The sequence below is a fragment of the Arvicanthis niloticus genome, chromosome 7 (assembly GCF_011762505.2).
Source record: "Arvicanthis niloticus isolate mArvNil1 chromosome 7, mArvNil1.pat.X, whole genome shotgun sequence".
In the NCBI taxonomy this organism is placed as follows: domain Eukaryota; kingdom Metazoa; phylum Chordata; class Mammalia; order Rodentia; family Muridae; genus Arvicanthis; species Arvicanthis niloticus.
This window is the reverse complement of record NC_047664.1, coordinates 37428246-37572045: the sequence shown is the minus strand read 5'-3', so window position 1 is coordinate 37572045 and position 143800 is coordinate 37428246. Positions and strand designations below refer to the sequence as shown.

At 42.9% G+C, this 143800-nt stretch overlaps 3 protein-coding genes and 1 long non-coding RNA gene across 9 annotated transcripts in view; 1 reads left to right on the top strand and 3 right to left on the bottom strand.

The window, feature by feature from the left end:
* The window catches only part of Sfi1 (SFI1 centrin binding protein), a 70383-nt gene extending 30253 nt beyond the window's left edge, over window positions 1-40130 (bottom strand). For both annotated transcript variants that reach the window (XM_034508374.2, XM_076938261.1), the window contains exons 1-8: window positions 40018-40130; window positions 30116-30236; window positions 28000-28170; window positions 27007-27078; window positions 18119-18229; window positions 16307-16401; window positions 9746-9863; window positions 3319-3421 (exon numbers count right to left, since the gene is read on the bottom strand). In XM_034508374.2, coding sequence (XP_034364265.1) covers window positions 3319-3421; window positions 9746-9863; window positions 16307-16401; window positions 18119-18229; window positions 27007-27078; window positions 28000-28170; window positions 30116-30138 — 693 coding nt within the window. In that variant the 5' untranslated portion in view covers window positions 30139-30236; window positions 40018-40130. The remainder of the gene's footprint in view (window positions 1-3318; window positions 3422-9745; window positions 9864-16306; window positions 16402-18118; window positions 18230-27006; window positions 27079-27999; window positions 28171-30115; window positions 30237-40017) is intronic.
* Window positions 40131-47526: 7396 nt separating this feature from the next.
* Window positions 47527-88175, top strand: Eif4enif1 (eukaryotic translation initiation factor 4E nuclear import factor 1). 5 transcript variants are annotated; one of them, XM_076938248.1, is made up of 19 exons: window positions 47527-47789; window positions 48812-48935; window positions 57366-57439; window positions 59703-59830; window positions 62635-62921; window positions 63481-63682; window positions 66946-67121; window positions 70362-70497; window positions 70701-70880; window positions 72155-72387; window positions 77608-77679; window positions 78059-78242; window positions 79477-79556; window positions 80107-80246; window positions 83181-83265; window positions 84592-84724; window positions 85934-86278; window positions 86790-86957; window positions 87459-88175. In XM_076938248.1, exons 2-19 carry the CDS (start codon window positions 48840-48842, stop codon window positions 87695-87697), a joined length of 2958 nt encoding a protein of 985 aa, XP_076794363.1. In that variant the 5' UTR covers window positions 47527-47789; window positions 48812-48839; the 3' UTR covers window positions 87698-88175. The 5 variants fall into 5 exon arrangements, with proteins under 5 accessions (XP_076794363.1, XP_034364616.1, XP_034364617.1 ...); XM_034508725.2 differs by lacking the exon at window positions 47527-47789 and adding an exon at window positions 47870-47995; XM_034508726.2 differs by lacking the exon at window positions 47527-47789 and adding an exon at window positions 48055-48190.
* LOC143443072 (uncharacterized) lies at window positions 60560-62748 on the bottom strand. The gene is made up of 4 exons (XR_013111786.1): window positions 62610-62748; window positions 61429-61515; window positions 60979-61078; window positions 60560-60688 (listed from the first exon to the last, which is right to left on the bottom strand). It is a non-coding gene; the product is annotated as an uncharacterized LOC143443072 (long non-coding RNA).
* Window positions 88176-92829: 4654 nt separating the features above from the next.
* Window positions 92830-111738, bottom strand: Drg1 (developmentally regulated GTP binding protein 1). Its single transcript, XM_034508938.2, has 9 exons — window positions 111579-111738; window positions 110194-110317; window positions 109228-109403; window positions 103495-103564; window positions 100781-100950; window positions 96826-96956; window positions 94931-95098; window positions 94596-94718; window positions 92830-93281 (listed from the first exon to the last, which is right to left on the bottom strand). The coding sequence occupies exons 1-9, from the start codon at window positions 111618-111620 to the stop codon at window positions 93182-93184; spliced, it is 1104 nt and encodes a 367-aa protein (XP_034364829.1). The 5' UTR covers window positions 111621-111738; the 3' UTR covers window positions 92830-93181.
* Window positions 111739-143800: the final 32062 nt, after the last annotated feature.

The window sequence follows — 143800 nt, the reverse complement described above, 5'->3', positions numbered from 1 at the left end:
GAAGATCAGGAGTTTGAAGCTAGGATGGCCTACATGAGACCCTGTCAAAAATAAAAAAGTCCAAACAGAAAAAGAACTATATTTACTTGTAAATTGGTATGAGAGCTCCTGCTTGTAGCCTCAGGATTTGGGAAGCTGAGGCAGGAGGATCATAAATTTGAGGCCACCATGGTCTTCAGCATAAGATCCTGAATTTTATTGTTTTCAATTATATATGTATGCTTGTGTGTGTAGGTACCTGTGCAAGCCAGACAAGTCAGATACCCTGGAGTTGGAGTTACAGGGAGTTGTGAGCTACTAACATTAGGGCTGAGAACTGAATTCTGGTCCCCTGGAAAAGCAGTACATAGCTTTAACCACTGAGCCATCTCTCCTGGGTCCCTCCCCACTTTTCCTGAATATTTAAAAAGGAATAAAAAATATACTTGAATGTTGCCAAAACATGAAGAATGAGGTAGGTGTTGGTGGTATACACCTTTAATCCTAGCACTGAGTTGGGGAGCGGGTCAGAGGCAGGTGGATCTCTGTGAGCCTGGCCTACAAACTGACCAGGATAAAAAAAAGAAGAATGGCTGGGCATGGTGGTGCACGCCTTTAATCCCAGATCTTGGGGGGCAGAGGCAAGGGGATCTCTGTGAGCTCAAGGCCAGCCTGGTCTATATAGTGAATTTCAGGATAGCAAGGGCTATATAATGAAACCCTGCCTCAAAAAACAAAAGCCCATGAAGAATGGGTTAAACAGGCTGAGGAGTATGTATCATCCCCCTTTTCTGTAATTCAGGATCTGCAGACACAATGCCCAAAGCAAAGGTTCACCCTTTAATACTCTGTGCCATGCGGCAGGCACTTGTTCTTTCCTTACCACCTCCTCAGACAGCCATTTTGAAACTTCTCCCTACTTTCCTGAAAGCACTCCCATGAGCTCACCGAAACTGTGCTTATCAAGTCTATCACCCATTTCCACGTGGCTCAGCCCAAAGGTCAAGTCTGTCCTCACACTGCCTGACCCGGCAGACAGCACCTTCTCTGGTGGATACTTGTTCCTGCTGATGACTTCACAGGGCCTGTCCCACAACCTCTCCAGCCACACCACTTGCTTACTTTACTTGTTTCCTTAGTTACCTGGCTTTAAATGCCATCCTCCTACAAGGACTCACGATGGTATGTTCCTGCCTGGACTCTTCCTCAGCAGTCCAAATGTTCCTTTAGCATCTATCTGTACCTCTCTGTGGCAACTCAAGGGAAGTATCAGGCTGAGTAGTGTTCAGAGTGAAGAGCACAGCTCCTCCCAACCTTTCCCCACAAGGTTGCTTCTCCTTCAGTGGTCCCATGTCAGTTAATGGCAACTCCACCATTGCATTTGCTCAGCCAAAGCCAGGAGTCACATTTAATCTCTCCATGAGCAGATTCTGTCTGTCAGTCACATTCAAAACAAACAGAATCTGAGCCTGGAAAGATGGCTCTTATCCACTGATAAGAGTCCTGACTCAGATTTGATTCCCAGCAGCCACATGGCACCTCACAACTGTCTGCAACCCCAGTAGGGAATTCAATACTCTTTTGCCCTCCATGGACACTATGCATATACATGATGTACACACAAACATACATGAAGGAGGGCTGGAGAGATGGCTCAGCAGTTAAGAGCACTGACTGCTCTTCCAAAGGTCCTGAGTTCAATTGCCAGCAACCTCATAGTGGCTCACTGTAATGGGATCTGATGCCCTCTTTGGGTGTGTCTGAAGACACCTATAGTATACCCATGTAAATAAAGTAAATAAATTAATCTTAAAAAAATACATGAAGGAAAAAACTAACATGTCAAAATTTTACTTGTTTTCTTCTTTTTATTATTCTATTTGTATTTTTATTTATTTTGATTTAACTTAACTACTTTTTTATGACCTACCTATCTATTTATTTATTTATTTATTTATTTATTTATTTATTTATTTTGGTTTTTCGAGACAGGGTTTCTCTGTGTAGCCCTGGCTGTCCTGGAACTTACTCTGTAGACCAGGCTGGCCTCGAACTCAGAAATCCACCTGCCTCTGCCTCCCAAGTGCTGGGATTAAAGGCGTGCGCCGCCACCGCCCGGCATGACCTATTTATTTTATGTTTATGAGTGCTCTATCTGTATGTATACCTTTGTGCCATAAGAGGGCATTGGATTCCATTACAGATGGATGTGAGCCACCATGTGGCTGCTAATTGAACTCAGGTCCTCTGGGAAGAGTAGCCAGTGCTCTTAGCTGCAGAGCCATCTCTCCAGCAGGGTGTGTGTGTGTGTGTGTGTGTGTGTGTGTGTGTGTGTGGCTCGAACGCGCACACATGCGCGTATGCACATGAGTCCAGGTACCTGAGAAGGCCAGATGGTATCAGATCCCCTGGAGCTGGAGTTATAGGTGGTTGTGAGCTGCTCAATATTGGTTCTAGGAACCAAACTCAGGTCTTCTGCAAGAGATTATGCGCTCTTACCTACTAAATCATCTGTTCAGCCTTCAAGATAGGCAATTCCATGTGTTTATATGTCTGTATGCTCATGTGCAGGTGTGTGTGTATGCCAAGTGTATACAGAGACCAGGCCTCTTTTATTAACTTATATTCACAGCATGGAGTGGTGGCTTTCAGTCAGTGAGCATGGTCCTAGCACTTGGGAGGAGGCAAGAGGATCAGAAAATCAAGGTCATGTTCCACTACATAGCAAGTTCAAGGACAGTCCAGACTATGTGAGACCCTGTCTCAAAAACCAAAGTCCAGGGCTGAAGAGATGGCTTAGTGGTTATAAGCATTGGCTGCTCTTCCAGAGGTCCTGAGTTCAATTCCCAGCTCCCACATGGTGGCTCACAACCCTCTGTAATGAGATCCGATTTATTCTTTTAGCCTGCATTAAGACAAAGCACTAAAATATGTAAAATTCATAAATAAATCTTTAAAAAAAAAAAAGAAAAGAAAAAAACAAAACAAAAATCAAAACCCAAATACCCTGTGAGGGCAAAGCAGCAAGGTTCTCTCTCCAGTCTTGGTTTTGACCTGCATTATTTTCTAGTTTGCTACAGAGAAAGAATAATGAAATAAGAACATACGTCTGACAGTTTATAGTGAATTTAGTGAAATCAGCTCTGCATGCAAACTGCATGGAGAACAAGTGCATATCCCTTACGGCAGTGCCCATCCGCTACAGCCTCACCTTCCACACTGCCCTCCCACCCCACGCCCCAGACTGCCGGGCTGCACTCCCAAAAGCAGCAGCAGAGAGAAGACTTCCTGCTAACTACATAGTCCTAGAACACCACAGCATGAGTATGTTAGACAAACCTGCAGTTGGAGGCTCAGGGCCCTGTGCTTCACAGCCACTGCGTGGAGAGCACGCTCTGCATGGGCTTGTTCTAGTCGCCACCTCCACTTGCTCCACCAGAAACTGAAAGAGCAAATCAAAGATGGAATCAGTCCAGGGTTGGGGGAGTTCAGAAGAGAGACGAACCATTACATTAAAGCAGTGCTTCTGAACTTTAGCCCAAGTGTCTTCCCCTCACAATGCCATCTTTAAACTAACACCTGCTGACCTACTGCTGCAAAGAAAAACGAAAGTCAAAATATGCAATTCTCAGGACAAAAAGACAGCTCAGTGGGTACACATGCTCACATCACCAAGTCTGACAATCTGAGTTCAATCTCTGGGACGCACATGGTAGAAGGAGAAAACTGACTTCCACAGGTTGTCTCTGACCTCCACATGCATCACCTCTTTCTCACACACTAAACACATTGTAATTTTTAAAAATTAAGGGCTATTAGCCAGGCAGTGGTGGTGCATGACTTTAACCTGGAACTCAGGAGGCAGAGGCAGGCAAGCTTCTGTGAGTTTGAGGCTAGTCTGGTCTACAAAGTGAATTTCAGGACAGCCAGGACTGTTACAAAAAGGAAGTCTTGGGGGAAAAAAAAAAGAATAAATAAACAGGTGGATTTATTTATTTATTTATTTATTTATGGGCCAGAAACTATAATGTCAGATGGAGACTTAAGCACTATAAATTATCATCCATCTTGTTTGTTTGCAGTACTAGAGATGAACCCAGGGCCATGTGCATGTCAGGCAGGCTCTCTACTGAGTAACAGTCCCAGCCCCGCAACACTATAGACATGCCCTGCTTCTCTGGCTAATTCAGTCTCAAAAACAGGAGCTGCCAACATTTAAAACTCGGATGTCATGGGAACATCTGAAGACAAAGAACAATGGCTTTCAGGTTTCCAAGCCTGCAGGATCTCTCCTTCCTTACCCCCTAATGCAGCTGCCTCCTCTTAGCTACTCTCTTATTTGCTGCTGGAAAACAGCAGTCTCTGCTGTAAGAAACAACCTGCATGGGCTTCAGAGAAGGCTCAGAGGTTCATATCCATGGCTACTCCACCAGAGGACCCAGGTTTGAATCCCAGCATCCCCTTGTTGGCTCACAAGCATATGGAACACCAGTCCCAGGGGATCCAGTGCCCTCTTCTGACCTCTACAGGCACCAGACACACACAGTGTTATGCAAACATACATGTAGGTAAATACACAGAAAAAAAATAGACCTTTTAAAAAAAGCTATGGGAGAGAAAGTCATTCATCTCTACCCACTAAAAGAAACAAAACCACACTGAAACAACTTGCTTGGCTTTGTCACTACACACAAAGACCTTTCCTTCCTAGACCACTGCTCACTTCCACATCTACAGCTGTTTGCATTCTTCTTCTCTTTAAGCACTTACGAAATTATGAACATAGTGATCAGTACCCAAACAGTACCAGAACATTAATTCCTCAACAAAAATACAGAGTTAATGAACTCGTAAAACAAAAACAGACTTAGGTAGAGCTGCACACTAATTAAACATTTTAAAACAATAGCTAAATACATTTTAAGTAACTTATTTTTACTTAAATAATTTCTTACAGCTGTGGAGATGGCTTGGATGGTAAAGTGTTAGCTATGCAATCATGAGGCCCTGAGCATGGATCTCTAGCACACACATAAACCCTCAGGCTCAGCGACAAGCATCTGCAGCCTCCATGCTGAGGGGTACAGTCAAGAGGGTTCCCTAGAAGCTCAGCAGATGGCCAGCCAACGTAACTGAATTGGTGACTTCCAGATTCAGTGAGAGATCCTTTCTTAAAAAATAAGGTAGAGCCTAGCATAGTGTGAACTTGGGAGGCAGAGGCAGGAGGATTTCTATGAGTTTGAGGCCATCAAGGCCAACCTAATAAGATCCTGTATCAAAAAAAAAAATTAGTAGAAAGTGAAGAAGTAATCAATCTTCATAATTCATACACATGTACAATCACACTTTAACACATGCACATACATCATACACATACTAAATAAATAAAAATTCTTTCTGGCCACAGATATCCTGGACACTGCTAACTAATTCACAGATACTATCTGATCTATTCCCGGTAAGAACCTTGAAGAATAACTTAATTGTAAACCCATTTCACAGAAGAGAAAGCAGAAATACGGAGAGGTGAAATAACCCAATGACACATGTTGGGTCAGGGACTCAGATCTGGGTATGTATAGCAGTAAAGCTAGCAAGCTGTGCTCAGTACCCAGCTCTCCTGAGCTTGCACAGTACTAACATTCAAGACCCAGAGAGCCACAAGGGGCAAAGCACAGAACCAGTTATAAAGAGGCTTTGTTACAATGTGTCAAGAGATTCAAAGTAGACTTTGTGTCAAGGGCCATGCAGAAGGAAGAACAAATGGCTTTAGAACTCATGGAATTCGGCCCACCAGTTAGCACAGCCGTGATGAGCCTGCCTTGGAGAGAGAACCCCGAGGACTAGTGTCCTGGGGACTCCATGCTGCTGTGGAGTTTTGCTCTGTTGTTGTCTTCACAACCCTCTTAATCTAAAAATTGTAGAAAAACTCTACGGGGTATTCCAGCCCCTCACTGGGCAGTATCTCTGGCACTCACAGTCACAGGACGTGATCTTTCTCAAGCACTGCTGCTGGAATACATTAATGATTCAATTACCACCCTTGGGAAGAACTTAGAAATGTAGCTTGTTAGCAATGACCACCACCCTTAGAAAGCATTTGGAAAAATACATTGTTAGTGAAGCTAGGTTAAGATGCTTTTGTTAGTGGCTCCGATGTAGAAAACCTTAGGGAACAATTTAAAGTTCAGAAATGCACACTCTTGCTAGTTGAACTAGGAGTTTTTAAGGTTAGAGAATAAGAAAAACAGCAGCCTGACTAGCCCAACTGCCTTTCTAGCTAAAGCAAGATCAAGGTGATGATTAACTTCCTGTACTCGGCGAACTGGCGAACCGGAGGTAGCGCAGCAGCCCATAAGGCGGCCGACTGCAGAGGGCGCGGGGCACTCTGCAATCTCTCTGTACCCGCTTGGTCCCGTCTGTCTCCTCCCGCGTCTCATGGGGGAAAAAAAAATAATTTTTTTTGAGTTCGAGGCCAACCTGGTCTACAGAGTCAGTTCCAGGACAGCCAGGGCTACACAGAGAAACCCTGTCTCGAAAAACAAAAACAAAACAAAAACAAAAAAAAACTTCCTGTACTCATTTTTACTCTCAGATTCCTGATATAATATAATCAATTGTTAATGAGCAGATGTGTACCCTGAGGATTTAAAGCAGAAATGACTTATTTTTTTATATAAAAGTTTAGATTTATAATTCTTTTAAGATTTTTATAAGATTCGTTTTTAAGATAAATAATAATTGATCCTTTCTTTGTAACCACAAATTGCTGCCTGCCAATAAAAAAAACTTGCTGAGAAAATTATCTTGCTTGCTCATACTTTGTTAATCCATAAGTTGCTTAGTTACAAGTGTATATGGATTCTTGGGAATAATTTGTTTTTCTTTTCTTTCTTTTTTTTTTTTTTTACATGTACTATGTAATGTTTTTTCATGTAAAGGTATTAGGGAACATACTGGTTTTTTCATAGTCATTTACTAGAAGAAAAAAAGAATGTGATCACATTGTAATTTTACATTGCTTAAAAGGTTTTGCTGGGATATATAAGCTATGGGAGAAAAAAAAATGTTGGAGCCTGCTTGTTGGAGCTTTGCTCCATCCACTCAATGTGTGACTCTGTGTGTGGTGTGTGTGTGTGTGTGTGTGTGTGTGTGTGTGTGTGTGTGTGTGTGTTTGTGTATGTTTGGTTATTCTCTCCCTCCTTTTCTTTTTCTTTATTTTTTCACCAGCCTCTTACAGACCCCAAAAAAATTCTTCATTGGCCTCCCAGAAAGCATTCTCACTGGCCCCAGTAAACTGCCAACTCTACACCCTGCCTCAGTTTACCCTGGATGGCAAAGCTGGTCTTTGACAACTTTCCTGTGTGTGCGTGTGTGATGCTGGTGAGATGCTATGCAAAGCAGTGGCTGCAGTGGACGGTGAGCCCTGGTGAGATGCAGAGCAGTGGCTGCAGTGGATGGTGAGACCTGGTGAGATGCAAAGCAGTGGCTGCAGTGGACGGTGAGCCCTGGTGAGATGCAGAGCAGGGGCTGCAGTGGATGGTGAGACCTGGTGAGATGCAGAGCAGTGACTGCAGTGGATGGTGAGCCCTGGTGAGATGCAGAGCAGGGGCTGCAGTGGATGGTGAGCCCTGGTGAGATGCAGAGCAGGGGCTGCAGTGGATGGTGAGACCTGGTGAGATGCAGAGCAGGGGCTGCAGTGGATGGTGAGCCCTGGTGAGATGCAGAGCAGGGGCTGCAGTGGATGGTGAGCCCTGGTGAGATGCAGAGCAGGGGCTGCAGTGGATGGTGAGCCCTGGTGAGATGCAGAGCAGGGGCTGCAGTGGATGGTGAGCCCTGGTGAGATGCAGAGCAGGGGCTGCAGTGGATGGTGAGCCCTGGTGAGATGCAGAGCAGTGGCTGCAGTGGATGGTGAGCCCTGGTGAGATGCAGAGCAGGGGCTGCAGTGGATGGTGAGACCTGGTGAGATGCAGAGCAGTGGCTGCAGTGGACGGTGAGACCTGGTGAGATGCAGAGCAGGGGCTGCAGTGGATGGTGAGCCCTGGTGAGATGCAGAGCAGGGGCTGCAGTGGATGGTGAGACCTGGTGAGATGCAGAGCAGGGGCTGCAGTGGATGGTGAGCCCTGGTGAGATGCAGAGCAGGGGCTGCAGTGGATGGTGAGACCTGGTGAGATGCAGAGCAGGGGCTGCAGTGGACGGTGAGCCCTGGTGAGATGCAGAGCAGTGGCTGCAGTGGATGGTAAGACCTGGTGAGATGCAGAGCAGTGGCTGCAGTGGACGGTGAGCCCTGGTGAGATGCAGAGCAGTGGCTGCAGTGGATGGTGAGACCTGGTGAGATGCAGAGCAGGGGCTGCAGTGGACGGTGAGCCCTGGTGAGATGCAGAGCAGGGCCTGCAGTGGACGGTGAGCCCTGGTGAGATGCAGAGCAGTGGCTGCAGTGGATGGTGAGACCTGGTGAGATGCAGAGCAGGGGCTTCAGTGGACGGTGAGCCCTGGTGAGATGCAGAGCAGTGGCTGCAGTGGATGGTAAGACCTGGTGAGATGCAGAGCAGTGGCTGCAGTGGACGGTGAGTCCTGGTGAGATGCAGAGCAGGGGCTGCAGTGGGCGGTGAGCCCTCATTTTTTTTCAATGACAAATTTACAAGAATTCAGATAAGTCTTTCAACTTCTCTGAGCCTTAGTGTACATGATGATGTATAGTAATATACTTGTATTTTATGCCAAGGATTAAGTCAAATACTTCACATTATAACACATACACAGCCCCACCTGTAAGTGTGGACCTGTAACCCCCAACTATTTGGCTAAGTCAAGAGGGCCAAAAGCTAAATAATAACCAGCTTGGGCTACAGAGAGAATTAAAGGTCAGACTACTCAAAATAAAAAGAAAAAAGACAGCTAAGGATCTGGGCATGGTGGAATTTGGTTTAATCCCAGTACTCAAGAGGCAAGCAGAGACAGGCAAAATCTGTGAGTTCAAGACCAGCCTGGTCTACAAAGAAAGGGAGAAAACAAAACAAAACAAAACAAAACCAGCTAAGGACATGGCTCAATGGTGGAGTATTTATCAACCACATGATAGACCCTACATTCACTCCCCTGTACCACCGTCCTAACTGGTATTTCTATTGCTGTGATGAAACACTATTTACTAAAGCAACCTGGCAAGTTAAGGGTTTATTTGGCTTACACATCCATATCATGGTTCATCAATGAAGGAAGTCAGGACAGGAACTCAAACAGAAAAGGAACATGGAGCCAGGAGCTGATGCAGAGACCACTGAGGGATGCTGCTTACTGGCTTGCTCCTCATGGCTTGCTCAGCCTGCTTTCTTATTAAAGCCAGGACCACCAGCCCAGGGATGACACCACCTACAATGGGTTGGGCACTCTCCCATCAATCACTAATTAAGAAAAAGCCCTACAAGCTTGCCTACAGCCTGATCTTATGGTAGTGTTTACTCAACTGAGGTTACCTCCTTTCAGATACCTAGCCCTAGCTTGTGTCAAGTTGATATAAGACTAGCCAGCTCACCTCCTACCCCCAAAATTATATACACAAAATTAACAAGGCTTAAAACACTACAAGTACTTAATTAGAATTAATCGTGATTATATAAAAATTCAACTTTATAGTTGAATGTTCTCAATGAGTATTTATAGGTATCTACTGTGTTCTCATTGTGCTGAGAAGAGTGAATTAAGGCATCATACCAGTGCTGAGGTAAAACAATGTTTGCTGACCTGTGATGCCCCACACACTCACCATAAGACACTCCGCCTCCTAAACTCTAAAGCAGTGGTCTTCATGTGAAGTTTGGTCCTACGAGCAACCATGTATATCAACCAGGACTTCCAGGCTTGGCGCATCTTCTGCTTTGTATCTAGAGACATCAAAGAGATATTCTTATAAAAAGGTGGAAACTGGGGGCTGGTGAGATGGCTTAGTGGTTAAGAGCACCGACTGCTCTTCAGGAGGTCTTGAGTTCAAATCTCAGCAACCACATGGTGCCTCATAACCATCCATAATGAGATCTGATGCCCTCATATGGATGTCTGAAGACAGCTACAGTGTACTTTGGGCCAGAGTGAGCAGGGCCACCGGGAGCGAGCGGGGGTGGAGCAAGAGGGAGAAGGAAAGAGGAGAAAAAAGGTGGAAACTAGACTAGAGGTATGGCTCAGCACTTAAGAGCATCTACTGTTCTTGCACAGGTCCAGTTCCATTCCCAGCATCCACACTGGCAGCTCATAAGCACCTGTGTCTCCAGCTCCAGGATGGATCTTATGTCTTTCTTCTGGCCTCTCAGGCATCTGCACATTTCTACACACAGACATAGACACATACACATAATTGAAAATAAAATCTGAAAAAAATAAAAAATAAAATTGGTAGAGAGGGCCAGTGAGATGGCTCAGTGATTAAGGGGTCTGCTGCCAAACCTGGCAGTCAGAGTTCAATCTCTGGAGCCCACCCAAAAGAAAAAGAAAAGGTTGATTTCTGACCTCATACGAGCATACATGGTTTATAGGAGCCCCCACACATTTAAACAAACACAAATGTAAGAAAACATTTAAAGGGTAAGAGGAATCTATTATTTTCTGTCATGACACTAGCTTAAGGATTTTCTGTACTTAGCCCATCTTCAAAGCCAGTATCTGTTCTCCAGCCTCCAAGTGCCCTCTGCTGGAAATACTGTGTTGTGTTATAAAATGAACAAAGATTCAAGACAGCTCAAGTGACAAGTGGTGATGTTAACAAGCTTTTAAAGGTAGCCTGCATTCTGCCTACTGTGTTGCACCCCTGCCCCCTCCTCCTCCTGTTTCTTTGAGACCAGGTCTTTATGCAGCCTGGCTGGTTTGAAACTACCTCTAGAAGGTTAGTAGTCCAGGCTACCCTCAAACTCACAGAATTTGCTTACCTCTGTCTCCTAAGTGCTGGGATTAAAAGTGTATACTACCAGGTCTGGCCTTATTTTTCAAGACAGGGCCTCTCAGGCAACCTGGAGCTCACCAATTAAACTAGACTACCTAAGCCAGAGAGCCACAGGAATTCTCCTGCCTCCACTTCCAGGTTTTAGAAGTGGAGGCATGCCTGGCATTTTACAGGTTCTAAGGAATCAAACTCAGGTCCTCATGCTTGTCTTGCAAAGCCGTTGAGTGACAGACATTCTCCTAAATGCGGGAACAACCTTTTACCTTAAAAAAAAAAAAAAAAAAATCAACTGACTTCCCTTTTTCTACTATAAAACATTCAGCCATATCTATTACAACTATAGATAACAAAGAAGGCAGCAGGAAACACATCACCAAGAAAATGCACATCGCTTACAATATAAAACAATCTATGCTACCAGGATAGTGGTGGCTCTCACCTTTAATCCTAGTAGTCTGGAGGCAGAGGCAAGTGGATCTCTGTGAGTTCAAGGCCAGCCTGGTCTACAGAGTGAGTTCCAGGACAGCCCAGGGCTACAAAGAAAAACCTTGTCTCAAAAAATAAAACCCACACCCAAACCAACCAATCAACCAAAGACAATTTAAGCCTTAAAATAGTAAAAGAACTGAAATCATACTAAATAGCATCCTGTGACTATAATGGAATACACTAGAATCCCTAACTGACAGAGTTCAAGGCCAGGGCCTGAGGAGTGAGGCCGAGAGGCAGTGAGCACGGGGTGCCGCTGCAGAGGATCCCTGCTCAGTTCCCAGCACAGCAGTCTGTCATTCCAGTTCCAGAGATCCAGTGTTTTCATCTGACCTCTGTGTATGCCAAACACAAACATGTTGCACATACATACATGAAGGCAAACACTCATACATTAAATGATTTTCTAAGTTCCAAGAGAAGTATATCTTAGGACACAACTCAGAAACCACACACACACACACACACACACACACACACACACACACACACATACACTTTTTTAAGCCATGTTCTTAACTGTCTAAAAGAAATTTTTAAAAACGAGTTCAAGGCCAGCCTAGAAATCACAGAAGATCTTTTCTTTTTGCTTATTTGTTTTTTGAGACAGGGTTTCTTGTGTACCCTGGCTGTCCTGGAACTCACTCTGTAGACCAGGCCAACCTCAATCTCAAGAGATCCCCTTGCCTCTCCCTCCCAAGCGCTGGGATTCCAGGTGTGCGCTACATCAGCTGGCACACTGACACACTAAAAATAATAAAAATAAATATATGTATTTTTTAAAGCTAGAAACAAGATGGAGAGATGGCTAACTGGCTAAGAGTGGTGCACCACCTACCCTGCCCCCTTTTGGTGTCTCTCTATGAAGCACTGGTTGTCCTATAAGTCTGTATGTAGACAAGGCAGGCCTTGAATTCACAGAGATTCTTCTACCTCTGCATCCCAAATGCTGGGATTAAAGAAGAAAAGAACCAACTACTGTTCGTTCTTCCAGAGGACCTGAGTTTGGTTCCTGATACCCACTTTGACCAACTTACAAATACAACCCCATTCCAGGTGAAAGAACATTTTCTGGCCTCCACAGGTACTCATGTACATGTATGTACATACGTACACATATAAATAAAATGTTTAATTTAAGAAAAGGCATGATGGTGCAGGCAGGTCTTTAAACACAGGACTCAGGAGACAGAGGCAGACAGAGCTCTGTGAATTTTAGATGTGCCTATTATCCTGACCAATAATAAAAGTAAATATATATTTTTTAAAAAATCTAGACACAAGCTGGTGAGTCTTGGCTCAGTGGTTAAGAGCACTGACTGCTCTTCCAGAAGTCATGAATTCAAATCTTAGTAATCACATGGTGGCTCACAACCATCTGTAATAAGATCTGATGCCCTCTTCTGGTGTGTCTGAAGACAGATACAGTGTACTTAAATATAATAAATAAATAAAAACCTATGGGCCGGAGTGAGCGGGGCTGGAGCAAGGTGGATTGGAGCTAGAGGGAAAAGGGAGGAAAAAGAAAAAAAAATCTAGACACAAGATGAAGAGATGGCTATGTGGTTAAGAATGGTCCATGTACCACATGAAGCTCAAGAGGAAGGAAGACCAAAGAGTGGATGCTTCAGTCCTACTTAGAAGGGGGAACAAAATAATCAAGGGAAGTAGAGAGTGGGAGGGACTTGGGAGGAAGAGAAGAGGGAGAGGGGGAAAAGACAGGAAGAAGGAGATGTATAGAGGGATCAGGAAATTGAACAGAAGTGTATAGCAATGGGGGATGGGGAACTGGGGGTAGCAACCAGAATTTTAACCCAGAATTGCTCCTGTCTAAAGGAAATGCAGGGACAAAGAGTGGAACAGAGACTGAAGGTAAGGCCATCCAGAGACTGCCCTACCTGGGGATCCATCCCACATGCAGACACCAAACCCAGACACTACAGCCAATGCCAAGAAGTACTTGCTGACAGGAGCCTGATACAGCGGTCTCCTGAGAGGCTCTGCCAGATCCTGACCAATACAGATATGGATGCTCACAACCAACCATCGGACTGAGCACAGGGACCCCAATGGAGGAGTTAGAGAAAAAACTGAAGAAGCTGATGGGGCCTTATCTGGCATCAATGGGAGATCCTTGGTCCTGTGAAGGAATGCTAGGGCGGTGAGGCAGGGGTGGGTAGGTGGGTGGGGGAGCACCCTCATAGAAGCAGGGTAAGGGGGGACAGGATAAGGGGTTTGCAGAGGGGAAACCAGGAAAGGGAATAACATTTGAAATGTAAATGCGAGGCCAGGCGGTGGTGGCGCACGCCTTTAATCCCAGCACTTGGGAGGCAGAGGCAGGCAGATTTCTGAGTTCCAGGCCAGCCTGGTCTACAGAGTGAGTTCCAGGACAGCCAGGACTACACAGAGAAACCTAGTCTCAAAAAAACAAAACAAACAAACAAAAAAAAAAAAACAAAACAAAACAAAAAAAAGAAATATAAATGCAAAAAATATCGAATTTTAAAAAAAAGATTAAAAAATAAAAATTACCTTGATCAGCTAAAAAACAAAATCTAGAGAGAGGTCAAATCCAAACTAAAGCTTGCAGAAGTAAGTTCAAAGCAATGACAGGAATACAAATCAAGGAAGACACTGGAGACAGGAAAGCCATAGAGAATACCATGGATACAGATACAGGTTATTTGATGCCTTACTTACCTCCTATGGCTACAATACAACAATGACCCGAACCAACCTGAGATTCAAAGGGTTTATTTTACCTTCCAGGACACAATGCAGGGTCAAGGGGAGCAAGCCAGAAAGCAGACTTCCTCCATGGTCTCTACTCTGTTCCTGCCTTGTACTCCTGCATTGGCATCCTTGACAAAAGCCTTCCCAAGTCGGCTTTGGTCAGCATTTTATCACAGCACAGAAAGAAACTAGGACCTTTGAAAACGTCAATAAAACAGGTGAAGCTCAAGGCAAACTGACACAAACTATCACTCTCAGAAGGAAGGAGGGTTATAAGGGTTATGTGCCCATGACCTCAGCACTCACATCAGTTGGAACTGTACAGCAAGGCCTGGTCTATCAAAGTAAAATCAAGAGGACAGTGACCTTGTGACTATAGATTTGATGTAATATAATAATGGAAAACTACTGACTCATAAATCTGATACCATATTAAAATGAGCCAATTCCTTGGAAGCTCACTAAAAAGGAAATAAATTATCTTACAGCTACCAAAGCTTTAAGTCGAGCTAAAACCCATTCAACAAAGAGAATTCAGGTATAGAGGACCTTATCAGATTTTACTAAACATTTAACAAAGAAATAATTTCAGCCTATTCAAAAGACTCAGGTAGGAGATCCAAGATTGAAGCCAGCCTGAGCAACTTACCAAAACCCTGTGTCAACATAAAAAAGAGGGACAGTGGTTAAGGAGTGCCAGACCAGCAAGCTGTTTGCAGCACAAGCATGAGGACCTAAGTTTGACCCCTCAAAACCCCATGAGAAGCTGGAAACACTGCTTAGCCATTAGTTAAATATACTGGCCTCTCTTGCAGAGGACCCAGGAATTCCCAACACCTACATGGTGGGTCACAACCACCTGTCCAGGGAATCTGAAGCTCTCTCGTTGACTCTACAGACATTGCACACATGTAGTGTACATACATACATACAGGCAAAACAGTCATACATAAAATAAGAACTTAAAAAATTCAATAGAATCTACAGAAAAACTCCTAGAGCAAACATGAGCTTAGCAAGGTTGCAAGATACACAAGGCTACATATACAACTACAAATCTTCAGAACCACAGGAGAAATCTTTGTGGTCTTAGGTTACAGAGTTCATAGACTATATAAAATGTGCTACTAATAATACAATCCAAAATAAAAATAGATCAATTAAACATCAAAGTTAAAAATAATACAAAGAGAAACCACAGACTAGAAGAAAACACCTGAAAATCATGACTTTAACAAAAGGCTCATAACTAGAGCATTCACAGAGACAGACATGAACACACACACACCTTTGTTTAAGAAGGGAGTCTTTCATTGTGGCCCAGGTTTGTCTTGAATTCCTGAGTTCAAATGACCTCTGCCTCAGCCTTCCAAACAGCTGAGTAGTCTTTCAAACACTGCTTGCCTTAGAATATCTCCTCAGCGCCAGAACCACAAGATCAAACAAAACTCTCAAAACTATAAGAACACAAACAACCCCATTTAAAAGATCTTGAATAGGGCTGGCGCAATGGCTCAGTCACGAAGAGGGCTGGCTGCTCTTGTGGAAGACACATGTTTCCTGCACAGCACTCACATGGCGGCTCACAACCCTATGAACAACTCCTGTTCCAAAACAGATGCCCACTTCTGACTCCTATAAACACCAGGCACACATGTGGCTCATGGACAAACATGCAGCAAAACATCCATACACATAAAAGAAATAAATATAAAATAAATTTCTAAAAAAAGAACTTCAGCGGACACCAAAAAGATACAAAAACAAACCACAGACTAGGAGAAAGCACCTGCATATCGTAACTTTAACAAAAGGCTCGTAACTACAGCTTACATTCACAGAGGGAGACTAGAACACACACACCAAGACAGGGGAGGAAGTACAGGTCTACACTGAGGGAGAGCTGTTGTGCTTTGCTGAGTTAAGGCAAACCTGCAGGCCAGGTCCAGCCAGCTCACACATTCTATCTAATGAGCTTCAAATGCCCAAACTACACAAAATGTAGACACAGCATTTGATCAGACAGGAGAGTCAACTAGATCACACTCTACATAGAAGAAAGGAAATCAAGCATGTCTTCTGCTTCACCCAGGTGATACTGCTTCCCAGAACACCTGGGAGAGCCAGTCAAGGCATCTTGAGACACACTGTCCACACTCTCTCCTCACTCACCATGATGCTCGGCTCTTTGGAACCTCTTCCTCATCTCCCGTTGCTGGTACACAAAGGTCTTCCAGCTCTGGAAAATCAGGTTGTACAAGTAGTACCTGAGGAGCCAAAATGCAAACAGGGCTTTCAGTAAGACAACAAACAAAGTAACTATTACCCAGTCGCTTCTACACTTAGGAACGTTCTAGAAGGGGAAAGCTATAATTGACAGAATTGATCAGGAAACGTTACAGTTGTCTGGAATGTGGGTGCTATCTAAGATTAGCACAAAGATTTCTCTGGAAAGTAATGGATTGTTTTGACCCTTGAAGGTAGAACCATCTAAAAAACTAATTGGGGCTAGAGAGATTGCTCTGTGTTTAAGAGCACTGATTGCTTTTCTAGGACCTGGGTTAGGTTCCCAGCACCCACATGACAGCTCACAACCATCTGTAACTCCAGTTCCAGGGAATCCAACACCCTCTTCTGACTTCTGATGTATTCCATGTGCATGGTGCATAGACATACATGCAGGCAAAGCCCCTGTACATATAAAATAGCTTAAAACGCCAGCTTCCCTGCTCTCTACATCCATAGGAATGAGTTCTTTCCGGACCAGCTGTGCTCCTAAGTGTAAGGCACTCTTATCCGACCCTCTCAGCTCTACATCAAACACACTGTTTCTCTATTAACATCAAAGCCCCTAAGCCAATCAAGCCCTGTAAGGCCTTAGTAAATTCATTTTCTCCAACCACAGTGACATCTCTCCTCGAAGGACTCTCTCTCCACACAGCAGCGTGTGATAAGGAGAGGCACTTCACTGCTCTCTCTTCACACCTTTGCTTTCCAAATCCTCAAAGCTGTCTGCTTTTTAATCTGAACTAATTATAAATTAGAGGTGAATCTCATCTTACAAATGTCTGTATAATGTTTTGTTTTGCTTTTTAATCTGTAAAAATGTATCTTTAAAGAATTTTGTAGACGAAGATGTGGTGGTATACTCCCAGAGTTTGGGAAGCAGAGGCAGGTGGATCTCTGTGAGTTCTAGGCCAGCCTGATCTACAGAGTGACTTCTAGGACAGTTAAGACTATGTAGAGACTCTTTTTCAAAACAAAGCAAACAGGACTGAGTTATCATATTTATTGTGTGGAAGGTTTTGGAGCACAGTGGAAGTGTAGAGGTCTAAGGACAGTGCTCAGCGGAGCCGGCTCTCTCCTATTCGGCTCTGGGGATCCGGCTCAAGTCATCAGGAGGCAGCAAGTGTCTCACCTGCTAAGTTACCTCACCTGCCCTAAAAACAAGTAGTTGATGTAATTTTTACTTTTCTCTTCATTTATTCCTTGCAATGTAAGTGGCATAAAAGATTCTTCTTTCGTTCTTTTTGTTTTTAACTTGTATTTTGGGTGCTAGGGATTAAACCTACTTGCTTGTGCAGGTATTAAACTACTTGCTCTCTCATTCAGCTACCTGACCCAACCTATTTTCCAAATGTCTATGTGGGACACACCATTTCTTGATCATAATCAGTATGCTAGAACTAATCATCATAGGAAACCAAACTCTCAGATTTAGAAATGCACTTTGTGAGTAAAGCTTCCAGGTCCTCAGCATGGCCAACACTTTTATCTGAATCAGAGGAAGCATACATATGTGTGTGCACAGACATAACCGAAAATAAGTAAAGATTCACTTAGCCTCAAAGGATTTTTTAAAAAGCTAGAAAGCAATCCAAAACTTTACTCCTTTGGAACAGAAACAAGACATTGAATAATTGTTTGACACAGTGTAAAACTCGTATTTCAACAAGCATAAAGTAATAAGACATAAAAGGCAACCTGTAGTGACAATCAGCTCGAACGCAGAGTTTCCACTCCCTCTGGGAGACCCACCATTCTTCCCTCCATCCTCCAAAGACCTTCTGTAGTATTTTCTGCTCATGGAAAAACCTAAGGAGATGGAGAACATCAGAAAGCTGATGTGAGGCGGCTGGGCTGACATCTCTGTCCAGTCAGCTTCACTTCACATGGCCCTTATCTCTCAACCAAACAGCAAAGCATGGTAAACACTGGTTGTCAGATCCCAAGCTCAGTATGGCATACACCAAGATCAAGACAACCAACCACATTAAGGACTTTGGCTATTGCAGATACTAAGGGAAAGCTGAAATCTTCACATGCTTATGAGGGAAACAAAAACTAAGATTTTGGGGAGCAGGTGAGATAGAGCCACAGAAGCCAGACAACTTGAACTTGATTTCAGGACCACGAAAATGTGGAAAGAGAAAAGTTACCGTACAAAGTGGTCCTCTGGCCTCCTCACGTGTATCATGGCATGTACACAGCCACACACATCTTACACAAACTTAATCCCAGCACTTGGGAGGCAGAGGCAGGCGGATCTCTGAGTTCCAGGCCAGCCTGGTCTACAGAGTGAGTTCCAGGACAGCCAGGGCTACATGGAGAAACCCTGTCTTGAAAAACAAAACAAAAAACAAAAAAATTAAAACTACTGCATCTGTCAACAGTTTTTGAATTGTTTAAATAAGAGGCTTTTCGTTCCCTCTTCACTGTGTGTGAAGACAAGTGCGGCAGTGCAGGTTCCGAAGACTGAGCAAGTCCTGGGGCTCAAGAGCAAGCCCCACCTTTTCTTTTTAGTTTTTTGAGACAGAATTTCTGTGTAGCCTGGCAGTCATGAGTCTCACTATGTACACCAGCTTTGCCCTGAACTCATAGAGATCCTCCTGCCTCTGCCTCCAGAGTAGTAGGATGAACAGAGTTTGCCACCATACCTGGCAACAGCAAGCACCTTCATCCTCTGAGCCATCTTGCAAGCCCCATGTTTTGTTTGTTTTTTCTTTTTTTCTTTTTTTTTTTTTTTTGTTTTTTCAAGACAGGGTTTCTCTGTGTAGTCCCGGCTGTCCTGGAACTCACTTTGTAGACCAGGCTGGCCTCGAACTCAGAAATCCACCTGCCTCTGACTCCCAAATGCTGGGATTAAAGGCATGTGCCATCACCGCCCAGCTTGTTTGTTTTTCTTAAACACAGATTATCTTGGCCTTAAATTCCTAAATCTCCTGATTTAGCCTGACAAACACTGGGATTACAGGTATGTGCTACCATGCCCACTCTTTAAAAATGTTTTTATTACTAAAAAGTGGGAATTACACTTCATTTATGAATGTTATAGTGCCGGGCGGTGGTGGCGCACGCCTTTAATCCCAGCACTTGGGAGGCAGAGGCAGGCGGATTTCTGAGTTCGAGGCCAGCCTAGTCTACAAAGTGAGTTCCAGGACAGCCGGGACTACACAGAGAAACCCTGTCTCGAAAAACCAAAAAAAAAAAAAAAAAAAAAAAAGAATGTTATAGTAATAAATCACTACTCCTTAACAGAAACACATATGCTAATTTAGTTCAAATCTAGAGAGGATAATTATAACTATAGCAAGAGACCGAATTATGAAAGAAAATGCCTGCTCAAGAAAAAGAGAGAGAGAGAGAGAGGAGAAGAAGAAGAAGAAGAAGAAGAAGAAGAAGAAGAAGAAGAAGAAGAAGAAGAAGAAGAAGAAGAAGAAGAAGAAGAAGAAGAAAAGAGACGAGATGAAAAGAGATATGGTTGCGAATTCTTTTAATCCCAGTGTGGGAGGCAGAGGAAGGATCTCTGTTAAGACTGGTTAGCCTGGTCCACACAGGACAGCCTGGGCTACATATTGAGATCCTGTCTCAAAAAGAAGAAAAAGTGTCAGTGTTGATGCCAGAAAGGCCATCAAAGTAAGCCATAAAGCTGGCCTGTCAGTCACTTTCCAGTTTTGCTTTCATAACCCTGCAGGTCACTGGCGCACTCCTCCTGACACTCGCGACTGGTTTACACACGAGCTGACCAAACTCAACTGCATCTGTGGAGGTTCCCTGTCTCAACATTTCATATCAGAGGTTTTGGTTGGGTTTTTTTTTTTTTTTTGGGGGGGGGTGTTCTTGTTTTTTATTTTGTGTTATTACTTTGTTGTTTTGTTTATTTGGTTGGCTCTTTCTTTCTTTTTAAGACACAGCTTCTCTGTAACAGCTCTGACTGTCCTGGAACTTGCTGCAGACTTGGCCTTGAACTCAGAGATCCACTTGCCTCTGCCTCCTGAGTGTTGGGACTAAAGGCCTGTGCCACTATCCATGGGACTGGGATTAGAGGTCCCCGAAGGCTTTAAGACAAAAAGGGAAAGATCTATGAAGAAACAGGAATGAAACTCAGTACAGCTCTTAGCCATCACCGGTTCAAACTCTGATACCAGGTCGTTTATTTTAGTCATTTTTAAACATAGTACAATTCTGGGAAAAGTCAGGAGGGAAAAAAAGCCCTTCCAGGCACATGAGTGGCCAGGCTCTTCCTCTGAGGACCCCCAACTACCAGGTTCCACCCACAAAACATTCTAATTGCCCTACAGCCAGCCCCAATACCCCAGCCCTGCCCTACAAATTAAAAATCCCAATTCAGGACTTAAAATCCTACCAATCCCTATCCTGGAAATCTACACCCTGGAGAGCCCCCCTCCCCCATCAAGAAATCCTATATAAACCCTGTCTTTTACCCAGTTCCCAGCTGCTTCTCATCTGAACAGAGGCAGCTACCCTCCTCGGTTTTCCCTCCCAGTGAATCTCTTGTGTGAAATTTGTTGTGCAGTATAACTTTGTGGTATTCCTTGGCTCCCAACTGGCAAGATACCATTCCCTCAATGCTGTACCACGTACAGTGATTCAGTAACTCGGATAGCTCTTCTGGTGCCTCTGCTCCTCCTGTGGTTGGGGTCATTTGAGCTGCAATGCGATCCCTCATCTCCAGTCCACCGGACTCACCATCTACCAGATGCAATTAGGTAAGTTTGCCCTTTGGTCAGTGCAAATGTTTCCCTGAGTCCAAGGAAGTAACTTGAGCATATGGCACCCCTCTGGTACTCTTGGAGGAGGAGGTATCCCAGCCATAGTCTTTAAGGCTACGGCTGGTCCTCTTAACCTGATCCTGTCCCTCCACCCTTGGAGCTGCAATCCTGAAGTTTCTTTAGGCCCAACTGGGCTATTTTGCACCCTCTCCTGCCTTCCTCTCAGAGCTGCCTGTAATCTCACAGCTCTCCTAGGTCCTCGTGGTTTTTGTGACTCAGTTCCCCAACCCTTTCCTGTGGATGGAACCACCCTCCTAGAGCTTGGTTTTTGTCCTCACTTTCTGGCCTCTACAAAAGCCAAGCACCAAGTCTCTCCTCCTTGTGTCCTGAGTCTGGGGACACCAGAGACTACAGGCCACAGCGGTGTTTTCCTTCCTCTCTCTCATCCATAGGAAAGGTGTCTTCCATACCTTCGTATTACCCTTTGGGATGCCTCTTAGAAAACCTCCAACCTCTTCGACACCTGACCTGAAGAACCCTAAATGTATTCAATTTTGTAATACTTCAATACCCCTTAGATAATCAATACAAAGGGCCATCTAATGGCATCCTAGATTCTATTATTTTGGCAAGTGATTGGAGAAATGGAAAAAGATTCCCCACTCCCTATTTCTCTTTTCTCTGCTCCAAGCCCTGTTTGTTTTTGTCTGGTCTCCCCAGCCATCACTACACACTATAAATGTCCTGTCTTTTAAGTTATCCTTGATGGATGTATAAGTTTATTGGGAACCAAGAGCCAGAACTAGCAGGAGAAGAAGAAAGCAAAGGAGTAGGCCAGCTGCAGGGTGCACACACTCCCAACACTCTCTGCTGGCAGGTACGTCTCTCAGCTCCCTCCTGCAGTGTCCTCTGTGTGTAGCCTGGGCTCAAAATTTTCCTCCCTCTCAGCCTTCTTTGGTCTCAGCTTACTGGATTCAGTTTTACAGGGATTCAGGTGTCTTTTAGGCACAAGGGGCATTAGATTGTTATTTTGTGCTTTCCCACTTCAGTCAAAAGCTAGTTCTGAAGTTGAGGTTTGGCTCCCTCTCCTCTAGACCAAAGCAAGATTGTTCAAAGACTTGCTCTAAAATCTGTGTCCCATATCAGGAGAGCCATCTGACTATGTGACAAGAGAAAGGAAAGCAAAACAAAATAAAGGGACAGACTTTTCACAACGGGGACTGTTGCTACTCATCTCATACTCTTTTGGTCTGGGTTTAACTCTCTAAAACTGCTAAAGTATAAATCTACCTCAAAATCTGTAAGCATGCTGAGTCTAATTAAAAACCGGCAAAATCTGTAACAAAAGGATTAACTTAAAAAACTCATAACATATCAGCCGGGTGGACAGTTAAAAATCTACACATAAGGCAATGTTAAAGGAAACGCGTAGTTTGCTGCCATATAAGCTGCTATCATCCCATTGGGCTGGAGGCAGGTATTAAGACATTTCCTCCCTTCCCTCCATTGGAACCAACCTCCATTTCCTTGCCTCCCCGGTCTCTAGGAGCTGCCTGCTAAGTCCCTCAGCTTCTTTAAGCCCTTCCAGGACTCTGCAACCTTGAACCTCCTGTCTCTCTGCTCCATCCTGGCAGTCTCACAGCTTCTCTATACCCTCCTGTCTCATGTCTCTCAGCTCCCACCTGGAGCTTATAGAAAGTCCTTCTGTGGAATTTGTTCCACCACCCTTCCACTCTTCTTCCAGACTCAGATTTTATTAAAGCCCCACTCTGTAACCAGAAATAGCCTGGCCTCTGTACAGCTCAGTACCCAAGACTGACATGCTCTGTCTTCATCCTCCTATGGTCCAAGTCAAGCTTGTTTCTGGACTTTCTGGACATCTGAGCCGCCTCTTAGAGTTTCCTTTGGACCTGATAAGCCAAGGCAGGAACTCAAGAAAGAAACTTGGAGGCAGACACTGAAGCAGGAGCCACTGAGGAATGCTGCTTACTGGCCTGCTTCTTCTGGCTTGCTCAGCTACCTTTCTTACATAGCCCAGGTCTATCTGCCTGGGAATGGCAACATCATCTACAGTGTGCTTGGCCCTCCCTCCTTACATCAATTAGAAATTAAGAAAATGCCCCACAAAGATGCCCACAAATCAATCTTTTTTTTTTTTTTTTTTTTTTTTTTTTTTTTTTTTTTTTTTGAGACAGGGTTTCTCTGTGTAGCCCTGGCTGTCCTGGAACTCACTCTGTAAACCAGGCTGGCCTGGAACTCAGAAATCCGCCTGCCTCTGCCTCCCAAGTGCAGGGATTAAAGGCGTATGCCACCACCGCCTGGTGCCCACAAATCGATCTGATGGAGGCAACTCCTCAATTGAATTTCTTATCCTGTGTGTCTCTAGTTTTGTCAGGTTGACAGTCAAAACCTAACCAGGGGCAGGAGAGATGGTTCAGCAGTTAAGAGCACTGGCTATTCTTCCAAAGACCTAGGTTCAGTTCCCAGTACCCACACGATGGCTGACAACCATCCACAGTTCTAGTTCCAGGAGATCGGATGCCTTCTTCTAAACTTCAATAACATTAGTCACCCACTTGGTATCCATGCATACATATAGGCAAAGCACATACATATAAAATAAAAAGAAAATTTAAAACACAACAAAAACTAACTAACTAGCACAGAAATTGACTAGAGATTCTTCGACAGGGCATCTGGTTTCCCCACACACACCCCAGAAGCCCCTGATTTGTATATAGTTCACCCACTCCAGGCATACACAAACCTAAAAGCTTTTTTTTTTTTTTTTTAAGATTTATTTATTTGTTTTAGGAAAAGTACAAACATACCAGAAGAAGGCATCATATCCTTTACAGATAGATGGTTGTACGCCACCATGTAGTTGCTGGGAATTAAACTCAGGATCTCTGGAAGAGCAGTCAGTGCTTGTAACCTCTGAACCATCTCTCCAATCCACCTAAGAGCTTCTAAAAGCACGGTTTTGATGCCTCTTAAATACGGACAACTTCCAGGAAGCCAAGTGTGATGGCTCATACCTTTAATTGCAGCACTCTGGAGGCAAAGACAGGTCTACACAGTCAGTTCTAGGACAGCAAGGACCACAAAGAGACCCTGTCTCAAAACACATACACACACACACACACACACACACACACACACACACACAAATTACAAGGATGTGGTTGAGTTTTTTTGCTTTGTTTTGTAGTTATTTTTATTTTATGTATTTAAGTGCTTTGCCTGTTTGTTCCAATGTGCACCATGCTGGTAGAAAAAAGGACATCAGATACCCTAGAACTGGAGTTATAACTCCTAGAACTGGAGTTATAAGAACTCAGAGGTCTGCCTGCTTCCGCCTCTGTCTCCTGATTGTTGAGACTACAGGTGTGTTTAAGGAACATTCATAAAATAATGAAGTACTCATGGAAAATTAAAATTATTTTTCTAGAAATAAAAAAATAAATAAGATATTAAAACAAAGGGTCAGTTAGTCTGAAGGACTATGGTAGATGCTCCTGCTGCTGCTTTCTTTGAACAGGGATTCAAAGTATATTTGCCTGGCTGGATATAATCAGACCTACCTGTCTCAGCCTCCTGAGGTGCTGAGGATAAAGGCCATCCCACCACACTGTGTGAATCTGACTTTGCTTTTTACTGAAAGCAACTGAAGACTGACCAGAGCAACATGTGTGGTTTCTTCAACCATCTACTGAACAGAGACTGAAAAAGACTGGAAAGTGTGAGGAGTTTCCTTGGGTCAGGTGCTACTGAGCAGCTGGACTCACTGTACATAGGACCAGCATGATCTGGGACATCTGACATCTTAAACCAGCAGAACAGAGCAGACTGAATCAAGGATGACTCCCAGGGTTTTAACTAAGGCACCCAGAGGGATGAGAACTGGTTCATGCTAATTGGAGGGATGGAAGGGGGAACACTCAGCAGGAAGGCTTGTTGGAGGTACCAAGATTTCATTCTGAAGCCAAGCCTAGTGATGTTCTTTAATCACAGCATTTGGGAGGCAGAGACAGCTGGATCTCTGAGTTCGAGTCCAGCCTGGTCTACATAGTAAGTTCCAGGCCAACTAAGGCCACACAATGAAACCCTGTCATGAACAATTAAAAAAATTTATTTTTCATTTCGGACTTATTAAGGGTGGTATCCAATGGAACTGTCATATTTGCAAAGCAAGTGTTGGGGCCATAGGTTTGGACTGAGAATATTCACTGGGAGTCACCAAAGAACCACAGTAAGGAGGTGCACAGCAGTACAAAGCTGTCAGGTAGTTCAGTGAAGAAGAACCAAGGAAGAAGGGTTAGGAGGAGCAAAGTGACAGAAGAGAAGCCATCAGACAAGAGTGATCCAGAAGCTGGGAAAGAAAGGGTTCCAAGAAGACACAAATGAAGGCACTACAGTTTTGAAAAATGCCCTGCAAACACTGTTCATTGAAATGGTCTGACTTTTAGAGGTGGCCAGGAAATACATGGAGTCACCCCTGTGACTCCCCCTTGCACCTTCCCTTCTGTGTTGTAGCTAAACCAACGCAACCAAGAGTTAGAGCAGAGGGTAGTGGCTATCTTTAGGACTCCTAGCATGTATATCGATGTGTATAGTACAATGAGGAATAGTGTACAGCCTAGGGATTTGCTCGTCACTGAAACTCCCTGGCCAATACCAACGTTTCTACAAAGTTCTGCCCTCTACAAAGGCAACCTGTCAGGCTCAGCAATCCTCTGTGTGAGCACATGTGCTTCTCCTAGGTTGGTTCCATCTCTTCCAGAGAGGTCATGAGGCTTTGTTTTCCTACACAACCCCATTAAGATAATGAATATGCATGAAATTCTCATTCCAGTATAAGGTCATGAGGGGCTGTTCTTGTCTGCTAGTGTTAGCAAGGAACAGGGGAGGAATCTAACACACTTGTTAAAATGACAGTCATGTTGAGGCTGACTATAAAACAAAACCCTGGGGCTTAAGAGGTGGGTCAGCAGTTTAAAGCAGGTACTGCTTTTGGCAGAGGACCCAAATTCAGTTACCAGAACCCACCCTGGATGGTTTACAAGCTCCTGTCCTGTATGTCCAGCTCCAGGAGATCTGACATACTCTTCTGAATACTGAAGCCATCTACATTCATAGCCACATACCCACACTATACATGTAATTTTAAAATAATAATAAAGTGCAGGGCCTTAGGGTACACACCTTTATTCCCAGCATTCCAAGCTGGAGGCCAGCCTGGTCTACATAGTGAGTTCCAGACCAGCTAAAAATACAAAGTAGGACCCTGTCTTTAAAAAAAAAAAAAGGGGGGGGGGAGGGGAGACGCACTGAAGAGATAGCTCAGCAGTTAAGAGAGAGACCACTGACTGCTCTTTCAAAGGTCCTGAATTCAATTCCCAGCAACCACATGGTGGCTCACAACCATCTGCAATGTGATCTGACGCCCTCTTCTGGTGTGTCTGAAGACAACTACAGTGTATTCATATAAATACATATAAAATAAACAAATCTTTTTTTTAAAAAGTAATAATAGTGATGATGATGGTAATGTTGATGAGGAAATGAAAGGGATAAGAGATATTTTAACTAAAAGAAATTTGTTTTTTTTTTTTTGTTTGGACAGGGTTTTTCTGTGTGGCCCTGGCTATCCTAGAACTAGCTCTATAGACCAGGCTGTCCTCAAACTCAAAGATATAACTGCTTCTGCCTCTGATATGCTGGGATTAAAGGTGTGCACCACCATCACCTGGCAGGAGAGGGGAGAAATTTTTCAAATATATTAAAAAAAAAAAAAAAAAACATGACCAGAGGAAGCTCAGCAGCAGCATAGCGTCCAAGCACCCAAGCTAGCAGTACCTGGCTCTAGAGGGAGTCACTCTTCCAAAAGTCACTCGAATCCACAAATACAGGAACTTTCTGGCCACACACCTAGAGAAATAAGAAAGAAAGGACACACACACTTTAAACTCAATCTTGCTAAGAAGAAGTTTTTGGAAAAGATGGGGAACCTTTAAGGTGTCAAGTGTAGGAACCATCATGTGAATTAAAAGATGATGTCATAGTTAATCTTGCATTAAGCAGAAAATGGAGAGGACAGGTTCATAAAACTAAAATCAAGCTAGGCAGTGGTGATAGGCCCCTTTAGTCCCAGCACTTAGGAGGCAGAGGATCTGTGAGTTCAAGGCCAGCATGGTCTACAGAGAAGGTTCCAGGAAAGCCAGGACTACACAGAAAAACTCTATCTTGAAAAGCAAAACAAAACCAGAGAAAACTAAAATCAAGCAGATTGTTTTTAAACACTTTCTTTTTGAGTTCAAGGTTTTGCTTTTTTTAATGCAGCTCAGGCTGCTGGAAGTCACAGAAATCCATCTCTGTTTCCTGAGCTCTAGGATTAAAAACACCTGCCATCTCACCTGACTAAGTCATGGTCCAAACGTATACATAAGGTTAAATTTGGGCTTTATGCAGTTTCCACAGTACAAATCATGTTTTCCACCTCCCCAGTGCGTGTGCACACGCACAAGAATGGAACACAGAGCCTCTTTCAGCTTAAGCAGGCATTCTGCCATTGACTTGCAAGACCAGCCACTTTATAATTATTCCTTTAAAGACAGGCATTACTGTGGTAAAACTCTGAGTCTGTAAGTCTCAAAGGTTCTAGTAAACTGAGTCCTACACAGTTTAACATGCTCAAGATTAGCTGGGGACTAGTTTAAACCTAGGGATCTCGGGTAGAGCCAGCCTGAGGGAGCTTAGAGCCAGCAGTGGCAGGACTTAACCTGAGAGCATAGACACATTATCTTTTTAATCCCATTTTGTCTGAGAAGGGAAAACATAAAAAAGTCTCACCTGATGCGCAGTTCTCGTAACCGGTGTCGAGTCCAATTTTGTGAGGCATGATAGTGTAAGGAGTGGAAACTTCTAGGTAACTCCCTCTGGATCTCAGAGAAGGCAGAAGACTTTTGGAGGGGCAGTGCCTTTGGAGAACAAGGTTTCTTAACCACGCCATCCCTAAAAGACCTTCCATTCGAGCAAGCAAAGAGGAAAGGAGAGAGGGAAAAAAATATTTTCTTACAATATAACTATATTTTAACATTGAACAATGCTATATTGTTACACCCATGGAGACTGACTATGCCCCAAACAGAAAGCAGCCTGGCCTCTAACAGAAATAGTAGCAACCCCCCACCCCCAGGGTCAGCTCTCAGTGGGAGCTAGAGAGCTGCAGGTGGGTCTTCAGGCCTAGTATGTTCTTTTTGGTTTTAGAGATAGGGTTTCTCTGTGCAGCCCTGGTGGTCTGTCCTGGAACTCACTCTGTAGACCAGGCTGGCCTTGAACTCACAGAGATCCACCTGCCTCTGCCTCCTGAGTACTGAGGTTAAAGGTGTGCACTACCTCAACCAAGCAGGTCTAGTATGTTTTTTTTTGTTTTTTTTTTTTTGTTTTGTTTTTTTTCCCTGAGACAGGGTTTCTCTGTGTAGCCCTGGCTGTCCTGGAACTGACTCTATAGACCAGGCTGGCCCGAACTCAGAAATCTGCCTGCCTCTGCCTCCCAAGTGCTGAGATCAAAGGTGTGCGCCACCACTGCCCAGCTAGTATGTTCTTTAACTAGTCTTTATTCTATTGTAAAGGGGATCATTTATAAAGTACAAACAAGTTCTTAAGTATAAACCCAGAGGACCTGGGCTACATTCCCAGCAGCCACATGGCAGCTCAAAACCATTTGTAACTCAGGTTAGGGGATCTGATACCTCTGCCCTCCAAAAGTGCCAGGCATGTAGTGGTACACAGACGTATATGAAGGTGAAATACCTAAACACATAAAAATAAAACTTTTAGCTGGGCGGTGGTGACTCACACCTTTAACCTCAGCACTCAGGAGGCAGAGGCACATATAGATCTCTAAGTTCAAGGCCAGCCTAGTCTACATAGTGAGTTCTAGGACAGCCAGGGCTATAGAGAAACTCTGTCTTGAAAAATCAAAATAAATAATAATAGTAATTTGTTACATAAAAGTCTTAGGGAACAGTAGTGATAGCTCAGTGCTTAGATAAGCTTGCTGCTCTCATGAGGACCAGAATTCAGGTCCTAGAACACATATCCAGTAGCTCCCAAACTCCTGTTAACTCTAGCTCCAAGAGATCCAATGCTCTGTGAGCTCTGTAGGCTGTGTGAGGAGGGTGGGTGGGCAGGGGTGCACACATACAAAGAGTAAAATATTCAAAATAAAAATTCAAATATTAGCTACTTAGACAAGAAAATAATCAGAAAATCTTTATTTTTGTTTTTTTGGTTTTTTTTTTCAGACTGGATCTCATATAACCCAGACTGGCCTTGACTTTCTAATGCTCCTGATTTCACCTAAGCGGTGGGATGACCTCTACACTGGGCTCAAAAAGCATTTCAAAAAAGCAATTAGAAAAGATGTTCAGGCCAGGCAATGTTGGCACACACCTTTAATCCCAGCACTAGGGAGACAGAGGCAGGTGGATTTCTGAGTTCGAGACCAGCCTGGTCTAAAGAGTGAGTTCCAGGACAGCCAGAGCTACACAGAGAAACCCCGTCTTGAAAAAAAAAAAACAAAAAACAAAACAAAACAAAAAAAAACCAAAAAAGATGTTCAGAAAACATGACTTTAATATCAATATAAAACCTCATGACTGATTGATTGATTGATTTTTTTATTTCTTATTTTATTTTATTGAGACAGCCTTCTCTGTGTAGCCCTGGCTGTCCCGGATCTCACTCTGTAGACTACACTAGCTATAGACTCAGAGATCTGCCTGACACTGCCTGCTGAGTGCTGGCATTAAAGGTGTGCAGCACCATCTCTTGGGCTGAAAACCCATACTTTTAACCAAACATTGAATTTCCAACATTACCCAGGCGTGATACCACATGCCCGTGATCCCAGAAGTTGGACCATTAACCTCAGCTGTCATTTTTGCCTTGTTCCATCACACACCTGGAGCTAATCTTCTTCTCCATTCTCTGTTAAATCCTCTTGATGAAAATTCAACCAATGATTGATATGTATTTCTGTGACTAGATTATTGATGAACCAAAGCCTTTTATCTTCCTCATAACTGCAAGAAAGAGATAAAATTGAGTAAGTAGCTTGCACACTCTCAAGAGCCACACTTCTAAATAGCTGCCTGCCTGGCCTGGGGCTGAGGTCCCTGCTCCTCTACTTCTTAGTTCAGTACTAACTAAACATGGAAGGCATCTTTCTGTCCTTGATAAGGTTTCTACTGCTGTGATAAAACACCATGATGAAAGCAAGTTGGGAAGGAAAGGGTCTATTTGGTTTATACTTCCACAACGTTAGGACCTAGTTAAAGTATTAAGACCATTTTACCTAGGAAGGTCTACATAAAATGTTAAGGCCTAGGTAACTGCTACCTTGACAGCCTGCCATTATAAGGAAATTTGCTCATATGTTTCTACTATTACTAGGAAACTTTCGAATGCCAAATTAATTACATATTCTGTGCCCTGGAAACCAATCACAATAGAAGTCAGTAGAACTGTTTTGTATAGTTATCCACAAGCTTGGACCCAAACCAACCACCCAACAAGCACATCCCGTACCTATGTATAAGCTTTTATGGTATTACCTGCCTCTGGAAAAGACCCTAACATAAGAGAAACACTTGCACCAATGTAAGAAGAAACTATTTGAAATAAGACTTTCACTTTGAGTAGTAAAGTTTAAATTTCTAAGACTGTGCCGGGTTGTGGTGGCACACGCCTTTAATCCCAGCACTTGGGAGGCAGAGGCAGGCGGATTTCTGAGTTCCAGGACAGCCTGGTCTACAGAGTGAGTTCCAGGACAGCCAGGGCTATACAGAGAAACCCTGTCTCGAAAAACCAAAAATAAATAAATAAATTTCTAAGACTTTCCTGGGATCTGACATCCTACTTGGCAGAAAGAGACATGTAAGTGGGTAACTGACATTCTGGTTGGCAAATTAAGACATGAATGTAAGACAAGTCCCATCCTGGTGGACAAGTTAGGACATGAATATTAGACAAGGCAGTCCCCTGCCACAGTTGAATACCCTAACCAATGGGAGCAGAATAAGTGTACAACAAAGACATGTTCCTAAGGAAATCCCCTATTTCTAAATCCTGATTGGTGGAATAACTTGACACAAATGTTTATGGATTTTGGAATTTTAAACCCTTCTATAGATTTAAAATTAACTCAACATCATGGTTCAGTTCCCAACTCTGAACCATGGCCCTGGTTGACCAGTCCTGGAGTGTATGCTCAATAAACTATCCTATCTGAGTGAGATCGGTGTTCGAATGGTTTGTGGGGTGATTCCTGAACACCAACAATATCACAGTTTATCATCGAAGGAAGTAAAGGCGGGAACTCAAACAGGGTAGAAATCTAGAGGCAGGGTAGAAATCTAGAGGCCATGGAAGGGTGCTGACTTACTCTCTATGGCTTACTCAGCCATCGTTCTTATAAACTCAGGACCACCAGCCAAAGATGAGATCACCCACAATGGGCTAGGCCCTCCCTGATCAATTACTAATTAAGAAAATGCCCTACAGCTGGATCTTATATGGGCATATTTTCGATTGAGATTCCCACTCCTCAGATAACTCTTTAGCTTGTGTCCATGACACTTTATTCTTCTAATTTGTATTCTTAAAAAGTTACTTCTAGCCGGGCGGTGGTGGCGCACGCCTTTAATCCCAGCACTTGGGAGGCAGAGGCAGGTAGATTTCTGAGTTCCAGGCCAGCCTGGTCTACAGAGTGAGTTCCAGGACAGCCAGGGCTACACAGAGAAACCCTGTCTTGAAAAACAACAACAACAACAACAACAAAAAAAAAAGTACTGAAAGGTAGTGGTGGTGCACACCTTTACTCCCAGCATCTGGGAGGCAAAGGCAGGCAGAGTTCTGTTAGTTCCAGGCCAGCCTGGTCTACAGACTGAGTTCTGAGACAGCCACCTAAAACCAAAACCCCACCTCCAAAAAAGTACTGAAAGGCTAGAAGATAGGTTTGTTCTCAACAAGGACACAAATTAGCTTCTAAGTTGAAATATACATAAATTTTTGTTGTTGCTGTTTTAGTTTTATTATTTCCTTTCTTTTTTGATTTTGGTTTTTCAAGACAGGGTTTCTTTGTGTAGCTTTGGCTGTCTTGGAACTTGCTGTGTAGATCAGGCTAGCCTTGAATTCAAAGATCTGCCTACCTCTGCCTCCCCAGTGGTGGGATTAAAGGCATACACTACCACCATCCAGGAAAATATATAAACTAAGGGCCGCGCCACCGGGACCAGCCGCGCGCAAGCTCCCCAGCGCCTTACAGATCCCCCTTTTTGTTTAACAAGAATATCGCAGGAAGCATTGACTTGAGCCTAGCAAGCATAGTAGTTCGAGGGGAAGATTGTACTACCCTCTCCCCGGGATCATCTCCTAGGGTGATGGCAGACCCATCCCAGGCTCTTTTTCGCCAGGACGGGATCTAGGGAGAGCAAAACCCGTATGCTCTTGAGTACACTTCCCTGCACCGGGCTAAGTGGGAAAGTCAGGTGCATTGCAGTACTTCGTCTGACATGCGATTATTCTTCCAGGCTAGCGAGCCAAACTTGTGGTGAGGTGCCTGCCTCAATGGCATAAAAGGCTTGTGCAACCAAGGCTAGATCTCTTCTTCGGGCTTGGACCATACGACAGAGACAATAGAGGCACAGTATTAAGACACCCACCAGGACTATAGTCAACGCCCCTATTCCTGCCCACTCCTTCAGGCGATGCACAGCCTGGGCAATCCAGGCCGAGAATCCCTCCGCAATGGACAGGTCTACACGAGTAGAATTCACATTCACAATTGCCAGGCACCTGTCTAATTATAAATCTTAACACATGTTCTATTTTCTGACAACTTACTTTCCTTAACAAAACACAAGCTTCCTAATATATCTATGCTAAAATTAACACTAGCTATTTCACCATAAATCTTGGAAACACTTGGGCATCATGTCATATTGGCATTGGTCTCGGAAACACTGATAGGATTCCCCATCTTGTCTCTATCATCGTGGGTCTCGCCATGAGGAGAAGGAGAAGGAGAATCAGCCATGGAGCATCTTCCTGCCATCCTCTCTGGCACCCAGATAGGGTCATGTTGGTCCTGTGGGAACACACAAACAGAGCCTCTCGCCCAGGCCAACACCGGATCCGGCCATGCCAGGTTCCGGTCAACACATCTTTCCATTTAACATATCCCTTTGTATTTGTATGGCAGTCCGCAGTGGACTGGCACGTCCAATTGTAAAAAATTTAAAGTAAATAAGGCAAGAGATATGCGCTCCTTAGGGGTACGATTATTTCCAATTCCCCTTTTTTGTTTAAATAAACATTCTTTAAGGGTGCAATGGGCACGATCCACAATGCCCTGTCCTTGAGGATTATAGGGCAGTCCATGTTTAAGTGAAACTTGCATCTGTTGGTAAAAGGAAACAAATGAGGCTGCGGTATATCCAGGGCCATTATCAGTTTTCAACTGTTGGGGTTTACCCCAGGCAGCCCATGCCTCCAAGCAATGAGCGATAACATTCCTTGCCTTTTCCCCTGCTAGAGGAGAAGCATGTATGATACCTGAACAGGTATCAACAGATACATGAATATATTTCAGCTTTCCAAATTCAGTAAAATGTGTCACATCCATCTGGCAAATTCTCAATGGCAGAAGACCTTTTGGATTAACTCCAGTCCCAGGAGGATGCAAGTGCACACTACAATCAGGGCACTGCACAATAATTTGCCTTGCAATTTCTCTAGGAATACTGAATTTCAACTGCAAGGTTTTTGCATTTACATGAAATTCCTTATGAAATTGGGCCGCTCGTGCTGCTGGGGTATCCATTATGGTAGGAAAAATAAATGTGCGGCGAGTAGCCATTCATTATTAGCATTACTAACAGGTCCTGGCAAACCTGTATGAGCACGAATATGCTGAACATAAAATGGACACTTCCGTTGCCAAATTAAGCCTTGTAACTGTAATAATAACAAATAAATGGGACTATTAACTTTAAATTTTCCGGCAGCTTCTAAAGCCTTCAACAAATTTACCACATATAAGGAGTCAGACACTAAATTAAAGGCATCTTTAAAATCTTTAGAAACCTGAATCACAATTCTTAACTCAATTATCTGGGGCGAAGCCGGTGCAAATTGTATTAACACAGGCTCATGATCGTTAATCTTATATGACCCGCAGCCAGTTTTTGAACCATCAGTATAAATAATGGCAGCTCCTACTATGGGAGTCGTCTTTGTCATTTTAGGAAACACAATGGGATGGCTCTCAAAGAATGGTATTAGGGGATGCTTCGGATAATGATTATCAAAATCCCCACTGTAAGAACACTTTAAAATTGCCCAATCATCAGTGGTAGCACATAAAATGCGTACTTGTTCAGCACTAAATGGTATAATAATCTTAGCTGGATCTCTGCCGAAATGCTGTAAACATTGCTGAATACCCTCTAAGGCAATAGCGGCAACTGCTATTGGAAAATATTCAATAGTTTTTGTAACTGATATTTTTGGGTGGATCCATTTTAAAGGTCTATGTTGCCACAATAATGCAAAAAATTAGTTTTAAAAATAAGTAACAAAATAGGTTCTTTCTCATAACATCTTTGTAAAACCGCCTTCCCCAAATCCTTCTCAACTAATTGTAGGGCCACACGGCATTCCTGGGTTAAAACTCGGGGGGGGGGGGGGGAATCTAATGCGGGATCTCCACATAGGATATCATACAACGGTTGAAGCAAATAATTTGGGATTTTCAAATATGGTCTAATCCAATTCACATCCCCCAATAGTTTCTGAAAATCATTCAAGGTCTTTAAATAATCCACTCTGATTTCAACCTTTTGGGGCACTACCTCACGAGGTCCAATCCTTGCTCCTAAATAGGACACCACCTGTTCCTGCTGAACCTTCTCAGGGGCAATATGATGACCTCACTCACGTAGGACCTCAGTAAGCAATTGGTATGCTTCATGAAGTACCAATTCAGTTTTCCCAGCTAAGAAAATGTCATCCATATAATGCAAGCAGCGGATGGACGGGAATTTCTTCCTAACAGGCTTAATGGCCGCACCAACATAAAGCTGGCACATGGTTGGGCTGTTTGCCATGCCCTGTGGGAGCACCACCCACTCAAATCTTTTGTCTGGATCCTCTTGATTAATAGAGGGAAGAGTAAAGGCAAACTTTTCACAATCCTTAGGGTGCAATGGTATGGAAAAAAAGCAATCCTTAATATCTATGACTATTATTGGCCAATCTTGAGGCAAAGTAGTCAATAAAGAAAGTCCTCCTTGCACAGGCTCCATGATCTGCATCTGGGCGTTAATGGCACGCAGATCATGCAAAAGTCTTCACTTTCCTAATTTTTTCTTGATTACAAAGATGGGTGTATTCCATGGAGATACAGAGGGTCGAATATGGCCCATGTCTGATTGTTCTTGTACCAAGTCTTGGGCTGCGGTCAATTTTTCTGATAGTGGCCACTGAGGAACCCAAACTGGATCCTCAGTTTTCCAAGTAATGGGAATACCTTCCTCAGTGGCCCCTAGGAGAAACCCAGGCCCTGTCTGTTCTGTTTGTTCTCAGCCCGAACGGGGCTCTTATGACCCTGTAGATATCTCCCAAGACCATGGGAGGGATGCCAGCCCATGTCTTCATCATCTTTCTGGAATTAAAAGAATAAGTCCCTTCATTGGTAAGCTTTAATTGCATTCCTATTAAAAAGTCTCTTCCCCATAAGCTAACTGGGAGGTTTAATGCATACGGTTGGAAGAGTCCTCTATGTCCTTCAGCATCTTTCCAGGGGAGCTCTCTGGCACTCATGTCAGGTGATTTAGCGTACCCTAATCCTTGTAACATCTGGGAAGAGGCTTGAATAGGCCAATTGGATGGCCAATCTTTAAGGGCGATGATACTTTTGTCTGCCCCAGTATCTAGTAGGCCTGGAATAGTCTTTCCATTGACTTCCAATTCAATGAGCGGCCTCTGATCAAGATCAAGGGAGAGGAACATTACATCCTCTCCAGTGGAGCCAAAGCCACAGCTTCCTCTTTTCTTAGGTCTTGCAGCAAACTACGCATGCAAGCTGGGCAGTAATAATAGTTGGGCAATTCTATCTCCTAGGGAAATGGCTACAATACCTCTTGGGGATGAGGCCATGATCTTAATTTCCCCTTCATAATCAGAATCAATTATACCGGGATGAATGATCAAACTTTTTAGAGCTGAAGAGGACCTACCGATCAGCAACCCTACAGTGTTTGAGGGTAAAGGTCCTCTGAAGTCTGTGCCTATAGTCTGCACCCCCATCTGGGGAGTTAATACGAGTTGGGAGGTGCAGAAGAGGTCCAATCTGGCAGATCCTGGCGTTGCCCTTCTATATTGGTTGATGGGCACAGGCTGGGCAGCCATGCCTGACTCTCCATTGCCCCATATATTTGAGGGCCCTGGGGTCTGGGGCCCCTCTGCCCGTTTTTTTGGACGAGAGCCTCCATAATTGTTGCTCAAGGGCTGCCCATTAATATCCTTCATTGAACGGCATTCATGTGCCCAGTGATTCCCTTTTTTATATCTCGGGCACAATCCCGGTCCTACTGCTCACTGCCCTTCCTTCTTTCCTCTCTCAGGGCATTGCCTTTTAAGGTGCCCTGTCTTTCCACAGCGGAAGCACTCCCCAGGGGTACTTTCTCTTCCTCTGGTTGCTTGTAAAACAGCAGCTGCAAGGCCTGCATTAGATAGGGGGACGCCTATCTCCCTACAAGCTTTCATCCATGCTTGAAGGCCCCTACCTTTCCACGGTGTGACAGCTGTGCGGCACTCCTTTGTGCATTGTTCAAAGACTAGTTGTTCTATTAAGGGCATGGCTGTATCTGAATCCCCAAAAATGCGGCCTGCTGCCTCCATCAAACACACCACAAAGTCAGAAAAAGGCTCCGTGGGGCCCTGAATTATCTTTGTGAGGTTTCCACTCACCTCCCCTCGTTTGGTAGTGATTTCCATGCCTTAATGGCTATCTCATTGATCTGTCCATATACTTGAATAGGGTAGCCTGTTTGATTAGCGGCAAATCTGCCCTGCCCCATCAGCATATCCAAATCCCATGCCTGGTTACCCTGCCTTTGATTCTTCACTGCCTACTGTTGTGCAAACTCTTGATAAAAGACTTTCCAATCTAAGTACTATCCTGCGGTAAGACATGCCTTCACTGTACTCATCCAATCTGTGGGGGTCATAGCATGATTACCCAGTAGTTCCAACTGAGCTTGAGTAAAAGAGGCATTGATACCATAAGCTTTAACAGACTCCGCCAGTGCCTTTAAGGTTTTAAAATCCAGCAGCTCATGGTACCGTTGGTTACTGGCATCCTGAAAAACCGGAAAGGCCATCCTGGCCTCTTTCCAAACCTCAGGACATAAGGTTGGCTGATTAGTACCTTTGGCAGTACCGGAGAGGTATCTGCATAAGACGGTGATATTGAGGACGGATCCCGCCAAGATGGCGGAGTTGATGGAACAGCGCCCCTGAGTGTGGCCCCTTCTGCCCTCTTCCTTTCCTTTCTAGCTTTCTTCTTCCTCTCTAAAGCACGTGGCTCCATTTTGGCAAGTAGTTTCCCTAAATCTTCCTCTAAACTGGAAGACTCTTCCTCAGAGTCCTGCCTACTGGATTTAACTGACCTCTCCTCCTTCAGCTATTCCAAGGCATCTGTTGTCTTCTCTAATGCCTGACAGCATCTATCATCCTTGAGGCAGCTGCAGATAAATTTCCACAGCCCTCTCACTCCTCCTTTTAAACTTCCCTGTTCCCAGGCGAAATCAAGATCTCGTCCTAATTTATCCCAGCTTGAAGCATTTAGGTGCCCCAAAACTGCAAACCATGGAGCTACAGCATCTACCTCCTCCAAAAAGGTCTCAAGGACTGAATCTTTCATTTTTAACCCCTTACCTCTAAGCAGCTCCTTCAGAGCCGATTCTATCGGGTGAAAGGAGGAAATTCCCATTCTTACTTTCACTTTGATCCTCTTTCACCACTTGTTTTGCTGCTTTACTGCAGACTTTAATTGTCTCCTTCCGAGAACTTGTTTAAGATCAGGCCCCCTTTTACTTACTGGGCACTTTACCGTCCACTGAGAGTTCTGGAACCCCAGAGATTTAACACTCCCCGTACGGGCCACCAGTTGATCCGCTCTGTTTCCCTGTCCCGCAGGAATAAAACACCGGGACAGGGGAAACAAAGTTTCCTTCTCTAAGAAGTTTACTCAGGTAATCCCGTACAGCTTAGCCGAAGTGGCAAGTGGCCCCCTAACCCTTCCCTCACGAGGCTTATATCCCTGATGGGCGGCCAACGAACTGATGCCACACAACATCTTCTCATAGGTCCTGCATGTGTGCCTCAGATCAGACCACCGGCTCGCACAGCCCAAATGCCAAATAAGGTCTTGTCTCAGCCAAGATGGCAACGGCCTAGGCCTCTGGTATCAGATACCAGTGCACTTCGCATGTGCAACTCAGATTGGAGGCAGCCCCTCCCGAACAGGGTATGCTAATGAGGTACCAATAGAGTACCACGATCCTGACCAATCACCCCCTCCGGGGGGTATGCAAATATGGTATGCTATGAGGCACTACAATCTGACCAATCACACACCTCCACGCGCTTCCCCCCCCCCCAACCCAGGGCTGAGAGTATATAAGCAGCTCGCCCTGGGCATTCGAGGTCTCTCCCTGAAATCCAAAAGAGCGCTTCTACAATAAAGGCTGTTGAGAAGGATCCAGTTGTTCACGTCTTCCTTGCTGGACAAGGCGGGCGCGACAGTCACACACATAAATCCTTTTGCAATGTTTTTAAATAATCATGAATTGAAGGTTAGCCTGAGTTATGAGGCTGGTGTGAACTACTTTGTGTGACAGAGATGCTAGAAATGGAGTCCAAAGCCTCCAGGACACCAGACAAGCAGTCTACCTATGAAGCTGGAATTTTGGTGTGTTGTGATCCACCAGATGTGGATGCTGGGATTCCAACTGGTATTCCCTCAAAAAGGAGTAAGGATTTCTTAAGCGTTGAGCCACCTCTCTGGCTCCCTTAATACATAATCTTTCTTTTAAAAATATTTAATATTGATTTTTTAAAACCATGATAACTTGAAATTACTTGATAATTACCACGAAATCTAAGGCTCACAGACTACAATTAAGATAACATTTATCACACAGGTTCCACACGTTTTTTTCCGTAGCACTTTTCATGAACGACGCACTTCAACAACAACCACCTCAGCTGATGTTTACTGTCATTTTCCAGGTTGGTGCTCAAGGACATCAGCTAACAGGTGACAAAGCTGCCACTGGAATTCAAACCTCTATACACCTTCAGGAACTACACCAGAAGAGGTTGCATGGTACAAATGCAATGTGGGTTCAGTTCTCTGCTTGGTCACTTGAGAGATCAGTGTACACAATGAGCCCTACGCCCCGCTACACCCCTGAATCGACTATGGATCTGTGCAGACTAGTAAGGATAGCACGGACGGGAGAATCACCCAGCGGAGCTCTCCACCAGGGAAAGAAGGATGCATAGACCCTGCAGAAACAGCGCCGAGTGCAGCTGTGACCTTACGCACGCCCTGCCTTCCACCCACGGACCAGAGCCTTGTGGGTAGGCAGCATCTCATGCACTTCTACAAAAGAGGAAGCCACGGCCGAGCCGTCGCAGGACAAAGCTCCTAGGCACACGCGCTCTGCCAGCCTCAAAGCAGGAGGACGAGGACGAACTAGTCAAAAGCTGGGGGCGCTAGGCCCGGCCCTGTACCTGAGGGAAGCGACTGCTCAACGACGCTGGGGAAAGGTTGTAGCAAAGGTCCGCAGCCCGGGATTTCGCGCCCTGCGCCGGAGGTCCCGCCCCCGTCTCCACAGCAACGCGGCCCGCGCCGGAAGCTGCTCTGTCGCGTTTAGTGTGCGCTGCCTTCCAGGAAGCAGAGGCTTCTCTCTGAGCTCTCCTTCTTACCGTTTGTTCTTGGCCGGAAGCATCGCTGCTTCTTGGAAGCGAGTCTCCAGGTACAACTCCTGCACCAGACCCATGTGGGACAGAAAAATGTCTCTCCTCATTGCTTGGTGGCGCACGTCGGTAATGTCCGCTTCAAACTGGCCAATTAGCTGCATCTTTAAAGACAGAGCTTCCAGAAAAAAATAAGAAGTTTCATACTAAGAACAGTGAAATCTATTGGGTGAGTGTCTAAGACGAAAACCAAGGGGCAGGATATACGACTCACCAGTTAAAAGCACTTTTCACTCATCCAGACTCCCAATACCCACATGGTGGCTCATAAACGGCTGTGACCTCAAATCGCGCTCTCTTTTGACCTATGTGCAGGCAAAACACTCATACTCAAAAAATTTTTAAAAACATTAAACCCAGGAAATACGGGTTTTGCCCTTTTACAAATGGTGATTTGTAATTCAAAGATTTAAAAGCGGTTATTGGCGGCAATCATTTGTGGGAGGCTGAGGCAGGGGGCTCCCTGCCGGTTAAAGACAACCTGGCCTATTGAGTGAATTCCAGTACTGCCTGAGCTGGAATGAGACTCACAATGGGCAAGGAAATAGTGTTTAAATCCAGTCTGCTGACATGACAAGATGGTTCAGCAGGTAAAGGCACCTGTCACTGAGCATAGCATAGCACCTGAGCTCAATTTCCAGGATTCCAATGGCAAAAGAGGACTCTCTCAAAAGTCAAACTTTAACCTCTAGCCACAAGCGATGGCCATGCACAAAAAAATAAAGGTAATTAATAGAAAAATAAACCTGGCCTTCTGGTGCATGCCTGTACTTCCTAGCGACTCAGGAGGTTGAGGCGAGGTGGGGGAGGGATCACTAATTTAAGATCACTGTCAGAAATTTGGAAAGACTGTCTCAAAAAAGAAAGGTGTGGGGGTTGACGGGGAGAGGAGGAATGGTTGCAGAGGCATGTGAATCTCTGTTGAATTTAAGGCCAGCCTGCTCCTCAAAGTGAGTTCCAGGACAGCCAGGCTACACAGAGAAACCCTATCTCCAAAAACAAACAAAACAAAACCAAACCCAAAATAAAAATCATTGGAGTCAGGTGTGGTGGCACATACCTTTATTCCCAATACTGAAGAGGGAGAAGCAAGCAAATATGAGTTTCAGGCTAGCCTTCTCTACATAGAGAAATTCCAGGCTAGCCAATGCTATAAAAAAAGACCTTGTCTCAAAAGAGACAACAAAATAAAGTTATAGAGTATACAAAATGAGGTATATAGAGAAAACCAACCACTGGGGGATAACTCATCTGAAGTTACAGCTTCAAGTGTTGCTAAGGTAATTAGATTAATTTCATAGACAAAATATTAGAACCCTTTTTAATTTACTATAAACTAGTCTTATAAGTAGCTTCACATAAATTACATGAGTTTGATATATCCAGGATGAGAAATTATGTGTCTATGTACATATGTCTGGTAGGGGAACGTTCATGTGAAATCCAAGGCACTGGATCCCCTGGAACTAGAGTAATAGGTGATTATGAGTTATAGGTGCTGGGAATCAAACCTGAGTCACTACAAAGGCAGTAAGTGCTGAGCAATCTCTCCAACCTAAGCACACTCTCTAGATTGCAATTGATTTGCTGAAGCTATCTTCCCGTTGTATGTATTCATCAACCTCAGCTCTGACAAACTGAGAAAGAGATCAGCAGTGTTTCCATGTGAGATACAGGAAAAATGTTAGTCCTACTAAGGAAGAAAATAATAGTGTATGTTACTTTTCTATTGCTATGATAACTCTGTGGAGAGACAGACCTACCCAAGACTTCCTTAGAGGCCCTGATGAAAGGACAAGGGGAACTTTAGTTCTGTGTCTTTATCCAGGAACAGACTTGCAAGGCCTGTCTGTTGCCTCATAGGAGTCAAAAATTGTGGTTTCTGGGGGCTTAACTCTCCCCACCCCCACCTCAGGGCCCCCTGTGCTATGGTTATCAGTCCTTAGGCAGTGTGCCTGAGGTATGCTGTGTTCTCTTTGCTAACATGTGTGACTTAGCTCTCTGCTAACCTTGGCTGTTCCTCACCCCAGCTCCCACAAATACTATATATGATGCTGTACTTCTTAATAAACTTGCTTAGTGTAAGTAATCAGCTATGGAAGACTTCCTGGTCCCAGGTATTGCTTTTGTCTTCTTTATTTCTCTTCCCTGGTCTTCCACTCAAGATGCTTGGGACTCTTATTCTAGTCAGTTTGGATTAAAAACACTATGACCAAGGCAAATTATAAAAGGAAGGGTTTATTTGGGATTTATAGTTCTAGGTAGGAGATCATCATGCAGGCAAGCATGGCACTGGAACAGAAGCTGAGATCTCACATCTAGATCTGCAAAGCAGGAGGCAGAAAGGGCACACTGTGGAAGGCTCCAGTCTTTTGAAACCTCAAAGCCTGGACCCACGTGACAGACCTCCTCCAACCAGTTCCAACAATGTTAGATAAGCCTGTGGGGGCCACTTTTGTTCAAACCACCACATACAGTAATCAGCCTTCTTGATATCTAGCACTTCATGAAGTATTTCCTTTTATTAAACCAAAGTTGTAGCTAGACCTAGTGGTGAATTTTTTTTTTTTCTGGGCAAAGTGGCATTAAAAGAATGCCAGGAGCAAGCCAGGCAGTGGTGGCACATGCTTTTAATCCCAGCCCTTGGGAGGCAGAGGCAGGTGGATTTCTGAGATCGAGACCAGCCTGGACTACAGAGTGAGTTCCAGGACAGCCATGGCTACACAGAGAAACTTTGTCTCAAAAAAAAAAAAAAAAAAAAAAAAAAATGTCAGGAGCACAATAGGACTTAAGAATTAGCATCAGGACCCTTCTTCTTGCCAAAGATGAGCATGACTTGATCTTCAAGGACAATACCTTCTAGTAAGGCCACATGAACCTCGACCAGTCACTTTGAGGGTGTTAACAGGGTATAAAGTTTCTGGGCAGAGACACTGAGCTGCATGTTGGTGACTAACCCTCCAACACCACTGTTTCAAAGATGGAATCAAGAAAAGAGTGTGGTAAATATCTTAATCTCAGAACTCAGGAGGCAGAGACAGGTGGATCTTTGTAAGTTCAAGGCCAGACTGGTTTACAACCAGGACTACATAATAGAAAAACCCTGTCTCAAAAAAAAAAAAAAAAAAAAAAAAAAAGGAAGAAGGAAGGCTTAGCAAGTGCCTAGCTTTTCATAGAGGTGAAAGGAGTTTACAGGTGCCCCTCTTTAGTAAAGTTTTCCCTTTAATACTACGTAGTAACTGTCTTCTTTTTCAAAAGGTAAAATAAAACCTTTAAGAATGAAGAGAAGGGCACATTTGGGGCTGGAGAGATGGCTCAGCAGTTAAGAGCACTGACTGCTCTTCCAGAGGTCCTGAGTTCAATTCCCAGCAACAAGGTAGCTCACAACCATCTGTAATGGGATCTGATACCTCGACTGGTGTGTCTGAAGACAGCTACAATGTACTCATACATAAAATAATTCTTAAAAAAAAAAAAAAGAATGAAAAGAGGAGAGGCCACAGTTCTACAGTCTATTACAGATGCCCCCAATAGAATAGGCCTAAACTGGAATAGACAAGAGGGCTCAGGAAATTAGTTCTAGGTATCAACCCTGATAGCAAGTTTCTTTTTTCTTTTTCTTTTTTCTTTTTTTTTTTGGTTTTTCAAGACAGGGTTTCTCTGTGTAGTCCTGGCTGTCCTGGAACTCACTCTGTAGACCAGGCTGGCCTCGAACTCAGAAATCCACCTGCCTCTGCCTCCCAAGTGCTGGGATTAAAGGCGTGCGCCACCACTGCCCAGTGATAGCAAGTTTCTTAAGCACTGATACCATCCATATATGTGGAACTTTTAACACACAAGTTGATATTTCTCCCATATAAAGAAGTCTCATCCTCTTTTACAAAATACTGTTTTTGAGTCCTTTATAAAGCACAGAATGTGGAATATAGTAAAAGTAAAACTGACTTCAAGGGCAGGTTAGAAAAAGGCAATGCAGGGCTGACATGTATGCCTTCTGATAGAGCCCCTTCCTAGTGTATACAAGGTGCTGGGTTCAATTCTCAGCATGGGGTGGGGAAACTAAGAAACCACACAGCAACTATCTGGACATTCATAAAAATCTGAAGTTCAGGCCATAGTAAGAGGCCATGTAGAGGGACGTGGAGTGTTATTTTTAACAAAATCTCCATCGTTTGATTTTACCAATGAAGACTCGAGAGCTAGATGCTGAGGTGAACTCCGGATAGAAAGGCAGAGAAAGCACCCAGCCGACCTTCCTCCTCAGCGTACTTCCCACCAGGAATCCCCTCTCTCACACAATCTCAAAGAAAAAACCTCCTTCAAACTCAATGTTCCTCCCTTCTACTTCCTGTGCATCTCTCGCTGGCTTCCTGACTACCGCGTACTTTTTTTTTCTTAATAATTCTATGTTCACTTCCTGTCAACTGGTTGCTTGCTCCACTTTTATTTAGTCCAATTTATAGCAAAAAGCTCTTGAATTAAAGTTATATGCTAAGGCTGAGTCACACCACAACGAAAAACATTTTTTTCCAGTAAATAACCCAACCTCAGGGTTCACACTGTGATCAAATATCCTACAACAGTGAAGAAATGGCTCAACAGTTAAGAACACTTGTTCTTCCAGAGGACCCAAATTCAGTTCCCAGTACCCACATGGTGGCTCAAAACCCATCAGTAATTTCAGTTCCAGGGATCTGCTACCCTCATCTAACCTGAGGATACCAGGCACACATATAGTGTACATACATAATAAAGATGCCATGTAGGGGTGGGAGAGATGTTCTTGCAGAGGACTCACGTTTAGTTCCCAGCACCCACATGTTGACACCATCTGTAACTCCAGTTTCAGATCAGTTATCTTCTGACCTCTGAGGGTACCAGGCATGTATGTACATATACACAAGGCATGCAAACATACATTTTTTTTTTAAATAAAAAGGAGATGTATGTCCCAAAGCTCCATAGCCATAGCTGACAGAACCTCTCATTCCCAAGCATGTGCATAAGGGATCCTTTAAGAGATCTTAGTTCCTGGCCTTAAGGTGATGAATGAATCAGAGAACAGCTGCTGCTACCTACCCAATTTATAAATCTTCGAGCAAAATACTGGCTTAATTGTGTGGTTTTGGGCATGGCGTGTTTTGTTTTTTAGCGGCTGCTAGGGTTCTGAGGACCTTGTACATACTAAGCTGTACTCGACCACTGAGCTATAGCTTCAGTCCCTATTTTTTGTTTACTTTTTAATTTTTTAAGATTTATTTTAGGTGCATTAGTGATTTACCTGAATGGAGGTAGTGTGTTATACGCATGCCTAGTGTCTTCCGAGGTCAGGTGTTTCTTCCAGAACTGGAGTTGTTACATATGGATTCACGTAGATGCTTGGAATCAAACCCAGATCCTCAGCAAGAGCAGCCTGTGCTCCTAACTTGGACTGTTAGGCCATTTCTACCAGCCTTGTCTTTCTTTTTCTTTTTTTTGAGACAGGATCTCACTGTGTAGCCCTGGCTAACCTAGAACTCATGATGTAGACCATGCTATCCTGGAGCTCAGATATGCCTGTGTCCTGAATGCTACAATTCCAAGCTTGGTGTTGCTATGTCCATTTTAATGTTACTTCTAATTTTTCTACACAATAGAAGAATAGAACTTTGATTCCTTTCAGACAGAAGAGACTGATGTCTAGGGTGGTTAATTGTACTCATATTTCACTAAGTGAACCTTGATAGCTTCAAGAGAACAATTTCCTGGACTAGAAAAGTAGTTCACTCAGTTTTTAAGAGTACTTGGTTAGCACTGATTGGCTAGGCTTGACTCCTAATACTGTATGATTTAGGTAGAGTCTTGGGTCTCTAACTCAGCAACTAGGACTGGGGACCTTTTTTTTTTTTTTTTTTGGTTTTTCAAGACAGGGTTTCTCTGTATAGCCTTGGCTGTCTTGGAACTCACTCTGTAGACCAGGCTGGCCTGGAACTCAGAAATCTGCCTGCCTCTGCCTCCCAAGTGCTGGGATTAAAGGTCCCCGGCCTACTGGGGACCTTCTGTACTTCATAAGAGGATTACTCTTATTTCTCTCAGCTTTAAGAATCTAGATCTCAAAGTAAATAGGTTGTTTTTATTCTGTCTGTGGTGCTAAGGATCAAAAAAGCACTCTTATCATTGAACTACACCTCCAGCCTAGAAAACATGGCTTTTAATAAAATAAAAGCAACCAATGTTGATTCCCTACAATGTGTCTTTGCATAGGACATATTAAATATTTTAAAGAAACTTTATACATTCCCCCCTCGTTGCCAAATTTAATCTTCAGTACTGTTATTTCCATCTCCCCAATATGCCTGTAATCCAAGCACTTGGGAAGCCAGCCAGGGTTACATAGTGAAAACCTGTCACAAAAGATAGTTTGTGAAAAAGACTTTATTAATCATTACGAACGGAAAAATGTTTCTTTTGTTGCCAAGACTCACAGAAAAAAAAAAAAAAAAAAAAAAAAAAGGGAAGTAGTTTCCCAAGTAAAATAAATGATACTCAAATGCCATACTGCTCCCGCTGGCTTTCAACACCCCGTCTCAAGATTCGAAAAATTAAGATTACGGGTTTAGGCTATCTCAAGTTCAGCTGTTCTTTAGAGGAAAACAAAACAAAATAAAAAACTGTCTCCCTTCATGACAAAGAAATATCAATTCTGAACAGTCCCCCTGTGCAGAAACAGCTCCGCATAACTCCTACAGACCTGTTCACAAGTGACCTTCCCAGAGCAGCGCGGGAATTGGATTATTCACTTATATGCGTATCAGTATCCTCCATCAACTTGAGTTTCGGCACTCGGGCAAAGGCTAAGCACCCAATACCGGTCGGGCTATCTCATTTCCCTCAGATACTTAACTCTTCCCTTCTCGTGCAGGGCAAGGCAAAATTCAGATAATTCACTGAAAGATACTTTAATTAGTCAATTTCCTTCACGTGGGATCACAAATAATTGTGACAAACTTGCTTATTAATGCACCAGCCCTTATGACTAATGCTCTTCATAGTAACTTTACGGACGAATAGTTATAGCAGACAAAAAAGCGGGAAAAATCAGGCCTCTCAGAACTTTACCCTAGATCATACCAAAAGTAAACAAACCGATCACGACTATGTTCTCCTAATTGACCCCTGCTGCAAAAGCCCCAGAAGTGGCCCAGCCCGGTGACCGCTGGCAACTAGACAACACAGACCCACCCAGACCACCCCGCTCGCGCCGGCGTGGCGCGGGTCCCGGACAGCGCGCTGCTGGCTCCGCCCCTCATGACGCGTGGGAACGCGGCGCCCTTCCTTGAGTTGCCCACAGCGGCCGCCTGTGAGCTCGGGCGCGGGCTCTCACACCTCCCGTCGTGATCACCTTCCCGTAGACGCCGTGCCCTTGCCATCCGGCCCACGCAGAACCCGGCGCGGCGGATAGCGCTGCCCAGCGCGGCTTTTCCACCAGGCACCGCCGCGGACACCCCAGGCCCTGCGCACTGCGAGGGCGGTGCCTGGGCCCCGCGGTGCGCGACGGGGGTTATTAGGGGGAGGGGGCGGAGAGCTGCGCCGGAGGGCCGGGCCGCGGTTACGGCGGCTGAGGAGAGCCAGCCCGAGCGGGTGGGGGGGCGCAAGCGCAGGCCGCGGGCAGCGACGCCGGGCCTGGAGCGGGCGCGGGGGGACGCGGCGGCCGAGGCACGGGGCCGCCCGGCGGCGGGCGCTCCGAGCAAGGGTACGGCAAGCGCGGGGCCCCGGCCTGCGTGCGAGGACGGCGCGCTGCCCCGGGAGCGCGGGCGGCAAGGCGCGCGCGGGGGGCGGCAGAGGCGCGAGGCGCGCGGGCGGCCGGCGGGCAGCAGGCGGGCCTGCGCCGGCTCTAGGCGGCGGACCTGTGGACTTAGTCCCTGCTCCCTCCGGCCCGCCTCCCTCCGTGAGTACCGTCCCTGCCCTTCTTCCGGAGGAGCCTCTAGCCCGGGGCCTGGGTGAGGGGCCAGGGGTTGGTTTTAGGAGCGGAGTTTCCCAGAGGAGGCCCGCACTGGCCGTCCCTCGCCGCGGACGCCCCTCACATGGCCACAGGTGTGGCTGGCTGAGGGAGGTGTGCTTGGGCCGGTTCCCCAGCCCCTTACCCTGGGGTAATAAGGGGCAGCTGGTGCCATCCATTGACAAGTGACAGGCACTTTTCAGCAGCCGACTTCCAGCATCGGCAGCCCAACCAGTTCTACCTCTACTCTACTCCTGGAAACTTCACCACCACCAGGTCGATTCTCGTGGGTGGCAGCCACTATTTTGGTTTTCCTTTGTATTAAAGATAATTAAAGGTTGTACCCTGAATTGAGCCTCTCCCACTTCTGCTTTCCTTTGCTATGGATACTGTGAATACTTCAGGTGGTTCTCTTTCCAGTTTAGTTCTGGTTCATACCATAGTTTTGGAATTTCTTTTTTTAAACAAAACTAGATTTTTTTCCCTTCAAAGTTTCAGTTTCATAGCAGCTAAGTCTTAAGAATATTTATTGTTCTGTTTGACAGTTTTGTGCTTAATTTTATCTTCCAGGTGCAAAATAATTGTACACTAAGAAGCCATGGAGAAGAGAAGTGTGGATGAAACAGAAAATGGAGATGCTTTCCTTGACCAGAAGAAACTGCCCACCTCCAAATCTCCCCATCGCTATACGAAAGTAAGTTTTGTTTCAAATGAAGTAATAATGTGTAGCTAGTTCATAGGAATTATTTAAAGTGGTAGTTTTGCCCTGACTCATTAGGGACTAAATAAGTCTTGTAAAGCATCCATTTGGTCATTTTTTAAGTGTGACTACTAGGTGTAAACTATAGGTTTTAGGTGAAATTTGTAGATAAGTGTTTGTACCCAGATGTTCTTTAAAAGCTGGGTGATTGGTTGGTGGGGGTCAGGTGAGGAGTCCAGCTCTGGAATGTTTCACAGAATTGGTGTCTTTTGTATGGATGTTTTCTTGGAAGTCCAGTTCCCTAGATAAGAAGTCTGGCTGGAGTAATTGGATTTTTTAATCTTTTCTTTTCTTGCTACAAATTGGATATAAGCTCACAAAAGCAAGCCTTCAGTCATATTTCATTGCTGAAGATTACATAGTGATTTTAGCTTGTCTGTTATAGTTTTTGGAGATATGTTTTTATGTGGTACCCTATTGCTTCAGCCTCTCTGTGAATTTAGAGGTGTGTATAGCTACTTTTACACTGGTTGTCTTACTGTCTTCTCTGACTAGAAACCCCAACAAGGTTTTATAGGTAGTAAAGATACTACATCTGTGTCATATTGGCTGCTGAGTGTTTCTGAACAGATTAACAAGTTGCAGTGAACTGTAAATTAGCTTCTGGCTTTCTAAAATGTCTTGGGCTAGAGTATATAAGAGGCTCACAAAGGGGAAAGTCTTGAAACTGCCAGTGACAGGGATTACGCTTTAGTTGAGCCCATGTCCATATTTTTTGGTATGAATGCTGTCATCAACTTCAGCATGGCCTATGTCCCTGACCTCCTAGGACACTCACTGAAGCTAGGCCTTGTTTGTACTGCCTTTACTTTTCCCTAGTTGGTATAAAGTGTCAGATGGTGTCAGGTAGCTGTTTTCAGAATTAAAGAAAGAGAGAATGAATGGTTAAACAAATACATTAATAAGTATGCCTTGGAATTTTAAAGTATAACATGAGTTCTTGGTTGAGTGCTTTCCCATCATGGTGTTTTCTGTTATGATAGGATGTTAGTTTTCAGGGTCTCTCTACATAGCCCTAGCTGTTCTGGAATTCACTAATGTAGACCAGGCTGGCTTTAAACACAGAAATCCATCTGCCTCTGCCTGCTTATTGCTGAGATGACCATTTGTCAGAAAGCTTTTGAACTATGTATTCATATTCAGGTTTTGCCGTTCGAATGTAGATGTTCTCATGCTTGAAAAGGATTCCACAACTTAAACTCATTGCCTCAAATGTTGACAGGTGAATTCCGAATGTATCAGATGAAGGGAATGTCTTTGAACTACTTGCAAGCTTATTTGATTTCAAATTTCCTAGCTCTTGTTTAGCTTTTTTGAAGGAGTCTTATGTAGCCCAAGCTGGCCTTGAATTCTTAATCTTCCTGTATTCTAACCTACCAAGTACTTTACAAGAGTAAAACTTTACAAATGTAAAGCACTTGGTACTTGTACAATGGTACAAGTGCCATCAGCTCCAAGCACTTTTTGAATTAAAATTCTGATTGATGTTCTAATATCCTGCTCAAAAGGAAATTAGTATTCTTTTTTTTTTCCCCTATGTAGCACACACTGAATTCAAACTCATGAACTTCCTGTCTTAGCCTTGTGAATGCTGGGCTTTTAAGCTTGAGCCACTCACTACACACAAATCAGCATTGTTCGTTTTGACAGCAAAATCACAGAGTTCTGTCATACTTAAGTGTGCTTTAAAGATCTGGTTAAGAAAAGCATTTTTAGCTGAGATAGTAGTGCATACTTGTAATTCTAGCACCTGAGAAGGTGAAGCAGGAGGATTACCATGACTTCACAGTCAACTTTGCATACTAGTAACAGTCCTGTCTTGAATAAGACGAATGAAGCCAGGTACAGTAGCACACAATTTTCATCCCAGCATTTGGATGGTAGAGGCAGGCAAGCAGATCCCTGAGTTCTCAGCCAACCTGATCTACAAGGTGAGTTCCAGGACAGCCAGGGCTACACAGAAAAACCCTGCCTCCAAAACAAAATGAACAAACAAAAAATTGGTGGTGGTGTTACATGCCTTTAATTCCAGCACTCAAAAAACCAAAAACTAAAAAGAAAAAAAAAAAAAAGCTTAATTATTGAGGAGCTTAGATTTTTTTTACATGGAAATAGGATTGCTTCTCCTTGAAGCAGATTTATCTAGTAGTAATGTTAGGATAGTGTTCAGGCAATGTTGCGGTATAATTTTTATTTATTTATTTATTTATTTTTGGTTTTTTGAGACAGGGTTTCCCTGTATAGCCCTGGCTGTCCTGTGTCCTGGAGCTCACTCTGTAGACCAGGCGGGTCTCAAAGTCAGAAATCTGCATGCCTCTGCCTCCCAAGTGCTAGGATTAAAAGCGTGTGCCACCACTGCCTGGCAAGGTAGAATTCATAACACTGTTATTTCATTGAGAGCAGCCTATGTCTTTTCAAAGAAAACTTGAAAAATGGTTCTGTGTTGTCAGCACTGTAATGAGTATTAGTTCTACAACTACAATAACATTTGAGACATCCTATTCCCTTTTAGATATAGAGATCAAATTACTGAAATAAATACAACATTTAGTAATTTAACTTCTACTTTAGGTTTACATTTATAGAACAAAAAGTCTAGGAGTAGTATGGGGAACTTCTGTCATCAGTGTTGTTTGTGTGGGTTTTTTGTTCGTTTTTTGAGACAAGGTTTTTCTGTGTAGTCTTGGCTGTCCTAGAACTCACTCTGTAGACTAGGCTGGCCTGGAACTCACAGAGGTTCTTCTTCCTCTGCCTCCACCTCCTGAGTCCTGGAATTAAAAGTATATGCCACTGCTGCCCAGCTATTGGAGATTTTTTTTCTTACAGCAGTGTGTTCTGCAGAAGTCTTAATAAGTACAAGGTATTGACTTAGATGATCAAAACAATGTGTTAGTCAGGTGAGAGAGCACCCTACCTTTGACTCTTAGTGTAGGGATAATGTGAAAAGTCTTATTTTGTTTCCCTTGGTGGTATAAAATGTAGTTGTTTGATGGGGTGCTTTCTAGGGCAAACACTGTTTTCTTTTTCTTTTTTTTTTCTTTTTTTTTTTTTTTTTTTGGTTTTTCGAGACAGGGTTTCTCTGTGTAGTCCTGGCTGTCCTGGAACTCACTCTGTAGACCAGGCTGGCCTCGAACTCAGAAATCCACCTGCCTCTGCCTCCCAAGTGCTGGGATTAAAGGCGTGCGCCACCAACGCCCGGCAACACTTGTTTTCTTTAGTCTCACTTCTTATATATGAATGTGCCCAGGAATTACATTACAGGTCTACAGGCATCAAGAAAGCATGAGTTCTAAAAGATACCTGAGGGATGGACCTGAAGGGGTTTTTTTTGTTTGTTTGTTTGTTTGTTTGTTTGTTTTTATAGTGCCTGTGATATTGGTCAGATGACCATACTTTGAGCAGTAAGGCTTCAGTCCTATGGAAGACTGGCAAATGCTATTGTCAGATAACTGAGATACATAGCTGTACCCTGAGGTTCAAAGTGGCCTCTATTTTGCTTCCAACTGTATCTTTGGAACTCAAGTTAAAGTCACATGGTGTCTTCACGCCAGCACTTAAGCCTCTGTGACAGTTAGGATAATATAAATTAAATGGGTTGATCATGTGTTCCTGTCATCCTGAGGGTCTTAAGTCATTAATATTTAATCTCTGATCTGTTTTGCTAAGCTGTGGTCCCAAGAACAAAAGCTGTGTTTTGCAGCTGAGCACAGAGGCACATGCTTTCAGCTTTCAGAGGCAGAGGTGGACAGGTGTCTGTGAGTTCAGGACAGCCAGGGCTATATGATGAGACCTTGTGGGGGGGGGGGAGGCGGGGAAGGAAAGTAAGCCTCTGAAAACAGTAAGATTTAAATTCTAGGTAAAAGTTGGGATTATCAAATCGGTTGATACATTTCCTATACAAAAATCATCTTTGGCAATTTTATATGTACTGTCCATAAACTGAATTGAGTAATAACCTCTAACAGGTGACACTTCAGTGATGTATTTAACATAAAAATAAGAATGCCTATTTTGAGGAAGGCATAGTTGGGATGTGAAAAATCATTATCCATTCTTAATATGTCAGCTATCCAGTACGTAGGTAACTGGAAATTCTTAGCTGGCTGGCAAGACCATAGGTACTGGGTTCTGACATTTTCTACCTCTCCAGTTCTAGCTCATCTTGAAAAGTTGGGACTCAAGTTCATGATCCCATGAGTCCTACTAGCCCATCATGATAGGAACTTTGGCTAGATAAGAAGTCAGTCATTGCACACAGAAATTTTTAAGAGGGACCTTTAATTCAAGAAAGTTGCTATAATGGGACGCTAGGCTTATGGGCAACCTGTTGAAGGATCTGGGAGTGTGCTGAGGGTTTCCAGTGGTCCAGCTAGACTCGAGCAAGTCTGGTAATTAGTGGCACAGCTTCAGAAAGGGGTGATCCAGCTTGTCCTTGTAAGCTTTAGAGAAGAGAGGAGAGGCTAAGGATTGTTGGGTGCTACTGAAGGACTTGATTACTACTTTACCATTAACCTGTATGACCTTCAGTCTTAAACTTAGCCTGCCTGCTCCTCCCTCCCTCCCCGCTCCTCCTGCCCCCTTCCCGAGTCTCCCCCCTCAAAGACAGGGTTCCTCTGTGTAGCCCTGGCTGTCCTAGAACTTGCTCCATAGACCAGGCTGGCCTCATGCTAAGATAGAAGGCATGCATTCTTGTCACTTAAACTTCTCTTAATCTTAATTCTTTTCCTTTAAAGTGAAGATACTACTGCTGATCTTCTAGGCATTTTTATGGTGAAGAAATGGGGAAGTGCAGGTCCAGTGTCTGGTACATATTTCTGCTAAGAACTATAGGATGTATTTAACAGGCCTACTCAAAGATGGGTCTCATTTTAATACCAGCTTTAGAATCAAGGCAACTGCTTTCTAAATAGCAGCAAGTAACTACCTTCTTTTGCTGTTTTTGTCTGACATGGAGCCTGTATGGCCTAATGCCTACTAGGTGTTCCCTTGTCCCCTAAGCTGTACTGTCCATCTTCAGTCTAACTCGGAAGCAGATTGCTCTAAAAGTAACTTTTTTGTTTGTTGTTTCCTTGAACCTGCTTACTGTTCTGTAGTTTTATATTGTTTTAACAGTTTTATTGACTATTTAAAAGGCAAGGTTTATTTTTATTACATTGGCCAGTTGTACAGAGTGTGAAATTTTAACAAAAGAAAACTAGGGTGTTGTGCTTGTTGTTGTTGTTGGTGTTTTCCTAGCAACATTTTCACAGTTTCCTATGCATTCTCCTCTAGAAAAGTCTCTGTTAGATCAGCCACTGTTAGGTTAGAGTGGGTATGGCTCAGTGTGGTGTTGACCATCTACAGAATTATTTCTGGCATCCCCTTTAGTAGCTGGCTAGATTCATCAGTGACATTGGCCTGATTGCCTGCCACAGTTGTCTTTGTGTCTTTGTGTGTGTTGGATGTGTATGTTGCACCTGTGTGTGTAGGTAGTGACAGCCATGAGTATATATGCTATCTGCTTTATTGTCCTAAGACAGTCTTTCACCGAATCAGAAACTTATGGTTTTTTTGTTGTTTTTATTATTTTTTTTGTTTTTTGTTTATTTGTTTGTTTTTTGCAAACCTTTCTGGCCAGCAACTTATGGAATCCATTGTTCTCCATCCCCATTCTGGGTATAGCCATATTCTAATTTTTAGATGGATCCAGGGCATTCAAACTCAGTTCCTTGGGTTTGTAGAGCAAGTACTCCTGTCCACTGGACTGTCTTCGCAACCACCCCCCCCCCCATTATTCCCTATTTTTAAAGCTATATTATCTTTGAGATCAGTTCCAGTGAAGTATCAGATCACTACCGTAAGAAGCCTGATGGGCCCAGCCCAATATTGATGGGCATATGGAAAGTAGGGACCAGAAGAGGAGATCAAGGGTGGGCCTCCATCTAATGGCTATTGTTAGGACAAGAGCATTATTATAAAGAGCATAGGTCACTTCTAGAGTTTTTTGAACTTAATGCACTATAAAGTCTTGATTTTTGAAAAGGCAGGCCAGGAAACCCTGTCTTGAAAGGAGAAAAAAAAAGCAAAACACCTTGTTTATACTGAACTTGTTACTCTTAAGAATCAAATTCAGTGCCATTGTGTGGTGGCACATACTTTTAATCCCAGTCCTCCTGAGTCAGAGGCTGGTAGATCTCTGAGTTTCAGACCAGCCTGGTCTACACAATGAGTTCCAGATCACACAGTGCTATATAATAGAGACCCTGACTCAAACAACAACAAAAAGAATCAAATTCATTTTACAAAAAGAGTCTTTTGTCCCCTTCTGCATTGTCACCTGTGTGATTTCAAGATGCTAATGCTGATTCCCTGTGGGGTTCTTAGAGAAGTATTTGGATGAGGAGCTTAGTCATTGTTGCTTTGGATTTCCATCCAGACTTATTCATGGTCTCCTTTTACACTGATTACCAGAGTGTGTGTCAGCATCTCTCAGATTGATCTCTTTGGAAAGCTTAACAAGGTTTTTAAGGGAGTCTGACACAGCTTACTTTGGTGTCTGTGGTTTGGGCAGTTAATTAGTAGCTTGTTTCTGCCTGGTCAAGTTTTAGCAACCTGTGCAAACAGTGAGAAGTCAAGGACTGAATCCTCTCATATGTATGGGATGATTTCAGAGGTTTGGTCCACAGTCTGTAAAGTCAACAGAAGAGTGTTCTCACATTCTGATGAAATGCTCAGGAGGAGCAAGCATGCCCAGCTACAGTGGGTGTCCTCAGCCACAACTGAGTTTCCTTTGAAAATACCCATAAAGGGGTTCTTTTCATGGAATAATTGATCTTAAATCTTGATGAAATTGCCAGCTGTGTAGTTTTAATCTCAACATCCAGGAGGCAGAAGCAGGTAGATCTCGAGTTCAAGACCAGCCAGACCTACAAAGTAAGGAAAGGCAGAGAAAGGAAGGAAAAGTAAACTGTGTTGACTTAGCTAATAGTCTTTTATATGCCTTGGGACATTGCTTGAATGTAGTACATTTCAGCTCTCTAAATTGAGCAAGAAGGCTTCTGCCCACCTAAATATCCACGTAGATTTTGGGCCACATTTTGAGCAACATACTCAATTTAAAGCATTAACTTCTCTTTCTTTTGTTTTTGGATTTTTGTTTTTGTGAGACAGTCTCTCTATGTAGACTAGGCTGTCTTGAACTCACAGACATAGTGTTGGTATCAAAAACCTGTAACCGTGCCAGCTACATTCCTTTATTTTTCTTTCATGGTATCAAGGATGAAAGCCCAAGGCCTCACTCATGCAGACGTTCTGTTACACCCCAAGCCCAAGAACATTATTCAGTTTTGTTTGTTTCAAGACAGGGCTTCTCTGTATAGCCCCAGCTGTCCTGGAACTCCCTCTGTAGACCAGATTGGCCTCTTGTCTCCTGAGTGCTGGAATTAAACATGTGCACCACCATTGCCCTATGTTTGTTTGTTTATTTGTTTGTTTGTTTCTGACACAGGCTCATAGTGTAACTCTGGCTACTGTGGAACTAGCTATGTAGAACAGGCTGGTCTTAAACACTCAGAGATCCTCTTCCCTCTGCCTCTTAGTGTTAGGATTATAGTCATGTACCACCAGGCCCCCAGCATTAATTCTTAATCTTTGAAGGACTTAAAATTACAAGCAAATGAGAGTATACCCAGATCCTAGGCTTTGACTTCTACTCCTGTTCCACAATTCACGAAACTAGAGTTGCTCATAGTAATGGCTGGCTGGCTCCAGAGTGAGTCAGGACACAAGATAAACCAGAAAGTCAATGTTACCCATTTATTTATTACTTTTGGACTCAGTCCCATTATGTAACCTAGGCTGACCTGAAACACCTCTCAGCCTCATGAGTGCTGGGGTTCCAAGTGTGTATTGATATCCCTGCAGAAAGCAGTAATTGTTTCACTGAAGCTTTGGACATATAGCCCACTTGAAGTTCCCAGTGACAAAATCTGGAACTGTTTGGGCACCAAAATAATTAAGGATATCAATGAATTAAGTAAGGGCCATTGAGTTGGGTGTAGTGGTACATGTCTTTAATCCCAGTCATAGAGATAATCTTGAGTGTCTTATAAATCCCCTGATCCAATTCTAGTCCTTTTGGAATTTTAAGTCCAAAATTGTAGGAATTGTGTGAAAGCCACTCCTGTGATCTCAGCACTCAGGAAGCAGGGGCTGGGCATTAGTTCAAGGCCAGTCTAGAGAACTTGTCTCAAATCTCTCCCTGTCCTCCCTCCCCAAAAAAATCTTATATAAAGTGTTTAAAGTAGACACACAGAAGGGAAATAAATTGGAAGTATGTGACCTGAGAAACAGGGTTCAAATTTTTTATGTGATTTCTCTTTTTAGGAGGAGCTCTTGGATATAAAAGAACGTCCATATTCTAAGCAGAGGCCATCATGCCTTTCTGAAAAATATGACAGGTATGAGTGTTACTGTTAAGAATTTTATTATTGGGGCTAGAGTGATGAGAGTGATGGCTCGGCAGTTAAGCATCTGCTTTTTTAGTGGACCAAGGTTGAGTTCTTAGCACCCATACCAGGTGGATCACAACAAACCTATAAACTCCAGCTTCAGGGGCAATGTGGACACTTGAACTCATATGTACATACATATGAGTTAAAATTTAAAAATAAATTTAAAAGTAAGTAAATAAAATTTTATTTAAGTGGAAAGAATTCCATTGTTGAAAAGTTGTTGTTTTAGTAGCACTATGACTGAGGAAGGTTTTTTTAAGAGTTAATTGCGTGGCCATCAACTAACCAGTACTGAAACTAAACTACAGAGTGCCTCGGTTAAGGTCACAGAGCAGATTTAAACCCAGTAGTCTTCATGCCAGGGTTTCTTCCCCAGACCCTGTGGTTCTTGCTGTGATTTCACTTCTTTAACATTGTGCTTTGGGGAAGTTTAAGGAGGACTTTGAGACCTTTATCACAAAACCGTTTAGATTAGCCTTATTGTGTTTTAGGTTCCTTAAGGAAAAGCAAAGGGCTTTGGCTTGAAGAAGCTAGCTAAAAATGATCTGAAAATGTACAATAATACTATATTATATTTCTTTTTTTTTTTTTTTTTTTTTAATTTATTTATATGAGTACACTGTAGGTGTCTTCAGACACACCAGAAGAGGGCATCAGATCCCATTACAGATGGTTGTGAGCCACCATGTGGTTGCTGGGAATTGAACTCAGAACCTTTGGAAGATCACTCAGTGCTCTTAACCACTAAGCCACCTCTCAGACCCCTATATTATATTTCTTAAGGTTAACTTAGTAATTTCTTTTTTGTTGTTGTTGTGGGTTTTTTTGTTTGTTTTTTGTGGGTTATTTTGTTTGTTTATTCATTTTTTTTTTTTTTTTGAGACAACATCTTTTTACATAGCCCTTGCTGTCCTGGAATCTGCTCTGTAAACCATGCTGGCCTCAAACTACAGAGATCTGCTTGTCTCTGCCTCCCAAGTGCTAAGAAAAAAGGTATGGGCCACCATGCCTGGCAGTCTTAGTAATTTCCTAAATATCATGTGGGCCGCTATTTTTTACTTATAGAGTGTCATGTTTAATTTTCTTGGTTCATTGTACCACATACTCACACCCCTAGTGCTAGGGGTGGAACCCAGGGCCTTACATGTTAGGTGAGTGTTTTTATCATTAAGCTACATCTTCTCTATGGACAGATTTTTAAACCTATATACAGGCAGTTGAGAAGGCCTGTTGAATCTAGACAAGTCACTACATTCTCCTGATGGTGATGATACCTGAATAGTGGCTATTTTGATTGGCTAGGAATTTTCATGGGTCTCAGATAGGCTTGTTTGTTTTTTCATTAAAATTTTAAAGCCTTTGTACTTCAGATTTTATTATTACAACTTTTTTCTTTGCATAAAATAGATTTTTCATGAGCACACATATTAGCTTTTATGCTAAATTAGATACTGTGCCTAGTGACAGTGCTACAGAGTGAAGCAGAAAGTGAGCACAGACACCCTAGAAGGTAGAGAGTATCTCCCTGTTGTGAGGGCTTGAGAACTATTGACTTGCTTTTCAAGCAGTGTTCATGGTTAAGGGTATATATAAAGCAGGTAGCGCACCAGTGGGTCTAATCCCCAATAAACAGGAAAAAAAATTAAGAGCTGTTTTAGGAAAAAACTGAGATTACACATGGAAATTCTAGCCCAGCATGGTGCTGCATGCCTTTAACCCCAGCACTCAAAAGTTAGGGACAAGAGGATCAGTGTAAATCTGAGGTCAGCCTGGTCTACATAGTAAGTTCCAGTCCCACCAGGGATATATAGTGAGACTCTTGTCTCAAAATAACAACAAACCCAAACCAACAAAAAAATTCTAGAAAAATATACACCATACTTTCTAGGAGGTACTTCTAGTCAAAAAGTTAAAGCTGCCTTTGCAGAACTTGGGAAAGATCTTTGTGTGAAACAGTTATTATAGTTCATACAGAGCCCAGGGTTTCTGGACTGACAATTGCATTTGTATACAGACTCCTGTGTTTCAAGTACCTATTGGTATTATGTTATTCGAAACAAACTATACTCAAGTAACAAGTGTTTTGCTTTCATCTTGAATAGGGTAACTATTTTGAAGCAGCCATAGCTATCATGTAGCCTAAAGAAATTAGGGCCTATTTGAATTATTAATCTTCAAATCCTAACTAATGCTATCCTCTAACCTGTAGTGATGGTGTCTGGGACCCTGAGAAGTGGCATGCCTCTCTCTACCCAGCCTCAGGGCGGAGCTCACCAGTGGAAAGTCTGAAGAAAGAGCCAGAATCAGATCGACCTTCTCTGGTGCGCAGAATAGCAGGTAAGTGTACAATTATTTATTAATGATAAAGTGCTTTGGAGAACATGCTTCTGGTTGCTGGTTTCTTTCTTATCCCCTAGAGTTTTACATATCAAAGAGAAATGTCATCAGAAAACTCATTTACTAGCTGTATTTTTCATAATGAGCAGAGTAAAATCATAGTAATAGTTTTTCTATAACAGTGGCAAGTTAGGCTATGTGCTTTTGAATTATAAAGTACCATTGTCTTTGCCGGTATGAAAGTGTTGACAGCTTAATACATGTGGAATCACCTAGAAGACAAGCATCCAGGACACATGCAGGAATTATTTAGCATTGGTGCCTGCCTGTGAGGAAATGTCTTCATTAGGTTAACTGATTGATATGAGAAAACCTGTCTTAACTGTGGGTGGGACTATTCTCTGGGGATTTATATAAAATGGAGAAAGTGAGCACACATTCATCCATATCTACTTCCTGATTGTATATTAAATGTGACCAGTTTGAAGTTGTTGCTGCCTTGACTTCTTTGCTGTTATGGAATGTATCTTTGAACTATGAGCCAGAATAAGCCCCTTCTCCCTTAAGTTGTTCAGTACCTTTTATCACAGTACCAGGAAAGGGAACTAAGACGGCTGGGGATATAATGCAGATGGTAGTGTGCTTGTCTCCTGACTTAGGTAGGGTTTTACTTCTGTGAACAGACACCATGACCACGGCACCTCTTGTAAGGACAGCATTTAATTGAGACTGCTTTATAGGCTTAGAGGTTCAGTCCATTATCATCGAGGCAGGGGCATGGTAGCATCCAGGCAAACATGGTTCAAGGAGAACTGAGAATTCTATGTCTTCATCTCAAGTCCATTAGAAGACTTCTTCCTACATGGTTAGGAGGAGGGTCTTAAAGCCACACACACAGTGACACATTTCCTTCAAGGCCATACCTCCAAATAGTGCCACTCCCTGGGTATAGCATATTCAAACTACCACACCTACTGTGCATACATGAAGTTCTAGATTTAATTTCTAGCAGTGAATAAATTGGGCATGGTAGTTCAAGCCTCTAATCTGAGCACTGAGGAAGTCGAAGCAGGAGGATTGGAAGTTTGAACTCATCCTCAGTTATACATAGTGAGTTAGAGTCTGGTCTCAATGAGACCCTGTCTCACCTGGAAAGCTGTTTGTTGACAGCTAGTTGTTCATGTCTTTAATCCCAGCACTCAGAAGGTAGAAAGCAAGCAGATTTCTGTGACTTTGAATGGTGAGACACTGAAAAATAATTGAAATAAGATAAAAATAAGATAAGCTGTTTCTGGTTTTAAAAAAGAGCCTAAAACAGGTTGTTGTTGCTGTTGTTAACTTGGGCTCTGCTTCAGGTTAGGTGTGTGTGTGTGTGTGTGTGTATGTGTGTGTGTGTGTGTGAGAGAGAGAGAGAGAGAGAGAGAGAGAGAGAGAGAGAGAGAGAGAGATGCTTTTCTATTTCTTTCTTTTTTAATGTATGTGTGTATTCACTTTACATCCCAGTCACAGCTACCCTCCCTCCTCTCTTCCCAGTCCTAACCTTACAAATATATCCTCCATTGCCCCTCCAAGAAGGGGAGCTCCCCTTAGATACCAACCCATCCTGGGGCATCTAATCCCAGCAGGTGGGCACATTCTCTTCCACTGAGATCCAACCAGGGAGTCCAGGTATCAAAAAGGGGATCCTATGAAAGAGAACAGAGATTGAGACAGCCTCTAGTCCACTTGTTAGGGGACCCACATGAAGACCAAGCTGCACATTTGCTACAAATGTGTAGGGCATCTGGGTCTGGCTCCCCCATGCTACCCAGTGGGTCTCCCAGGCTCTGTGAGTCCCCCATAGTCCCAGGTAGTTGACTCTGAGTCTTTATGCGACATGCTTTTCTTACCTTTATTGAAATTGAATTTATATATAGAACCCTTACATACAACATGCCTTTGATGTTCTGACATGTATCTGTATGAAACCATACCACAATCAAAATAATAAGCATTCTTGTTCTCACCTGTAAGTGCTCTAGTGTTTGAGAGCTTCCTTTTTACCCCGTCTCATTACCTCCATGGAATGAACTGCTCTTCTAGATGAGTTCACACTTTTAAAATTGTATGTAACTAGAATTGTCACCATAATTTTCTTCAGTGAAGCTTCTTTCTGGAAACAAGGTTACTCTGTATGTAGACCAGGCTGAACTCAAACCTTTATCTCTCTGGGTCAGTCTTTCATGAACTATAGCTGATTTTATCCATGTTGTTGAATATGTAGTTCATTTCTTTTTATTGCCTAATATTTCATCGTATAAGTTCATCATTATATCCATTTTTCTGTGAATAGTAATTTGAGTTGTTCCTAACCAAAGTTGCTGTGAATATGTATGTGTGAGCATGGATATAGGAATGTTTATCATGTGAGTGAATAAATAAATAAATATCCATCGCATTGGTAAAGGCACTTGTTGCCAAGCCTGACAACCTGAGTTTTTAGTCTTTTGGTTTTTGGAGACAGGGTTTCTCTGTGTAGCCCCGGCTGTCCTGGAACTCACTCTGTAGACCAGGCTGGCCTCGAACTCAGAAATCCGCCTGCCTCCTGCCTCCCAAGTCTGAATTTAGTCTTTAAAGACTGACAATGGAGGAAGGAAAGAGCCTGTCCCCACAGATACCCTCTACACAGGGGCCATAGCATATATGTACACATGCTATAAATAAGGTTTTTTACCCTGAATCTGTTGATAAGCCCAGTTGCTAGCCCAGGACATGGTATCTAAGATGTTGGCTTACTTACCTTTCTCTTTCTGTCATCTTTTCAGATCCACGAGAGCGAGTGAAAGAGGATGACTTAGACGTTGTTCTTAGCCCACAGAGACGAAGCTTTGGAGGTGGCTGCCATGTGACAGCTGCTGTTAGCTCCCGACGCTCTGGCAGTCCATTGGAGAAAGACAGTGATGGGCTTCGCCTGCTCGGTGGACGAAGGATTGGCAGTGGAAGGATAATTTCTGCCCGAGCCTTTGAAAAGGATCATCGTCTTAGTGATAAGGACCTGCGAGACTTGAGAGACCGAGACAGAGAGAGAGATTACAAGGACAAGCGTTTCAGGGTTTGTTTTCTAACCCCCTTGGTTCTCAAGTGCTTGGAATTTTTTTTTAAGATTTATTTATGTAGTATGTATATGGTACTCTGTCTGCCTGAAGAGGCCATCAGATCTCATTATAGATCTTTATGAGCCACCATGTGGTTGCTGGGAATTGAACTCAGGACCTGGAAGAACAGCCAGTGCTCTTAACCGCTGAGCCATCTCTTCAGTCCCAAGTGCTTTGAAATTTGATGCTCACCTCCTTTGTACTGCATTCCTCTGTTGCTCTCATGGTGGTACAGAGTCAAACCCAGGGCCCCACACTTGTCGGCAAGTGCCCTAGCCTAGTCTGAGTTGTATCCTCCTAACTCCCCACACCCCAGTTACTTTGAGAAGCTGGGGATCACAGACCACTCACAGTAAACACAGAGAACTCAGGTGGCAGTGCAAGAGTGGGGATGTACTTTTCAGATGCACAGCACAGCATCTACATTTCCGCTTCTGTCATCAGTTCATTAAGACGGGTTACAGTGTCGAATTAGAACTTTACAGTCTTTCAGTCTTGCTCTTTGTACTTTTTCAGAGGGAGTTTGGAGATAGTAAACGTGTCTTTGGTGAGCGTAGGCGAAACGATTCATATACTGAGGAAGAACCAGAATGGTTTTCAGCTGGACCCACCAGTCAGTCAGAAACCATAGAGCTGACTGGCTTTGATGATAAGATTCTAGAGGAGGATCACAAAGGTAGAAAAAGAACAAGGCGACGGACTGCCTCTGTGAAGGAAGGTCAGTATCAATTTTCAACTTGTTTTGAAATAATGACATGATGATTGCTTTAATTGCACAGTTAGTGATGGGTGCCAGTTTGTAAATGGTAAGATTTTAGTGTTCTGGCTTTATTATTTTTTGAGTCTATTTGTAAAGACATTGCCTGCCAAATCTTTTAGGTATACTTTTATCATGATTATGAAATATACTTATAAGAACTCAGACTTGGGGGTTGGAGAGATGGCTCAGAGGATAAAGAGTACTTCCAGAGGTCCTGAATTCAATTCCTGGAAAAACCACGTGGTGGCTCACAACCATCTATAATGAGATCTGGTGCCCTCTTCTGGCATATAGGCATACATACAGGGAGAACACTGTATATCTAATAAATATAAATAAATATTTTTTATAAAAAGGATTTAGACTTTGGGCTGGAGAGATGGTTCAGTGGTTATGACCATTGGCTGCTCTTCCAGAGGACCTGGGTTTAATTTTTAGCACTCACATGATAGCTTATAACCGTAAGTAGTTCCAGGGGATCCAACACCCACATACTGACATACATGCAGGTAAAATACCAATGTACATAAAATAAAAATAAATTTTATAATGGAAAAAAAGAACTTAGACTCTACTGTGTACTTATTTCAAGTATAGTTGCAAGAAATACATGTTTTGGCAGATACTGGGTAATGGGAAAGCTCTTAATGATAATTAGTGTCAATTCCAAAGAAGTTAAAACAAACTTGGAAATAAACTAATGAAATACATTTAAAAGTGAGAAAAAAGGAGACATCACAGTTCTTTCCTGTTTGTTTGTTTGTTTACACTTTAAGTGTGGTAGGCTTTTTTTTTTTAATTTTTACGTGGGCACATATTCTTCTGGTTCTGGGAATTCATAGGTAACTGGGGAGATTCTGGGTTTGTTGTTGTTGTTGTTTGAGACAAGGTTACTCTGTGTAGCCTGGGATGTCCTGGAACTAGTTCTATAGACCAAGCTGGCCTTAGCCACCTAAGTGCTAGGATTAAAACCAGGTGCCAACACCACCCACCCGGGAGAATCTGCTCAATTGCCTTTGAGAGATACCATTGTTTCACTCCACCAGAATGAAGCAGCATCAGCCAGTGTGGCTGTTTAACTGATGTTGGAGACCAAGCTTCTGTAGAAGATAATGTTTTCTGTGACTGAGATAAAATTCTTTTTTTTTTTCTTTTTTTTTTTTTTTTGGTTTTTTTGTTTGTTTGTTTTGGTTTTGGTTTTTTTGTTTTGTTTTTCGGGACAGGGTTTCTCTGTGTAGCCCTGGCTGTCCTGGAACTCGATCTGTAGACCAGGCTGGCCGGCCTCGAACTCAGAAATCCGCCTGCCTCTGCCTCCCAAATGCTGGGATTAAAGGCATGTGCCACCACTGCCCGGCTTCAGATAAAATTCAAATATCAGCCATTCGTGCAGGGTTTTGTTCTGGGACAAGATCTCATGTATTCCAGACTGGCACCAAACGCAGCGTAATCTTTAGTACTGGGCTTGTATATAGGTTTGTCACCAAGGCCATTATTGTTTGTTTTCTTAATTTATTTTGTGTGTATTGCTGGAGATATTCAACTCAGAACCTTCATGTATACTAGGCACTCTGGTCTGAGCTATATCCCAGCCCAGCAGTGTTTCTTCAGTTGCTTTTGTGTTATTGCTGTACTAGAGATAGAACCCAGGTCCTTGAACTTGTAAAGCAAATGCTCTACCACTGAGGGATATCCTTAGTCCTTTGTTTTCTATTGGTTTGGAGTTTGCTCTTTTGGTTGCTTGTTTTGTTTTTAAGATTTACATACTTATTTTATGTATATGAGTACACTGTTGCTGTCTTCAGACAGACCAGAAGAAGGCATCGGATCCCATTACAGATGGTTGTGAGCCACCATGTGGTTGCTGGGAATTGAACTCAGAACCTCTGAAAGAGCAGTCAGTGCTCTTAAGGACTGAACCATCTCTCTAGCCTCTGGCTTTTGTTTTATTGGTTTGTTTTGTTTTTTACATAGAATTTGACTTGGAAATGTAATCACAGATAACTTTGATCTGGTTTTTCCTTCCTCCACCTGAGTTCTGGGATTACAGGCATGTTCCAGTAGGCTCAGTTTTATGCAGAGGAGGGGAATTGAACTGAGGAGTTCATACATGGTTTATTTTGTGTTTGGTTAGGGTTTTTTAGCTTTTCTTTTTTTTATTTGTTTATATATATGCACATACGTGCTCGGAGGCTTGAATTGCCACGTCACCAGGAAGTTAAGATTCCTGATGCCTGCTACTGTGTATGTGTGTTTTAAGCACTTGCAAATAAGTGGGTTTGGGGTTTTTGTTTTGTTTTCTTTCTTTCTGTTTTGGTCATATTTTGCCTAAAACTAAAAAAAAGTGAACATTACTGGATTTCAGATATTCCTGGCCTTGAAGAATAAGACAGGGTTGATAAGAGCAGGTAAACAACCTGTAAAGATCTGTCTCACTAGAGAATTGTTATAATAAATACCAGTATTTTATGAAGGGGAGATCAGTGTACTTAATAAAGGGTTTTTTGTTTGTTTGTTTGTTTGTTTGTTTGTTTGTTTTTAAGGTAGGATAGGTTTCCTAGAAAGGGTAACAGTCAAACTTTATATTGGAAGTGGACTATAGCCAACCTTGTAGACAGGTAAAAATTGCTCACGTACAGTGATACAAGATGCATGCATAAACACAGTGCCAAATAATTTGGCTTCAGAGGCTTAAGTTCAGTTCCTAGTACATCAAGCAGCTCAAAAACACATGTATGTGTTACCAACTCTCCAAGGGAGCCAATGCACTCTGCTCTGGCCTTCTAGATACCGGCACACATCATGCCATACAACACACACACACAGCTAAGTAAATAAAATTTTTTTCTTTTTTTAAGAAAACCTGAGGTTGGGGATTTAGTTCAGTGGTAGAGCGTGCAAGGCCATGGGTTTGGTCCTTAGCTCTGGAGAAAAAACGAAAACGCACTATACTATAGAAAACTTGGCATATTTAGGAGTGGGGCCACAGTCCTTTTCCTACTCTGTTAGTGTTCTGGGTACTTAGCAAGGATGTTTTTCTTTTCCAGTTCCCAGAGAAAGGGTACTAAATGACTTATTATAGGAAGTGCCGTACCTACACAAGAAGTCTGTTTACAGTCATGTGTGACTTGTGCGTGTATATTGATGGCTACAGGCACAGAGTAGGACTGGGCTATGTACCTGAACAGGTGGTTCAGAACATACTGTCTTGGTTTTGTTTTCAGGCATAGTGGAATGCAATGGAGGGGTGGCTGAAGAGGACGAGGTGGAAGTCATTCTGGCCCAGGAGCCCTCTGCTGATCAGGAAGTTCCAAGGGATGTCATCCTACCTGAGCAGTCCCCAGGAGAATTTGACTTTAATGAATTCTTTAACCTTGATAAGGTGCCGTGCTTGGCTTCAGTGAGTATAAGAACACATTTGCAAACATGGAAGGAATTAGAGAATGGCTCAGTGGATAAAACCCTTGCTGGGCAAGTGTGAAAACTGAAATTTAGATCTCTAGAACTCAAGTAAATGTTGGGGCAGCATGGTGGTCCTCCTGTAATCCCAGCTCACAGAAAGTGGAGACAGGTTTCTTATAGCCAGCTAGGTAACTGAACTAGCTCTGTTGGTAAGCTGTGGGCTCAAATGAGAGATCCTGGCTCAATTTATGAAGTAGAGAGTGAATAAGATGCCTAGCATCAACCTCTTAGCCTCTACTTGGACACAGCATATGCACCCAAACGTGTGTGTACCCCCTACAGGAATGTCCATATATACATGCCACACACATCCATGCATGCACACGCATGTGCACAAAATAAAAATCTGTATAGAATCTGAGTGTGGAGGTATACACTTACAGGTTTAGCATTTGGAATGTTAAGACAAGAGGAGTTTGAGTCTGAGGTTAGCTAGAGCGACACAGTCATTTCAAGCCTTGCCTGACTGCATAATAAAACACCATCTCAAAAAACTTTTTCATTTAATTTAAAAAGTATGGAACAACTAATTATGGTTAAATTTGACCTAGTGTTTCTCTTTTTCCACAGGGGTGGGTATCTTTTGTTTTGAGATGGAGCCTCACTGTTACATGGCCTGGAACTCAAAAATTAAAGGCCTCTACCACTACTCCCCAAATACATATGTATACTTTTTTTTTTAATCAAAAAAAAAAAAAAAATCTCTACTAAGGACAACTAAGTATCACATCTCCCAGCTCTTTCATCAGCTGATAGCTGAAAAGGACATAGCAAAAAATATCCTGATTTAGAAATCAGAGCTTTGTCCATTTCCTGTGCAGGAAAGGGGTTCTGCTGTCAGAGACCCTTCTTGCTCCTATGTTGAAAATGACCAAACTTACCAGGTGTGATGGTGCATGCCTTTAGTCTCAACACTTGGAAGACAGTGGCAGACATATTTTTGTGAGTTTGAGGCCAGCCTGCTATACAGAATGAGTTCCAGATCAGCCAAGACTACACAGAGAAACCCAGTATCAAAAACAAAAAGGAGCTGGGCAGTGGTGGCGCACGCCTTTAATCCCAGCACTTGGGAGGCAAGCAGAAGCAGGCAGATTTCTGAGTGAGTTCCAGGACAGCCAGGGCTACACAGAGAAGCAGTGTCTCTAAAAACCTTTTTTTTTTTTTTTTCTTAAAAAAAAGGAAAAGAAAAAGAAAAACCAGAATTTCAGGGTTTCTTTTAAACCTCAAGCCCGTAGGGTTTTTTTTTGAGATGAGTGTAAAAGTGCAAGTTTGTTTTTACTCTTGAATATAAAATTTTACAAAACACAAAGTTGGAGCCTGGAGAGGTTGTTCAGTGGTTTAAGACCAATATCTACTCTTACAGCAGACCTAAGTTTGAGTACCAGTATCCACATGGAAGCTCACAAACTATCTGTTTATGCCAGTTCCAAGGTATCTAACATTTCATCTCATCTGACTTTGGTTTTTTGAGACAGGGTTTCTCCGTGTAGCCCTGGCTGTCCTGGAACTCACTCTGTAGACCAGGCTGGCCTCGAAATCTGCCTGCCTCTGCCTCCCAAGTGCTGGGATTAAAGGTGTGCACCACCACTGCCCAGCCTCATCTGACTTTCAGACACTGCATACACATGGTGCAGTGTATATAAATACATATACCTATACGTATATATGTATATATGTATATACATACATATATATATAAACATATACAGGCAAAACATAATGCTTTAAAATTTAAGTAATAAGATTTAAAGTTTAAATTGCAAAATTTTAAAAAGGAAACAAAGTTGATAACAGCAAAATTACTCTCTCACTGGGCAGTGGTGGTACATTGCCTTTTTGGGAGGCAGAGGCAGGTATGTCTCTCAGTTGGAAGCCATCCTGGTCTACTTAGTAAGTTCTAAGACAAGACTCCACAGAGAAACACTATCTTGGAGAAAAAGAAAATATGTTTTCAATACTTACTTTAATATTTTGAGAAAATGTCCAGATACTTTATTCCCTTTGTGTTTTCTGACTTCTCCTATTTAGTAAGATTATGATAAATAGGTTAAATTGCAAAGCCATCATTTTATTTGTAAATTAAAATTCTTAGTAGATAAAGAGTTTTACTTTTAAAATGACTTGTTTTTACTGTGGGTCAGTGCACACATGAGCCACGAGTGGAGTTCAGAGGACAGCTTTGTGGAGTTGGTTCTCTCCTTCCACCTTCCATGGGTTCAGGTCATCAGGCTTGTACTGCAGGTCCCTTTACCTGCTGAGCCATGTCATCGAAACAGTAATTACATCTTTTGGGGTGTTTCTGATTTGGTTTAGCCTTGGTTTTTTTATAATTACTGTTTACACCAAATTAGTTGCTTTTTACCTGCACACATTTGTTAAACTAAGTATCATTTCTGGTATTTTTGTATGCACTGTCTGTGCTTTGACCGACTGGAGTTGTTATCCTTCTGTATGTTCTTCCTTTTGATGCTTGTTTTTTGAGACAGGATCTCAAATGTGTGGTCCAGGCTGGCCCTTACCTCCCAAGTACTGGAGTTACTTGGCACTACCCTTAGCTAGCACTAATTTTTATCTTTTGGCTTCCCAAGGTTGTCGAGATTGAATTTCATGATATTCCTTTCAGTCCTCAGAACCAACAGTTTCATTCAAGCATTCCTTCTTAAGCAATGCCTGACTGAAGCCATCAACATCACTCTGGTGCTGACTAGTTTTAAAACTAAGACCCCTAATAGTCTTACTCTACCCCCCACCTCCCACTCCCCTTTTAGAGATAGGGTTTCTCTGTGTAGCCTTGTCTGTCCTGGAACTCACTCTGTAGATCAGGCTGGCCTCGAACTCAGAAATCTGTCTGCCTCTGCCTCCCAAGTGCTGGGATCAAAGGTGTGTGCCACCACTGCCCAGCATCCTGGTAGTCTTTCTGATGAGCAGATAGTAAAGAACCACAATACTCTACTATGGAGGCTTTGCTATGTGTGCTTTGGGGGACTCCAGCTGCTCAGAAAAGGGAAGACAGAGGCTCAGTTCCTAAGTGAACTAAGTTTCTAAGTTTCTTAAGTTCTGAAAGTGGTTTGGGCACTTGCTTTGACAGCAGTGTCAAAGAAAATTTCAGAGAGTGGCTTAACATTTAACCTTCATGACCTTTTCTTCAGGACCTTAGCCCCTTTGTCTTTCTTATCAGATGATAGAAGATGTTCTAGGAGAAGGATCAGTCTCTGCCAGCCGCTTCAGTAGGTGGTTCTCTAACCCAAGCCGGTCAGGGAGCAGATCCAGCAGCCTTGGATCCACACCCCACGAAGAACTTGAGAGACTGGCAGGTAAAATGACCTCACATTCTAGCCTTGTATGTCAAATGGGCCTTCTCTGCCATGCTTCATTTTGTCTTCATTTGTCAGAGGTCTACTAGGGTTAAAGAGGTTTTAGATACTGAAAAGCCTTCAGTTTCTATTCTTTTTCTGCTGTGGAAGGAATGTTTTTAATTCTCAATGGGACCAACTGTGACATTTATTTATAAAATCAGGTTTGGAACAAGCCGTCCACTCTCCTGGACAGAACTCGGGGAATTATTTTGCTCCTATACCATCGGAAGACCATGCTGAAAATAAAGTGGACATTTTAGAAATGCTACAGAAAGCCAAAGTGGATTTAAAACCTCTTCTTTCTAGCCTTTCTGCAAATAAAGAAAAACTTAAGGAGAGCTGTAAGTATTTGTTGAGAATCTGCTTTAGCTATTTTAAGTTCATGTGGTTTTTTTTTGTTTGTTCTAAAAATTTATGTATATAAGTGAGTACATTATAGCTGTCCTCAAACATTACCAGAAGAGGGCATCAGACCCCATTACAGATGGTTGTGAGCCACTATGTGGTTGCTGGGAATTGAACTCAGGACCTCTGGAAGAGCAGTCAGTGCTCTTAACCGCTGAGCCGTCTCTCCAACCCCCGATTTCTTCTATTATTATTATTATTATTATTATTATTATTATTATTATTATTATTGTGAAGGTATATTGTAGAAACTTATTAATTCCAGACCCAGAGTTTCTACCCTTCCTTTGACCCTTTAGTTCCTGGATAAAAGTCACATATGGCCTTTATATTTACAATAAGCCTTAAACAACAGAACAGCTGGCAGCTGCCTACCCTCCATGTTGTTAGAATCTACTTTCTTATCAATAACCCTGAGTTATTACTACTTACTATGTTTCACCTGGGCTGTTCTTAACTCCACTTGGCGAGCCTTCATGGCCACTTTTTTTTTAATGGCTCACCTAAACCCATGGTGGCTGCTTCTTCCTCACCTCATGGTTCTCCGACCCCCAAGTTCAGTAAACCTAAACCCTACCTATGTCTGTCTGCCCAATTGTTGGCTGTTGGCATCTTTTTTTACCAATCAGAAATAATTTGGGGGCAAAGTCTGCATCTTTGGGACAACCAGGTCCTGGAGGGCCCGTACTTAGCACTACAATAGATAACAAAAGATCAAACCTGAATAAATGAAACCAAGGTGGTGGGAGAGATACAGGTTCTCTGAAACTAGAGTTATGGGCAGTTGTGAGCTGTCTGGTATGGCTGTTGGGAATTGAACTCAGGTCCTCTATAGGAACAATATGGGCTCTTAATCACTGCGTCATTTCTTCAGGCATGTGTCACTCTTCCCCTCTACTACAAACCCCCTTTTTGTTTTTGAGACTGGGTCTCTTTAGTTCTAGCTGCCCTGGAACTCACTGTGTATGGCAGGCCTGTGCCTCCTTGAGTCCTGGGATAAAAGGTGTGCACCACAGTGCTCAACCATCTGTTTCAGTGTATGCAGTTTCAGCCTTATTCCTAACTGATCTTACGTGTTCAGGTTTCCTGTTTTAGTGTCAGCCTTTTGACAGTCTCATGTCAGTTATAAAATAGTTGTCATTGGCAGCCAATGAGAATTCTTCCTAAACACCCTTTGCTTGTTGTAACAAGAACTTTCTTAACTTCTCAGCACATTCAGGGGTTGTACTTTCAGTGGAAGAGGTAGAAGCAGGGCTGAAGGGCTTGAAAGTGGACCAGCAAATGAAGAATTCAACTCCCTTCATGGCAGAACATTTAGAGGAAACCCTGAATGCTGTGACTAGCAATCGACAGCTCAAGAAAGATGGAGATATGACTGCATTTAACAAACTAGTGAACACCATGAAGGCAAGTGGGACTTTGCCTACCCAGCCCAAAGTCAGTGTAAGTATTCAGTACAACCTCACCCAGCCTCTTTCCCTGTTTCTGTATCATCTCCCACTGCAATAATAAATGGGTTTGATGAAGGATTCTGAGTAGTTTGGGAATTTCTTTAGAAGTTGTTTGGTCTTTTGGAAATTTCTTTTGAAGTTGGTCTTTGGTGTGTGTTTGTTCCTTAATTATCGATGTTGATTTGTTACTAGAAAAAGCATATCTGTGGATAATGTGTATGTTTGGGACATACATTCAATCATAGGATGATTGAATAATTCAATCTGTTGCATCAGTTAATGCAATAACTTTATGAAGTCCTTTCCTAAGAAAGGAAAGTAATTGAGTTGTGGATTTTTTCGCCCAGTTTGGAGAAACACATACCTAGTATGTGGGGTTATCGATGCAAAAAGGAGAAAAAAATAAGAAATTGATCCCTTGTGCTGAACTGAGCATAGTGATGTGTGCCTGTAACCCTAGTGTCTGAGAGGATCAGGAGCTCAGGACCAGGTAGGGTCACCTGATATACACGGTTGTTTATTTTGTTTTTTTTTTGTTTTGTTTTGTTTTGTTTTTTTCCCCTTGGGTGTTTCTGTGTGTAGCCTTGGGTGTCCTGGAACTCACTCTGTAAACCAGGCTGGCGACAAACTCAGAGATCTCCCACCTTCTGCCTTCCAAGTGTTGAGATTAAAGATATGAGTCACTACTGCCTAACTGTAGACAATTTTATAGTAAATTTTTACAAGATTTATTTAATTTTATTTGTATGAGTATTTTGTTTGTATGTATGTATGTATGTATGTATGTATGTATGTATGTGCAGTACTTGCATGCCTGGTGCACACAGGCCAAAAAAGGGCATCGGGTTCCTCCTGCAACTGAAGTTTCAGATGGTTCTGAGCCACCATGTGGAAAATGAATGCGGGTCCTCTGGAAGAACAGCCAGAGTGTTAATCAATGAGCAGGCTCACCTGCCTCCTATAATCTTTATTTTCACACTTTATACACACTCTCAAATATCTAGATTGCCTTCCCTTGATAAGACAGTCACACTGATGAATTAAAATGCCAAAGATGGAGCTGAGCATGGTAGTAAAGACTGGTAGTTCCATCACTACTTGGAAAGTGGAGGCAGGCTAATTAACAAATTCAATGGATAGCCAGATCTAGAAAGTCTCTCTCCCTCCTCCATCCCACCCCCCAGTACATATCAAAGATGTGGGTTTTGTTTTTTTTTTTGTTTTTTTTTTTTTTTGTTTTTTGTTTTTTTGGTTTTTCAAGACAGGGTTTCTCCGTGTAGCCCTGGCTGTCTTGGAACTCACTCTGTAGACCAGGCTGGCCCCAAACTCAGAAATCTGCCTGCCTCTGCCTCCCAAGTGCTGGGATTAAAGGTGTGCGCCACCACTACCCGGTGATGTTTTTGTTTTTGCTTGTTTGTTTTATTTTGGTTTGGTTTTTTTTTAACACAGGTTTCTCTGTTTAGCTTTAGCTGTCCTGAAATTCACTCTGTAGCCCAGGCTGACTTCAAACTCAGAACTCAGAGATCTGCCTCTGCCTCCTGAGTGTTCATATTAACGGTCTATGTCACCACACCTGGCCATAATAGTGTTTTATAAGACAGTTACACTCTGTTAATTTACTAATAGTAAAAAGCTGTGATTGATTTTGTTTTTCAATTTGAGGGATAAATCTAGTTTGTGCAGACTTACATTTTAGATTGTGACCCTACCTTTTAATTGCTGTGTCATCTTTCCAACCCTTAATGCAGATTTTTTATAACATGTACTGATTTGTATCATAATGGTATTTAGAAAGTAAGTTTCAGGCTTGTTGGGTTTTTTTGTTTGTTTTTTGTTTTGTTTTGGGTTTTTTTTTGTTTGTTTGTTTTTTTGTTTTTGTTTTTGTTTTTTTTTTTTTGAGACAGGGTTTCTCTGTGTGGACCTGGCTGTCCTAGAACTCACTCTGTAGACCAGGCTGGTTTTGAACTCAGAAATCCACCTGCCTCTGCCTCCCAAGTGCTGGGGTTAAAGGCGTGCGCCACCACTGCCCAAGGCTTGGTTTTAATGTTACACTATACCTTGTATACAAAATGATGAGGAAGCAAGACAGATCCAAAGAATGAAGCTTAGAGTTAGTTACTATGTTATACCAAGTCTGTCTGCCTTTTCCTTCTCATCCCTTTTTGGCTAGTAATTACAAGTAGCTAACCTGTGAACAGCAATAAATATTTGATTCACTATATCTTTTTAAAAATGCATTTTAAAAAGTATTTTGCTGCATGTATATATTTTTATGGGCATATATGTGCCCCATGTGTAGAGGTCAGGGGGCAACTTGAGGCAGTTGGTTTTCTCTTTGCATACTGAGTCTTGGAGTTGAGTTCGGATTGTCAGACTTGACAGCGTACACTCTTACTGCTGATTGTCTCTCCAGCCGGGAGTGATTTTCAGCTTTTCTTACCTGACCAACAGTTAAGGCCAAACAGGTGCCTTTTCTTTTTGCCCCTGTGAAGTACATCTCAGGTTACACCATACAACTCAAAGGAGAATGATCCTATAAACTGGTTCAAAGCTATTTCCACACAAAGAAGTACTAGATATCCATGCTGTCAAATGAGGTATGATGTCACACATCCTAGCATTTAGGGGATTAAGGCAGAAGGATTGTAAATTGAAGGCCAACCTGAATTACGTAGTAAGTTTATGCTAGCATGAGCTACAAAGCACAAACATAAAACCAGTGGCTGTAGATGCAGGTCAACTCTCCTGATGTTTTTTGGTGTTACCCTGGGGGTTTGGCACTGATTAGTTCTTTTTTTCAAATCCTATCATAGGGTTTGTTTTTCCTTTCAGTGTAAATCTCCAAAGAAGTGGAGACAAAAGAGCTGGGGGCAGTCGAGAGGAAGCAGGAGAAGGGCAAGTTTGAGACCAACTTGGGCTACATAGACTGTCTTGAAGGAAAAAGAAGGGAGAGAGAAGGGAGTTCAGTGTTTTCATGTCTCAACCTTTGATTGTTTTTGCACAACATCGACCTTAAGTTATGAGTACACTTGGTTTGATGTTGGAGATTTGGGGCTTTTATGTATATCTAGTTTCAGGTGTGGTGAGGAAGTGAACCTCTGATACCTGGTAATAAGTGGCTAGATAAATATTTACCCAAACTCAGAATTGTATCTGTTGGCTTGGTTTGCATGTGAGGTCCTACTGTGCTACTAAGTCAGTGTCTTTAGTCCTTACTGCTGGATAAGAGCTCTCATCTGATCTGTCCATCTGAGTAATGGAGTTCATCCCCAAACTGTCTTATGTGGAATTGCAGACTCCTACAAATGTGCTAAGACATGAAGGAAGTTGCTTATTTACTCAAGTCATCTGCATTTATCCCTACTTCTAAGACCAACAATAAAAGTCTTGGAACCTGCTTTGAACTTGGACAGGTCCATCTACTGGAAGGAGAATTGCATCAGAAAGTACTACTGGCTGAACTCAGTGGTCTCACAGTATTCAGACGTACAGTGGTGGGAGTTGGGAGAGTGCAGTTTAGATATACAAAGCAACAGATTCAGAGCAGAGGAGATTGAATTTTGTCATGCATATGAGACATTTTAAGGAGCTTAACTTAAAATAGTAGCATTAAGTTTCTTGGGTTTTTGGAGTTTTGTATGAGACAGGGTCTCTATGTTGGTCTGGCTGTCTTGAATTCACCATGTATACCAGGCTAACTTTAAACTCAGATCCACTTGCCTCTGACTCCCAAGTGCTAGAATTTAAGGGCATGTGCTACTTGGTAGGCCACAACTTTGAAACACTAACAGTTCTGGTCAAATTTGCATGTTGTTCATTATTTTTGTTTTAGTTTGTAATGCTTAGGATCAATACCAGAACTTTGCAAATTCTAGAAAAATGCTATGCCTCTTGTCTAATTCTTAGCCATTTTTTTGTGAAACCCATCCTGGCCTCAAACTCCTGATGCTTCTGCCTCAATCATCAGAGTGCTAGAAAGAATAGTGTGCACTACTGTCATGCGTAGCTGTCACATTTCTTTGTGTTAGTGGTGGTTTGTTTTTAAAGATTTTTATTGTTTTAAATATATGAGTGTTTTATCTGCATGTATATGTGTGTATTACATGCATATTTGTGCCTATGGAGGCCAGAAAACATCTGATCTCCTTGAACTGGAGTAATAGATGGCTGGTTGTGAGCTGTCATGTGGTGCTGGACATAGCGCTCAAGTTGATCCACTGGGAGAGCAGCTAGTGCTCTTAACCACTGAGCCTTCTCTCCAGCCCCTTGTTTTGTTTTGTTTAAAGACTTTATTTATTTTATGTATATGAGTACACTGTAGCTGTCTTCACACAAGAAGAGGGCACCCATTACAGATGGTTGTGAGCCACCCTGGGGTTGCTGGGATTTGAACTCGGGACCTCTGGAAAAGCAGTCAGTTCTCTTAACCACTGAGCCATCTCTCCAGCCCCAGCCCCTTGGTTTTAATATTTCAGTCAAAAAATCTTGTTAATGACAATGATCAGTAAGGGTTCCTTCAAAATGAAAATCTCATAAGTTGTGTTATCTGTGCTCTTCAGTCTCACCTTATTTAGATGGTGGGGGCAGGGTGTCATGGTCACAGGAATAGACTACTCTGGCTTTGTGAATATTTCCTAATGACTCTTTATTCATGTGGGAAGGATCTTTTGAGCCACATGGGATAAGAGAGAAGTTGGTTGAAAGTTTTCTGTGGAGGCTGGAGAGATGGCTCAGCAATTAGGAGCACTGACTGCCTTTCAGGAAAGGTCCTGAGTTCAGTTCCCAGCAACCACAAGATGGCTCACAACCATCTGTAATGGAATCCCATGCCCTCTTTTGGTGTGTCTAAAGTCAGCATCAGTGTACTCATATAAATAAAATGAATCTTTTTTTTCAAAGATTTATTATGTTTACAGTATAGTTCTGCTTGCATGCCAGAAGAGGGTACCAGACCCCATTACAGATGGTTGTGAGCCACCATGTGGTTGCTGGGAATTGAACTTAGGACCTCTGGAAGAGCAGACAGTGCTCTTAACCACTGAGCCATCTCTCCATCCCTAAAATGAATCTTTAAGAAAATTTTCTTTGATGTTGAGCATCATTCTGCTGTTAATGGTCAGCTCCCTTAGGAGTTGCAAATTTTTTGATATATATGGTCTCAACTCTATATAGATTGTGTTGAAGTTGAAAACAGTTTTCTTTCTTTTTTTAGCGAAACCTTGAAAGTCACTTGTTGGCCCCTGCTGAGATTCCAGGCCAGCCTGTCCCTAAAAACATCCTACAGGTATGTTACAGTTTTACTCTGATCCCTCAGAGTGACCTGTGTGTAATAATCAGAGGTATACTGTTGCTATCTAAGGTCATTCTGTTATGCTGCTAATCCCAATGGACAGGAGATCCAATGGCTTTAAATGTTTCTGGTTTGCCAGTTTGTTGTTTCTTTGGAAGTTGATTATCTAATCTGTATCTGTAGCACTAACTTAAGCAAATGTTGGTAGCTAACTAAACATTTGGGGAAGTGTCTTGCATGTACAGATGCCAGATCCCCTGTGCTTCGAGGAAGAGTCATTGGCTAGCTTCCAAAAGTGAATTTATAGTTGAAAGCTTTTGATTAGAAGGAAGAAGTAGGTTTGTTCACAGGGATCTGGCATTTCTGCCTATAGGAACTTCTGGGTCAACCAGTTCAGAGACCTGCTTCTTCCAATCTTCTCAGTGGCCTTATGGGGAGCTTGGAACCTACTGCATCTTTATTGAGCCAAAGAGCACCCTCTCCTCCAATGTCACAGGTGTTTCGAACTCAAGCAGCCTCAGCAGACTACCTTCATCCAAGGATACCATCACCAATTGGTAACTAGTGCTTTAGCAGTTGTGGAGATTGAGCCGAGAGCCTCATGCCTACCAGTTAAGCACTCCACTACTGACTTGGGTTCCCAACTAGTAACTGCTCATAAGTCTGCCCGTTTTCCACCTATGTCCATGCAGGTTATACTTGTTCCTTAGAATTAGCAGTCTTTTTCAAGGACATACCTAAAGAATTTTAAATGAATATATGTTATACTGATTTCTGTAGAGAGAGTGAGGTCAAGGTGGAAGATAGTTTATTATTCCTTTAAGTCAACATGTTCATAATAAACTTATTTGTATAGCTCTGTAGTTTTCTTATTTAGAGAATTCAGCTGAAAGTAGTTAGTTTGAATTCTTGGAACTATCCTCGGTAGAGAACTTCAGGAAAGTCAGGAGTGATAACGGCACACTCCTGTAATCTCAGCACTTAGATGATGAAGCACAGGGATCTCATTAAGGCCATTCTGGACTGCATAATGAGTTTGAGGCTACATGGAAGAGCCAGTCACAAGTAGTGGCTTCCTGGCAAGCACTTGATATTGGTAAACAGTGAGCAGTGAAGTCCTATGGTTGTTTCAGAATGTGCCTGGAAGAAACAATTCCAGTGGGCTTGGTGTTTATACCATTGAAATTCTAGAGGCCGCGGCTACTTGCTTTTGCTACTCATATACCTGGATATTTGTCTACAGTCGTGTAGAGTTGTAATTAAAGAGTCTGACCCTCAGAGCACTGGACTCTGCTTTAGTACCAGCTGGCTTGTCAATCACAGCCAGTTTGTTGAATTCAGATGTTCTTAGCTTTCAGAAAAGGACAAAGGTGACAGGGTAGTGTGAAGGTTACACCAGCAGGAAAGGCCATTAAGAGCTCTGCTTAAGGGCTGGGGTGATGGCTCAGCCGTTAAGATCACTGACTGCTCTTCCAGAGGTCCAGAGTTCAATTCCCAGCAACCACATTGTGGTTCACAACCATCTGTAATGGGATGCCCTCTTTTGGTGTGTCTGAAGACAGTGACAGTGTACTCACATACATAAAATAAACAATTGTTTTTTTTTTTTTTTTAAAGAAAAGCTTGCTCTGCTTAAGGCCCACATTGTGGGAGGAGAGGGAGAAGGGTATATCCTATCATGCCAAAGAAGCAACGCTTTCTGTTGGGCAAGGGCCAACATGCTGGTTGGGTGCTTATGCTGTCTTGGGCTCTAATGCTTGACATTCATTGATTCTGAAACTATCCTGGCAGGTTTCCCATCAGGACCCCAGCAACTACTTGGAGATCCATTCCAAGGCATACGCAAGCCCATGAGTCCTGTGGCAGCCCAGGTCAGGCTGAGCTCTTTCTCTTTGCCTTTTCACTCTTGCTCTGGCTTGTGGGATAGAGAATTGGATTGCAACAGTGATGCATGGTTTGTTCCACGGTGACTATAGTTCAAGTTCATACAGAGGAGAAAATTGCTGAGTGATGAGTATTATTTAAATTAATTTTTTTCTTCAGGTTTACTTTATGTTTATGAGTGTTTAGCTTCCATTCATGTTTGTGCACCATGTATGTGCTCATTGCTCAGGGAGCTTTCAGGAAGGCATTGGATCCCTGGAACCTGAGTTATATAGTTGTGAACTGCCTGCCATGTGGGTCTGGGAATTGAACCTAGATACTCTGCGATAGCAATAAATGCTCTTAACCATTGGGCTGTCTCTTATCCCACTATTTAAATTTTTTAAATATTGTTCAGTGGACACCAGCATAACTTAGTTTGAAATATTCAATTTTCTCAGCCACTGTTTAAACCATGAGATATACCTCTGTGGAAAACAAGTTGTACTTCCTCAATCTTTTACTGATTGTCTGTTCTCCACTACTTCTATTGATCAGATGAGCCAGCTAGAATTGCAGCAAGCCGCTTTGGAGGGGCTGGCCCTACCACATGACCTTGCAATACAGACAGCACCCTTCTACCAGCCTGGTTTTGGCAAACCACAAGTGGACAGAACCAGAGATGGGCTCAGAAACAGGTAAATTACTAAACCTACTTGTGCAGATTGGGTACTGATTTGTAAATAGTCTTTCTGAGACTGGTAAATCATATATCATAAATATAACTTGCATATGCTGATCCAATGTAAGATAGGAATTCCATCCCACCACAGATGCTATTGGTAGAGGAAATATGGTTGAAATCTCCAATGTCCTCCTATGTCCCCTTTGTTAGTGTTACCTTTTTACCTCCCTCAAGTGACCACTGTCTAATCTTTAAAAATAATCACTACTTTCTTTTTCTTTTTTTTTTTTTATTCTATATAGTGTTTTATATTCTTTATTTGTAAATGACTTTTGGGTTCCAGTTAGCTACATAGTCACAAGGAGGTACTATCACATAATTACTATTACAATTAAATACTTTTTAAAAAATTAACGGTGTTTCTACCAGTTAATTTTTTTTCAGTGCTGAGGATTGAACTCAGGGCCTTAGACATACTAGACAAGCACTTTTACACATCATACCCACTAGCCCTTGTTTCTGAGGTTTTTTGGTTTAGTTTTGGGTTTTGTTTTGAGACAGAATTTCTCTGTTTATCTCCAACTGTTCTGGAATTCACTCTGTAGACCAGGCTAGCTTCGAACTCAGAGATCACCTGTCTATGTCTTCTGAGTGCTAGGATTAAAGATGTGTACCACCACTGCCTAGCCTTGTTTCTATTTTTTGTTATTGTTTATTTTGAGACGGGTAGGGTCTCACTACATATCATTGAACTAAAGTTACTGACAGTCCTTCTGTGTCTGTTTCTAGAGTGATGAGATTGTGAGTGGGTGTCATTATGTTCAGCCTAGCTCTTGATCTTTTGAATCAGGGTCTTAATATGTCTGGCCTTGAACTGTGTAGCCCAGGGATCCTCAATCTCTTGGCTTTCCTTCTTGTATGCTGAGATTATGGGTATGCTCATCACAGTCGGCATAGTCATCTATTTGAGATGGTGAAAAAACAAAACTTGATGTAACTTCCTCTTATCCTAGATTGTATGACTTACTGATTTACTCACAGGATTTACAGGATTGTTTCACCAATTGTTGATAGAGGTAGTGGATCCAGGCTTTCTTCTTTTTTACGATTTGTGTGTGTGTGTGTGTGTATTCCCTCATGTGTTTGTGTGAGTTTATATGTACCATTAATGTGCAGGATCCCCAAGAGACCAGAAGGGGAAACTAGAACTGGATTTACAAGTAGTTATGAGCTACTATGTGGGTAGCGGGAGCTGAACCTAGGTCTTCTGGGAAGAGCACTAAGCCTCGTAACCACGAGTCATCTCTGCAGCAAAGCTTGTTCTGTTGTTGTTTTAAACTGTACTCACTACCTTGAGGATGGATTTTTTGTTTTGATGGTCTGTTTCCCTGCTTTTGCCCTGCAGCCTAAGAGTATAACACCTTTGAGATTAGAGATGTCATTTTTTTTTTATTCATTGTTGTGTCTCCTGCACTGATAGTGTTGCCTAACACAAAAGTGCTCTGTTTACAAAAAGGAGTAAATGATAAACTGTGTGAAACTTTCAGGTTTGGAGATCTTTCCCATATACACTTAGAATACGTTGCCACGTGCTCAGACTTCATCTCAGGATAGCATGGAGTTAGGATAGTCTGAATGCTGATTGGAAAGCTTTCAGATTTAGGATCCCAGCACTGCCTGATTCAGAGGATTTTGCTCATTCTGTAGGTGCAGTGAAGCACTCACTACCCAGTGAATACACATAAGCTTTTTTTCCCAATCTGTTTCTGTGTCGACCCTATTTCCTGTTTTCCTCTAGGATAAGGGAGAATAAATAGAATGGCTGGGGACAGAAATCCCAGCACTTGGGAAGTGGAGCAGGAGGATGTCTGAGTTCAAGGCTAGCCTGGTCTACATAGGGAGGCTTGTTTTTTGTTTTTGTTTTTTTTTTTAGATTTATTTGTTTATTTTATATATATGTGAGTGCACTGTTGCTGTCTTCAGACACACCAGAAGAGGGCGTTAGAACCCATTATAGATGGTTTTGAGCCACCATGTGGTTGCTGGGAATTGAACTCAGGACCTCTGGATGAGCACCCAGTGCTCTTAACCGCTGAGCCATCTCTCCAGCCCTACATAGGGAGTTTAAGGGGAGTCGGTACTGTGTAAAGAGACCCTACCTTTAAAAAGAACAAAACCTCATTTGGTAGGGCCTGGCGAATATGACTGAATAACTGATGCTCCCAATTCTCAGTTTGATTTGAAACTGTCTCAGAGATAGAGCATCAGAGAGATAGTGCACTAGAGATAGTGCATTGCAGACACTGAATTGCTGCTTTCATCTATCTGAAGTATTCTAGCCCCCAGAGTGAAGACTTTTAACCAACCTACTAATGCTGTTTACTACTAAACTACTTATCCACCTAGAGGACTCTGTATGCCAAAAGCTCTACCCTGAACCTTTGTTTCTTCTCCTTAGCTCTTTTTTTTTTCCTTTTTTTTTTTTTTTTTTTTTTTGGTCAGGGTTTCTCTGTTTGCCCCTTGCTGTCCTGGAACTGGCTCTGAAGACCAGTTGGGCTCGAACTCAGATCTGTCTGCTGGGATTAAAGGCGAAGTACCACCTCTACCAGGCTTCTCCTTAGCTTCATACTGGTCTTACCTAGCTGCTTCTTTCCTTAGGGTCTCTGGAGTTTCTGGTCTTTCTTTTCTTCTCCTTTATTTTCCCACTACTTGTTGGTATCTTACACCTATATCCCTTGGTTTGCCTCAGGTTATTGACTGATCTCACTACACAGATCTTTTTTTCCTCAGAATTTAGCATGCACTTTTTCCTATTTTGAATGTTTAAGAAATTAAATTGGATAAGTAAAGGTATGAAGTTCCTGGACTGGTCTTGAGTTACCTGGTTTTAAGATTTGGCATTAAGTGGTTTGGAGCTGACTGGCACTGTTAATTGATTTGTTTTCAGGCAACAGCGAATGTCAAAGTCACCAGCACCTATGCACCGAGGAAATTCCTCTTCCCCAGCTCCTGCTGCCTCCGTCACAAGCATGGTCAGTGACCTTTAGTAACTTCTTGGCTTCAAGATTTCTCTATCTGGTATTCTGTGTTGCACCAGTGTTACCTGTGTGTCTCTGAATGCCTTCCAGAGGAATACTGACCTCTCATATCTGTCTGTTTATTACATCTTCCCCTAACTTACTCTTCTCATAAAAAAAAGTATGCTCTAGCAGATAGGTGAATTTGTGCCACGATATAACTCATCAGTGCTTAAAAAGTAGCTGGATCTGGCTTGGTGACATATACCTTTAATCTCAGCACTTTGAAAGGCAGAGGCAAATAGAGGCCATTCTGGGGCCTTATGTGAGGGCCTAGTATGACCCTCCAAAAATAAAAAACAAACAAAACCAAAACAAAATTAGCTGTTGTGGGAAAGTAGGACGAATGTGAGGCAGGAGATGAGAGAAGAATTGACTGGTCACATGATGGAATCCAGTGAACATGCCGGCGGGTCTATAAATTGTTCTCTTATGGGTTTGTTGGTCTATTTGTGATAAGTCTAGCTTTACCAGTGGGTTGGTTGTTTTTGGTTTGTTTGTTTGTTTTTTAACCAATACAGACTTTTTATTATCCAATCAAAGCTGATAGACAAGGGGAAAGAACAATTGTTTTGTGCTTCAGGACTCCGTATGGGATTCTGCACTAAATACCCCAAAGGCTCTTGCTTTAGAGAAACTCTCGAATTTTATTCATGAGTTAGGCCCTGTTTCTTCCTTTATGAAATTCCTTATAAAATTATATAATTTCATTATAAAATAAACAAGAACAAAGGATAATGGTAAGTTCTAGTAAGGTGACAAAACCTGTAAGATAATTTAATTTTCGTGTATGTAATTTTAAAAGAAAAAATGAAGAACAAGGGGTATCATAGGTTCTGAGGTTGCCTCTGAAATATCTCTTCCCCATTTACCAAGGTACATTTCCAGCCATGTTCTTCCCTCTTCTTAGCCCTATTTCAAGGTTGAAAAACATGAGAATAGACACAGGCCCATTTTATGGGGTGGCAAATAATGGGTTGAAGCTCTTGGGACAATGACTACTTGCCCCTTTGTATTCTCTTCTAGCAGCTGTAGAGGAGAACATTAGAGTTGCCTCTGCCCATGGAGGCAAAATGGGGACTCTTCACCCTATTGAAGATGGCTTCACCTGGTAAAGCCAGACTTAAGGGCAAGTGCTTCCAAGCATGTGTAAGACCCTAGGTTTAATCCCCAGTGTCCTAAAAAATAAAAATAAAAATAATTAAAAAAAAAAAAAAAGCACTGGCTTAGTATTAGGGAAAGGACTTGAATATACTAATTTCTGCCTCCTCTTCTCTGCAGCTTTCTCCTTCCTTCACCCCTACCTCAGTGATCCGGAAGATGTATGAAAGCAGAGAGAAAAGCAAGGAGGAAATAGCACCTGGAACAGTGGTTCCTGGTGATGGTAAAGAGGATACTCAGAAGTCCAGTGAAGGTACTGCTGCTTACCTTTGTCAGAACATAGGCATGCACAACTGCAGTGTCCAGGAGATGGGTTGGTCAGCTCAGTCAGATCTGCTCACTTGACACTGTAGCCAGCTGGGTAAAGATGTGCTTTAGCTTATGACTCTTAACAGTCTTCCAAGGTGAATGACAAATTCATTTAGCATATTGATATAACTCAGTTCTTTGTTTAACGTATGTGTGTTTTGCTTGTGGGTATGTCTGCACCATGTGTATCCAGTGCTCAAGAAAGCCAGAAGAGGGCATCAGAACCTCTAGAATTGGAGCTGCAGAGCTCACAGCCACCTGCAGCTCCAATTCTAGAGGTTTTGGGGTTATATCAAAAATCCTTTATGTACTGGGAACGCAACTCAATTGTTCTAAGTAGTAGAATACTTGCCAGCATGTTCAAGGCCATGGGTTCATGTTCATTCCCGAGAAATGACAACAACAAAAAATTTATCCCAGCAAAGAATTTGAAGACCTTGGCATCTATGGGCTGGAGGCATAGCTCTAAGGGCACTGTTTGCTCTTCCAGCAGACTTGGGTTCAGTTGCTAGCACCCCTCCCTGGCCTCTGTGAGCACTGAACTCATGGGTGCACAGACATACATGCAGGAAAAACATCATACATAAGATAAGAAAAGAAAGTTAAACAACTTAGCTCAAGGCCTAACTACTCTGTGACCATAACTCAACTGGTAGGGTTTTGGAGAGTCACAGGTGTGCATCTGTCTACATTTAAGGCAGATGACTTTCCATGAAAGCATCTAACCTGGTTAAGAGGAAACAAGAATTGTCAGATTTATATATATATATATATATATATATATTGGATATTTTATTTACATTTCAGATGTTATCCCCGTATCTCACCCCCCGCCCAGGAACCCCCTATCTCATCTCCCCTCCTCCTGCTTCTATGAGAATGTTCCCCCACCTATTTCCCCCACTCCCACCTCCCCACCCTCTTAATTCCCCCACACTGGGCATCTAGCCTTCATGGGACCAAGGATCTCCTCTCCTATGCCCAACAAGGCCATCCTCCCCTACATGTATAGCTGGAGCCATGGGTCCATCCCTATGTGCTCCCAAGGCTGGTGGTTTAGACCCTGGGGAGCTCTAGATTTGCTGGGTTGAAAATTGAAATAAATTGATAAAGGATATCAATACCAAAATATCCTGTGAATGAATCCTTACAGAGAACCTGCTGTCATCCAATCCCATACCCAATACTGATCAAGACTCTTCTCCTACGACAAATCCTAAGCTTTCGACATTACATCGGTCTTCATGCTCCACTCCACTGTCCCAGACCAACCGTTATACCAAAGAACAAGATTATCGACCTAAAGCAGCTGGGAGGAAAACACCTACCTTGGCATCGCCAGTTCCAGGAACACCTTTTCTCCGCCCTACCCACCAAGTTCCCCTTGTCCCTCATGTTCCTATTGTTCGACCTGCACACCAGCTTCACCCAGGATTAGTCCAAAGGTTGCTAGCCCAAGGGGTACATCCACAGCATCTTCCAAGTTTGCTCCAAGCTGGTGAGTTTGACTGGGTGTGGGCATTGGGTATTGGTTGCAGTATAAAAATTGCTGTCACTAAATGTTGCATTATACTAGATATTCCAAAAAGACCTTACTAGATTTAGTGGGTCCAATCCAGTCTCACTCCCTTAGCCCACAAAGATTGGAAACTTGCCAAACAGTGGTACTACAGGCCTTTGATCCTTGCACTCAGGAAGCAGAGGCAGGTGGATCTCTTTGAGTTCAAGGATAGGCAGATAGCCAGGGTTACACTGAGAAACCCTGTCTCAAAAAAAAAAAAGAGAGAGAGAGAGAGAGAGAAGGAAAAAGAAAAAATTAGGAACCCTGGCTTTGGCATTCATTTAAAATTGTGTCTGTCTATGTATACTCATGTATCTTGGCACATGTATGGTGGCAAGTGTTCACCACTCCCACCTCATTGTAAGTTTCCAAATCAACAAAAAATGGTAAAATTTGACATTTTAGGAACATTGACACAACTCACAAGTTTCTTCTTTTTCCCTATCAGGTGTGCTTCCTCCTGGGATAGACATGGCTCCTTTACAGGGACTATCTGGCCCACTCCTGGGCCAACCCTTGTACCCTTTGGTCTCTGCTGCTAGTCACCCTCTCCTAAACCCTCGTCCTGGGACCCCTCTGCATTTGGCAGTGATGCAGCAGCAGCTACAGCGCTCAGGTAAGGTTTACAAATAGGCCAGGCTAGCTGACCACACTGGAAGTTTCTGAGATTTCCAGAGGCAGTGAGTTATCACTGACTCTTTGTTCCTTAGGTGTCACTAGGAAAACGGGTGAAGTGACCTGTGCAGTCTCTGGGATTATTACTACTGCAAGGACAGTGGGAGCCAGCATGCTCTGGCTCTGTTTCACTTCTTAAAAGTCTGAGAATCTTTGCTGAGATGTGATGTCAGCCTTGGTGGGCTTTCTGCTTTCTTATGTTTTCATCTAGTATTCTGCACTCTAGGAAACCTTTGGTTAATCCTCTGGTAGACTTCCCACCCCAAAAAGTAACAAACCATTCAAGCAAAGCAGGTCAGAAAATACTGTCAGTAGAGCAGGACATGGGAGTGAGTATCCAAGGGCCTTCTTAGTAGACTTGTGGGGTTCTATGGGTGAGGTATAGATGAAGCAAGGCCTAGTGTAGAGCTACTTTGCTGTTCTGACACTCTTTTCCCTATAGTTCTGCATCCTCCAGGCTCTAGTTCCCAGGCAGCAGCTATCAACATTCAGTCTCCTCAGAATGTACCCAGCCGGTCCGGCATGCCCCACATGCACTCCCAGATGGAGCATCGCACCAGCCAAAGGAGCAGCTCCCCTGTGGGCCTTGCCAAATGGTTTGGCTCAGATGTGCTACAGCAGCCTCTGCCCTCCATGCCCACCAAAGTCATCAGTGTAGATGAACTGGAGTATAGACAGTGAAGAGGGCAGGCTGGCTCACCCATACCCGGACCTGTGGTGGCACTCTGGTCATGACTTTCATTCCCATCTTTGTAATGGGCTTTTACATAGGGGATCCACATACCTACCATGACCTACATTATGACAGAAGGCTGTTAAATAATCGATTGGAGCCTACATGGTTCAAATACAAGGGACACAAGATTGTCAGTCCTGGAAGTCTTTCTTTTATAAAATATGTGAAATGAAGTGTTGGTGTCTTCTAGAGGTGACACCTAAGGGTTCTGAGAAATAAAATGTATAGACCCTTATGTACAGACCTGTGTATAAACTTTTGTACATACAAATAGGATAGCTTTTTTGAACTTATACATACAGCTGTACATAAAGTAACTATCAGTTAGGCCTGTGTCAACTGTTTGGATTTTTTTCACTTGTATATTTGGGACTTTTTCTTTTGGTTTATTAAAAGTTGCATATGCCACGTGTGTGAACGACACTAACTGGTACTGTGTTTATTCCCTCCATGAACTAAGATAGTCTCTGAATGAATTCCTATCTTTCATGTTTTAATTTACCTTAGAAATTCTCGAATTTCTTCTACACATATATGGGAATTTCTCTGAAACTTACTGGCACACCTTAATCTAGCCTGACTCCGACTCGACCATTAATTTCTCAAGTCTTTCCCTTGCTTTTGCTGCATTAGTTTCCCTCAAAACCGTTACTTACAACTTGAGGTCCGGTATTATGTGAATTGAATGTAAAGCATTCTGAAGGATAGTATACTGATAGCAGGTTTTTTAGTCCCTTTATTATATTATCATGTTCAAGTTAATTTGCCCAATCACTGGATTACTTACGAATTTCGGGCCGTGAATGCTATTTTACTTCTAATGTAGAGATTAAGCTATTCTCCATTTCATAATATTCTGTTGGACTTTGACTGCAGGGGCTCCCAAGTCTCGAAAATACTGATTATAATCTTTCAGCTGCCCACTCTACTGGGGAACAAGAAAAGGGTCACTTTTCAACAAAAGTGACCTGTCTGAATGAGAGCAGTCTGGTACTTCCAAGCCCATTAGATGCCATCATGCTCTTGGTGACTCCTCAGCTTCAAGACGAGTCTGGAAAAGGCAGCCACTTGTCAGCAAAGGAACACTAGTGCACTTATCCCAGGTGTCCTGCTGAGCCAACTGTAAGGTAAGGGCAGAATGGGTCAAACTGCCAATAAGAATTACACTTCAGGCTGAAGCTGGTGGAAGATAACAAAGGCAAACCCTAATCGGCAAGAAGAAGCACAGAGGGAACAAGGGATATTAAATGTGTATAGAAGGCCTGGAGAGATGGCTCAGCAGTTAAGAGAACTGGCTGCTCTTCTGAAGGTCCTGAGATCAATTTTAGGCACCCACATGGTGGCTCAAGATCATCTATAAAGGGATCTGATTCTCTAGCAAAGTGTACATGCAGCAGAGCATTCATAAAGATAAATGAGATATAAAAAAAAATATACAGAAGCCAAGGTGGAAAAAAACAAGGTAAGCCCTATATAGTGAGGTTCAAGGCAACCTTTGTCTACTAGAAACTTACAGAAAAAGAAATGCCTAGGGCAAAAAGATAGGTGTAGTGCCTCACACATGTAATCCAATTACTCCACAAGTTAAACACAGGAGGATTTCTTAGAGCAAGGCTAACCAGAGATTCTAGTCTCAGAGAGGGAAAAGGGTCTTTGGAGAAACTTTATGGTCATCTACTATGTATCACATAAGTTTAGAAGCATTTGGGACTAGAAAGACGCGAAAAAGCTTTTAAAAACACTAAAAATAAACACGAGACGCACTGCCTGTTCTAGAGGACCCAGATTCCATTTCAAGCACCCAATGGCTCACATCTTTTCTGGCCTCTGCAGTGACCAAGCACATGTGTGGTATGTGTGGTATGTATAAGCAACACACACGCAACAACAAAAAAGAGGACAAGTGATGCTTCCCAAAGAAAGCTGAAGAACTAGGAGTCCTTGGGAAGACAGTAGGAATCACAAGTGGGAATTGTATACAGAGAAACCAATTGAGTGGGTCTTGCCACTTTTATAAGCTAGGCTAGTCAATGATGCACACTAGCCCTCTTTGTGAAGGACACACAAATGAGACATAATTTATAGGACTAAACATACTTCCTTCTCTTTCTCAGCAATGAGACTTAAGTCTCTGTCTGTAGCAAATACTCTCTGGATGATATTCAGCTCAAGGCTCTGTTAGACATGTTTTCATTTTCAAAGGGAGCTGGCTGCCCCAAAATGGCAACACGTTGTGAATTAGAGTAGATGAGAGAATCTGGTTTCTCAAATGACCTAATGAAAGCCACTGGAGCACCATGACTTATGTGGAAATCCCTTTTCAATCATTAAGCTCTTAAATGAGCGTTAGCATCCTGAGTGGTGCAGAATACTGAATCTGCTTAGCTATACTAAAGCCAAGAAAACAAAACAGGAAATTCATTCCATGTCATGAGACTCATAGTAGAAGTCTTCCTTAGACCCCAGGAGAAAAGTCTTTGGCTATAAGAACACACCTCAGTGGATGTGGTAGACCATACCTTTAATCCATACACTTGGGAGGCAGGGGCAGGAGGATCTCTAAATTCAATTCCAGCCATATGAGACAAGCCGTGTGTGTGTGTGTGTGTGTGTGTGTGTGTGTGTGTGTGTGTGTGTGTGTGTGTGTGTATGTGTTTTGGGTCCCCCCCCCCCCTTTTTTTTTTTTTTTGAGAACAGGTTTCTCTATGTGGCCCTGGTTGTCCTAGAATTCAATTTGTAGACTGGGATGTCCTCAAACACAGAACCAGCTCTGCCTCCTGAGCACTGGGACCAAAGGTGTGAACCACTACCACCCAGCTGTGACCTTGTCACAAATCCAAAGAATGAATGAGTGAATAAATGAATAAATTAATAAATAAGAGTGCAACTCCCCAGCAGCCTGAGGCAAGAAAACCTAAGAGTTTAATCTGAGACCCTACTTAGTTTGCATTATACATATCTTCTCATAATTGACTAGGCAACCTAGTCTTTATACCAACTACACTATGGATTTAAACCTCTTCAAACATACCAGAACCGCTTTCAAACCTTCAACTGCAACAGGCTACACACATTACCATAGCTGAACAGTATACTAAATCTAGAAAGTTCCTCTTAAAGGATATTACCATTGCTTATAGGTATGAATAGAAGGGCTGATCTGGCCTTGACTGGTTCTGAGTACATTGTGCAGTAATGCAGTAAAAGTTACTTCTAGGTAACTTTTAGGGGAAATCTAATATACCATCTTATGCCTATTCATGATTGGGTGCACAGATGACTGAAATGAGATGTAATTTGGGAAGCGATATATGCAATAGGAAAAATGAAATACCTATAAATAGAAAACACCAAGGCAGGCGTGGTAACACACACCTTTAATTAGCACTTGGGAGGCAGAAGTAGGATCATCTCTGTAAATTCAAGACCAATCTAGTTCCAGGCCAGCAAAGACAACAGAAACCTTGCCTTGATATAAACATTTAAAACTTTTTAAAAATAGAGAACCCCAAATTCTGCTCATTGGTAACCTACCCTTCCTTCCTTTAGACACCTTGAGACCCTAGGCTATATAGCCTTGGGTTCTTAAGTACCCCCACTCACTCAGCCTGCAGTCTATCTGACAGTGTATCCTTCCATAATGTACACTACTGCTTTGCTCCAAACCTTGCTTCTAGTGCAAATCCATGTTGAGGCCTTAGTATCAATTTTTTGGGTAACAAGCCAGAACCATGGAAACACCTGACACCACCTACCACTGGCAGTACATTCCCACATGGCATATCTAACACAAACAGTATCTTCCCTTCAGAACCATTAAGTCTAAGCCCCAAAGAAGGGCAAATGTAAATTAATGTATGTTCGGTGGCAGGACTTCATCTCATGAAGTCAAGGCCAGCCTTGAACTATTATGCATGCCATCAAGCCTGATCCTGAACCACTAACCCTCTTGCCTCTACCTTCCAAATGCTAGAATTATAGGCATTTGCCACACCAGGCTGAAGTAAAGCTTTTCAAAGCCTGTCAGGCTGGCAACTGGGCAGGGAGGGGGTGGGGAAGAGGGGTACTAAACAATGGACTCAAGACCTCTTCAAACAACTGAGGCCTTGCACAGGATTTGGATTTCCTTCTCTCTTCAGCATCCGGAAGTACAAAGTTTAAGCAAAGTGAATCTTGCTTGGCCTGAGGACTCTCAAAAATCTAGGCTCTCACTGGGGAAGAAACCGAGCCGGAAATTCCAGTTCTAAAAGCCATTCGTCATTGTAGTGTGGGGACAGGCTTTCAATCATATCCTATCAGTCAATGTCCCAGTGACAAACCAGTAGGTATACTGAGGCTTGAGAGACCAACCTGAATCCAATGACAGTGTTAATTAAACTCAGAGAAAGGAAAAGAGCTAGCTCTAGGGCAGCAGGACAAGCCGTGAGCAAAGGGCAGTGTGTGATAAGCACCACAGAGACTTCTAAAAGTTGGTCTACAGAGTGAGTTCCAGGACAGCCAGGGCTACACAGAGAAACCCTGTTTCAAGAGAAAAACAAAAAACAAAAAAACAACAACAACAGAAAACAGGCTGAGTGGCAACAGGAACCACCCACCATACAGTGAATATTTCCAGTGACTGACACTGTGCTAAGCAACTCCCAAAACCCACCCCTTAATACCAGCAATCCCAACCTTAAAAAGTTAATGTCCTTGCCCCACTATTCCTGTATCACACGATGAAACTGAGGCTCACTAAAACTGAGTCATCTTTTTCAGTGCACAGCTAATAGAAAACTCTCAACTCAAGCCCTACTCCACCTCATCACAGCAATCCAGCCACTGCTACCCAGACTAGTCTCAAAACAGCAGTGTTGGAGGAAACCCACAGTTAACTTTACCTATTACACCTTCCTCTGCCCAGTGTCCTGAGAAGGACCACTTAAAAGGACAGAAAGCCAAGACCAGGTGAAAGTCTATCATTATAGCACACCACCAATGAACAAATGGACACCACATGTCCCATTTCCTATGACAGAGCAGATGTTTCCTCATTTACCTCCTCCCACAGCAAACCTGGCAATGAATGACACATGGCCAGTTGGCCCACCAGGTTTTTATACAGTTCAATAGAAGTGACACCAAAGTAGGGAAGGTGATGTTGCTGAGGTGTTCCAGGTACACAGCGTAAGCACAGCACTTGGGAGATGGAGACTGATGAATAAGGAATTCTAGGTAAGCATCAATTGCAAAGAGTTCAAAAACAGCCTGAAATACATGAAACCCTATCTCCAAAAAAAAAAAAAAAAAAAAAAAGTGGCATTCCAGTTTGGAAGTCTCCATATCCATCCCTGCATCCCAATCCAGAGGCTGCCAAAGACAGAAGGGGCTGAGGAAGGTACTTGGTCATAAGGACACTGCTGTGCCAGCCAGCAGATGGGAATAGGATTTCACTTCTTCACAATCTGAATGACGTCTTCATCTTCCAACGTATGATCTTTACCCACTTTCTGAGGATTATGTTTCACAGAGAGACCCCAGACCAAAGCGCTGTATGGAGAGGAACAGAGAGTCAGTGGCAGGAAAAAGCAGCTGTTGTCCTGACTGCCTAGTTGCCAAAATTTAGCATCCTGGATCTTAAAAGACACAGAACTACAACAGACAAAAGCCCTCTTCTAAATATATCAGAATAAACAATCAAAGCCACTTGCTGGATCAGTGCTGCACACTGGGTCATGGAACTGCTGTCATTCCACAGCCAATTCAAATTTAAATGGGCTGGGCCAGGAGTGAAAGATACTTTTAATCCCAGCACGTAGGAAGAAGAGGCAGGTAAATCTTTGTGAGTTCCAGGACAACCATGGATATTACACAGAGAAACCATGTTTCAAAAAAAAAAAAGGAAAGAAAAACAGGCTAGAAAGGTGGCTAAGTAGTTAAGTGCACATACAACTTCTCCAGAAGACAGCAAGCTTGCAGCCTCCACCTGTCTCTAATGCTGGGCTTACAGGCATGTGGGGCATGCACAACTTTTATGTGACAGCAGGGGATTTGAACTCAGGTCTTCTTGCTTTCAATGCATGCACTCTTATCCACTGAATGTCATCTCCCCAGCCCCTAAAACTAATAATATCTGCCAAAGAGAAGGTGAATTAATGAGGGCAAAGCAGAAACCTATACCCCACTAAACACTCCTGAGTTAAAGAGGCTTCTGGAACTCCTCTTGCTCCAATCAGGTAGGCATGGCTTTAAGAACGTACTGAGAAAGTTAGGCCATGGTACCATACACTTTTAATTCCGACATTTGAGGGGCAGAACCAGGTGGCTCTCTATGAGTTCAAGGCTAGCCTGGTCTACAGAGTGAGTTCCAGGATAGCCAGGGCTACACAGAGAAACCATGTTTCAGAAGGCATTGAGAGGGAGCTAGAGAGATGGCTAAGTGGCTGAGAGCATTGCTGCTCTTGCAGAGAACAAAAGTTTGATTCCCAGCACCACACTGAGACAGGCAGGCAGGCAGGCAGACAGACAGACATAAAAATAAAAAAAAGTTTAAAAAACCAGTAAGAGGAAGGCAGTCATGTTAGGACACACCTATAACCGCAGTTGTCAGGAGACAGAGGTAGGCAGACCTCAATGACCTATAAGCTCAAGGCTAGCCTGGTTTAAAAAGCAAGTTCCAGACTAGCCAAGACTACACAGTGAGGCCATATCAAATTACAAAAAGGGACAGTGAGAAATCAAAAAATCCCTTCAGAAGCCTCTTTGTTACCTGGTTTCTTTAATCCTCCTCTAAGAGTTAGTACTATTAATGAAGTCAGTGACTCATAAGAAAAGGAGGCCCACATGCCCATGATGCTTCCTTACTATTTAAATTCCTTGATAAGATTCTTATGAATCTTCATGCAGAAATCTTCCACGGTGGTCCTAGAATAAGGTAGTACTACTGGAGATGTGTAATCTGGTAACTGGCCTTTGGGTTTGGTGTAACTAGAACAGAGAAAAGACACAAGGTTACTGCTGTCTTAAAAGTGTGCATGATCTGAACATAAACCAGCCCTCTATCACTGACATCAGGCCACGGGGACCTCCAATCTGAGGACAGAACCCGCAACATGACCACCGGTCTATAGAAAGCACTTCTATCTCCAGAAAAAGAGCCATTTTGTTACAGATCTCCAAAAGCTATCATTAAAACTCACATTCTCACTAGTTTCAGATAGTCCCAGATCTTCTCCAAAAGGTCATCAAAATTCCAGCGGTGATGAGCAGAAATGGGTACACAGTGAGGCACCTTATAGATGATATCCAACTCCTCAATGGAGATCTGATCAATCTTATTCAATACATAGATACAGGGAATATAAACTCTATGGAAGGAAAAGAAATGTTATTAACTTGGATTGCTGACAAAACAGTGACTACCACTAGTGTTCCTTCACCTAAGCCCCAAATCAGAGGCTCTCCAAAGCTATCATCATCACAGGAAGTAGCAAGTAAAAGCACCTCCTGGGCAAGCCTGATGCCCTGCCCATGTCTGATCCCTAGAACTGAAGGTGCAAGGAAAACCAACTCCACCAAGTTGTCCTCTGACCTCCACATGTGACCATCATATCCACACTCACAAATACGTCTCTGTCTCTTTCTCACACACATACAAAAATAATAATTTTTTTTTAGTTCTCTACAAAATGAATGCAAGGAGCTAGAGAGCGCGGCAATCAAGAGCACTTGCTGCTCCTCCACAAGCCCTCACTTTGGTTCCCACCACCCACACTGCCTGTAACTCCAGGGGACCCCTCCCTGGCCTGCAGCGGATGCCCTCTTCTGGACTCCTTAGGCACTTGCACAGGTCCAAGTACATACACATAAGAGTAGAGCCTTGTGCATGGTAGGCTAGCACTGAGTCACTGAATTGTAATAGACCCAGCTCAAGGTAATTTTTAAAAACTAAACTTTTAGTTTTTGAACAGCTAGTCCTTGCTGCCTTAGAACTCAATTTGAGCCGGGCGGTGGTGGCGCATGCCTTTAATCCCAGCACTTGGGAGGCAGAGGCAGGTGGATTTCTGAGTTCGAGGCCAGCCTGGTCTACAGAGTGAGGTCCAGGACAGCCAGAGCTACAGAGAAACCCTGTCTTGAAAAACCAAAAAAAAAAAAAAAAAAAAAGAACTCAATTTGAGACCAGGCTGGCCTCTAACTCAAAAACCTGCCTGCTTCTTGGATTAAAGATGTGTGCCTTTAAATTTATTTTATTTATTTTTAAAGACTTATTTATTTTATGTATATGAGCACACTGTCACTGTCTTCAGACACACCAGAAGAGGTCATCAGATCCCATTACAGATGGTTGTGAGCCACCATGTGGTTGCTGGGACTTGAACTCAGGACCTTTGGAAGAGCAGTCAGTGCTCCTAACCACTGAGCCATCTCTCCAGCCCTAAATTTATTTTTAAAGTATATCATTTAGAAATGTTAAACTCCTAGTGTCCAATCAGTATCACAGCTAAGATTACTAGAAATTAGGCAAATCGCAACTTCTCAGATTTTCGCTGCTTCACTTAAAATACCAAAAGCATTTGTTTTCAGTTAAAATCTAATTCTTTAAATAAACACAAAAAGTAAGAAGATTCTCTGTAAATGTTAGGAATAATGTCAACAGACTGTTTTAAATTACTCAAGTGCTAACAGTAGTATATTTTATAGAACAAGGTTTCGGCCATATACAGTTAGGATGCATGGAAGAGGCACATCTTGGCACTCTCCTGACTTCTGCAAAATGGCCTAAACAACTGCTCAATTGAGCAACTGGAGAGAGCAGACTGTCCCCCCTCTCTTCAACAACCACTTGACAGAGCTGAAGAGGCAGCATAGATCACAGCAAGTAACTGAAACAGGAAACATTATCATTATTGATCAAACTGCAGAGCTAGGGAAGAAGTTAAAAAAGAAGACCAACCCAAACATGACAGCTGAAGAACTCAAGGCTCCACTATACTGGACAACAGCACGGCTGGGGTTGCCTTGGTCCACATCTTCCAGATCTATTGTTTGTTTCCCTCAGTTTGTTTAAACTCAGTCACAAAGACGCACTAAGTACCTGTTTCCTTCAACCACGTCAATGAGGTCATCAGCTGTGGCATCACTACGCAAAGTCACATCAGCGTTATGAATTTTATATTCAGCCAGGATGCTCTTCACTGTTTCAGCATCTAGTTCACTCTGAGGGCACTGCACAGACAAGAGGATACAATGACAAATCAGGGAGAATGAGGAAACATGTCCTTTTCTTTTTGAGACAGTGTCTTAGTACATAGCTCTAGCTGGCCTGAAACTTACAAACATCAACCATCCTCTGCCTGGGTGCTATAATTAAAGGCATACACCACCATGCCCAGCCTCTATGCACTTTTCTTTTTCAGAATGATTTCAAATTCACCAAGTAGCCAAGAATAGCTAATCCTCCTAACTATAATTCCCAAGGGCCTGGATCACAGGCATGCAACACATGCTCTGTTAATGTGGTGCTATGAATTTAACCCAAGGCTCTGTACATGCTAAGCAAGCATCCTACCTACTGAGCTGTATCCTACCTAGCCCTGTGCCCAGAAAATTCTAGCTAAAATATAAACTTATTACATTGCCCTGGATGAGAGTAAGTAATTTATAGTAGAATATAACTAAAAAAACTTTCTAAACTCATAGGTAGGTGTGTAATGTACCAAACTGCACCCTGTATCCTAGCCCATTCCCTGTAATTCATATACTGAAGTCCTATATTCAGTATCTCAGAATGTGACAGAGAACAGGTCATTAGGGCAGAGTCCTAATTTCAGTATCAGCGTAACAATCACTTTGATAATCCTGTTGTTCAAGCCATCTAACAGAGTTATTAACAATAGCTAATTCAAAGACATAAATTCAAATAAAATAAGACATAAATTCAAAATAATTGGGCCTATCTCCTGGGAAAGCTAGCTTAAACCTATGATTATCTGAACTCTCAGGTAATTCTCTGACCTTAATTCATTGACCAAAACTTTTTTTGATAACAGTGCTCAATTTTCTTCTATCAAAAACATTTTCTTTATTTGGTCTCGTTAACAGTCTAATTTTCCCCAGTTTTCCTTCTTAAATTGTCTTGTCTTAAATTTTCTATCTATACTTATAGCCTTAATGATACCAGCTAGGCTTCTGGCTAACACCAAATTTAATCTCCAGTCTAGAATGTTTGCCAAAGGCATTCCTAAGATATTTAGTTAGTATCTCAAATCCACTGTCCTGATCTTCCTATGACTTTGCACTGCAAAAGTGTCAAAAAAAAAAAAGTGCAAAATGTATAATAAAAGTACAGATGTATAATAAAAGTTCAGATGTATAATAAAAGTACAGATGTATAATAAAAGTACAGATGTATAATAAAAGTTCATTTTTCTAGTTCAGGAAAAAAATTCACAATCACCTCTTACACTACAAGACACAGGTCTTCAAAGAAGCACAAGCACCTTTTATTCACCGTGAGGCTCTACTGGCTGCGTTTGGAATCGCCTACCTCTACTCCTGTTACAACCCTGCTTTAAGAAGTTACCAGGGGGGCTGGAGAGATGGCTCAGCAGTTAAGAGTACTTGCTGTTCCTGCAGAGAATCACAGTTCATTCCAAGTATCCACCTAAGGAGGCTCACAAACACCTGTGACTCTTAATTCTAGGGGCCTGACACCATCTTGATTCCTTAGGCACCTGAACTCACAAGGAAATACCAGACCCCTCCACATATACACAAAATTTTAAAAAATAAAATGAAGTTTTCAAAGTAAGATGCTCAGCAGGCAAAAGGCTTGCTGCCAAGCCTAACACCCTGAATTCAATTATCAGGACCCACAGTTGGAAGAGAAAACTGATGTCTATAATTTCTCCTCTGACCAACACAACGAACACTCACTTCACCACTCTCCCACACCATACAAGGCCCCCCCACACACACACATATACAAAATAAAATGTAATTTTTTAAAAAAGAGGTCATTAACTAGCTTGGTGATGGACATCTTTAATGCCAGTATCAGCAGGCAGAGGAAAGCAGAACTCTTTTGAATTCAAAACCAATATGGTCTCCATAGAGACTTCTAGGCTACCTAGTACTTCATAGTGTGACCCTGTCTAAAAATACCATCTTTGGCCTCCTAGCACCAGACACACAAGTAAATGCATTAATGTATTATGCAGAGAAAACAGCGATATGCACAAAACAAACAAAAACAAAAAAACAACAAAAAAGGTTTCTTTTATGGTTTAAGATAGGGTTTCTTTGTGAAATTCTAGCTGTGCTAGAACTCAGAATATCCACTTGCCTCTATCTTTCAAGTGCCAAACCAAACAAAGCCTTTTGTTTTTGAGACAGGGTTTTGCTATGTAGCCCAAGGTATTTCAATCTCACAATTGGTCTGCCTCAACTTCCAAACTACTGAAATTGCAGGAATATGCCACTATACTACAAGACATAGTTCTTCAAAGAACCATTGTAACAATCTCTTACACAGTTCCTTCTTTGTTTTTTTGTTTTTTTAAGATTTATTTATTTCATGTATATGAGTACACCATTGGTCTCTTCAGATTCACCAGAAGAGGACATCAGATGGTTGTGAGCCACCATGTGGTTGCTGGGAATTGAACTCAGGACCTCTAGAAGAGCAATCAGTGCTCTTAACCACTGAGCCATCTCTCCAGCCCCGGTTCCTTTTTTGTATCTCTTACACCAATTAAACACAAAAGTGTATTTGGATTCCATTAGAACCTAAGTCTAAAAGTCAGGTATGGTACCATATGCTTATGACTCTAATACATAAGAGGTGAAAGGAGAATCAGGTAAGCCTTGGAAATATACCAAGTCCATGACCAGCCTGGTATACAAAAGGCCTTGTCTCAAAACACTAAAATATATAATTAAAAAAAAAAAAAGAAAGAAAAGAAAAAAAGGTCAGGGCTGGAGAGATGGCTCAGCAGTTGAGAGCATTTGCAGAAAACCTGATTTCAGCTCCCAGCTTCAGCATGGCAGCTCACAACTGTCTGTAACTTCAGGGAATTAGATGCCCTCTTTTGGTCTCCTCAGGCACTGCACAAATGTGATATACATAAATGTAGGCAAAACACTCATACTTGTAAAGTAAAAATGAATAAAAACTTTTAAAATATTAAAAAATATTCGAATGAGTCAAGGTTATTGCCCAGGTCAGAATATAATTGATGGCTTATGCCCTTTCTGGCTACTTTCCAAGGGCTTGTTCACTCACACTTCCCCAGGATATGCAGTTGGATAACACTCTCAGGTCATCCCGGTGAGTATTTCACTGAACAGTGCACTTAGAAAGGTAGCCCCACAGCCAGGTGTGGTGGCACAGGCCTTTAATCCCAGCACTAGAGAGGAAGAGGCAAACTGACCTCTGTGAATTCAAGGACAGCCTGAGGCACACTTGTCACTCCAAGTCTCAAGAGGCAGAAGCAGGAAAAGCAGGAGTTCAAAGTAATTTTCAGCTATACTGCAAGTCTGAGGCCCACCTGAGACAGAGTCTGGGGAGGAGGACCAATCCAGCCTCCTCAAGTTCCCTATTTTACTCTCCATCTGACACTTTTGTCTACTATTTCCTCATTAACTGTTCACTTACGAAGGTCAGTGACTACTTTGTGCCTACCTCTACATCCTCCTGCCCTCTGTCACTCTCCAGAGCTTAAAATAATGCTTGCCCTCTGGTTAGTGCTTTATAAAGACATGATAAATAAATGAAAGCATAAGATATTGGCAACTAATTCATAGAAATATTGATCCAAATGTCTGTACCACCCTAGGCAGAGAACAAAAAGAGATAGAGTTGAAAAAGTAATTCTGAGAATGACTCCTGTTGTAACCTTGTCTTTCTTAACAGTCATTAAAAAGGTCATGGGATGAAAGGCAGGAAAAAGCCAGAAAATTCCCAAATTATTCATTTCCACACACTTGAATCCACTGTTCACTGCAATTCCTCAGCAGCAGATCTGCCCCGGGTCACCTTCCCCACTTACAGTGGCTGTGAGATTAATGCCTCCCTTGTCTTTCTTCTTAAAGCCGATGTTGGGGGGTTTGCTGTTCAAGCGAATCCCAAAGCCTTCCAACTCATTTTCAATTATCTTCTTATGTCCCAAGGGTTTTAGGACATCCAGAACAATCAAGATCAAATTACACGTTCGGGCCACTGAGGGTAAAAATGATACCCTAAGTTGAATACATACAGCCTCAAACAGAATTTAAACTCAAACAGAAGTGTTTGTAGCCCCTGGCTGAGATGGTTTTTCTTTTTATATACATATAAAATGGTTAAGACTTCCAAATATTTATACTAGTTATCAATTTGCAGTTATGTCTTAAAGTCATCAGATAACCACCCAGAAAACTGACCCATCTCTCATATGATTAAGACAATCAAAAGAAAGATATATATCAAATAATAAACTACAAATAAGTTTAGAAAATGTTTTAAAAGTACAAACTCTAAAATTATTACATTGTTTTTTAATGTGCATGAGTGTTTGCCTGAACACTCCTCCCAAAGGTCAGAAGATCCTCTGAAACTGGAGACACAGAGGGTTGTAAGCTGCCATATGGGTATTGAGAATCAAACCTGGATCCTCTCTGCAAGACCAGCCAGTGCTCTTAACCACTGACCTCTCTCTCTAGCCCTCAATTAACATAATTTAATCAACCTTATGGAATTACAATTTACAAAAACAAACTGTAGTTGTTTAGCACATGATTTAATGGTATATAATCACCACAATAATCAGGATAGTCAAGATAGTTGTAGCATCAAACACTTGCAATCCCAGCACAAAGTTCAGGACAGGCTCAACTACATAACAAATTAAAGTCAACCAGTCTATGTGAGACTATGTCAAAAATAAGCCTGTGGGGGCTGGAGAGGGGTTAAGAGCACTGACTGAGCTTCCAGAAGTCCTGAGTTCAATTCCCAGCAACCACATGATGACTCACAAACATCTGTAATGGGATCAGATGCCCAAAGGACTATTTGGTGTACTGACATACATTATTAAAAAAACAAAACAAACAAACAAAAAAGACAAATTTAAAAAAGAAATAAGAATAAGAAAAAAAAAAAAAAAAAAAGAAAAACAAGCCAGTCAATTTCTATCACTATAGGTAATTTATACATTTTAGAATTTCACGCCGGGCAGTGGTGGCGCACGCCTTTAGTCCCAGCACTTGGGAGGCAGAGGCAGGCGGATTTCTGAGTTCGAGGCCAGCCTGGTCTACAGAGTGAGTTCCAGGACAGCCAGAACTACACAGAGAAACCTTGTCTCGAAAAACCAAAAAAAAAAAAAAAAGAATTTCACAAAAATGGAATATCATCTTTTCTGCTCAAATATTTTATTCTGACACTTCTTAATATTGTATTCCACACTGTATACATATCAGCAACTTGTTTCTTTTATAACTGAATAGTAATCTATTACCTGCTATTAACCTTCGGAGGGACATATGTATTATTTTTTTACTTGGAGGTGTAATTTGAGTCTGCTATAAACAGTCATGTAGAAGTCTTTCTGTAGATAAGTTTTCACTTTTCCTAGATACATACCAGTCAAACTGTCGAATCAAATCACAAATATAGATTATCAGAAACTTAAATAGTCGCCTAAGTATTTATATAAGTTTATACTCCCATTAGCAGTGAATAGAATCTCCCAAGTACTTCGCATCCTTACCAACAGTCAGTGGTATTACTAATTAGTATTTAATGACTTCTCTTTCTGGTGGCAATGACAATGTTGAATCTTTTTATGAATTTATTAGACTGTCCCCTCTTTATCCTCTTTCTCTTTCCTCCACCTCTTCTCCTGACCAATATAAGATGTTGTTAGGTCCTCCCTGTGATATTAAATCAAAATAAATCTTTTCTCCTTTTAATTTTTTAGTGACATATTCTGTCATAGAAACTAAAAGCATTATAAATATTAAGAATACTAAGTCCCTAGTCCAGGACAGCCAGGACAACACAGAGAAACCCTGTCTCAAAAAATAAATAAATAAATAAATAAATAAAAAGAATACTAAGTCCCAAGGCTGAAGATAGGACTCAATGATTGAAAGCACTTGTTCTTGCAAAGAACCTAGGTTTGTTTCCTAGCATTCATAAACACCCATAATTCCAGTTCCAAGGGATCCAATGTACTCTTCTGACTTCCATGAGCCTAAGCTACACATGCATGCAGACAAAACACTCACACAAAAATAAATATAAATAATAACAACAAAATCTAAGGAAAGATAAAGATAAGAACTTCTAAGACTGGGGAGATAGTTCAGTAAGTAAAGTAGTCACATCAGGGCCTGAGTTTGATCCCCAGAACTGATGCTAAAAAAATTAAAAAATTTTTAAAAAATAAAAATGGTGGGCATGATGGCAGGCCCTTATAAGCCCAGTTCAAGGGGATATGACCTCTTCTGGCCTCCCTAGGCACTAGGCACACATGTGGTACACACATATAAACACAGCCAAAGCAATCCTTATAAATAATACATATAAAATAAATCCAAAAAATATTAGAGGCAAATTACAATGCATCAAAATTAAGGATTTCTACTGAATAAAGATCATGTTGGTGAAAAAAGTGAAGATGACATGTGCAATGGCCAGAACTTACAGAAATGGGTAATTAAAAGAGTGTTATCCAACAGAAGCTATCTGTGATACCTCAGAGGATAGCCCCAGACCACTGACCTGCAATGACTTGACGACCTCTACCTTTCCCATCCTTGGCACCTTCAATAATACCTGGGAGATCCAGGAGCTGCAAGAATAAGAATGGGGAAAGAAAGGAACAATCAGTTATAAATACAAATAGACCAATCACACTGACAAGTATCCTCTTTGATACTAGTATTTCTCTAGTATCTAAAATTTATTAAAACTAAGTTCCAACCTTTCTTTGTGTTGGGAGCACAAAGGTCCTTGAACTCAGATAACATTAGGGAACTCAGAAATGTTATACCTGCAGGATTGTCTTTTCAAAGGAGAAAAATGGATACCCTGTTTCCTGCCCCTGAGGCTGGGACTAGAAGTGCCTAACAGCCTAGGTGTGAGCCTCATGCTGTCTGAAGAGTCAGACCAGACCAAGCTCACAAAAGCAGGACCAGAGGTGGCTAATAATCTAGGTGACCTTTGCATCATCTGTATGGCCAGTAGCTCCCCCAGCTCCCACAACCAGACCAGAGTGAAACAGTTTAGATCACCTCTATGCTACCTGTGTGACAGGCCAGAGTTCCAGGACAGCCGGGCTACACAGAGAAACCCTGTCTCGAAAAACTAAAAAGAGAAAACGGAACGAACAAAACCTTTCTAATGGTCAAAGCTGACAAAATGTAAGTACATGCAACACTGAATTATAACAATAAAACAAAATACCCACAACCCAACATTTATATAAATTACTGAATAAATGAGCGAAGGACAGCTCTTCCATTAGAAATCTAGTAACAAGAGGCAGGCAGATTTCTGAGTTTGAGGCCAGCCTGGTCTATAGAGCGAGTTCCAGGACAGCCAGGGCTACACAGAGAAACCGTGTCTCGAAAAACAAAACAAAAAGAAATCCAGTAACAAATATAATGAAAAAAAAAGCACTGAAAGTCACAGAACAGACACCAAAAAGGAGTAGAGAAAGTTTAAGGAATTTGCTTGAATCTGAAACACATATATGAACACTGTAACATACAGGTTAAGCAGTTGGAAAGATGGCTCAGCACTAAGAACCTGCTCTTTGAGAAGACACAGGTTCAGCCAATGGTGGTGCACGCCTTTAATCACAGCGCTTGGGAGGCAGAGGCAGGTGGATTTCTGAGTTCCAGGCCAGCCTGGTCTACAGAGTGAGGACAGCCAGAGCTATACAGAGAAACCCTGTCTCAAAAAAAAAAAAAAAAAAAAAAAAAAAAGGGCGGGGGGAGACACAGGTTCAGTTTCCAACACCCACATAGTTGCTCACAATCATCTGTAACTCCACTTTGAGGGGCTCCTAACACCCTCTTGTGACTGTACAGGTAGACATACAAGTCATGCACAGGCACACATGTGGGAAAATACATCAATAAATCTAATAAAAAAAATCTTGAGAATTAGAATGCAGACTTTCCCCAAAGTATCTTCCCTGAAACATTTACTAACTTTGAAGGAAAACATCGTAGTTCAGAAGCTCTGCAAATACCATCTTAATAAACTCACAGAAACTAACATCAAGCCAGCTGTAGCTCCCATGACAGATGCAAAGGCAGAAGCTCAAGTTCAAGGCCAGGTTGAGCTATATAGAAAGAATCTGTCTCAAAAACAAAAGGTTAATAATGCTAACAGGGCTGGGAGATGGGGGCTTGGTGGATTACAGGGGCTGGTGTTAAAAAAGAAAAAAAAAAGGGAGCAGAAGGACTTGAGTGCAGATCCCCAGAATCCATACTGAAGTGGGGTAGGGTAGGAATTTCTAGGGCTAGCAAAACCAAAAACAATGAGTTCCAAGTTCAATGAAGAAACTATGTCTCAAAAAACTAAAGTAGAGAGCAATAGAGGAAGACATTCTGACCACAACCTCTGGTCTTTACATGCACACAAGTAAGTCCACACACACACACACACACAGCATGGATACACACATATATACAAAACCAACATCAATAAAATACATGAACATCATAAGCCTCATGATAAGGAATAAGACAAAACATAATTTCTGCAGTATTCTTGCCAAAAATAGCAAGATCCTTTCTCAAAAGATACTAACTTCCAAAGTACAAAAACATTGGGGCGGTGGTGGCGCACACCTCTAATCCCAGCACTTGGGAGGCAGAAGCAAACGGATTTCTGGGTTCAAGGCCAGCCTGGTCTACAGAGTGAGTTCCAAGACAGCCAGGGCTACACAGAGAAACCCTGTCTCGAAAAACAAACAAAACAACAACAAAAAACTTCTCTTAAAAACTATAGTTTAATACATATTACTGCAGCAATATTATCTATTTTGGTTATATCAGATGTTAACATTGTAGGGACTGGTAGTGTACACCATTTCAGCACCCAGGAGGCAGAGGCAGGATAATCTATAAATTCAAGACCAGCTTGGTCTATACACTGAGTTCCAGAATAGCCAGGGATACATAGGAAAACACTGTCTCAGGGAAAAAAAAAAAAAAAGAAAGAAACAAACAAACTTCAAACATATGCACTATATACTTTATGGAAGACTGGAAGGTCAGTTATAGTGGCAAAGGCCTATGATCAAGAAACTTGAGGTAGAGGCAGAAGAATCAGTAGTTCCAAGGTTATCATTAGCTACAAACTGAATTTGAGGCCAACATGATTACATGAGACCTTGTATGACTTTCTATGAAGAGAATTGCAAAACTAGAAACACAGAAAGGGGATTATGGGAACGGGTGGAAAATAGAAGGCAACAGAGTACCTGTAGCTTAAAAAAATCAGGAGTTAGAAGAAAGGGGAAAGGAGATGGAAGGCAGGACAGAGAGCCGGAGTACAGAACAAACGAGAACAAAGTGCAATGACATGCATGTGTGACACGCAAGAATAAAGCCCATTATGTTTATCCTAAACTAAAAACAGAGAAAATTTAAAAATATAGGGCCAGAGAACTGGCTCAGCAGATAAAAGCATTTGTCAAGTAAACTTGACCAACAAGAGTTCAATCCCAAAAACCCACAACAGGAGAGAACCAACCACACACAAACACACACATACACACACACACACACACACACACACAGAGTACACAGAGAGGCAGAGAGAGAAAGAGAGAGAGAGAGAGAGAGAGAGAGAGAGAGAGAGAGAGAGAGAGAAGGAGAAAAGGGGAAAAGGGGGGAAAGGCATGTGCAAGCCTGTGCTCACATATACATAACACACACATGCACAACCTGAAAAAAACAAAAAGACACTGAAACTCAAGTGCCTTTACAAGGTTAATATACATTACTCAAATGCTCAAGTCTTATATGGATAAAACTTAGCTTCCTTAACAGATACACAAAGGCCCTTTTTAAACTCAGTCAAGGGCTGGAGAGATGGCTCAGTGGTTAAGAGCACTCACTGCTCTTCCAGAGGTCCTGAGTTCACTTCCCAGCAACCACATGGTGGCTCACAATCATCTGTAATGGGATCTGATGACCTCTTCTGGTGTGACTGAAGACAGTGACAGTGTACTCATATACATAAAATAAACAAATCTTTTTAAATAAATAAATAAATAAATAAATGAACTCAGTCATACCTAACTTTACAGACACCGTTTCCATCATTCCTACCTGACATCAAATCACCATAAAATGTACCAGTTACGCTGTGGTCTATTGCTATGTATTGTAATGCTAAACTCTATACCTGAAGGTCTAAGCCTAAGTGACTTCTCCAGTTTACAAGCTTTTGCTGTGTAAACCTTGTTCCTTGACTTAAAACTATTGGTTAAATAAACTGGCTACACCAATTACTAGAGGGTTAAGAGGCAGGTAGGTCAGAAGTGACTTCATGGGAGGAGGAGAAACCAGGAAAGAGGAAAAATGAGGAGGAAGCCACCATGAGGGGAGAGGAACCATGAACACATAGCCAGGAGAAACAGCAAGTATCTGGGGTACACCACTGGGGAGCCAGCCAGGCCAGCGGTTAGAAGAGTAGATTATATCTCGAAACCTCCCGCCCCCAAAAAAGAGTAGATTAGGGGTTACTCTCCAGGAATTGTCAAAGCCAAATAAAGTAACCATAGTGTGAGTCTCATTCACTTGTAAGCTAGTCGGGGATAAGCTTAAAATATTTGTACTACATGTGCCAGTACAGGTGGGGTTGTTGTTTTTGTTTTTTAACTTTTTCTCTTTTTTTGGAGACAGGGTTTCCCTACACAACCCTGGCTATCCTACAACTATCTACCAAGTCCAAGCTGGCCTGGAGATTTTTTTTTTTTTTTAAGTAGAACTTCTGTTTTATTTTTCCCAAAGCAGCTTTCCTTTTGCCCTTATGAACGAAACCATCTCTTTACATGGGCTTTGGTGGAGGCTGTGGTGCAGCACTAGCAGGTCTGAATCATGATGGGGGAATTCGGTCCTTCCGGGCTTCACGAGATCGATTCCTGCCGATCTTGCTATGAATGGCACAGCTCACGAAGTAATGCAGCTTGACATAAGCTTGGAAAGCATTTGCTTCAAATATGTCCCTGGCCTTGAGATCTTAACAGAGATCTGCTGACCTCTGCCTCCAGAGTACTCCGGAGTACTCCAGAGTACAGAGCACATGTGATAGCTGTGTTGAATTTATTTTTACTTTTCTGGCTGGTGAAATTCTACATCGTGCTGCCTAGTCTTAGGCCAATTTGATACAACCTAGAATTATCTGAAAGGAAGAAACCTCAAAACTGTAAAGCATTTTCTTAGTGACCAATGGAGAAGGGTCCAGTCCATTATAGATAGTGCAATCCCCGGGCTAGTGGTCCTGGCTTCTGTAAGAAAGCAGGCTGGGAAGCTGAAGAGATGGCTCATCTGGCTACTCTACCCAACACACACATGGCAACTTCCAACTGTCTATAACTCCTGTTCTAGGGGATCCAACAACCTCACAGACATACATGCAGTCAAAACACCCATGTAAATAAAATAAAAATAATTTAAAATAAAAAAAGTAAGCAGTCTGAGCAAGCCAGTAAGCAGCACCCACCCATGACCTCTACATTAGCTACTGCTTCCAGGTTCCTGCTCTGACTTCCTTCAGTGATGGGCTATACTGTGGAAGTGTAAACCTAATAAACTCTGTCCTCTCCAACTGCTCATGGTATTACATCACAGCAACAGAAACTATGAGTAGGACACACACTAACTTCAAGACACTGCCAACCCAAGTGTAGTGTCACATACTTATAATTCTAGCACTTTACAGGCTACAGCAAGGACAAACCTCAGAGTTGAAGGCTAGACTTGACTATATAATAAGACCTTTTCTTCAGCTGTAAAAAATAGCTCAGTAGCTAAGAGCATTGGCTGCTCTTCCAGAGGTCCTGAGTTCAATTCCCAGCATCCATATGGTAGCTTACAACTGTATATAACTCTAGTTCCAGGGGATCCTACACTCTTCACACAGATATATATTCAGGCAAAACATTAATGAACATGAAATAAAGATAAATAATAAATTAAAAAAAAATAACTTTTCTTAAAAAAAGACTCACTTCTGCAAGTCATTTTGTGCATAAAGCCCTGTCTCAGATGTTCTTCCCTCATCGTCAGATGAAAAAGCAGACCTTTTTTTTTTTTCATATATTTTCATGGGCCCTATTTCAGTGTAATAACTTTATTGATGAGTGTTAAGAGATGAGGGCCTACTAACTAAAAAGGCAGACCTGACATCCCGTGGGCTACTAATGAAGTGCTTCTTAATGAATGACAACAATGATTTCTTCCCTTTCTTGGCCTGAAAAATCTGACTCACCTGGATCTTGGCACCTTTATATCTGATGACACCAGGCACTGTAGTCAAAGTAGTGAATTCATAGGCTGCCACTTCAGAATACACTCCTGCTAAGTTACTTAGCAGAGTTGACTTCCCCACAGATGGAAAACCCACAAATCCAATTCTAGCATCACCTGTCTTGGCCACATCAAAACCTAAAACAGTAAAGAAACATCAAAAACACAAGTGTTATTCTTGAGTGCAGTACACCTCACCTAATTCTTTTAATATTGTTGTTGGTCTGATTTTCTAACTTTCTAACTTACTTCTAAAATATAACTCAAGCATGAAATTCACAATTCAATTTAATGCATTACTTGACTAAAACAAAGAAATCCTTTATCACTTAAATTATAACCATTTTGCAAATTTTTTTTTTTTTGGTTTTTCGAGACAGGGTTTCTCTGTGTAGCCCTGGCTGTCCTGGAACTCACTCTGTAGACCAGGCTGGCCTCGAACTCAGAAATCCTCCTGCCTCTGCCTCCCAAGTGCTAGGATTAAAGGCGTGCACCACCACCGCCCAGCGTAAAATTTTTAAGGCCCGAAGAATACGAAAGAACTCATGTGCCAGGCAATGACAACATATGCCTGACCCTAAGCCTGATGAATCAGAGTCAGGTGAACTGGTGAATTTCAGGATCAGTAAGACCCTACCTCAATTTAAAAAAGAAAATAAAGTAGTAATGCCTAGTCTTCCTAAGCACAGACATATTCTCAGAAGCCAGGCACAGTGGTGTGCACTTTTAATCCCAGCACTTGGGAGGCAAATGGATGTCTGTGAGTTCCAGGAGAAGAGGTATATAGTGAGACCCTGTCTTGAAAGAAAAAACAAAAAATTTCTATGGGAATACAACACACACATACACACATTAGATATCTGTATTAGTTTAACAGAAGCCACACATACATATTATATATACACACATATTCCATGGAACTACAAACCTTCTCCTGGCCCACCACCACCGCCACCTTTTGGAGTGATGAGTTCTCTTCGAAGCTTAGCAAGGCGAGCCTTAAGCAGTCCAAGGTGATGTGCTGTAGCCTTGTTCTTTTGAGTCCGAGCCATCTATCAGGGAAGAATTACAACCATAAAATCTGCATTATGTCAGAAAAAAAAATTCTGAATGCTCCCAAAAGCTGAGAACATTATGTTGTGGTTTTCTACACCCTACTAATGTCAGTGTAACTATTTATTTTCCTTGAGACAAAGTCTCTTTATGTAGTCCTGACAGTCCTAGAACTTTCTATGTAAACAAGGTTGGCATCCAACTCATACTGTTCCACTGGCCTCTGCCTCCTGAGCTCCACCTATTTTTAAAAAAGAAAAATCCAAACCTGGCTAATGCTAGCACTCTGGAGGCAGAGGCAGATCTATCTGAGTTCAAGGCCAGCTTGATCTATACAATGAGATCCATGACACCCAGAGATACTTAGCAAGACCCTGTCTCCAAACAAAAGAGAGGGAGGGAAAAAAATCCAGGGCCAGTTAGACAGACTCTCAAAGAATAAGTTAAGTGGGCTTGCTGTCAAACTTGAAGACCTAAACTCAATCCCAGAAGCTGTGACTGAACAGAATGATTACCCTAAGTTATGCTGACCACCCCCACACACACACACAAAGAAAGATAAAAATAAACTCTGAACTCCCTCTCCCCAATATCCAGTTCATCTTCTTCACTACAAAAGAAGCAAATGAGGCCCAAAGTGACAGGACCCAAGGTCATTCCAATTCCTATCTACAGATGGAATTAAAATCCATCTGCTGATTCGTTTCTACCGTACCTGATCTAGAAGGGTACCACTTTACTGACTTTAAAAAGCCCTGAATTTCTCAGGGATATGCTATCCAGGTACAATCAATTTACTTCCACATCTTACCGCCACAACCAATGACGTGCAAAAGGGGATCAACAGTGGCAAGTAGGCAAGGAATAAAGGGACAAGACCTCAAAATACGTGATCAGGTCACAGAGTCTGAGACAGAAGTCGTGTGGCTCAGAGAAAAGCAAGAGAACCCGAAATCATGTGAAGACATGCGCCGAAAACCGGAGTGAGTACTGGCCAAGGGCTGGGTGTCGAAAGTGGGAGGCAGAGCAGAGAGGGAGCTGGCTGATGCAAGCTGAGAGGCCCAGGCCACAGGAGCTCAGGAAGGGCGGCTGCATGGGTAAGGGGCTGAGGCAGTGCAGGCTTTGACTGAGAGAGCGAAGGGAGTTGGTGGCACCGGGGCGAAACCCAGGCCCTGACGCCGCGGACGGAACACCGGAGGAGCGGTACCGCTGCAGAAGTGATGCTCGGGCCGGGAGGGGAGCGCCGACTGCGCCTTTTACCTCGGCTTCGATCTCCGCGATCTTCGCTAAGGTCCCGCTCATGGTGGCGGGGGCTCGAGCCGCACTGGCCTTCCCACTAGCTAGATCCCCTTCACGCGCCGGACGCGCCGCTGGCCACCGCTGCAGTGCGCAAGCGCGGGACTTGCTAATTCTCGCGACACGGTTCCGCGAGAAGTCAGCGCGGACGCTCTCGGCGCCCCGCAGACTCCGCCTTCTCCGCCGACTCCTCCCTGTTCTGCCAGCCAGAGCGGTGTCATAGAGCCCGCGGCCGCGGTGACCAGAGCGGTCGCTCGGGCCAGCTTCCCGGAGCGCGCCGAGGGTCGCGCGCAGCTCGGCCCCACCCCGCCGGACCTGCGCTCGCCCTGTCAGCTCCGTGTACAGCGTGTGAGCCGTAAAAGACCTAGTCCCTGCGCCCATCAAAGTGCGCGCAGATACTTGGGGCCCTCTTTCCTCACCAAGAGAGACGCCCCGGTGACCTCGGCTTCCTGGGTTGTGGAGAGCCTCTCGGGGGTGGGGGGAACAATTTTTGAGGGATCCTTTGTTTACCAGGAACCCCGAAGAAAGAGGGTGCCACTCAACGAGCCAGTTAGTGGATTCAATGAGCTATTCCAGAGAAAACCGTTACTTGCAACAGCAGTAATGTTGAAAAGTTGAAAATTATGTTAGCATTCATTAGAAGGGAATAGATAAATAAAAAAGCATCTCTGTTCTGTAAAATAGGGTTACAGCTACTGAAATGTGCACGTGTCGTCTGACTGGAGGTGGGTTCCAGGCTTTGTCAGATGGACAAACAGAACTGTGCCTTTTATCACTATACCCTTTAGGCTGCTTGTTAGAAGTACATTTAGAATCTGTTTCGTGGTGCTGGTGATGGAACCGCGGGTCTCCTGCGTTCAAGGCAAACACTCGATTACCACACACCAGGCCAGAAAGTGCATTCTTGGCAAAGTAGATAAACCAGACGGTAGAGACGCACGCCTTTGATCCCAGTACTCAGGAAGAAGCAGGTAGATCTCTGTGAGTTCAGTTCCAGGCCAGCCTGTTCCACGACAGTCAAGGCAGAGAAACCTGTCTCAAAAAACTGGAAGAAGGAAAAAAAAAGGGGGGGGGGGGAAGGGAAATAAAAGAATGAATCCCACCCAGAACAAGGTTACTCTTGTAATGCCGGGGGACTCATGAACCATATCTGGAGGGTCCTCTGGACCGAGAGGGGAAAGTAATCAGCCTCCTATGAGTCTGATGAGGAGGGACCCTTCACCTTGTGTGACTGTTTACTTGGGCTTTGGGGGCAGGAGAGCATATTTTATTTTTTCTTTCTTTTTGTTTTTTTTTGTTTTGTTTTGTTTTGTTTTTGTTTTTTTGGTTTTTTTTTTGTTTGTTTTGTTTTTTGGTTGGTTGGTTGGTTGGCTTTTTTTGTTTGTTTGTTTGTTTGTTTGTTTGTTTGTTTTTCGAGACAGGGTTTCTCTGTGTGTAGCCCTGGCTGTCCTGGAACTCACTCTGTAGACCAGGCTGGCCTCAAACTCAGAAATCCGCCTGCCTCTGCCTCCCAAGTGCTGGGATTAAAGGCGTGCGCCACCACCGGCTTGCATATTTTCTTTTATCTCATAGTGTAGCTTTGGTTGACCTGAAATCCATTATGTAGACCAGGCTGGATTGGACCTTACTCAGATCCACTGACTCGGTGTTGAGGTTGAAGGAGTATACCACCAATCCACCTTTTGAGGGGTTTTGTTTTGTTTGATTTTTTGAGACAGAAATCTCTGTGTAGCCCTGGCTGTCCTGAACTCATTCTGTAGACCAGACTGGCCTCGAACCCAGAGATCTTGCCTGCCTCTTAGTCCTGAGTGCTAGGATACTTTGTTTCCTTTCTTTCTCTTTCTTTCTTTCTTTGTTTCGTTCTTTCGTTCTTTCGTTCTTTCTTGTAGCTTATTTTGCTTGGGTCTACTTTCTCTTTAAATTTTTAAAAATTATACATTTTATTTAGGGTGTGTATAATTTATATACATAAAATTATAGATATTTTCTATGTATAAATTATATATACATAAAGATATAATTTATGTGCATTGGTGTGGGATACAGAGAGTTGTGAGCTGCCATGCGGGTGGTAGGAATTGAACTTGGGTCCTCTGGAAGAACGGGCAGTGCTTTTGATTGCTGAGCCATCTCTCCAGCCCTGTCTTTGGAGGTCTGTGCTCATATGGAGATCAGAAGACAATATGGGCCCCAGGAATCAAATGTGGATCCTCAAGTTTGGCAGGAGGCACCTTCACACACGGAGCCATCTCGCTGGCTCACATAGATTTCTGTGTTTCCATTTTATACAAGATTGATGCACCCACAATTACTGTGTAGTGATTACATTTAAAAAGACTTCTCTTCTTCAAGTGTTCTATGGAAAGGTAGCCAGCATGCCCAGGACTGTGCTGCTGTTCTGAAAGCAGCTTGCTCTGTATAAGTGAGTTTGTGTTGATAGATTAATCCACCGGGAATGGACAGAACAGGTTTACCCATACAGATGGCCTCCGACCCGCCCATAGAAGGCTTTATTTATATAAGTTTGTAAATAAAAACTATTCCAGCTTGCCAGGGGTAACATGAGAAATTGTATCTGACTGCAGGGAGGGGAAAGGAAAAGAAAAGCTTTTACAGAAAGTTCCCTAAGGACCCTGGGTGTGCTTCTTTCTTTAACCTCAGCCTTTTCATAAATAAATTAAGGAATAATGAGGTAACTTGATCTAGCACCATTAGTAATAGAGAAGGGAAGAAGAGGCAGGAAGTCCAGCTAGAAAGGGGCGTGATCAAAGATCAGTCTTAAAAGACAAATAAAATCAAATCAGCAGCCCTTCAAACCTGAGTGCTCATGGAATATTCGACAGTTTCAAAGAGTCACTTCTGCTAGGAGGTTCTCCCTAATAAATCTCTCAATAGGGCCTGCAGCAAAGTTAACCCCTGTTCAAAGACACGCTGGCACACACTGTATGTAGTGTGCCAGAGGGGAATACTCACCTTCAGAGTGTTGGGTGGCCATTGTATTCATCCAGTAATCATTTTCTGAAGGTGCCTGACACAGGTCCGGAGACAGCAGAGAGCAAATCAGACATTGTCCCTAATGTTATTAAGTATGCATATCAGGAAAAAGCCTAGGCCCTGTAAATTCACCTCTTTACAGCCATAACCTAGGTCCACTCTGTGTCAGCTGTTTGTTACAGGGAGATCCTGCTGCTATAGAACAAGAATAAACCTGTGATGCTAAGTGTGTTAGCTCACACCTGTAACTTCAGCATTGGAAGTCAGATGGAGACAGATGCTGTAGGTTTGGAGCTAGCCAGGGCTACATGGTGAGTTCCAAGATAGATTGCCTCAAATAAAACACTAGTGTCAGATGTGGCAGCATACCTGTACTTGGGAGGTGGAGGCAGGAGAATCCGGAGTTGACAGGGTGCCCATGTCATATTTGACGTCAATTAAAAAACAAAACAAAATAAAGGAGAAAAATAGAGAAGCATCATTTCTTGTCAGAAGATTGGGGACTGGGTGGAAGAAGCTGGCATTCCAAAAAGGGTTTCTCTGTATAGCTGTCCTGAAATCACTCTGTATAGATGAGGCTGGTCTCAGACTCAGAAATCCTCTTGCCTCTTCCTGAGTGCTGTGATTACAGGTGTGTATCACCACCAGCCATCTTGCCAGGAGATTTTAATCATTATAAACTAACTACAGTTGTTAGGGTTTTTTTGTTGTTGTTGGTTGGTTGATTGGTTATAAGATGTATAAGGTTTCTTTTTTGTTTTTTGTTTTTGTTTTTTGAGACAGGGTTTCTCTGTATATCCCTGGCTGTCCTGGAACTCACTCTGTAGACCAGGCTGGCCTTGAACTCAGAAATCCGCCTGCCTTTGCCTCCCAAGTACTGGGATTAAAGGCATGCGCCACCACCGCCCAGCTATAAGGTTTCTTGAGTAGTTCTTGGTTTTGGGCTTTGCTTGGTTTCATGAGACAGGGTTTTATTTAGCCCAGGCTGCAGCACTTGTTTTTGTGCTTGACAATGTTGACTCTGACCAGGACACTTCATCACATGTATCTAGTTAATGCTTCACAGTTTTTAAGTGTTCCTTGGCAGTCAAGGCTGGGTAGGGGCTCTAACTTCTGCTTCCCCAATGGTACATTTTGATGTTGTTGTTGTTTTAAAAGAAAAAATGTGCCAGGGGGTCGAGTGTGGTGGAACAATGGTTCAGCAATTACTAGCATTTGCTGCTCTTGTAGAGGGTCCTGGTTTGATTCCCAGAACCCAGAACCATTTTATAACCATCAGTGACCCCACTCCAGTTCCAGGGTATTTGACCAATACTCTCTTCTGGCCCCTGAGAAGACCAGGCACAATGGGGTACACAGATATAGACACAGGTAAATTATTCATATACATGAAATTAAATAAGTCTTAAAGAATTTTTGTGTGTGTCTGTGTGTGTGTGTGTGTGTGTGTGTGTGTATGTGTGTGTGTGTGTGTGTATAAGAAAAGATAAAGGTCAGAGATCAACTCCTTCTCCTTCCACTGTGAGACCCAGGATGGACACATGTCATCAGATTTGAGCAGAAAGCACTTTTACCAAATGAACCATCTGCTAGTCTTTTCAGAGGACAGTACATGGTGAGGCCTCCAGCAATCTAGGTTGTCCTTTGTTAGATTTCAAAGCACAAAGTAAAAGAGACAAGAGGCAAGAAAGAGACCTGAATCTGACCTCAACAGATGATACTGTGCTCATTAGTCCACACATTGAGGGACATAAACCTTCTCAGGGAAGGGAAATGGAGGGTATAAAAGGGGTGAAGAGGCAGGCGGATCTCTGAGTTCGAGGCCAGCCTGGTCTACAGAGTGAGTTCCAGGACAGCCAGGGCTACACAGAGAAACCCTGTCTCGAAAAACCAAAAAAAAAAAAAAAAAAAAGGGGGGGGGTGAAGAGTATTTGGAGTTTATATAAAAGTTTGAGAATAAAGAAGTTGATGCAACTATAGGAGGCTACTGTGGATCTGTGGTCTCTCTTCTGAAGCTGTTGGTTCAAGCAAGACAGACTAGCTTTTGCTACAGGATATTTGATCACTGTGGACCTCCAAGATTGGGTTATTTACTAAAAATAAAAAAAAAGTTTCTAGGTGTGGTATGCCTCAACCCTTAGAGCACACATTTAATCCCTGTGGCTGGAATACACATGCCCTTAGTATTCACCTTTAATCCCAAAACAACGAAGGTAAAGTTAGTTTGTAGAAGAAAGCAGTCATGCTTGAAAGTGATGACTATCTGATTGAGTGGCAGACAAAGTGATGAATCAGAGAAAGATTTGACAGACTAAGATAAGCCCAACTCTAATGAGAAGAGAGAGAAAAGAGGCTACTTAAGGGAGCAGCATGTTCGAGCACACACAAATACACACACATACACATACACACACACACACACACATTGGGAAGGCAGTTTTATTGGGACAGTTATAGAGAGGTTTCAGAGAACAAGTTAGACATAGGTAAAGACAGAATGAAACAGAAATAAGAAGGATCCAGAAAAAGTACAAATTCTCAGAGTTAGTTTCAGGTCAAGTAGAGCAAGAGAGAGAAAGAGAGAGAGAGAGAGAGAGAAGATTCAACCAGCCAGCCAGAGTTCAGAAAGAACTAGAAAAAATGAGTGTATTCAGTCTCAGAAGCTGAAAACATTCTAGGCCTAGATTAGATTGTATAAAGACTAGAAGCTTCCAGGACATGGCACAATTCTTGGAGATGACAATTACATCAAACAAATAAAAAATTCTTTTACAATCTTTGGCAACAGGCTGTCTCAGCAAACATTTGTCTCAGGATTTTGGCTGACCAATAATAGTTTAGCAAGGTCAGCTGTAATATCTGTTGGGAGCCGACTTTAGTAGAAAACGGCTAGATCAACTTTGCAGCCATCTGGAACCATATACCCTGATGAAAGACTTGGTTGTCAAAAGCCTATAACAGCTGAAGCACACTCTGATAAATATATTGTTTAATCCCACATATTTTGTTTTGCTGTTTAATGACCTCAGCTGTATGGTGCACGTGGTAAAGTGTTTTCACCTGTGTTCTCCTGCTTGTGTATATAAATACCTCAGAATTCCCTTTACTAGGAGAGACTTGAGAAAATAGAAGAGACTGAATCACACCCTGTCTTGTCTCCATTCTTCGCATCTCTTGCCCCAAGAGCCACACTCTCTCTTGACCAGAGCACTTAGCCCCAAAAGTGTTGAGGCAAAGTGTTGAGGCAGAATGTGGGCCTCAACAAATATCATAGGAATTCTGTTTTTACAACCAAGGCATTCTATTAGCTTTGAACTTGGTATGTAGGTTAAGAGTGCTGAACAAAGGCATGTGCCACCATGCCTGGTTTTTATGTGCTACTTCTATTGAACCCAGGACTTTGTGTTATTTATTTATTTATTCATTCATTCATTTTTCCAGACAGGGTCTGTGGCCGTTTGAATATGCTTGGTCCATGGGAAGTGGCACTATTAGGAGGTGTGGCCTTGGAATAGACGTGGCCTTATTGGACAAAGTTATGTCACTATATAGGCAGGCTTTGAGGTCTCCTAATGCTCAAGCTCCACCCAGTCCAGAAGAGACCCTCCTCCTGGCTGCCTGCAGAAGATAGCCTCCTTCTGGTTGCCTTTGAATCAAGATGTAGAACTCAGGCAGTGGTGGCGCATGCCTTTAATCCCAGCACTTGGGAGGCAGAGGCAGGCAGATTTCTGAGTTCGAGGCCAACCTGGTCTACCAAGTGAGTTCCAGGATAGCCAAGGCTATACAGAGAACAGAGAAACCCTGTCTCAAAAAACAAAAAAAAAAAAAAAAAAACAAAACAAAACAAAAAAAAAAAAAAAAAAAAAAATGCTGAGCTTTTCTTTAAAAAAAAAAAAAAAAGATGTAGAACTCTCAGCTCCTCTAAGACTGTCTACCTGCACACTGCCATGCTTTCCACCATGATGATAATGGACTAAACCTCTGAACCTATGAACCTATAAGCCAGCCCCAATTAAATGTTTGCCTTTATAAGGGTTGGCCTTGGTCATGGTGTCTCTTCATAGCAATGAAACCCTAACTAAAACAGAGTCTTGCTACATACCTCAAAAACCCTCCATCCTTCTTTCCCAATTCCCCCAGTGCTGGGATGTATGCTAAAATGCCCAGTTTAAAAAAACTGGGGACTGGAGAGATGGCTCAGTAGTTAAGAGCCCTGACTGCTCTCCTGGAGGTCCCAGCTTTGAGTCCCAGCATCCACATGTCAGCTCACAATTGTCTGTAACTCCAGAATCTGACACCCTTACATAGATATACAGGCAGGAAAAACCACCAGTACACATGAAATAAAAATAAATCATTTAAAATAATTTAGTTAGATTTGCTCAGCACTCAGGAGAAAGAGACAGACAGATCTCTGAGTTCCAGGACAGCCAGGACTATGTAGAGAAACCCTGTCCCCCAGAAACTAAACCAAACAAGTAAACGAACAAAATTAAAGGGCCTACAAAATGGCTCAGCAAACAAATACACTTGCTGCCTGACAATGTGCATTTGTTTGCAGCAGCCACGTCAAAGTACTAAGCATAGACCCCCAAGTTGTCTTCTGACTTCAATACTCATGCTGCAGCACGCACAATATCCCATACACAATTTTTTTTATGCTGGGGGTGGGTAGGGGCATAGACAGTTCAATAATTAAGGTTACTGACTGCTTCTTCAGAGGACCCGAGCTCAATTCCCAGCATCCACATGGCAGGTTACATGCCTCTGTAATGCCAGTTACAGGAGGATGTGATACCCTTTTCTGGTCTCTGTGTACATGGTGCCTAGATATATATGAGCAACATAACCATATACATAAAATAAAGAGAATATTATTTCTCTGTGCTCATGTTGTCCAGGAACTCACTTGGTAGACCAACCAAGCTATCCTCAAACTCCCAGAGATCTATTTACATCTTAAGTGCTGGGATTAAAGGCATGTGCCACCATAATCAGACAATACTTTAAGTTTTAAAGCAGGGTCTGGAGAGATGGCTCAGGAGCTCATATTGCCTTTGCATAGGGACCAACTCAGTTCTCAACATTCTTGTCAGCCAGCTTACAACCCACTATAACTCCAGCTCCAGAAGATCCAAGGGCACATTGAGTTCCAGGCCAGCCAGGGCTACAGTCATGAGACCCTGCCTCATACAAACAACATCAAAGAGGGAGATTTCTCTAGAAGAGAAGAGAGTAATGAAATGTTTAAGAACACCCAAGGCTCAATAATACAAAGCCCAATATAACAAGTGCCAGAAGAAACAGAAAGGTCCTTACAGGACATCTGGTTTAGGTGACAGAGGGGACAGAAAGAGATAGACTTGGGAACTCGAAGATGGAAATAGAGAAAAGTTTATGGACAGATGAGCAAAGAGAGGGCAGGTGGGGTAGGGATGTGTTTCCAAGAGCCCCACATTGCCATGGAGGTGGGAAAGGCATACATGGGGATAAAGTCCTGAAGCCAGTCAGTCTGTCTCCCCACCCCTTTCCCTCTGAGACAGCATCTTGCTATAGCACAGACTGACCTCAAATTGTCAATCCATGGGCCTCAGCCTCTTTGTCCATGATGGCAAAAGCTTACCTCAAATCATAGATCTACTTGATATGAGCAATTGCTTAAGCAATAAAGAGAAGAATGTTCTAAAATATGTAATTCTCTTTAAATTTTTATCTATTATAGTATGTATTTGTATGTGTGTGTTTGTATGTATGTGTGTGTTTGTATGTGTGTGTATATGTGTATGTGAGTGTGTGTGTATGAGTGTGGGGGGGTGTATGTATGAGTGTGGGTGTATGTGTATGTGAGTGTGTGTGAGTGTGTGAGTGTGGGTGGGTGTCAGTGTGTGTGTGTGAGTGTGTGTTTGTATGTGAGTGTGGGTGAGTGTGTGTTTGTGTGTGAGTGTGTGTGAGTGTGTATGTGAGTGAGGTCAGAGGACAAGGAAGTGAAGTTACTTTTCTCCTTTCACCTCTCTAGATTCCCCAGTGGCAAAAATTTTTATTCATTTTTTTTTCTTTATAAACATTGTTTTAAATTTAGGGAATGGAGCAATCACTCAACAGTTAAGAGGACTTGATGCTCTTGCAGAGGACTCTGGCTCCATTGCCAGCATCCACATGAGCGCTCATAACCATCTGAAACTCCAGTTCCAGGGGATCAGAGGAGCATCCTTTTCTGATGTGTCTGAAGAAAGCGACAGAGTACTTACACACATAAACAAATCTCTTTAAAAAAATAATTACATGTGTGCTTTTTTTTCTCTAGTACTGATGACCCAACTCAGAGCCTCAAGAAGAACTCTACCCCTGAGCTACATCCTCCAAATGACTTGAGAAAAGATCCAGGCAGGCAGGGCAGTGGCGGTGCACACCTTTAGTCACAGCACGTGGGAGGCAGAAGCAGGTGGTTCTCTGTGAGTTTGAAGCCAGCCTGGTCTACATAGAAAGTTCCAAGAAAGCCAGGACTACACAGAGAAACTTGACTTGGGAAGAACCAAAGCAAATTAAAATCAATAAGAAAGAAAAAAAGCAAAATATTAATAAAATAACAATTTGTTAAAAATAACTGAAAAGAATTGACAGGAACAGCAAGACAGGGACTGTATTCTGGCAAGCTGTGATAACGAGAAAGAAAAAGAAGAAAAAAATGCAGGAAAGACACACACAGTTAAGGATAATACACTGAAACAAAATCACACTATCAGGCCGCCACCATTTGCGGCTGACTCACGGCCTCTCACACAGATATCTGGAGCTCAACCGGGAGAGAGCCATGGCACCTGACACAAATAGCCAGTCTCAAAAAAGACAACTTAAGCTGAAAATCTACTACTCAACAAGATAATGCCCAGATATGGACCCTATACAAATGGTCTGTGTGATAAGACCAAGTAACTTCCCTCAAAACTGCCAGAAAAAAACTCCTGCCCTTCTTGCTAACCTTCCCAGGCACTGGGCAACACTGTCTTGCACCATATTTGCATATTTGAATAAGCTCTCTCGGATTATTTTAGTCTTGGTAAATTCTTTTACCGCTGCTGTCACTGGTCATATTTATAAAAAAAAAAGTTTAATAGTTCTCTTTCTTCATTTTCTCTCTCTCTCTCTCTCTCTCTCTCTCTCTCTCTCTCTCTCTCTTTGTTTTTTTCAAGACAGTGTTTCTTTGTGTAGCCCTGGCTGTCCTGGAACTTTCTTTGTAGACCCGGCTGGCCTTGAACTGGAGGGATCTACCTGCCTCTGCCTCTACGTGCTGAGATAGGAGTGTGCCACCATCATCCAGTGGTTCTTTTTATTTTTAAAATCTTTTTATGTGCCTGCATCCATGTTGAGGTTGGGGGTACATGTGTTCATGTGCACATACATGTGTGGAAACCAGAGGTTGACATTAAGTGAGTTCTGCAATTATATTCCATTTTTTGTTTTTGAAAATGGGTTTCTTTCTGAACCTACATAATACCATTAGAGTCAAGGCCTTTTTAAAAAAATATATTTTCTGTGTATACACATCTTGTCTGCACATATGTCTGCACAATATAGAGGCTTCAGATGTGCTGCAACTGGAGTTACAGTTTTGCGCCTCCATGAATGAACTCAGATCCTGTCTTGCTGTGAAGAGACACCGTGACCAAGGCAACTCTTTTATAAAGGACAACATTTAATTGGGGCTGGATTATTGGTTCTGAGGTTCAGTCCATTATCATCATGGCAGGAAGCATGGCAGTGTCCAGGCAGGCATGGTGCTGGAGGAGCTGAGAGTTCTACATTTTGTTCCAAAGGCAAACAGGAAAAGACTCTCTAGCAAGCAGGTTGGAGGAGGGTCTCAAAGCCCACCTTCACAATGACACTTCCTCCAACAAGGCCACACCCCCCAACAGCTCCACTCTCTATGGGCCAAGCATATTCAAACCACCAGTCTTCTCTCCAGATCCTATAATGTTATTAAAATGCAAGTACAGTTGTTTGTTGAAACAGGGTCTCGCCAGGCAGTGGTGGCACATGCCTTTAATCCCAGCACTTGGGAGGCAGAAGCAGGACTTTTGAGTTTGAGGCCAGCCTGGTCTACAGAGTGAGTTCCAGGACAGGACAGGGCTACACAGAGAAACCCTATCTCGAAAAAACAAAAAACAAAACAACAAAAACAAAAACAAAAGAAAGAAAGAAAGAAGAAAGAAAGAAAGAAAGAAAGAAAGAAAGAAAGGAAGGAAAGAAAGGAACAGGGTCTCAGGTATCCCAGGCTAATGCTGATTTTATATATAGCTAAAGATGACCTCAACTCTGTCTGCCTCTACCTCCTGCACACTGGGTGACAGGCTTGCAACACCACCACACCAGTTAATGAAATGCTAAAAATTAAACTCAGGGCTTCATGAATTTCATGAATGCTAGGCAAGCACCCAGTCATCAGCTGAGCTGCAATGCCAGACCCAGAAGTCTCTGTTTCTTTTGTTTGTTTGTTTGTTTGTTGTTTAGGAGATAAGAACATTATACTTTTTTGGTGAAAAGGAAAATAAATCTTTTTTAAAAAAAATATTTATTTATTTTATACACGAGTACACCGTAGCTGTCTTCAGACACACCAGAAGAGGGCATCCGATCCCATTACAGATGGTTATGAGCCACCATGTGGTTGCTGGGAATTGAACTCAGGACCTCTGGAAGAGCAGTCAGTGCTCTTAGCCGCTGAGCCGTCTCTCCAGCCCAAGAAATCTTAAAGAGTAAAATGTTTACTTGAAACAAAGTTTTGTAAAACAAATTTATATAAAATTTTGTATATAAGGCTGGTTGGTGCTGGAGCATGCCTTTGATCCCAGCACTCGAGAGGGAGGCAGAGGTAGGCAGATATCTGATCTCAAGGCCAGCCTGGACTACAGAGTGAGTTCCAAGACAGCCAGGGCTACACAGTGAAACCTTGTGATGTGGTTATAAAAACATAGACATGGGATATGTTCTATGGATGTGTGGTGAGGTATGGGGGAAGGGGATGTCTCAGTAGGCCCATGCTGAGGAGGCATCCCTTCCCCCTGAGGGACCAGAATAGAGTTTATTCAGGGCATGGAGAGGGAAGTTAAGAGGGTAGTAGAGGCAGAGAGAGAGAGAGAGAGAGAGAGAGAGAGAGAGAGAGAGAGAAGAAGAGATAAGTAGAGGCTGGTCATGGGTACGTTGAGAGGAGGGAAGTGAAGGGGGAAGACAAGAGAGCAGGAGAGAGAGGAGAGGGCAAGCAGCCCTTTTATAGTGGGCCAAGCCTACCTGGCTATTGCCAGGTAACTGTCAGGGTTGAGTTTAGACAGAATGCTAACACCTTGTCTCAATAAACAAACAAACAAACAAACAAGTAAATAAGTGAAAGAAAAGATGCAAAGCCTCTGTGCAGAAGACTTTCAAATGCCTGGGCTCACTGCCCTCCAGAGAAGGGGGGGCCCCACTCCTCACCCTCACCATAGTGCTTTCTGAAGAGTGAACAGGGAGTAACTTTACAAGGGGAAAATGAGACAAACGCCAGTTGATGTCATCAGTGGTGAATCAGTGCTGTGGTTTGGGTCCTGGATGTCCCCCCTGTGCTGGGTGAAGACTTTGTCCCCAGCTTGTGATACTTTTCAGTGGTGGTAGAGCCATTATGACAGGAGACTCACCTGGTTATTGACAGATGTTAAAAAACCAAGTCATCAGCTGGTCTGCCTATCTCCAAGCAGGATCAGATTAGCCAATGCTCAACTCTCATTAAAAAAAAACTTTTTACGACAGCAAAATACAGTAAGAACAAAACAAAGAAACCTTTATACAACAGTAGATGACACGGACAGCAGGTCAGTGTACGGAGAATAAGAGACTGAGGGGTGCTTAGCTCCAAATGGGACCTCTACACCACACCCCTCCCGCCAATGTGGAGAATCATGTGCAAGAGGGCCTGGGAAAACTGTGAGAACCAGTGCAGCACACTGAAACAAACAGCATTTGCTGAGCACCACAGCACCTCTCAGCACCATGGCCCACATAAACTCCCAGCAGCTGTGACACAGGTCAAGACCTGCCAGGGTCAAGAAGCCAAATCCCAATATGGACAGGGGAGAGACACAAAAAGTCTTACACGCAGCTGAAGAGCTACTGGCAATCTATGGCTGCTGGGGAGGGAGTCCAGTTCCTCAGAGATGAGGCCACTGAGAGGCCACCTATGCTACAGCAGATTGTCGCACTCATGCACGTAAGGGCAGGACAGGACCAAGCGGATATATAAGTGGATGTATAAACTGACGATATCACCGCTCCACAGAATGGTTAAAGGGGAAAGTTTGTATTGTACATAGGAGACAGGGAACAGCCAGAGGCAACCAGAAGACTCCACAGCAGAGCAGAGAAAGAAGCAGACGGAACATTGGCCAGCAGACTGGACATGAGAGAAGCAGGAGCAGGATGGCTGGGGGTGGGGCTGGAGAATGGGGACAGCAACGGATTGGTTAAAGCGAAAGAACATACCAAAAATAGCAGGGTTTATAAGCAGAATGAGTAACTTCGGGAGGATAGCCTTGAACTGGGGGAGTTCAGGGGAGGGAGGAGGTGAGGAGACTTTGGAAGTGTGACCTTGTGACACTGAGGGAGCCTGCAGGCCATGGTTCTCACCACAGGTAGCCTTTTATCCCTTCTGCCTTTGGGGAACAAAAGCACTTGTTGCTCTTCTAGAGGAACCAGGATTCTAGGGACTCTGAGGCTCTCTTCCCACTCCTCAAGTACCAGGTATGCACGTGGTATGCATACATATATGTAGGCAAAATACTCATACATGTATAATGAAATAAATGTAAAAAAAATTCCATTTTTTAAAAAAAGAGTATATGGAACTGAGAGGAGAAAGTAGAGGTGGTGGGAAGTGTTGCTTAAATTCCTTCCCAGGGAAATGCACTCAGTGATGTCTAACCCTTCTCCTAAGGTCCCAAAGACTAAGTGAGGCATCATTCTGCTAACGTTCTCTCTGGGGAACAAATCGGGGTATCCCTTGGTCTTCCTTAGAGAAATAAGTGGCGGTTACTTACAGGAGTGTAGATGCTCCTCCCTTCAACTGATCTCACCTGGACAGCTTTGCCCAGCAGGGGAGAGGGGTGGGGCCCGTTCTCTGGGGCCACATTCGCTCCAGGCTGAGTTATACACAATCCGTACACAGAGCAGCTGGATAATCAAGTGAGGGTCCCATTACTCTGCCACCCCTCCGTGGAGATGGCGTGAAAGTCAGCAAGAGCAGCTGGGAAGATACTTGTGTGTGTGTATGGGGGTGGGTGGGGGTGGGGATGTGTGTACAGCCGAATGCCCCAAGAAGGCAGCTGCTTGGCTTGGAGGACAGTCACGCCCAACAAGGGGATGGGGCAGAATTGGAGAGGAAGGAAGTGGGATGGATTTAATCAAAATTCATTGAAAGGTTGGTGAGAAGCGAAGACAGACCAACAAATGACTTAAAACAGTGCAGGGCTGTGTAGGAGCAGGACAGCAGAGAGCAGTCTCAGAGAGAGGTACACCCCAGAACCCCACACAAGTCCGGGCACTTATAGGGCAGAAGCCAGGAAGCGGGAGAGGCTGCAAGGCTCCCTCGGGCCCACAGGGGTATTGTAGGAGTTTCAGGGAGTAGTCACTTAAGGATGTTAAGTGATGGATAAAATGTCTCCATTATGAGGGAAATAAACTGCAATTCCCTATACAGCCACCAGCAACCCTTAGGAGGTAAGGGAGGACCAGGATCATCCTCCACCTCGAAAGTTCAAGATCAGCCTGAGCTACACAAGACTGTTTCAAAAACAGAGGGAAAGCAAGAAAGAAACAGACAGAAGGATGTCCATAAATATAGATTATAATAGATATAGGATTTGTACAGAACATCTGTATCCTACATATACTTCCCACTGCTTTTCTTTTCTCTTTAAAGATTTTATTTATTCGAGTACACTGTTGCTGTCTTCAGACACACCAGAAGAGGGCATCAGGTCCCATTACAGATGGTTGTGAGCCACCATGTGGTTGCTTGGAATTAAACTCAGGACCTCTGGAAAAGCAGTCAGTGCTCTTAACCACTGAGCTGTCTCTCCAGCCCAACCCCCACTGCTTTTCTTTTCCTTTTTCTTTCTCCTGCATACAATTGGGGCTCATCCTTTACACCTTAGTTTGCACCTTTTATCTCCGACTCAGCATGGTGTCCTGAGTGGGCGGGAGGGGGGAGGGGGGAGGGGAGTTCTTTCACCAACAGCTTTTGGTTGGTTAAAATCCCTGTTAGACCCCTAGAGCTTGGCCCTCATTCAGACCCATTTCCCAAACCTGTTTATAACCAAGAGCCAACCTAATACACTGCATGCCCTAGCAGCACTTACATTAAAATCTGCCTAAAGTAGACACGAAATAAATATCACAATTTGGAGCCAGGTGAGGTGGCTCACGCCTGTAATGCCAGCATCTGGGAAGCTGAGATCAGAGGACTGCTGTAAGTTCAAGGCCCGGTTGGGCTACATGGAAAGTTCCAGATCAGCATCAGACTACAGAGTAAAATAATCCCATCTAAAAAAAAAAAAAAAAAAAAAAAAAAACCACCAAGAAAACAAACCATCAACAACAATGACCAATGACATACTTAAGGGTCTGGGCAGATGGCTCAAGGGGTTAGGAGCACTGTCTGTCCCTTCTTTTAGAGTAACCAGGTTAGAGTCCCAGCATCCACATGGCAGCTCACAACTGTCTGTAACTTTAGTTTCAAATGATCTGACATCCCCTTCTGGCCTTCTTTGGTACACATATGTGGTACACAAACATACATGCAGTCAAAACATCCATACACATAAAGATAATTTTTTTTTTTTAACAAAGAGATGAGCCCTCTTAGGAGGCCAGATGCTAAGGATTCTCAGAGTTGGATTACAGAGAAAGAAGACTGTTGAAGAACACTGCCTTTCACCCTCCCATCTCCTGGTGTGAACAGGGGCCACCCAGGAAACATGGGCAACTTTACAAAACACCAGATCTGCTAGGGCTCTGCTCTCGGACTTCCTAGCCCTCAGAATTGTGAGGTAAGTTTTACCCACTAAAAATTATCTTTTACCCTCCACTCCATCTTATAAGGTGTAGTTCAGATTTACCTGGAACCCGTTGTGATGGTTTGTATATGCTTGTCCCAGAGAGTGGCACTATTAGGTGTGGCATTGTTGGAATAGGTGTGTCACTGTGGGTGTGGGCATTAAGACCCTCTTCCCAATTGCCTGGAAGCCAGTCTTCTAGCTGCCTTCTGAACAAGAAGTGGAACTCTCAGCTCCTCCAGCCTCATGTCTATCTGGATGCTGCTATGCTCCCACCTTTTTGATAATGGACTGAGCCTTAGAACCTGTAAGCCAGCCCCAATTAAATGTTGTCCTTCATAAGAGTTGCCTTGGGCATGGTGTTGTAGCCCGTACTGCCCGTTCCGGTCCGAGGGTCAGGGTCTAGCGAGAGAGAGAGTGGAGATAAAGGGGAAGAGACGCGAAGAATGGAGACAAGACAGAGATTCTGATCAAGTCTCGTTTATTGAAGGGAATTCGGAGCTATTTATAGGCTTTTGCCACGTGCCTTGTAGGCGCGTGGATACCACGTGCCTTGCAGGTGTTGATATGACATAAGCCTTACAGGCATCTATAGCGTGGACAGCACGTGCACCGCAATGCCTTGCAGGCGTGGATAGCACGTGTGCCTTACAGGCATGTATGGCGTAGATAGCACGTGGACAGCACGTGAACTGCAATACCTTGCAGGCGTGGCCACCACGCCTTGTAGCTGGGGGCAGTAAGCAGCAACACAAAATATGTGGGATATCAGAGTGTGTTTCAGCTGTTGTAGGCTATTGAAAACCAAATCTTTCGTCAGGGTATATGGTTCCAGATGGCTGTAAAGTTGATCTAGCCGCTTTCTGCTAAAGTCGGCTCCCAACAGGTCCCCCTTTTTAAATTTTTTTTTTTAAAAGGGAAGGCTGGGAAAACTTATGGAAACAGTGTCTGTCCTAGGTTGGAACAAAGGACCCCAGCCTCCCTTTCCCATCCTTGGAAACAGCCATTGGTTGAGCTCCTGTCTTAGGATGGTGAGGCCTCCCTTCTTTTAGGGGCAAGGGTCTCGGTATGTTCTCTTACCCGTCACTGACTATCCGGCTTAGCGCGTAAGTTAGGGGTTAATCCTCATCAGTCTTGATGACAGAGGTTTCAGAGTCCCCTACTTCCAGCCTGTAATAGTGGACCTGTATGGGTTTCATTTGTATAGTATCTCGTACAAAAGCCATCAGTTTGTTGAACCTTATTAACCCAAGAGACAAGAGACTTAGCAATGCCTGAACAGTCAGTATAAAAGCAACACTCTTTTTTAAGGGTAACACATAACTCCCTCTATCAGAAGAGTAAAAAGTGTAAGCCTCTTCTATTCTGTTTATAAATGTCTTATATCAGAATCTAAATCTATATAAATACAGAACTGATCATAGCTTTGATCTAAAGAAAACTAAGGAAATCCCTGTTCTTGCTTTAGTCAATCTCAAACCCAAAAAACAACTATAGTAACTGTGGTAGTGGGTTTTCTCCTAATCTAAATTCCCACTAAATCTAAAACAATCTAGTTCCCCACTAAATCATAAGTCAGGGAATCAAGAGTCCAATAGAGCCACCCTGGAGATATGGGTGGTGATGTCTTCTTCAGCACTGATAACTTCCCAAGTCAGGTTTACTCGTTGATCTGTTCCAATTTGAAGGCAATTGTGAAGCATCTTCATGTTTCCTGTGAAGAAAAAATATGTTTCTCAGGGGGTTTCTCTTCCCTGGATTTGTTATTGTTGTCTATTTGTTTAATCAGTCTCTCTGACAGCCAACGTGCAGCATCTGCAGTTTGGGAATATATGCAAACAGAACCTCTTCCCCAGATAAGCACTGGGTCTGGCCCATTCCAGGTTCCAGTTAATGGATCTTTCCAGAGGACTGTTGTAAAAATTTTTTTTGTATCAGGATGTCAGAATCTATCTGCAGCAGATTTTCTTTCAGAATCCAAATTTAAAAAATTTAAAATGAAGAGTGTATGATGAAGGATATTTCTGGGGGATCCCTTGGTAGGGTACCATTCCCCCTTTTTAATTTTTTCAAATTGACATTTAATGGTTTGATGTGCCCTTTCTACTATATCTTGGCCCTGTGGATTATATGGAATATCCGTTTTATGTAGTATTCCCAATCTTTTACAAAATTGGTGGAAACTGGAGCTTGAATAACCTGGGCCATTGTCAGTTTTTATCTGTTTAGGCACACTCAATACAGCGATTGTAGCAAGCATATGAGCGATCACATGCTTGCTTGCTTCTCCAGTTTGTAATGTTGCATAGATGAAACCACTGTATGTGTCTACACATACATGTATATATTTTTGCTTGCCAAATTCATTATAATGAGTAACATCCATTTGCCAGATACTGTTTGGTATCAGTCCCTTTGGATTTACACCCAAATGAGGAACTGGTAAAAGTTTAACACATGATTGACATTGTTTGACAATTTGTCTAGCTTGTTCTCTGGTAATTTTAAACATAACTCTTAAGGTTTTAGAATTAAGGTGATGTAACTCATGAGCCTTCATGGCCTGATCCAAATTAGATTTTTGATCTGATAAAGCCACTGTAGCTATTCGAGTAGCTAGGTCTGCCTTGGTATTTCCTTCAGAGAGAGGACCTGGTAGCCCAGTGTAGGCTCTCAGGTGTCCTATAAAGAATTTACACTTTCTCTTCAAAATTAATTGTTGGCTCTGTAAAAACAAATCAGCTGCTTCTGAGGAATGTTTTATTTGTGTAGCAGTTTCTAGCAGAGGGATAGACTGAGCTATGTATGAGCTATCTGTATAAATGTTAATGGGTTGATTTGGAAATGCTTGAAACACAGTAATAACAGCATGTAATTTAACCAATTGAGCTGACACAGATGATGTAGCAAAGGAGATTATTTGATCTTTAAAGGCATAAGCAGCTGTTCTTGATGAGGAACCATCAGTGAAAACTAGCAATGTTTCCTTGATAGGTTCATGTGTAGTATGAGATGGAAAAACAAATTCATGATGATTACAAAACTGAACCAATTTATCTGGTGGATAATGATTATCTATCTGACCAGCAAATGAGGCACATGCAATAGGCCAGACTTCAGAATTTTGTATAAGCCAATCAACCTGATGCCTTGTATAAGGTTGTACTATGACATCAGGATCTTTTCCAAAATATTTTTGACTGTTATCTCTGTCTAACATAATCATATCTGTTACAGCTGCATAGTATGGATTAAGAACCTTCTTGGGGGATGAGGGAAGATGAACCCATAATATGGGTGCAGTTTGCCAAAAAACTGCAGTAGGAGTCAGTTTAGTGTTAAAAATAAGAAAATATAAAGGCTTAGAATAATTAATATGAGTTACAAATTGGGATGAAATAGCATTCTCTATCTTCTGTAAGGCTTTTCTACCCTCCTCTGTTAGAGCCCTGCCAGATTTAGGGTCAGGATCTCCCTTGAGAATATCAAACAGAGGCTTCAATTCTCTTGTTGTAAGTTTCAAATATGGTCTTAGCCAATTAATTCTCCCAGTAGTTTTTGAAAATCATTAAGTGTCTTAAGGGAATCAGTCCTCAGTGTGGCTTTATTATTAATAATACTTGGACCATTAATCTGAAATCCTAAATAGGTATACGGGTCTTGTAATTGCACCTTTTCTGGTGTTATTTGTAACCCTGCAGTCTGTAAAGCTGTTCTAAGATCATCAAAGCACTGGAGTACCTGTTTTCTATCTTTTCTAGCTATCAAAATATCATCCATGAAATGAATCATGTAAATTTGCTTCCACATAGTTCTAACACCCTCTATGGCAGAAGCCACAAACTTTTGGCACAAGGTAGGACTGTTAGCCATACCCTGAGGCAATATCTTCCATTGATATCTTTTCATAGGTTCTCTAAAGTTTATAGAGGGAATATTGAAAGCAAAACGTTTTCTATCATTAGGATGTAAGGGGATAGTAAAAAAAAACAGTCTTTTAAATCTATAACTATTTTATAATAACCTAAAGGTATGGCCACCGGTGTGGGCAGCCCAGGTTGTAAGGCTCCCATTTTAATCATGGTTGTATTAACAGCCCTCAAGTCTTGTAACAATCTCCACTTTCCTGATTTTTTCTTAATGACAAATATTGGGGTGTTCTAGGGAGAGTTACTCTCTTCCAAATGCCCTGTCTGTAATTGCTCCTGCACTAGCAACTGGGTAGCTTGTAATTTTTCAGTGGTTAGGGACCACTGATCCACCCAGACGGGCGAGTCCCCTTTTCAGGTGATGGGATCCACACAATGTCCTAGGGGTGCAGCTGAATCAGTAGCCCCCATCAAAAATATCCCAAGCCTCTTCTTTCATTGTTACCATAAACTTCAGTAGGATGAATAATTTCATCATCACCTTTTCCTAATCCTTTGTCTGGGGAAAGCTCAGAGTTTACCATTTGAGCCATGATTACTTCATTAGGGCTGCACATAATCAATCCCAACTGGGATAACAGATCTCTGCCCCAGAGATTAATGGGAAGGCCTGAGATGACATAGGGTTGTATATTTCCTGTATTTCCTTCTTTATCTTTCCACATTAGCACCTTAGAGCTTTGTAGTGGATTTTAACTTTGGCCAATACCCCTTAAATTGGTTAAGGTTGGGGTCAGAGGCCAGGTAGCAGGCCAATCACTTTGTTTTAGGATAGTCACATCAGCTCTTGTGTCAACCAAGCCTTGGAATGCCTTTCCATCTAGCCAGATTGTCATCATAGGTTTTTGTTTAACTATAGGCTGTACCCAGTATGTATCAGAGGAACCAAAACCTTGATCCCCTCTTTTAGGATTCTTATATTTGTGATTAGTAGGGTATAATGGAAGTAACAATAGTTGAGCTATCCTCTTTCCTGTAGGAATGGTGACTATGTTCTGAATTGCCTGCGCCATTACCTTAATCTCACCCTGATAATCATTATCTATAACTCCAGGAAAAATTTGTAATCCCTGTATAGTAGTATTGCTTCTTCCCACTATCAGGCCAAACACATTTGGATCGAGTGGCCCAAACACTCCAGTGGGTAAAGCCTGAGGTCCCATTTCTGGGGTTAATACTGTGTGGGTGGCAGAACTGAGGTCCAGTCCTGCGCTTCCTGGTGTTGTTTGACTAAGCTCAGAAAGGGATTGGTATTTGTTGGTAGGACACTGACTGTTCCATAAGCCTGTTTTGGCTTGTGTTGGTTCGGGGCCTGGAGCTGGCCCCTGTTCCCGTTTCCCTGATCATAGAAAAGGGTGTTACCTTGTGCGTCTCTTTTAGACATACAATGACTAGCCCAATGCCTTCCACGTTTGCAACGTGGGCAGAGCCCAGGCTGTTTTCTGGGCTGTCTCTGGCTTAATTCATTTTCTACTTTGCAATCTCTTGCAAAGTGTCCAGGCTTACCATATTTAAAACATGTCTTTCTGTCTTTATTTGTCAAAAAATCTCTTACAGATTTTCCTTGTATAGCAGCTGCCATAGCTAAGCCCTGTTGATAAGAGGGACCTATGTCAGAACAGAGTCTGATATATCCCGTAAGGTCTGTCTTTTTCCTATAAGGTCTAATGGCCGCTTGGCAGGCAGGATTAGCATTTTCATATGCAAGTTGTTTCACATAATCTACACCTGCCTCTGCATTGCCAAAAATCCTCCCTGCTGTTGTCATTAATCGATGAACAAAGTCAGAAAATTGTTCATCAGGCCCTTGCCTGACTGCTGTTAAAGATGCACCAGGGTCTCCCTTTACCGGGAGTTTACGCCAAGCCTTCATGGCTGTATTTTGAATTTGAGCATATAAACCTGGGTCATATTGCATCTGGTTATCACTAGAAGCAAATTGCCCTTCTCCTACTAAGGCATCAAAGGACCAACCATTGCCTGCCTGAATGTTTCTCTTAGCTGTCTCTTTACAATTCTCATGATACTCTGATTTCCAAATAAGATAGTCTCCACCACTAAGAACTGTCCTCACTAACATATTCCAATCACTAGGAGTTAGCCACTCCTCTGTAACAGATTCTAAAATTGCAAGAGTAAAGGGAGCAGTGGCACCATATTGAGATACTGCATTTTTTAATTCTTTAATAATTTGAAAATTAAACCCTGTGTGATGTCTCCAAGCAACCCCTTGAGCGTCTCTGGTCTCTGATATAGGGAAAGCCTTAGCGTCTCCCTCCTCTGGCTGATCTGTAGCTGAACTAAAGCTAGAAAATAGGGACTGCCTTTGGACACCAGGTTGAGGAACATGAAAATCCGGGGGATTTTCGCAGTTAGTCTCTTTAGACCTCTTCCCTGTCCTTAATTTCTGTAACTGGTTACTTAAGCCCTGATACTCTTTTTCTAACTCTATCAGTTGTTTAAGGGTAGTAATTTTGTCCTGTAACTCCTTTTTAGGATCTACAACCATTGTCTCCATTGGGGGAGCACTTGGAGGTAGAGGCACATAGGGAAAGGGCATTTCAGCGTCATAAAATTTGACTTCCTCTTCCTCTCGGTCAGCACAATCTGGCTCTGACAAATTGTCATCAACCTTTGGCTGTATTTTGGATTCTAACTTACGCTTCTTTTTATTTTGAACCAAAATGACAGCATTCAAGAACAAAAGCAGAAAATTAACACATGTGAGCAGCAAACAAAACCAAAACAGAGAGTTGAATTCAAGCTGACAAATTTCTTGTCCCATTTTCATTACCTTTCTCGAAACAAACCAAAACAGAGAGTTGGATTCAGGTTGACTAATTTCTTGTCCCATTTTTCTTACCTTTCTCAATGCGGCAGATTCCTGTGGCAACCAACAGATCCTTCTTCCATAAAGTCCCTCACTGGGTCTCTCGTTCCCGCTGCCCCTCGTTGGGCGCCAAACTGTTGTAGCCCGTACTGCCCGTTCCGGTCCGAGGGTCAGGGTCTAGCGAGAGAGAGAGAGAGAGAGAGAGAGAGAGAGAGAGAGAGGATAAAGGGAAGAGACTCGAAGAATGGAGACAAGACAGAGATTCTGATCAAGTCTTGTTTATTGAAGGGAATTCGGAGCTATTTATAGGCTTTTGCCACGTGCCTTGTAGGCGCGTGGATACCACGTGCCTTGCAGGTGTTGATATGACATAAGCCTTACAGGCATCTATAGCGTGGACAGCACGTGCACCGCAATGCCTTGCAGGCGTGGATAGCACGTGTGCCTTACAGGCATGTATGGCGTAGATAGCACGTGGACAGCACGTGAACTGCAATACCTTGCAGGCGTGGCCACCACGTGCACCTTGTAGCTGGGGGCAGTAAGCAGCAACACAAAATATGTGGGATATCAGAGTGTGTTTCAGCTGTTGTAGGCTATTGAAAACCAAATCTTTCGTCAGGGTATATGGTTCCAGATGGCTGTAAAGTTGATCTAGCCACTTTCTGCTAAAGTCGGCTCCCAACAGCATGGTGTCTGTTCACAGCAGTAAAACTATGGTTTTACTAAGATACTCATTATATAACAAGTGTGTGCGACATGCCTGGCACAGATAACATGTTTCTAAATGAATTGGACTGATGCAGTGAAGTACAGAGAAGTGGGCAGGACCACGTGGGAGGGGCCTTTATTAGAGGCTGGATCCTCTGTATGTTTGGACTTGGGCTTTGATGAGACCTGGACAACATTATTGGCAGGGTTGGGGTAGGAGGGTGTCAACACAGATGTCACTCCTCAAGTGTCATCCACTGGTTTTTGAGACAGGATCCTTCACTGGCTTAGAGTCACTTGGTTAGCTCAGCTGGCTGGTCTGCAAGCTCCAGGAGGCCCCTGAACCAACCTCCTAGCACTGGGCTATGAGTCTGGGTACTTGCCTCGCTTTTCCAATACAGGTTCTAGGGAGCAAACTCAGATCTGGCTGAGCTATCTCCCCATCCTCTATATATTCCTTCTTGTTTTTATTTATGTTTTTAATTATGTGCATCTATGTATGTGCCTGTGTATGTGTAACTGTGAATGCAGAGTAGGAGAGGGTATCAGATCCCATGCAGCTAGAGTTTACAGAGAGTTGTCAACTACCCAAAGTGAACGGGAAAAGAACTTAGGCTCTCTGCAAGAGCATTAAGTGCTTTAAACTGCTGAGCCATCTCTCAGCCACACTGGATAGTATCTTATAGGATGAGATTTAAAGGTGGCAGTTCTTTCTAACCCAGCTAGTTCTGAAATAATCGAGTCAGAGCTCTAGTGATTTATTCAACAAGCTTTAAGCACAGTAACTGAGCAGATGTTTCTAACCCTTCTATGCCATACCACCCACATGCATTTACTTGCTCAGTCTCTCCTTGGCTCTCTCTGCTGTGGCTCTCTGTCCTCACAGAGAACACCCTTGGCAACTGCTCCTCATGCCTGACCTCATGGTGACCTTCTTCTTCCTCTACCTGCCCTGTGGCCCTTCTTCTCCTGGACCCTTACCTGCAAACTCCCCCCTGCTCTTCTCCCTGGGACCCACAGCTCAGATTAGAAGTCCAGCCTTTTTATCTCCTCTGGCCAGGCATTGGCTGTTCAGCCTTTTATTAACCAACCAGATAATTGGGGAGCATTGTTTATACTACATTGATACAGGAGATCCTTCAGCATTCACGACAGTGCCTGTGTTTAGATTGTTAACTAGATCTCCGTGCATGGAAATGAGCATTTAAATGCACAGTGCACAAGACCTCCTCCAACACTATGTTAAGGCATTTGCTCACTATATTAGTGAATTTTTTTTTTTTGTTGTTTGTTTGTTTTTTGAGACAGGGTTTCTCTGTGTAGCCCTGGCTGTCCTGGAACTCACTCTGTAGACCAGGCTGGCCTCGAACTCAGAAATCCACCTGCCTCTGCCTCCCAAGTGCTGGGGTTAAAGGCATGCGCCACCACTGCCTGGCATATTAGTGAAATTTAATTACACAATGAAGGAAAAGGTTCTAAGCTTAAAAGCCAGGCAGTGGTGCCACACACCTTTAACACCAGCACTCGGGAGGCAGAGGCAGTGGGATCTCTGAATTTAAGGCCAGCCTGGTCTACAGAGTTCCAAGACAGTCAGGGCTACACAGAGAAACCCTGTCTTGAAAAAAAAACAACCAACCAACCAACCAACCAACCCTTTCTAATCATGATTTCCTTAAAAGGAAAAGCTGTCTGTTTTTTCCCTGTGTTGGCTCTTCTGGTGTGAAACTAGAGATGCCCTCAGCTCTGCAGCCGGAGCATAAGGCAAACGACACAGGGAGATGCCTGGCTGTGCGCATCTGCACAGATCAGGAAAGCCCAACCTTTTCCTTTCTTGTTCAGACAGAAGCTCATATAGTTTAGGTTCCCCTTGAACTCCCTATGTAACTAAAGATGAGCTCCAGTTCCTAATCCTCCTGCCTCAACCTCCCATGTGCTAAAATTACAGGTGTACGTTTCCACATGAGGCACAGACTCAATGAATTGTTCTTTGAAATTGCTTCTCTTTGAACTTGGTGGGCCAGAGCTGCCTTTTTTTTTTTTTTTTTAGATTTTATTTTATGTATGTGAGTACACTATTGCTCTCTTCAGACACACCAGAAGAGGGCATCAGATCCCATTACAGATGGTTGTGAGCTACCATGTGGTTGCTGGGAATTGAACTCAGGACCTCTGGAAGAGCAGTCAGTGTTCTTTAACTGCTGAGCCATCTCTCCAGCCCCAGTGCTGCCATTTGATGATGATGATGTGAGACAAACAAACATATGAGTTCACACACACACACACACACACACACACGCACGCACGCACACACACAAATGCTCACGTCATCATCACCATCACCACCACCACCATCACCACATTAGGGAATAGTGGCATAGCTCACGTTGCCAAACCAAAGGTGCCTGAGAACCTCAAATGTTAGTGTGAATCCTAATGTTTAAGGTCAGAGGTGAAGAATGTGTCTTGGCTTCAAGAAACAGGACAACATCTTTTTCTGTCTTCTTAATTTATCCAGACCCCAAGGCACACAGATGACCCTTGTCCAGGTCTATCAACCCCACTGGAACTCATGTGTCAGTCTCCTCTGGAAACACTCTCAGACCCCACCCTCCACCCCAAGATAATGCTTTACCAGCACTCTAGCCTTTTCCTTAAGGAATTTCAACCTTCACAACTTTACCTGTGACAAAAGAGCTCTGACTCTCAGTGTCTTTGTTCATTTTCTGCTTCTGTAACAGATGCCATAGATGGACTTTGAGCCTCTGTGTTGCAGCATCAGGAGGCAAAAAGGTGGCTTAGCCTTTGAGGCAGAGAGGCAGCAGAACGGAGCAAGAGGAGACACCACAGAGAGCTTACTTCTAGAATGACAATAGCACCAATCCATGCTTGAGGCCTTGGCCTTCCAACACCAATAGAATTTGTTGTAAAAGCAATTTTCATTCAACAGATGTAATTGTTGTCTCTGAGGCTCACTGCCTCCATCTGCTAACCTAGGCCCAGTCCTGGAAGCTTTTGGCCTCCGTATAATCTAATCTAGGCCTAGAATGTTTTCAGCCTCTGAGACTTACTGCTGAATAAGCTCACCCTTTCTAGCACTTTCTGAACTCTTGCTGGCTGATTCAACTCAGCTGTTTTGGTTGAAAACACCTCTCCACGCTGACTGATTCAAACTGGCTTCTTTCACTTTATGACTGAATTGCTCTGCATGGCCTCAAACTAACTTTATCAATCTGTTCTAATCTTCTGGCTCCTTCTCATTCGCTAGCTCGTTCTGTCTTCACCTGTGTCTAACTTGTTCTTTCTTCAGCTGTCTCTATAAAATTCTCCTGGTAAAACTGCCTCCTCCTCTCTCTGCCCTGCTCTCTTAAGTCACATTTCTGTTCTCCTGAGAGTTGGGCATATCCTAGTCTGTCAAATCTTTCTCTGTTTGTCACTTTGTCTGCCACTCAACTAGACATCACTTTCAAATGTGGTGCTTCTTTCTACAAACTAACTTTACCTTCATTGTTTGGGATTGAAGGTACTAAGGGTGTGTTTGTATTCCATCCAGAGTAGCCATGTTGCTGAATTAAAATCATATCTTTTCTCCTCCTTTTTTCCCCACCCTTTTTTAAAAAAAAAAAAAAAACAAACAAGGTTTCTCTATGTAATATTGGCTGTTCTGGAACTCACTCTGTAGACCAGGATGGCCTCAAACTCACAAAGATACACCTGTCTCTGTCTTCCAAGTGCTGGGACTAAGGATACGTGCCACCACTGCCCTGCTAATCTCTTCTTTTAATCAGCTCTTACAACTACTTAATGTAGTAACATAGGCAGTTATATTTCAAGAGGAGTTTGAAAGGGATACTTAAATCTTTTTTAAAAATTATAAATGAGCAAAGAAATGTAATGTGAAAACAGAAACAGAAAAGTACTTCTAGCTGGGCAGCAGTGGTGGTACACACATTTAATCCCAGTACTGGGGAGGCGAAGGCAGTTGGATCTCTGTGAGTTCAAGGCCATCCTTGTCTACAGAGTGAGTTTGAGGACAGGCAAAGTTATACAGAGAAACCGTGTACAGAAAAAAAAAAAAAAAAAAAAATTCCAGTACTCAAGAGGCAGAGGCAAGTGGATATCTGTGAATTCCAGGCCAGCAAGGGCTACACTGAGAAACCCTGTCTCAAGAAACAAACACACACAGAAAAAAAAAACCTAGGGTCTCTTACTGAATGTGGAGCTGAGCAGTCAGCCCTGGGCTAGGCTGGAGAGCGTGAGCTCTAGGTATCTGTCTGCCTACATCCAGCTCCACAGCTCTGGGCTCACAGATGCACACGACCCCGGATTCTCACTTGGGCACTGGAGACTAAACCCAGTGCTTCGTGCACACTAGACAATTACTCTACCAACTGAGCCACAATCTTTGAGCCCAAAGTCTTTAAGTTGTTTATTATAATGGAGCAGTATGCATGTCGCAGTGTGTGTGTTGGTTAGAGGAGAGCTTCTCCCACTGTGAGGGTTCTGGGGCTCAAACTCAGGTTGTCAGGCTTGGGAGAAAGTACCTAACCCTTCTGAGCCATCTTACTAGCTCCCAGTTTCTCAATTCTTTCTAAAATTTTAACTCTGTGGACCAAGCTGGCCTTGAACTCATAGATCTGCCTGTCTCTGCCTCTGGAGTGCTGGGGTTAAAGATGTGGACCACCACACCCAGCCCTTTTAAAACTTACTTTGTTATTTTTATGTATATTTTGTCTACGTGTAGTGTGTGTCTGTGAGGCATTGTGTGCTTGGTGTTTGTTGAGGGCAGAACTGTTGGGAGCCGACTTTAGCAGAAAGCGGCTAGATCAACTTTGCAGCCATCTGGAACCATATACCCTGACGAAAGATTTGGTTTTCAATAGCCTACAACAGCTGAAGCACACTCTGATATCCCACATATTTTGTGTTGCTGTTTACTGCCCCCAGCTGCAAGGTGCACTTGGTGGCCACACCTGCAAGGCATGCAGTTCACGTGCTGTCCACGTGCTATCTACGCCATACATGCTTATAAGGCGCATGTGCTATCCACGCCTGCAAGGCATTGCGGTGCACGTGCTGTCCACGCTATAGACGCCTGTAAGGCTTACGTCATATCAACACCTGCAAGGCACGTGGTATCCACGCGCCTACAAGGCACGTGGCAAAAGCCTATAAATAGCTCCGAATTCCCTTCAATAAACGAGACTTGATCAGAATCTCTGTCTTGTCTCCATTCTTCGCGTCTCTTCCCCTTTATCCCCACTCTCTCTCTCGCTAGACCCTGACCCTCGGACCGGAATGGGCAGTACGGGCTGCAACACAGAACAGCTAAAACCACAGACAGCTGTGAGGAAATGTGGGGCGCTGTTGTGAGGAAATGTGGGGCGCTGTGACCCGAACCATTTCTCCAGCTCCTGATTTCTAGATTCTTGAAGACTTGGCCACACACAAGAGCCTGGCTTAACAGGGAGATACTATCTCAAAAAAAATGTGAGGGAGGGAGGAATATGAGTAACAAAAACAGAACATAAAATACCAAAGGGAACGGCATTCCTTTGTAAGCTGATTTTAAAGTCAGCCGTGGACAAGAGCAACACTGCAGGAGATGTCTGAGGCAGAGACCCAGCATGGACAGCCATCAGAAGTCAGCTTTGTCCCCATCTTGTCGACTCCCCAGCTGGGATCAGCTCAGTTCAACAACTGTCACCTACATCAAGCGCCCACTGCCACATGGCAGGAGTGCTCTAGCCACCCTCTCGGCCTTCCTCCCACTGTGACTTTCCAACATGGACAAAGGGAACTGGAGGAATCAGACATCACCCAGGAGTCTCAGTTGAAGCTTTGTCACTTTTACCCATGGCATTGGGTCCTGGTGGTGGCCATACAGGTGGTTTCCAGCTTTCATTATACATACATACATACATACATACATACATGGCTGGAGAGATGATTCTGCAGTGGTTAAGAGTGATGGTTACTCTTGCAAAGAACCCGAGTTCAATTCCCAGCACACACATGGTGGCTCATGACCTCTGTAACTCCAGTTCCAGGGGAGTCAATGACTCTGACTTGCATGGGCACATGGTACACAAACATGCAAGTATTCATATACTTAAAATAAATACCATCTTCAAAACAAAAATAAAACAAAAACTAGGTCAGGTGTATGGTGCACACATGGAATCTCAGCAATTTCTAGCTGAAGGCAGGAGGATCAAAAGCTCAAGGTCTGTTGCCAGTATGTGGTGGCACATGTCTTTAATCCCAGCAGAGGCGGAAGTGGAAACTTAAGGGTTCTTTGGAAAATCAGATGGTGTTTTACTGGGGTAAACACGTGAAGGAACTTTTTTTGTTAAAGTGGACACAGGTGAAAGGCAGACTCATGAAGGAACGTTTTGCTGAAGCAGACACAGATGATCTGCAAGCACATGAAAGGACATGTGATAATAGATTCTTTGCTAACGACACAAATGTATCGATCGGCCATACATTGCACAGTTGAGCTGCATTTGTTGGGATGCCACAGAGAGAAATGCACCAAAAAACTTCTGGTGGCCGGGCAGTGGTGGTGCACGCCTTTAATCCCAGCACTTGGGAGGCAGAGGCAGGTGGATTTCTGAGTTCGAGGCCAGCCTGGTCTACAGAGTGAGTTCCAGGACAGCCAGGGCTACACAGAGAAACCCTGTCTCAAAAAACCAAAGAAAGAAAAAAAAAAAAAAAAACTTCTGGTGATGTGCTGCAGTTTCTTGCCACTTCCTTGGACTTGGGCTGATTGGATGCACATGCTGAGGCAAAGCACGTGGAGGACGTGTGATGTTTGGAGGGTATAAATAGGACTTGATGGACAGTGATGGAGGCTGAGCTCGGCTTGATTATAGAGCCAGCTGTCTTCCCTGGGAGAGGCACAGCTGAGAGCTTCTGGTGTTCCTGTTGCTCCCCCCTGGTGACCCAGGCTGAGGCCTGGCTGTCTCTGCTAGGTCATGTCACCGATGTTGCTAACATGACTCTACTGAACTGGACTGCTAGTGTATCCATGAGGAGTTTCTGAGTGGATCCATCTGCAGCTGCCTGCAAACCTGTGAACTGAGCTGCTGATTTCCAGACAACACAGATGGGAGTTGCTCCAAAGAACCTTTCTAAACAGGTCCATTTCCACCATATCCTTCTTTTCCCATTACCTATGGTAGGTTGTAGGTTAAAGGGAGGTTAAAGCATTTAAGACCCATCATTAAAAATAGGATTTGAAAAAATTAAAGTTACAGAGGCAGCTGGATCTCTGTAGTACAAGGCCAGCCTGGTCTACAGAGCAAGTTCCAGGGCAGCCAAGGCTACACAGAGAAACCCTCTCTTTCAAAAAAACAAAAGAAAGTTCAACGTGTGTGGGTAGGGTGACTGAGCAGTTCAAAGCACTTTACTGGCTTAATGACCTCAGTCTCACGTTGAAGAGAGATCTCTGACTGTATCTCCAAGTTGCCGTATTAACTTCCAAGTGGCATCTTCATGCCTACAAGTTCAATTACAGGTATGGACCATCAAGTGCAGTTTCCAACAAGCCTTTTCTGTGTTGTTTACCAACCCTGGAAATGACCTAACCGTGCCCTTTATGGGGGCAAGCGCTTCCTCACCCCACCTGAGGTACAGTCTCAGTGCCCTGCAAATGCCCAAGCCACCTCTCAGCACACAGCTGTACTGACTCTACCTGATATTGATAAATGAAATTCCTGGATCAAAAGCTAAATACATTTCCAAGGCTTTAAAATAGACTTCAGAACCTCTCTGCAGAGTGTCACCAACTCACCCTTTGAGCAGCAGTGTCTGTAAACATACAGTCCTTCCTGTTTATGTCAAGCAAAATATTTGGTAGTTTGAAAGCTGGAAATGATTTTGTTGTTTTTAGTACCAGGGTTGAACCTAGAGCTCTGCATAGAGCTGCCTAGAGCCACGCAAACAACCCAACTGCTGTGCAACACTGTTACTCCCTCAAAAATGGTATTTTTCATTTATTCAACAAATATTTAGAGTGTCTTCTATGTGCAATACATGGAGCTGTGCAACAGAGATAATAAGAGTATGTGTTAAGAAACTTACAAGTAGGACACAGTGACACAGGCTTGTATATCCCAGGATGTGGCAGACTAAGGTGGTAGGGACATGAGTTCAAAGCCTGACTCAAAAAGGAAACTAAAGTCTGGGGAGTGTCGAGACCAGAATTTGGATCCCTCAAAATCTATTTAATGGCTTACCTGTACATCCCAACTTTGAAAAGTAGACTCAGGGTGCTCAGAGCCAGCTTGCTAGCCACAATCGTCATGTTGATGAGTACTGGGTTTGAGTGACAGGCCCTGCATCATGAATGAGGTGGCAGAACTACCAATCATAACTCCCAACATCAGGCACTTGCACCTCCACATGCTTGTACACATGAGTGTATTCAACCCCTCAAATCTAAGTATCTTCATATGGCAAAACACGCATGAGCAAGTACTCCACATGCATAAAACAAAAGCCACAAAACAAACAAATGAAGGCCTGGTGAGATAGCTAACTTGTCAAGGTGCCTGTCTTAAAGGCTGATGACCCGAGCTCAGTTTCAGGGACCTACATGGTACAGAGAGCGAACAGATTTCTGCAAGTTGTCCTCTGATC

Excerpts from the sequence above, each read along its gene's own strand:
- Eif4enif1 (XM_076938248.1), top strand. The coding sequence starts at position 48,840 with ATGGAGAAGAGAAGTGTGGATGAAACAGAAAATGGAGATGCTTTCCTT. Across the intron at positions 48,936-57,365 it reads CTCCCCATCGCTATACGAAA|GAGGAGCTCTTGGATATAAA; the intron begins GTAAGTTTTGTT and ends TTCTCTTTTTAG. Across the intron at positions 79,557-80,106 it reads TGAGTCCTGTGGCAGCCCAG|ATGAGCCAGCTAGAATTGCA; the intron begins GTCAGGCTGAGC and ends TCTATTGATCAG.
- Drg1 (XM_034508938.2), bottom strand. The coding sequence starts at position 111,620 with ATGAGCGGGACCTTAGCGAAGATCGCGGAGATCGAAGCCGAG. Across the intron at positions 96,957-100,780 it reads GCATTAATCTCACAGCCACT|TGCCCTCAGAGTGAACTAGA; the intron begins GTAAGTGGGGAA and ends TTGTCTGTGCAG. Across the intron at positions 95,099-96,825 it reads GACGTGGTTGAAGGAAACAG|AGTTTATATTCCCTGTATCT; the intron begins GTACTTAGTGCG and ends TTCCTTCCATAG.